Below are 144,179 nucleotides of genomic sequence, written 5' to 3'. Positions count from 1 at the left end.
TCCCTGCCCTTTGTACACACCGCCCGTCGCTATAAGCGATTGGATTAGTTAGTGAGTTTGTTAGTGAGGTCCTCGGATCGGCCCAGGCGGGGTAGGAGAAGGCCCTGGCAGAGCGCCGAGAATTTAACGATCATTGTTGAAATTTGCATTAAGCATGTATTTAGCTACTGCTTAACATCCAAAAATTTAAGGCCCAAGGCCAGAGGCACTAGGGAGGCAAGTAGTTCCTGAAAGACACAGAATGAGTCTGGATCATGCATGTGCAGTACCCAAGAGGTTTTCATAACCCCTTACATTTAAAGATTAATGTTTACATTTGCATTAAGCATGTATTTAGCTACTGCTAAACTTCAAAAAATTATAGGCCTGAGGCACCAGGGAGGCAAGTAGTTTGTGAAAGACACAGAATGAGTCTGGAGCAGTCATTTGCAGTACCTAAGAGGGTTTCATAACCCCTTACATTTAAAGATCAATGTTGACATTTGCATTAAGCATGTATTTAGCTACTGCTAAACTTCAAAAAATTATAGGCCCAAGGCCAGAAGCATCAGTTTTCCCCATATTAGGAGCATAGTTGTCCCCAGATTAGGCAGCATAGATGTCCCCCAGATTAGGAGCATACTTGTCCCCCAGATTAGGCAGCATAGATGTCCACCAGATTAGGAGTTTAGTTTTCCCCCAGATTAGGAGCATAGTTGTCCCCCAGATAAGGAACATAGTTGTCCCCCAGATTAGGCAGCATAGATGTCCCCCAGATTAGGCAGCATAGATGTCCCCCAGATTAGGAGCATAGTTGTCCCCCAGATTAGGCAGCATAGATGTCACCCAGATTAGGCAGCATAGATGTCCCCCAGATTAGGAGCATACTTGTCCTCCAGAGTAGGCAGCATAGATGTCTCCCAGATTAGGAGCATACTTGTCTCCCAGATTAGGCAGCATAGATGTCCACCAGATTAGGAGTTTAGTTGTCTCCCAGATTAGGAGCATAGTTGTCCCCCAGATAAGGAGCATAGATGTCCCCCAGATTAGGCAGCATAGATGTCCCCCAGATTAGGCAGCATAGATGTCCCCCAGATTAGGAGCATAGTTGTCCCCCAAATTAGGCAGCATAATTGTCCCCCAATCAGCGCAGGCCGGTCAGAGCCAATCAAAGGGCCGTGTGTGGCAAGCGGGCCGTACAATGCCCAGGTCTGCCCCAGAGGGTTTCATAACCAACCACAATAGAGAAAATTTTGTTGTCGGAGCATGGTCAATCTACTCAGACCCATCTGTCATTGGTGGCTGGAAATCCTGGCTGATCCATCCCTGATTCATCTTGACAAACGTCAGTCTCTCCACATTTTTAGTGGACAGACGAGTTCACCTTGGGGTGACTATGGCCCCGGCTGCACTAAACACCCGCTCTGAAGGCACACTACTGGCTTCACTATGCGGCTGAAGGAAGCTACTCATCAGCAACTGTAGACTCAGGCTGCTGCTGATTGAGCTGGTACTGCTCCTGCCACCCCTCCCCTCCCCAGCAGCCGTGGCAGTGGAAGGTGAGCGCAGAGGGCCCCCCGAGTCAGACCTGCGATTGGATGGACCATGTGGCCGATAGGCATCGGCCAACCGACTACGTAGAAGCTCCCTGAAGTAAGTAAGTAATGTCTAAGTATGCCCACACCTGCTGGTTCAGGTCCTGCTCCATGTCTACCTGCTGATGAGTTGTTTCACTATGCGAGTGAAGAAAGTTACTCATCAGCAACTGTAAACTCAGGCTTCTGTTGATGGAGCTGGTACTGCTCCTGCGACTCCACCCCTCCCCAGCAGCCATGGCAGTGGAAGGTGAGCGCAGAGGGCCCCCACGAGTCAGACCTGCGAGAGGCTAGACGATGGCGCAGATAGGCATCAGCCAACTGACTACGTAGGATGTCTCTGTAGTAGGTCAGTTTGTCCTCCCTCTCAGTGGGTGTAAAAAAGGCCCCCATTCTGGGCCGGTAGCGAGGGTCTAATAAGGTGGGACTACCTGCCTCCATCTCCACTGCATACTGCCACGGTGTGTCTGGGTCCTCTGTCTCGCCTCCCTTGTAATAACCCTCCAGCTCCTCTGGCTGCTCCTGCTCCTCCTCTCCTGTCCAATGACCAGAAACACAGGCCATCTCATCCACCGTAAACTGTGCTCCGCTCTGCTCCTCATCATCCTCCTCCAGTTCATCCCCCACAGGACTCATGTAGCCTTCTGATGTAGGCGCAACGTCTCCATTGTCGTGACCAGCCATGTTTTCTATAATTTTTTGGAGTAAATGTAGGAGTGGAATTACGTTGTTCATGACGTAATTCGAGCGACTAACAAAAAATGTGGCTTCCTCAAAGGGCCTCAGCAAACGGCAGGTGTCACGTATGAGCTGCCACTCGTTCACATTGAAGTTACACAGGGGAGTACTCCTATCTGCTTGTATCATCAAAAAATCTGTGATAGCTTTTCTTTGTTCGTATAGTCTGTCCAACATATGGAGGGTGGAATTCCAACGTGTGGCAACGTCACAAATGAGACTATGTTGTGGGATACCGTTCTGACGCTGCAGCTCAAGCAAAGTGTGCTTGGCGGTGTACGAGTGGCTGAAGTGCATGCACAGTTTCCTTGCCATTGTCAGGACGTCTTGCAAATGGGGTGAAGACTTGATGAACTTCTTGACAACCAGATTCAACATGTGTGCCATGCAGAGCAAATGGTTCACACTTCCTTGTCGCAGGGCGGCCACAATGTTCTTCCCATTGTCGGTCACCATGGTTCCCATTTCCAGATTTCGTGGAGTAAGCCATACTCGGATTTCTTCCCTAATGTATAACGTGTGGTATAACACTGAATTTAGCACAGAGACAGAAAAAAGGTAGTATATGGTACGCTATTTGCTTGTATGTAGGCCCTTTGCAATGATAAGGCCACTGTTAAGCGTATTTGTACTCAGGAAAAACTTTTTTTTTCTTTCATACACTGGCAAGTGTATAACGTGTGGTATAACACTGAATTTAGCACAGAGACAGAGTAACAGGTGAAAAATGGTAAAAAGACACTAAAGTCCACACTAATATGACTTATTTCTGAACAGCAGCAGGACCCAACAGTGCAGCACCACAAGAAAAATCCAGGGATTAAACCCTAAATTGCACTCTGTCACACAATTCTGAGCAGCAGAAGATTTGTGGAGCAAATAAAAATAAACTCAATTGGGTTGAAAAATGAGGAGATAAGATGGTTGATAAAGTTCAGGCAGCTTGGAGATCTGTATGAGGCAGCTGACAGCTATCTGCCCCTCTCTGCTGCAATGCTCAATAACGTGAATAGGAGGTTTAGCAATCAATGATCCTTCTCAGTGTAACAGCACAGCACTCTGCACTCCTGCCGTTCCCTAATGCTGATGTGACTAGCAGTTGCAGTGTAACGCTGTGGTATGAGCTATTCACACACACGCAGTCCCGTCCTCTCCATGTGCATAGAGTGCATAGATGAAATAAAGAGAGGCAAGATGGCCGCCGATTATATAGGGGCTGGGACATTACAGGGGTCAGTGAACACTGATAGACTGCATCTCACATGTGATTCAGGGTCAGCCCGCCTAACTTCATTCCCGCCGCTGTTTCCTGCCCTCCCATAATCCCCTGCCCCATGTACTCACATGTGGATCCGCCATCTTAGGTCTCCAATAGCCTGGAACGCTGTAAAATGGAGTTTAATGAAGCGATTTGCGTGATAGAATCGCGGCGATATTCGTATTTGTTGCAAATCAAATTTTTCATGAAATTCGTAATGAATTCGGGTTCGTCAACTTCGATTCGCTCATCTCTAATAGCCTCTCCTCATTTTATTCCGCATTTTTTGGACAATGCTGTATTGTTTCCTTATTTAGGAATGTTAGCACTTTTTTGTACCATTTTTTTGTACTGAAAATATTTACCTTTTATCTCCTGCAGCATTGGATCAACCTCCCATATAGGTCAATTATAAAATATCTTCAGTCACTCCAAGGGCAGCACTAACAAAAAATGTATTAAAATGAGAGAAATCCCAAGAACATGACTGCTCTGAATTACTTTTTGTTTGTCAGACTTATTTCTGAGTAATAGAGTTTCTGAGAAAGGCAATAAACAATGAGTATCTGTGCAGAGTATGGCGGCACATGATGAGTGACCTGCTGAGATATCCCTGCCTGGGGGTGTTTTGATATGTCGTGCTTCTTCAGTTAGCAAAACTCTTTCTATGATAAGGCAGTGGCAGCAGTTATAGCACATTTTACGATTTACAAGACATGTTCATGAGGTAATATGCACGAACAACCAATCCACCAAGGTTAGGTTCACATCACATTTTTGCATCCCATTGAAATGTCCTGTTTTTTTTCCATGTTAAACAACTTGCCGAACGCCCTTTGACTCCTGGCAGAATTGTACATTGGCACAGAGATTGTGTAACTACAAGAATGGAGAGCTGGCTCAACAGAGAGATGGCAGGGATTGTGTTATACCATTCCTACCTTTCCGATTGCAGCTATTAATTTCCGCACAGAAATTCCGCCATGTGACCATACACTTAGGTATGCTATATTCTTCCTGTGACTGGGACTAATATATCATCACCAGTTACTGGGGAAAGCAGCAATAATAAAAATGTATTTGAAAGTACTTTGTTGGGGGCTTTATAAACATTGCATTGATAGCATTGATCAGTGTTATCGGTGCTCTGCTGCTCCAACCTGCCATGGCCAGAGTAATGATTGAAGGGTGAGAAGGCAGATAAGGGCCCTCCCATCGTCCTCTCAGTTGATCGGGACACTGCAGTTTTACCACACTTTCTTTCATCTCAGGATGCCTGGCTGGCAGTGGCATAACTATAGAGGTCGCAGCGGCAACTGGGCCTCATAGTCGTACCCCCCTGCCACTTCACTACATGCTGCTGCAGCAGGCCGGGCGCTTGGGCATTGCCCGTGGGTCCGGGCCCGCCGCTGCCAGCAAATTGTTTTTAAAGTACCTTTTTCTGGGGCACGGGCCCTTAAAAGTCACAACAGGGCCGGACAGGCCAGGGGCTGATGGGAGTAGAAGTGGCCAGCACAGGCACGCACGTCTACTCCCATCACCTGACCTGTCGCTGCAGGATCACGGCAGAGGCAATTACCCTGTGCAGTGGCAGGAGTAGCACCGATCCCCGGCTGGCTAAGTGAACTCTGGGGGGGGGGGGGGGGGGGGGGGGAAGGGTAGTGGCATACAAGAGAATTATAAGTGCCTGGTGGGGGGGGGGGGGTCTGACTCCTAATGATGGGTGTCCCATGTTTCCTTGTATCTTTATCAGTCTCTATGAGTCTGATAAAAATAGTGAAGTACAGTTCTCACTATCACTAGCACACGTCTGCCCATGCCTCATTCAATCAGGGGACACAGGATCAGTGCATAGCCCAGAGGTTGTATAATGATCCAGACAATGTAGACCAGTTCTTCCCAACCAGGGTGCCTCCAGCTGTTGTAAAGCTACAACTCTCAGCATGACTGGACATCCTTTGGCTGTGTGGACATGCTGGAAGTTGTAGTTTTGCAACACCTGGTGCTCCACAAATCAGTGTTTCCCAACCAGGGTGCCTCCAGCCAAACGCTGTCCAGGCATGCTGGGAGTTGTAGTTTTGAAACAGCTGGAGGCACATGCGTTGGGAAACACTGTCCTAGCCTATTCAGCATATCACAAACAAAGAGCAGCGTTTCCCAACCAAGGTGTCTCCAGCTGTATCAAAACTACAACTCCCAGAATGCCCCGACAGCTTTTGGTTGTTCTGGCATGCTGGGAGTTGTAGTTTTGCAACAGCTGGAGGCACCCTGGTTGAGAAACATTGTATTACCAATGCTACTTTTTAAGAGTTTTATTCTGCCTTCTGCTGCCTACCTTCCTGACTGTATTCCCACCTATGTATCTACCTGTCTTCCTGCCTACCAACCTTACTGTCTTTCTGCCTTGCTACCTACCTGACTGAATTCCCACCTATGAATTTACATAACAGTCTTCCTGCCTACCTACCTTACTGTCTTTCTACCTAGCTACCTACCTACTTGGCAACCTAGCTACCAACTGACTGTCTACCCACATGGCAACCTAGCTACCTACCTACATGTCTTCATAACAACATGGAAGAAATAGATGACCATGATTCTAGAACTGTGGTAAATATTTCTTCCTATTCTTTAACCGAACATCAACTTTGTTTGTTATCTAAGGGGTTATGCTTTTGCCCAATTGGTTTCAGCTTGAACTTGATTTTACATGTTTTGTATGCAAATTAAAGTTTAAGGTATGGTTCCATAATCAAAAAATTGAGTCTTTTGGTGAGCAAATATGTCCTGACCAGAACACTCACCAGATTAATGCCTTTATGTTTAAAATACTTGATTTACCAGCATATAGCGAGTTCCAACCACAAGTAGAATCACCTGCTATTTCAGATTTTTCTGATTGTCTTAGGAGGGAATTTTAACATATGAAACAACAAAAGACACCCTAATTTAACCCATGGCTATGCAACAACTGATCCATGACCACAACCTCATCATTAAGCCAGCCGATAAGGGTGGTGGGGTTGTGGTCATGGATCGGAGCACCTATCTGAAGGAGGCACATAGGCAATTGAATGACAGTGCTGTATATAGATTACTAAGTAGAGATCAAAAGGTTGAGATGTTACGCCGAATTGAAAGGATTCTGGATAGAGCCCTAAATGATCAAGTTATTGACAAAAAAATTGAGTGACTTTCTATTTGTTGAATTTCCTATCACACCAGTCTTATATCTCCTGCCCAAGATCTACAAGAGCCAAGATAATCCACCGTGTAGGCCTATTGTCTCGGGCAGGGGATCTCTTTCTAATCACATAACCATCTTTCTAGATAAAGTCCTGAGACCATTAGCCACTGACACTAAATCTCTCCTATAAGACACTACGCATTTTCTTTCAGTCATTACACCGATTGTTCTGCCAGAAAATTGTATCATTGCTACCTTTGACATTGTCTCACTCTTTACTTCCATACAGCATGATAGGGGATTGAGAGCAGTTAGAAAGGACTTAGAAAGGACAAACTTTGCCCCGAGACTAATTGAATTACTAATGGAGTTACTATCTTTTGTTCTGGAGAATAATTATTTTTCATTTAATGATGATTATTACATACAATTACATGGGACCGCCTTGGGTAGTAACATGGCACCCACATACGCCAACATTGTCATGGTGGACTTCGAGGAGGAGCACGTCTATGTGTCCCACCACACCTCCTGGGCTGGTGGAGATACATAGACGATATCTTCATGATATGGAATATTAGTGTCAGTGAGCTCCTTGATTTTCAATGTTTTTCTAAACAATATTGACTCTAATTTACTATTTAATCTTACCTTTTCAGATGAAAAAGTCAATTTCTTGGACACAGAAGTCACTATCATGGGTAACAAACTTTCTACAGATATTTACTACAAAGCAACAGATTATAACACTCCTCTTAAGTTGCAATCTTCCCATCCCAGACACATGGTCACCTCCCTCCCGTATAGCCAGCTACTCAGAGCCAGTCGTATTACGGACTCTGATGCCAAATTTGACAAAGCTGTGGACCAGATGGTCAATATGTTTATCTATTAAATTAGATCTGAGAGAAAATCTGGTAAACCTCAGGGTACAAAAAAAGATCAATCAAATCGACTGCTGTTTATCTCAACATACAATGAAATGTCTAGCAATATTGCTATAGCCATGAGTAAACACTGGCATTTAGTCAAGAAAAGCTATCCTGACATCATGGAATTCCAAACACCCCCCTAATGTCATACCGTAGAGCATTACTTATGCAGTTTGAGCACTGTACTGTATATACTATGCACGGCGATTGTATGCCTATATGAACACTGATCCTTGTTTTGATTATGTGTATATTATAATTTACTTTTGTTGTCATATGCTAATTTTGTATTTGTGATGTCATCTAATTGAATGGGGCGGTCTATAAATGCCCAACACATATCACTTTTATTCACTTGAAAAAGCCAGTGTGAGACTGGTGAAACGTAGTCCGTTACACATTATGGAATAAACCTACCACTTTAATTTCAAGTTCATGGTGTGCTGAATCTATTTGCCTATCTACCTACCTGCCTATACCTTCTTACCTAGCTGTTTTCATACCTGACTACCTACCTGGCTATCTATCTACCAAACTACCTGGCTATCTATCTAACTACCTACCTGGCTATCTTTCTACTAAACTACTTACCAACCTAGCTACCTACCTATCTGGCTACCTGGCAATCTCTCTACCTAACTAGCTGGCAAGCTAACTGCGTACCAACCTGGGTAGGGGGGCCCAGAGTAATTTTTTGCATTGGGGCCCTGTGGTTTAAAGCTACGCCCCTGCTGGCTGGCAATGAGAGCCGGATACATGATCTGTGGCTGTACAATCCTCTCTGTAGCCATGACAACAGTGGTTGTTAGGGCCTAAAACCTATGCAGTAAGGTTGGTTTCACATGACAGTATTTGGCTTGCTATTTTGTTTCATTATTTGTAAGCCAAAAGCAGGAGTGGAAAAAATGTAACCCCCTTAAAGAGGTACTCCGCTGCTCAGCATTTGGAACAAACTATTCCGAACGCTGAGCAGCAGAGTACACTTTAAAGAACATAGCCTATTTTGGCCTTGTGCATTTTCATTTTTTTCTCTTTACGTTTTATTTTTATTTTTTTATCTCCTTGCCTTTTAAGAAACATAACCTACTTTTTATTTATTCCCATGTTATGGCTTCCTAATATGGTCAACTGTACTTTTACAATGATACCTTTCATTTTACCATAACAAGTATAGGGCAACCAAAAAAATTATTATTTTTGGGGAAAAACTGAAAAGAAAATCCCAATTTGGCAACTTTTTTTTTTTTTTTTTGGGGGGGGGGGGGTTACGCAGTGCACTTAACGGTAAAAATGACATGCTCTCTTTATGCTGTAGAATGCTAAGTACGATTAAAATAATATTCAATTGATATAGATTTTCTGTTATTGTCACAAATAGGGCTGGGCTTTGTCTGACTCCTATTTTTTTTATTTTTCTGTACCATGATTAGTACCACATTTTTTATAGATTTTTTTGATCACTATTTAATAAAAAAAAATTGTGTGATACATGTGGCCAAAAATCGGCATTTCTTGCATTTGAAATGTTTTTTTTTTTATTTGCGCTGTTTACCATGATCATAAACATTATATTTTCATAGTTTGGACAAATATGTTTATATATATATATATATATATATATATATATATATATATATATGTAATTTCTTATTTTTTCTTATTTTTCTTTTTTTTAGGGGAGGGGCTCTTATATAATTTTCAAATAATTTTATTTTTTATTTTACATGTTTCATGATTCTATATTATAGTCCCTTATGGGGACTATAATATAGAATCATTAGATTACATTCTCTTTATTATGCTATGACTATTGCTTAACATAATACAGTGTGGTTGGTGCTCCATTGATAGAGCCTGGCCCAACCAGGCTGCATCACTGAAATATCGATCTGGCGGACTGAAGAAAGTAAGGGGACCTTCTACTGCCATTTTAGCTCATCGAGCCACCGCAATCCCATTATGGGGGTTCAGAAACGCCCCACTGAGCTATCGGCACTTGTTAATGCTTTTAGACGCTGTGATCAGCATTGATCACAGTATTTAAAGGGTTAATGACATTATTAGTGGTCAAGGTCCTGGCTAATGATAGTAGCCACCCTTCACCGCTTATATAACAAGCACAGCTTTTTTCTTTTCTTTATTTTAGACCCATTTCTGGTTTTGGCTTATAAATACTGATGCAAAACAGTCAGCCAAATACTGTCATGTGAAACCAGCCTAATAAGGGGTACTTATACAAAGTACATACATTTAATGCTGTTTAATGTAGGATGACTGTCATCTATGCTGCCTTGTCAGTCTTGGTGTTGGTTTAAAAGGATTTGAATGAATTGTATATGAAAATACATTTTCCAGAATTTCACAAAGAACAGTGAATTAATAACTAACTGCTTTAAGACAATAAACAATATAATCACTTTGAAGACCTTATTTTCCAGGAGAAATCTAAAAATATAGCATTTCAACCATCACTACTAATATAATAAGAATATGTAGGGTTTGAGTTTACAGTAATAAATATGAATCCAGTATAGCAAACTCATTCTATTGTATTGTGTGGCGGTACAAAGGCTTGTGATTAGGAAAGGCTGGGGGCTGGAATCTGTGCCGCAGAGTTAACAGGATTACAATATCTAATTTACTTAGCACATCTGCATGCAATTATCTTAATTTTAGTAACAAGCATTATAAAGCTAAGGAGTTTTCTAACACTCTTCGGCCCCTTTCACACTATAAATTCACCCATTTTAAAAGACCTGTTATAATGTTCCGTTATGTAAAAACCCTTAAAATCGGCCATTAAACGGATGTTACAAAATCCCATTATAGTCTATGGGATTTTTACATTACCCATTTTAACCCGTCATAGCCCGTTATTAATAACGGACGTTATTTTGTGACGGAAAAAAGAACGGAAGAAATAGTGCATGCGTTTTTTCAATATGCAAGTGAAACCATATAAAACCATGTAGCAATGAATAGCTCTTCATTATGGAAAAAAGATGAGATACTTAGATTAGAAATGATAATAAATAAATAAATAAATAAATAAATAACAAAAAGAAAATATCTATCCATCTAATTTCAAATAAAAATCAATTTATAGATGGATATAAGAAGAAATATAGAGTACAGAAATGTGCAACCTTAAAAATCACCAGAACCTCTGTCCTTACCTAATTGGAGTTCCCACCCTAAGTGGTGGTGGCCCCAACTGGGTTATGGCCCCTTCATTACTTAGGGACCCAGCACAACAGGGGGAGGGTAGGAAACTAACTGGGTTGGCAACAGATGGACACATCAGGGCCAGAACCAAAAGCATAGTCAAAATTTAGAGCCAGGGTCGATGCCAGTAGGCAGCATTGGCGAAAAAGTTAGATACCAGGGAAGTGGCAGAAGACAAGCCAGGCAGGGTACAGATATCAGGAGTGAAAGTCTGAAGCAGAACTAGGAGACAAGGCAGAAACCATATAAATGGGCAAGGAGTTAGTAAATAGCAGGTATGTAGACTAGAAAACATGTATAGGATTTTGGTTTAAAGCAAAAATTATCTTATCCTTGAGCTCAATATGGCATCCATGGGAGCAAAGTATCTATGCCTCTTCCACTTAGCCACTCACTGCTGTTAGCCCTAGATGTGGCTCATTATCCAACTTTTATAGTGCATGGTTTATTTTTCTGCTATTACATTTTTACCTTTAGCTCTATCTGCCTGGGAATTCAGATCTAGTTGTTGTACATGATTTCTTAGCCACTGAGGAAGGGGTAAGAACAAATTTGTCCATACCCCAAAACACGTTTGTCCTGTTTGTCCTGTCTGAACAAGGTGCAGAGGATGGACTTTTACCTGGAAGGATTTTTACCTGGAGTGATAAGCTCTACATAGTCTGACCGCCATTGGATTGAATACCTTGCCGCTCCAGTCATTTCTATCTGTGTACCCTGCCAGGTACTATTATGCACGCCACTGTGTATCTCTAGATCTCCAGCGCTTCAGATAACCAATTGTCACGATGCCGGCTGGCAGGAGGTGGATCCTCTGTGCCAGAGAGGGATTGGCGTGGACCGTGCTAGTGGACCGGTTCTAAGTCACTACTGGTTTTCACCAGAGCCCGCCGCAAAGCGGGATGGTCTTGCTGCGGCGGTAGTGACCAGGTCGTATCCACTAGCAACGGCTCACCTCTCTGACTGCTGATGATAGGCGAGGTACAAGGGAGTAGACAGAAGCAAGGTCGGACGTAGCAGAAGGTCGGGGGCAGGCGGCAAGGTTCGTAGTCAGGGTGGATAGCAGAAGTTCTGGTACACAGGCTTTAGACACACAAAACGCTTTCACTAGGCACAAGGGCAACAAGATCCGGCAAGGGAGTGCATGGGAGGAGGTCAGATATAGTCAGAGACCAGGTGGAAGCCAATTAAGCTAATTGGGCCAGGCACCAATCATTGGTGCACTGGCCCTTTAAGTCTCAGGGAGCTGGCGCGCGCGCGCCCTAGAGAGCGGAGCCGCGCGCGCCAGCACATGACAGCAGGGGACGGGAACGGGTAAGTGACCTGGGATGCGATTCGCGAGCGGGCGCGTCCCGCTGTGCGAATCGCATCCCCAACGGCCATGACAGTGCAGCGCTCCCGGTCAGCGGGACTGACCGGGGAGCTGCAGGGAGAAAGACGCCGTGAGCGCTCCGGGGAGGAGCGGGGACCCGGAGCGCTAGGCGTAACACCAATGCTTTGCGGCTGCCGGCTGTAGCTGAACAGCTGACCGGGTAACGTCAGACGCCGCTCCTGCAGAAAGTTACTACACACTACTTGTGTTGTCAATTACTTACATGCGCCCGGATTTAAACATCATGGCCAGACACTGTCTCTGCAGAGACACATTAACATCTACTGTATACAATGCCGGCAGCCCTCTTCATCTACCAGCGGGGCTTTTGGACGGAGATCACACTGGGAGTGGTGAACGGTACTTGATACCACTAGTGATTTATTTTCAGCTGGCGGACTATTGAATGTGAACTGCTATTTAACTATATCTTACTGCGGTCATCCATGCCCATTCAGGAATATCATCCATACCCATTCAGGAATATCCTTCCATACATATTGGACAGTAGAATTTTCTTTTATCTTGCAGGTTTCCTTTTTTTATATAGATTTTATAATGTCTATTTTTGATTATTTTCAGGCCATTTAGGTCCTGATACTATTATGTATATTTTATAGTATATCACATGGGCCTTGTGAAATTTTATATTTATGCATATGCTTTATAAAAAAAAATTATGTATTTTCCAACTATCCATTGTACACCTTTTTTGACTGAGATACTTGAGGAGGGGTACTCTGGTGGAAAACTTTTTTTTTTTTTTTTTTAAATCAACTGATGCCAGAAAGTTAAACAGATTTGTAAATGACTTCTATTATAAATCTTAATCTTTCCAGCACTTATTAGCGGCTGTATACTACAGAGGAAATTATTTTCTTTTTGGATTTCTTTTCTGTCACGACCACGGTGCACTCTGCTGACACCTCTGTCCATGTCAGGAACTGTCCAGAGCAGGAGAAAATCCCCATAGCAAGCATATGCTGCTCTGGTCAGTTCCTAAAATGGACAGAGGTGTCAGCAAAGAGCACTGTGGTCGTGACAGAAAAGGAATCCCAAAAGAAAAGAATTTCCGCAGTAGTATACAGCCGCTAATAAGTACTGGAAGGATTAAGAATTTTTTATAGAAATAATATACAAATCTGTTTAACTTTCTGTCACCAGTTAATAAAAAAAAAAAAAAAAAGTTTTCCACCGGAGTACCCCTTTAAGTTATTGTCAAAGTTATGGAGATATTCAGTAACCCATGGAAACTAACAGCTTATTTAAAAACACACTGCGCTTATGAATTATATATGCTTTGTAACGTTAAAATAAAGATGCATAAAGTATCCTTGATTTTTGGCAGATGCCTGCCAGTGTTAAAATGCACACATGGGTTTGGAGGATGCAATGGCTTGTTCCAAGTGTTCAAAAAAAAGTGTATATATATATATATATATATATATATATAGTAGAATAAAGTGTTCCACACTTTATAGGTAATAAACCTATTTTGATCACTACTGGAGTGCTGCGGGACACTTTATTCTACTATACATCACTGCTGCTGCCAGTGACCCGGGCTGCGATTGGGCCCGCTTGCACCCGCTACACCTCTGCATCCCTGGTGTGCTGCTCCTCCTTGCTATCTATCTATATATATATATATATATATATATATATATATATATATACACACACCAAAATAGAAATGCTGCGGCACTCCAAAAAGTATAGTGAAAAAAGAGTTTATTGACCTGACATCAGAAGCGACGTTTCAGCTGCCCGATTGCAGCCTTTCTCAAGCTCAACCACCAGTGATAACAACCCAGTATTTATACAGGAAGTGTACAACATGTGATTTCCATCATTAGCATATGTAAACAGTATGAAAAAAGATCATATTTAAGATCAGGTACAAAATGGGTGAAAGAAAATATAATACATAAAGTGCCCGTGCAGGGTGCTGCTTACACAGGTGCGTGATCAACATCAATACATTAAAAGATCACTTCTAGCAATATTAACAGTTCATAAGTGCAGGTATACTTTAAGAGAGGGGCGGAAACATATATATATATATATATATATATATATATTTTTTTTTTTTAAATAGTGAAGAAGTAATTGCTTTTCTAAACATTTGATAAGGGGTTGTCAAATACAGGTCTGGCTGGTGGTAGCAGTACATCTCGTTGGGGACAATTCATGTCACGGTGAAATACCAAATGTAAAAAACTTCATCATCATGTACTCCAACGTGAAGATGCTGCTGCTGTTCCTGTGTCTTGCAGGGGTAGCACTGGCAAAGGGAGCCAACAGCTGTCACACCCCCTCCCATAGGCTTGCACCCTCCGGCCTCCGTGATCGCCAGTAATCATACCCGGAGCGAACATGCTCCGGAGACTGATTATAACGGGGTGCTGCGTGGAAGATCACCGGGGTCCCCAGCGGCGGGACCCCGTGATCAGGCATCTTATCCATATCCTTTGGCCTGGCAAAGTTCTTCTGGGGGACATTATTCCATCTAGTATACAACCTGATTTAACATCTAAAAGTGTTTTAAAGCCTGTTTTACAGCAACCTCTGGCTTAATCCGCATGTTGTGGCACCATGGGCAATAAGATTGACGAGAGCAATAAGATTGACGAGAGACTTGCGGTCAGAGGGAAGTAGTGAGGTTCTGAAAGATGACTGTGAGGACACCAATGAGTGGTGTAATTTGGATGATGAGTATACAGATGAGAACATTGATGGTCCATCTGTATCCAAGTCAAGATCTTTGTACTCTCAGGTGGTTAAGGGTCCAGTGGCCCCCTTTAAAAGAGGGGGTACCGTAAGAACCCGAAAGATTAATCTGCACTGAGGTATTTTGTTATTCTGGTTACTATGGAAATGCCCTATTCTCTGGATGATCAGCTGACCTCGTTGGCTTTTCACCTGCTTAGCTCCCTATTTAAACCTTTAATATTTATCCAGGCGTCGCCTGCGAAACAGCTCATACTCCAAGCTAGCGTTTGTATCGTATCTTGTATTTCTGACATATTTAAAGTATTGTCTCCGCTCTCGGACTCCTCTCCTATTTCTGCAAATTGGCATTTCTGTAATGTGTTGGTATTGATTCGGCTTGTAGACTGTGACCTATTGTGTGTGTATGTTTAGCTTATTTCTGTTTGTGTGTGTATTCCATACAGTGTCCCAATCTCCATCTGTATTATAGTTTATTTTGTTGACATTTGACTCCCTACACATATTCAGGCAGGGACTGTCACCGTGGTTGTGGACCAGTTGCCTAGGGTGGGTACGCAAGAAGGCAGGGCAAGTGGGAGCAGGCGAGTTTAGCTTCCCTGCCCAACTAACTAGAGATGAGCGAAATTTAGAAAAATGTAATTCAGCTGATTTGCCAAATTTTTTGAAAAAATGTGATATAATGTATAGATGCGTGCGGTCGGCTGCTCCTCTGCGCGATCCTGCACTATGTTCTGCGATGTGAAGTTCTTCACATCACAGATTCATATTTCCCACAGAGAGCTGTGATTGTCCAGATGGTTCCAGCCAGTGCAGGGGACCAGAGAAGAGCGGCAGTGCCCCGCATCTATACATTATACAGGACGATCGCAGTGGGTGTCAGGAGTGACACCCGCTGCAATCTGTCCTTATCTGCAGGTACTACTGCTCCCAACATGGTGGGTTCCATGCTGGGAGCTGTAGTCACAGAAAAAGGAAGGAAGTTCCGGCTCCCAAGGCTGGGTAAAATTCCAAGTTTATTTCTTCATATAAAAAAATTAAGACTTAGCGTTAAGTTGAAATGCGTTGGTGCGTTTTGTGTTGCTATTTTTCTATGTTTTTATTGTTGCTCATGTACTGGATTTTTATATGAAGAAATAAACTTGGAATTTTACCCAGCCTTGGGAGCCAGAATTTCCTTCCTTTCTCTGTGATTACCCCACCTGAGGACTTGGCCTCAGAGATTCATCCGAAGCTCCCGATGGTTCAGGTGTATTGTGCTACGATTCCTTGCATCTTGGATACAACTGGGTAAGCTGATATACCTCCCTTTTTCTATTGCCTGGGAGCTGAAGTACCTGCATTATTAGACAGAGCGCATTGAGTGTCACTTCTGACACCTGTTGCGATCTGTTTATTAATATAGTTACTACAGCTCCCAGCATTGAGCTGATTGTGCTTCATGCTGGGAGCAGTAGTACCTGCAGTTAAAACACAACTGTCACAGATTTTAACCCCCATAAACTAGCCCCAGGATGATAAAGTTGTTTGAAATTACAGTTCAAGCATACCTTTTGCTGCTTTCTAGCAGCTTTAATCAGGGTAAAAAATGCTTCTTATGAAGGTCAGCAACAGCCGCTGTGTGATTGACACACAGGTCCCAGCGCATAGGCCCCTTATTCTTATATGTGGCTGGTGAGTTTTCTAGTATAAAAGAATAAACAGTGTCCGTTCTCCTGTGCACAGCGATGATGTGATGCGGGCGGCCAGCTCTCACAGCAAGCGCTTGCTCCCCATGGGCGGCATAATGCAGTAGCGGAATGAGCGGGTCACGCACATCGCATCATTGCTGTGCACTCTAGGAAGACAGGAGAATGGGCGGCTGGCTCATTCCGCTACTGAATTACGCCGTGCATAGGGCCTTAGGGACCGAGCGTTTGCTGTGGCCGCCCGCATCGTATCACTGCTGGGTACAATGCGCCACCCACATTTTTTTTCTATCAACTGGTGGCAGAAAGTTAAACAGATTTGTAAATTACTTCTATTAAAAGAAAATCTTAATCCTTCCAGTATTTAGCTGCTGTATGATCCACAGGAAGTTCTTTTCTTTTTTAATTTCCTTTCTGTCTTACCACAGTGCTCTCTGCGGACACCTTTGTCCATTTTAGGAACTGTCCAGAGTAGGAGAAAATCACCATAGAAAACCTATCCTGCTCTGGACAGTTCCTGACATGGACAGAGGTGTCAGCAGAGAGCACTGTGGTCAGGCAGAAAGGAAGTTCAAAATGAAAAGAACTTCCTGTGGACCATAACAGTAGCTGATAAGTACTGTAAGGATTAAGATTTTTTAATCGAAGTATTTTACAAATCTGTTTAACTTACTGCCACCAATTGATTACATTTTTTTTTCTAGTGGAGTACCCCTTTAACCCCCATAAACTAGCCCTAGGATGACACCTTCTTATATGCAGGTGGCACATAAACAGTGCCCATTCTCCTGTGCCCAGCAGTGATGCGATGCGGGCGGCCAAAACAAGCGCTCGGTCCTTAAGGCCCTATGCAAGGCGTGATGCAGTAGCGGAATGAGACGGCCGCCCATTCTCCTGTCTTCCTAGAGTGCACAGCGTTGATGCGATGCACGCGGCCAGCTCATTCCACTACTGCATTATGCTGTCCATGGGGAGCGAGCTGTGAAAGCTGGCTGCCCACATCGCATCACCACTGTGCACAGGAGAACGGACACTGTTTATTCTTTTATAGTAGAAAACTCACCACCCACATATAAGAATAAGGGGCTATGCGCTAGGACCTGTGCGTCAATCACACAGCGGTCCCAGCACTGACATCGGATATCCGACTGTTGCTGACTTTCATAAAAAGCATTTATTTTGCCCAATTAAAGGTATGCTTGAACTGTAATTTCTAACAACTTTGTCATCCTGGGGTTTGTTTATGGGGGTTAAAATTGTGAAAGTTGCGCTTTAACTTCAGTTACTACTGCTCCCAACATGGAGCACACTCAGCTCCATGCTGGGAGCTGTAGTATCTACATTATTAGACAGATTGACACAGGTGTCAGAAGTGACACTCGCTGCAATCTGTTTATTAATGCAGGTACTACAGCTCCCAGCATGGAGCTGAGTGTGCTCCATGTTGGGAGCAGTAGTACCTGCAATTAAGAACAGATCACAGCGGATGTCACTCCTGACACCAACTGCGATCATCCTGTTTAATGTATAGATGCGGTGCACTGCCACTCTTCTCTGGTCCCCTGCACTGCCGTATGTATATATATATATACATATATATATAAATATACCTATAATTCATATTTCCCGCAGAGAGTTGTGATTGGCTGGAACCATTTGGCCAATCACAGCTCTCTGCGGGAGATATGAATCTGTGATGTGAAGAACTTTACATTGCAGAACATAGTGCAGGATGGCACAAAAGGCCGGCCGCTTCATCTATACATTATATAGAAGGATCGCAACGGGTGTCAGACCCTGGGGCGATCTGTCTATTAGTACAGGTACTACTACTCCCATCATTGAACAGTCAGTTCCATGCTGGGCTAGAAGTAGTAGTACTACCTAAAAAATTTTAAAAAATAAGAAAAAAAAGGGAAAAAAGTTAAAACGCACACACACACACTTTATTAACCCCTTCCCGCTATTGGACGTATGCATACGTCCAGACGAATTACACGTTCGCGCAAATGGATGTATGCATACGTCCAAGCGATCTCCTGCTCTGCCGCGGGCAGCGCAGGAGATCGCGGGTGGGACTCAGCTGTCAATCACAGCCGGAGTCCCACCGCAGCTGCCGGGGCCGCGATCGCGCCGGTCCCGGCAGCATTAACCCCATAGATGCCGTGATCAGTTCTGATCACGGCATCTATGGTGTTTGCAGGGGGAGCGCTCTCCCCCTGCCCATCAACGGCGGCTCCGCGATAAAATAAGGGGGATCGGGGGTGTCCAAGACACCCTCGATCCCCCTTGAAGAGATAGGAGTGAGGTGGCAGGGTTGCCACCCCTCCTATCCCTACTATTGATTGGTCGAGCGACCGACCAATAGCAGACTGGGGGCGGGGGGGTTAAAGTTCGGTTCCCCTCCGCTATGCCCACCCATCGGTGTCCGGGCACAGCAGGGGGAACCGTGTAGTAGCGGCGGCGGCGGCGGTCACTTACGCGGCGGAGGCTGTGATCACGGCGGCGGTGGAGGTGAGTATGACGCCGCGTGTCCAGGAGTCTGTTGCCTAGCAACATCTGCAGGGCGACAGTTTAGAGAGTGGTCTCTAAACTGTCGCCCTCCAGATGTTGCAAAACTACAACTCCCACCATGCCTTGACAGCTGTTTGCTATGTTGGCATGCTGGGAGTTGTAGTTTTGCAAGATTTAGAGGGGTTCAGGCTGGAGATCACTGACAGTGGTCTCTAAACTGTAGCCCTCCAGATATTACAAAACTACAACTCCCAGCATGCCCAGACAGCAGTTTGCTGTCTTAGCATGCTGAGATTTGTAGTTTTGCAACATCTGGAGGGCCACAGTTTAGAGACCACTGTCAGTGATCTCCAGCCTGAACCCCTCTAAATCTTGCAAAACTACAACTCCCAGCATTCAGGAACAGCAAATGGCTGTCTCGGCATGCTGGGAGTTGTACTTGCGTGCCTCCAGCTGTTGCATAACTACATCTCCCAGCATTACCTTTGGCAATCAGTACATGCTGAGAGTTGTAGTTCTGCAACAGCTGGAGGCACACTGGTTGGGAAATACCGAGTTAGGTAATAGGTTCTATTACCTAACTCAGTATTTTCCAACCAGTGTGCCTCCAGCTGTTGCAAAACTACAACTCCCAGCATGCACGTTCTGTCAGTGCATGCTGGGAGTTGTAGTTTTGCCCCCCCCCCCCCCTCCCATGTGAATGTACAGGTTACATTCACACTGGCGGCGGATTACAGTGAGTTCCCTGCTTCAAGTTTGAGCTGCAGCAGCCGCAGCTCAAACTCCTAGCGGGAGACTCCGTGTAATCCGCCGTCAGTGTGAATGTAACCTAAAAACACTACACTACAATAAAATAAAGAGTAAATCACTACATATACACACGTACACTGCCCCCCCACCCATCACCACCCCTTCCCCCCCAATAAAAATGAAAAACGTATCCTACAGCAGTGTTTCCAAAACGGAGCCTCCTGCTGTTGCAAAACAAAAACTCCCAGCATTTCCGGACAGCCATTGACTGTCCAAGCATGCTGGGAGTTTAGCAACAGCTGGAGGCACCCTGTTTGAGAATCACTGGTGTAGAATACCCCTATGTCCACCCCTATGCAAATCCCTAAATTAGGCCTCAAAAGCGCATGGCGCTCTAACTTTGGAGCCCTGTCGTATTTCAAGGCAACAGTTTAGGGCCACATATGGGGTATCGCCGTACTCGGGAGAAATTGCCTAACAAATTTTGGGGGGCTTTTTCTCCTTTTACCCCTTATGAAAAGGTAAAGTTGGGGTCTACACCAGCATGTTAGTGTAAAAAAAAAAACATTTTTGTACACTAACATACTGGTGTTGCCCCATACTTTAAAATTTCACAAGCGGTAAAAGAAAAAAAGCCTCCAAAATTTGTAACGCAATTTCTCCTGAGAACGGAGATACCCCATATGTGGGCGTAAAGTGTTCTGGGGACGCACAACAAGGCTCAGAAGGGAGAGTGCACCATGTAAATTTGAGGTCTAAATTGGTGATTTGCACAGGGGTGGCAGATTTTACAGCGGTTCTGACATAAGTGCAAAACAATAAATACCCACATGTGACCCCATTTTGGAAACTACACCCCTCACGGAATGTAAACAGGGGTACAGTGAGCATTTACACGCCACAGGTGTCTGACAGATCTTTGAAACAGGGGTCTGTGAAAATGAAAAATAACATTTTAATTTGCACAGCCCACTGTTCCAAAGATCCGTCAAATGCCAGTGGGGTGTAAATTCTCCCTGCACCCTTTATTACCTTCCGTGAGGGGTGTAGTTTTAAAAATGGGGTCACATGTGGGGGGGGTCCACTGTTCTGGCACCACAGGGGGCTTTGGAAATGCACATGGCCAAATTCTCTCTCCAAAAGCTCAATGATGCTCCTTCTCTTCTGAGCATTGTAGTTCGCCCCCAGTGCACTTCACGTCCACTTATTGGGTATTTCCATACTCAGAAGAGATGGGGTTACAAATTTTGGGGGGTATTTTCTGCTATTATCCCTTGTAAAAATGTAAAATTTGGGGGAAAACAAACATTTTAGTGTAAAAAAAATAAATTTTTTTTTACATATGCAAAAGTCGTGAAACACCTGTGGGGTATTAAGGTTCACTTTACCCCTTGTTACGTTCCCCAAGGGGTCTAGTTTCCAAAATGGTATGCCATGTGGGTTTTTTTTTCTGTCCTGGCACCATAGGTGCTTCCTAAATGCGGCATGCCCCCAGAGCAAAATTTGCTTCCAAAAAGCCAAATGTGACTCCTTCTCTTCTGAGACCTGTAGTGCGCCAGCAGAGCACTTTTCATCCCCATATTGGGTGTTTTCTGAATCGGGAGAAATTGGGCTTCAAATTTTTGGGGGTATTTTCTGCTATTACCTTTTTTAAAAATGTAAAATTTTTGCTAAACCAAGCATTTTTGGTAAAATTTTTTTTTTTTTTTTTTTTACATATGCAAAAGTCGTGAAACACCTGTGGGGTATTAAGGTTCACTTTATCCCTTGTTACATTCCTCAAGGAGTCTAGTTTCCAAAATGGTATGCCATGTCGTTTTTTTTGCTGTCCTGGCACCATAGGGGCTTCCTAAATGCGACATGCCCCCCGAGCAAAATTTTTCATTAAATTCGGAACGAATTGGGATTCGCCAATTCGATTTGCTCATCTCTAACACTAATGTCTAAACCTTGGCAACAAAAGTGAGTACATCCCTAAGTGGAAATGTTTAAAGGGGTATTCCGGTGAAAACTTTTTTTTTTAATCAACTGGTGCCAGAAAGTTAAACAGATTTGTAATTTACTTCTATTAAAAAAATCTTAAGCCTTCTAGTACTTATTAGCTGCTGAATACTACAGAGGAAATTATTTTCTTTTTGGAACACAGAACCCTCTGCTGAATCACAAGCTCAGCGCTCTCTGCTGACATCTCTGTCTATTTTAAGAACTGTCCAAGGTAGGAGAAAATCTCCATAGCAAACATATGCTGCTCTGGACAGTTCCTAAAATGGACAGAGATGTCAGCAGAGAGAACTGTGCTCATGATGTCAGCAGAGAGCTCTGTGTTCCAAAAAGAAAGTAATTTCCTCTGTAGTATTCAGCAGCTAAGAAGTACTGGAAGGATTAAGATTTTTGAATAGAAGTAATTTACAAATCTGTTTAACTTTCTTGCACCAGTTGATTTAAAAAAAAAAAAGTTTTCCACCGGAGTACCCCTTTAACCCCTTAAGGACTCAGGGTTTTTCCGTTTTTGCACTTTCGTTTTTTCCTCCTTACCTTTTAAAAATCATAACCCTTTCAATTTTCCACCTAACAATCCATATTATGGCTTATTTTTTGCGTCGCCAATTCTACTTTGCAGTGACATTAGTAATTTTACCCAAAAATGCACGGCGAAATGGAAAAAAAAATCATTGTGCGACAAAATCGAAGAAAAAATGCCATTTTGTAACTTTTCGGGGCTACCGTTTCTACGCAGTGCATATTTCGGTAAAAATTACACCTTATTATTATTCTGTAGGTCCATACGGTTAAAATGATACCCTACTCATATAGGTTTGATTTTGTCGCACTTCTGGAAAAAATCATAACTACATGCAGGAAAATGTATACGTTTAAAAATGTCATCTTCTGACCCCTATAACTTTTTTATTTTTCCACGTACAGGGCGGTATGAGGACTCATTTTTTGCGCCGTGATCTGAAGTTTTTATTGGTATAATTTTTGTTTTGATTGGACTTTTTGATCACTTTTTATTCATTTTTTAATGGTATAAAAAGTGACCAAAAATGCGCTTTTTTGACTTTGGAATTTTTCTGCGTGTACGCCATTGACCGTATGGTTTAATTAATGATATATTTTTATAGTTCGGACATTTATGCATGCGGCGATACCACATATGTTTATTTATTTATTTTTTACACTGTTTTATTTTTTTTATGGGAAAAGGGGGGTGATTCAAACTTTTATTAGGGAAGGGGTTAAATGACCTTTATCAACACTTTGTTTTTTACATTTTTTTGCAGTGTTATAGGTCCCATAGGGACCTATAACACTGCACACACTGATCTTTTACACAGATCACAGGCGTGTATTAACACGCCTGTGATCAGTGTTATCGGCGCTTGACTGCTCCTGCCTGGATCTCAGGCACGGAGCAGTCATTCGCCGATCGGACACCGAGGAGGATGGTAAGGGCCCTCCCGGTGTCCTGCCAGCTGTTCGGGACGCCGCGATTTCACCGTGGCGGTCCCGAACAGCCCGACTGAGCAGCCGGGTCACTTTCACTTTCGCTTTAGAAGCGGCGGTCAGCTTTGACAGCAGCTTCTAAAGGGTTAATACCACACATCGCCGCGATCGGCGATGTGTGGTATTAGCCGCGGGTCCCGGCCGTTGATGAGCGCCGGGACCTACGCGATATGATGCGGGATCGCGGCGTGATCCCGCTTCATATCGTGGGAGCTGGCGCCGGAAGTAAATATACGTCCTGCGTCGTTAAGGGGTTAAATTGGGCACTATTAACCATTTTCCCTCCCCAATGTCAAATTAAAAAGTTAAGTGCACATGGAGCTACAGTTCATTGAGGCAACCATGAATGTCAACATGTACTGAGACGTACTAAAGCAGAGCATGACCCCCCCCCCCCTTTGGAGACTGGGCCACAGGGTAGCAGTTCAACTCAAACACACCTCCAAGATGACAACTGCCTTGTTTAAGAAGCTTAGGGTAAAGGTGATGGACTGGCCAAACATGTCTCCAGACCTAAACCTTATTGAGCGTCTGTAGAGCATGCCCAGGCTAGGCTTCCACACAGGTTTTTTCTGCCATTGCAGTTTTTGAGTCAGAAGTGGATCCATCAGTCCTTCCTTTGTATATCCCATTCCTTATAAATACACCTCTGACTTTGGCTCAAAAACTCCAGTGGCAGTTTAAAAAAGCCAGAAAAAAACCTGTGTGGAAACCTAGCCTAAAATGGAAGGTGGGAAAAAGTAAGTTTCACCATAATCAGTGATGATGTCATGGAGAAGTGGAAGAGGACTCCAGTGCCAACCTGTGAATCTCTGGTGAGCTCCATGCCCATGAAGGTACTGGAAAATAATGGTGGGTACACAAAATTTTGACACTTGGGGTCCAAGTAAACTCACTTTTGTTACCAAGTGTATTTGTTACTATATGTGTATTATAAATTATAACTGTGTGTGATGGATCATCCAAGACATGGGTGAGAGGTCATTCAGACTGTGGGTCTGTGTATTGCATTTTATTGGGGGTCTGGCTGTTTGTTTACATCTCCTTTGAAGTCAAAGGCTTTTTTGAAGTCATGCACTCTGGTCCCATCCTATAATCAAACAGATAAGGGGCCAGGAAGAGAGAAGACCCCCTGGTGGGATCAGAGGGGAGGGGGGAATGGAGTCTCCCTTTCAAAAAGGCAGATATATAATATTACACAATGCTAGACTCAGTGTGTTCAAGGCTGTGCAACAAGCTGACAAGGCCATCCTAAGAACAGCACTCTCAGTGAAGGACTGCTATACAATCATGCTGTAAGAACTTCATATTTTGTTTTCTGAACTTGCCTTGCTAAACTCTTTCATATTTTTGTAACTGTATGTCATTTGTTTTTGTATTTTTATATAGTCAGCACCTTTTATCAGATTAAATGTTTAATTAATCAGCTCTGGTCTTTGATCTCTAAATATATGAGCTCACCTTTCTGAAGGAGGCTCTGGTAAAACACGTTCATCTAAGGGTTAATTTGGTGACTTGCTGGGACTAGTAGTGGATAGCCAAAGGTCTGGTGGCTTTAGCCCTTGCACCATCACACTCTCTCTAATGTCTTGGCTGGACCGATAGGGTGTGATCGTGACAACTGTTGACATGAGACAAAGTCCTACAGCTGGAACTGCCATCCAAGGACTGATATCTCCTGGGGAATACAACATTACTCCCCATCAGGACTGTACTCCACATGAGGTCTTGGACTCTTATGCCTACTACTGCCTTACAACACCTTGGGAATGTGGATGCCAATATGAAACTCCAACTGCTTCTCCAGTACCAAACTGCAGAGAGAGAGGCACGAGCGGCAGAGAGAGAGGCACAGATACAAGCTGCAGAGAGAGAGAGGTCCAGTGGAGCCATGAACTGGAGGTTTTGAGGCTGAGAGGGGATGCTTCATCCGCATGGAGTGATGTGCAGGATCAAGGAGACCACAAACCCCACTTGGAACATTTCCCCATGTTGGAGAAAGATGGTGATCTGGATGTGTTCCTGAGGGGATTTGAAAAGGTTTGCCGGCAGTTCCATCTACCTAAGGAACAGTGGGGATGATATCTAACCCCACGGCTGCGAGGGAAAGCTCTGGATGTGTTTGCTTCGCTTCCCTCTGAAAGTGACCACGACTATGAGGCAATAAAATCTGCCCTGCTAAAAAGTTTTAATCTGACTCCAGAGGCTTATCGGAAAAGATTTAGGACTTTGCAACAAAGCGCCACAGAAAGCTGCACTGAACATGCAGGTCAGCTAAGGACTGCATTCAGGCAATGGACTGGGGCCTACAGGTCACTACCTATGAGGCCCTGGATCAGTTTCTCCAAACACGGAGCTTTGAAGCCAGAGAGTGGATTTTGGACCGCAAGGCCAAGACAGCAACGGAAGCAGCAGAACTTGGAGATTACTTTGCCAATAACCGGGCGCCAGCAGCAAAGCGTGGATCTGCACAAAGCTGGAGCAAGTACCTGGAGGGGAGCCACACAACCACAAAGCACCACCAGGTCAGCCAGGAAATTCGGTCAGGGGGACACCCGCCGATGTTACAGATGCAACAATATTGGGCACCTGAGTGCCACTTGCCCCAACAAAAAGAATTCTCCACCAGTAGCTGGAGGACACACAGCCGTTCTTCTGGTGTCCGGAGCAGTGGAGAAAAGAGCGGATAACCTGCAGAGTGTAACTGTGGGTGACCGGGTGACAGGGGGTTTGCGAGATTCTGGAGCCTCCTTTACCTTGGTGCGGCCTGAAGTGGTGGATACAGAGGACATCATCCCTGGAGGAACCATGGCTTTAAAAGGAATTGGAGGTGTGCGGCCTGCTGTGCCCATGGACCGTGTTTACCTGGATTGGGGTACAGGCAAATGTTTGCGGGAGGTGGGGGTCTCTGAGGACATCCCTGTTAATGTTCTGCTGGGGAATGATTTGGGTCAGATGCTCTGTCATTATGCTCCAGAGGACACTACCTGCACACCGGATGGGCTAGGAGAGAGCCCTGTTCATTCTCAGGTACTGTGCGAGACTTTGGGAGACACGGTGAACTGTGGTAGCTGGGAGGGAGTACAGGGGATTGATAAATGTTTACCTGTGACTGAACCAGTAATGTTTTCCAAAAGTGAAATGGGGTGTATTGTAAAATGTGGTGACAATGAATTGCTAATGCCAAAACCTAGTGGAGATGGGCTGGGGGGGGGGGGGGGGTGTATGTGTGCCCCTGGTGACATGTAAGGATGAGGGACCAGCAGTGAGTGATATGTCCCAATCCTGTGAGCCTAAGGAGGAGGAGGGAAGGAGTGATAGCCCTGTGTATGATGCCTGTATTGTTATGTCTGGAACTGAGGGGGAGGAAGGTAAACCCCAGGGAGGCATACCAATGGTGGCAGTGGTAACGCATCAGCAGCATGCCAGGGCTGCAGCTTTAAAAGGAAAGGAGGATGGTGATGCAAGGAGCAAGCTGTGCGACTTGCAAGCCCCAGCAGAGGAAGGTGGAGATGCTAGTTCACCAGGGGGAAATGTGCTCCCTGATACCACGAGATGGGGGGAGGGAAATTAGCATTTCCGGGAAGCTCTGCACAGTGACCCTTCCCTTGAAGGGCTGAGACAACGTGCTGAACATACAGGTGTTGACACAGATGGGCATCGGGTATATTGAGAAAATGATATCTTGTACTGGGAGTCCCTTTCCAAAGGCATGCTAGGCGCCCAGGAGAGAGAAAGGCAGTTAGTGGTTCCTAGGCAGTACAGGAAAGAGCTGCTGAGGTTGGCCCGTGAAACCCCCCTGGCAGGACATTTGGGAGTGGCCTATGCGGTCATAGAGAAGGAATGTCTAGCTGTGGTCTGGGCTTTGCAAGAATTACAGCCATACCTGTATGGCAGGGATTTTACTGTCATAACTGATCACAACCCTCTACATTGGTTGGACAGAGTTTCCGGTAACAATGGCACCTTAAAACAAATGCTAAAAACATTTGTAGAATCATAGGGCAGAGACTGGAAAAAGTATTTACCCCATCTGTTATTCGCTTACAGGGAGGTACCCCAAGAATCTACAGGTTTCTCGCCCTTTGAATTATTATATGGTCACAAAGTGCGGGGACCCCGAGATTTAGTTAGGGAAGAATGGGAAGGGGGGCTACCTGCCCCTGAGACTTCTGTGGTGGAGTATGTTCTGAGATTCAGGGACAGGATGCAGACATTGACTGGGCTGGTACATGACAACCTCACAGCAGCACAGTCCAGGCAGAAGTACTGGTATGATCACAATGCAAGGGACCGGGTCTATGAATTGGGACAGAAGGTAATGGTTCTGAACCCCATCAGGCAGAATAAGTTGCAGGCTGCCTGGGAGGGTCCATTCCCCATTCTGCAGCGCCTAGAACCTACCACATATGTAGTTGCCCTTGATGAGAAAGGTCAGAGGCAGAGACAGTACCACATTAATATGGCATACTATGACCCTGAGAAGGTGGTACTCAGTGTATGTAGTGCACCAGAGGAAGGGCTGGGTAGTGATCCCCTACTAGACCTAGTGGAGGAAGCTAAGAGCCAGGGATCCCTTCAGAATGTGGAGATCAATCCACAGCTCTTAGATGAAAGGAGGAGGCAGCTAAATGAGGAAATAGGCCCCATCAGTGCCATCTTTACCTGGGAATGCAGGGCCTGTGTTGTCAAGAAAATAAATAGATGGTTAAGGGAGACAGATCTATCAGCCTGGACAGGCAAGATCTCTCTGTCCCCATCTTAGGGGGGAGGTGTCAGGCCCAAGGCCTGATTATTAAAATCCTATATGTGTATTATAAATTATAACTGTGTTTGATGGATCATCCAAGACATGGGTGAGTGGTCATTCAGACTGTGGGTTTGTGTATTGCATTTTATTGGGGGTCTGGGTTTACATCTCCTTTGAAGTCAAAGGCTTTTTTGAAGTCATGCACTCTGGTCCCATCCTATAATCAAACAGATAAGGGGCCAGGAAGAGAGAAGACCCCCTGGTGGGATCAGAGGGGAGGGGGGGATGGAGTCTCCCTTCCAAAAAGGCAGATATATAATATTTAACAATGCTAGACTCAGTGTGTTCAAGGCTGTGCAACAAGCTGACAAGGCCATCCTAAGAACAGCACTCTAACTGAAGGACTGCTATACCAGCATGCTGTAAGAACTTCATCTTTTGTTTTCTGAACTTGCCTTGCCTTGCTAAACTCTTTCATATTTTTGTAACTGTATGTCATTTGTTTCTGTATTTTTATATAGTCAGCACTGTGATACCTTTTATCAGATTAAATGTTTAATTAATCAGCTCTGGTGTTTGATCTCTAAATATATGAGCTCACCTTTCTGAAGGAGGCTCTGGTAAAACACGTTTATGACTTGCTGGGACTAGTAGTGGATACCCAGAGGTCTGGCGGCTTTAACCCTTGCACCATCACACTCTCTCTAATGTCTTGGCTGGACCGATAGGGTGTGATCATGACACCAAGGTTTAGACATTAACCCCTTAATGACATAAAACATAAATGTACAATCTGATGCCCTAGTACTTAACGCACCAGGACGTATATTTACGTCCTATACATGACGCAAGCATCATGAGCGGCAGGTCTCGGATGCTATCAGCAGCCAGATCATGGCGCAAAAAATGCCTCATATACGGAAAAATGTGAGCGTTATAGGTCGTCAAAATAGAGGGTTTTTAACCTGTTAATGACCCAGGACGTACAGGTACGTCCTGAGTCTGCTCCCGTTCTATAATGCGGGGCCACGGCCGGGACCCGTGGCTAATAGCGCGCAGCACTGATTGCGGTGCTGAGCGCTATTAACCCTTTACACGCGACATTCAAAATTGAACGCCACGCCTAAAGTGAAAGTAAAACCATACCGGTTAGCTCAGGGATCTGTTCGGGATCGCCGCAGCATCCCAAACAGCTTACATGACAGCCGGAGGATCCCTACCTGCCTCCATGCTGTCCGATCGCCGAATGACTGCTCGGTGCCTGAGATCCTGGCATGAGCAGTCAAGCGGCAGAATCATCGATCAGTGGTTTCCTATGAGAAACCACTGATCAATGTAAAAGATCAGTGTGTGCAGTGTTATAGCGCCCTATGGGAGCTATAACATTTAAAAAAAAAAGTGGAAAAAAAAAAATAAAGTGAATAAAGATCATTTAACACCTTCCCTAATAAAAGTTTGAATCACACCCCTTTTCCCATTAAAAAAAATAAAACATTGTAAATAAAAATAAACATATGTGGTATCAGAAATGTCCGTATTATAAAATGATATTGTTAATTAAACCGCACGGTCAATGGCGTACGCGCAAAAAAATTCCAAAGTCCAAAACAGTGCATTTTTGGTCACTTTTTATATCATGAAACATGAATAAAAAGCGAACAATAAGTCCTATCAATGCAAAAATGGTACCGCTAAAAACTTCAGATCACGGCGCAAAAAAATTAGCCCTCATACCGCCCCATACACGGAAAAATAAAAAAGTTAAAGGGTTCAAAAGATGACAATATTAAACGTATAAATTTTCCTGCATGTAGTTATGATTTTTTCCAGAAGTACGACAAAATCAAACCTACATAAGTAGGGTATCATTTTAATTGTATGGAACTACAGAATAAAGAGAAGGTGTCATTTGTACTGAAAAATGTACTGCGTAGAAACGGAAGCCCCCAAAAGTGACAAAACAGCGTTTTTTTTTCCAATTTTGTCTCACAATGATTTTTTTTCTGTTTCGCCGTAGATTTTTGGGTAAAATGACTGACGTCATTGCAAAGTAGAAATAGTGGCACAAAAAGTAAGCCATCATATGGAATTTTAGGTGCAAAATTGAAAGAGATATGATTTTTTAAAGGTAAGGAGCAAAAAAGGAAAATCCCGGGTCCTTAAGGGGTTAAAAGGGGTACTCCACCCCTGCTTCCGGCAACACTGGAGGTTCTGGCTCCCGACCACAGGAACAGAAGATCATGACATCATGACTCCGCCCCTGTGTGACAACACGCCCCGCCCCCTCAATGCAAGTATAAGGGAGGGGGCGTGACGTCACACGGGGGCGAAGTCGTGACGTCACGATCTTCCGTTCCCGTGGTCGGGAGCCAGAACCTCCAGCATTGCCGGAAGCAGATACAGGTGGGTTCTGCATGCTATATTGAGGGGGTCCCCAGCAGCGGGACCCCCGCGATCAGACATCTTATATGTCTAGGGGTGGAGTACCCCTTTAAACATACTAATTTGGTTAAAAAGTTTGAGATTTTTTTTTTAAGCGGTACAATAATAGAGAAGTATGTAGTCATGGGTATCATTTTAATCGAATTGACCCACAGAATAAAGAAAACTAAATTTTTACAGTAAAGTGTACAGTGAAAACGAATCCTTCCAAAACTTGCAAAATTGCATTTTTTTTATTTCCCCACACAAATAATACATTTTTTTTGTTTGTGTCTTATATTTTAGGGTAAAAAGTGTGATGGCATTACAAAGGACAACAAGCCCTCATATGGGTCTGTGGATTAAAATATAAGAGAGTAATGATTTTTAGAAGGCGAGGAGGAAAAAACAAAAATGCAAAAATAAAATTGGCTGTGTCCTTAAGGCCAAAATGGGCTGAGTCCTTAAGGCTAAGTTTCCACTTTGTTTTTTTTTCTGGAAGTTAACCTTAGGGGTTAATGGCTGTGTATTGCATTATTTTGAGGGGACACAAACTTAAACAATGTTATACAGGCAGTGCACTCACTTACTTAAATTGTCATTGTCATTTCTTCAGTGTGGTAACATGAAAAGATAAAATAAAATATTTACAAAAATGTTAGGGGTGGACTTACTTATAAGAGATGCTTTATGTTCAAATAGGAAATTTGGATTAGAACATGTAAGAAACATTTCACCCAGCATATATTGAATTTCCCTATGTTCTGGCCAGTAATCTTTGCATGGGTACACCCTAGATCAAGATGAGTTTAAAGGGGTATTCCGGGCAAAAACATTTTATCACCTATCCAAAGGATAGGGGATAAGATGTCTGATCGTGGGGGGCCCGCTGGGCCATCACGCCCCCTTCCATAGACAAGAATGGAGGGGGCGTGGCGTGACCCGGAGGTTTCCGAAACGGGAGACGCAGCTCCCGCATAGAATGCGGGTGCTGCAGGGAGATCGTGGGAGGTCCCAGCGGCGGGCCCCCACAATCAGACATCTTATCCCCTATCCTTTGGATAGGGGATAAAATGTTTTTGCCCGGCATACCCCTTTAAATTTCCATATGTAAACAATAAAGAATTACCAGATGTTCTAAAATAATGTCTTTGTTTCTTTTCTGCCAGACCATGTTTATTGACATTTGTTCCAAATAAAAAAAAAAGCATAAAAACTGTGCAAATAATAGAACGGATTTTAAAGACTATAAAATATCCATAAGTGTGGCAAATTAACATAGGAACAAAATATCAACACTTTGTGAGGTGGAAGAAGACATGGAGATACCTAAGCAGTCAGTAAGATAGAGGAGGCAACAGGATGTAGTCTGTGAGAGAGGACAGAAGAGGATCATGAGGAGCAGTCTGTGAGAGAAGAGGGCGGTATGATAAGTCGTGCATGAGGAACAGTATGTGGGAGAGGAGAGGATCATGAAGAGCAGTCTGTGAGAGAAGAGGGCGGTATGAGAAGTCGGGCATGAGGAACAGTATGTGGGAGAGAAAAGAATCATGAGGAGCAGTCTGTGAGAGAAGAGGGTGGTATGAGAAGTCGGGCATGAGGAACAGTATGTGGGAGAGGAGAGGATCATGAGGAGCAGTCTGTGAGAGAAGAGGGCGGTATGAGAAGTCGGGCATGAGGAACAGTATGTGGGAGAGAAAAGGATCATGAGGAGCAGTCTGTGAGAGAAGAGGGTGGTATGAGAAGTCGGGCATGAGGAACAGTATGTGGCAGAGGAGAGGATCATGAGGAGCAGTCTGTGAGAGAAGAGGGCGGTATGAGAAGTCGGGCATGAGGAACAGTATGTGGGAGAGAAAAGGATCATGAAGAGCAGTCTGTGAGAGAAGAGGGCGGTATGAGAAGTCAGGCATGAGGAATAGTATGTGGGAGAGGAGAGGATCATGAGGAGCAGTCTGTGAGAGAAGAGGGTGGTATGAGAAGTCGGGCATGAGGAACAGTATGTGGGAGAGGAGAGGATCATGAGGAGCAGTCTGTGAGAGAAGAGGGCGGTATGAGAAGTCGGGCATGAGGAACAGTATGTGGGAGAGGAGAGGATCATGAGGAGCAGTCTGTGAGAGAAGAGGGCGGTATGAGAAGTCGGGCATGAGGAACAGTATGTGGGAGAGGAGAGGATCATGAGGAGCAGTCTGTGAGAGAAGATGGCGGTATGAGAAGTCGGGCATGAGGAACAGTATGTGGCAGAGGAGAGGATCATGAGGAGCAGTGTGTGAGAGAAGAGGGCGGTATGAGAAGTTGGGCATGAGGAACAGTATGTGGGAGAGGAGAGGGAGAGTAAGGAATTACTATACAAGTCAGCGCTGTATTGGAATTAAAAAGTATAATGTAGATAAGCTATAAAAATTGGGATATTCTAAAAAGATTAGTATTTACCTGATAACGATATATATCTTATGAAGCTGGAAGTGCTGGAGTGCCCTTAATTTAATACAGTGCAATATCAATCCTTTGTGGTAGCAGCTCCTGGAAAATCAGTCTTTTAATCCTGAAGTTTTGCTCCTATAGTTCAAACGATGTCTGTTTGTGGGATAGCAGGAGTCACCCATGGCCGGTGGCATCTCTACTACCGTGCACCCTGCTGCAAGGTTAGCTAGATGAAATTAGCATGGGTAGTGATTAGAGATGAGCGAATCAAAGCTGACAAACCTGAATTTGTTATGAATTTCAGGAAGTATTCGATTTGCAACGAATGCGAGTATCGTCGCAATTCTATTGCGCAAATCGCTTAATTAAACTCTATTTACTGCAGTGCAGACTCCAGGGCATCTAAAATGGTGGATCCACATGTCAGTACATGGGGCAAGGAACACTAGGAAGGCGGGAAGGCAAGGCAGGAAGGGAAGTAAGCGAAATGATCCTGAATCACATGCAGGATGCAGCCTTTCGCCAGTCACCCCTGTGATGTCACAGCCCTATATAATCGGCAGCCATAACTACGGCTCCTCACTTCATTACAATGCACTGCAGAGGGATCATAGGACAGACAGCCTGTGTGTGTGTGTTACAGCAGAGAAAAGCTCAGTCCAGCAGCATTTAACATCCTCCTAGTCAGATAGGCAGAGAGCATTGTTTTTTTTCACTGAAAAGGATTTTTCCTGCAGCTGTAGGCATTAACCTCCCAGTCACTTTCTTCAGCATAGTATTACAGAGAGGGACAGATAGCTGTTTGTTGCCTCATACATTTCAACAAGCTGCATCAACTTCATAAACCTTAGCAGAGGAGGCAGGAATAATTTTTCAGCGCAATTCAGTGTCTTTGTTCAACAAAAAATCATCTACTGGTTATACCAGTCTGTAGACGGTATAATAACCAGCAGTCCATTCCTAATAGTCTTTGACAGAGTGCAAATTTGTGTTTACACAACTTTTTTTGGCTGCAGCATTGTGGTGTACTGCTGGTGTTTTAGAAAAATAAAATAAAAATTTAGGCATACTGTAGCGCATTTTTCTGCCCTCATAAGTGCATACCGCACACGTATATCTAAGTAGTGTACTATTTTGTACCTGTTAATCTGTCAAGGGCCTACATACTGTGAAAGGACCGACAAAAGTAATCACCGGCTGGTGTTTTACAAAAATACTGAGTTTTTAGGCATACTGTAGCGCATTTTTCTGCCCTCATCAGTGCATACAGCATACATACATCTAAGTAGTATACTATTTTGTACCTGTTAATCTGTCAAGGGCTAACATACTGTGAAAGGACAGACAAAAGTAATCACCAGCTGGTGTTTTTCAAAAATACAGAGTTTTTAGGCTGTAGCACATTTTTTTTGCCCTCATAAGTGCATACCACATACCTACATCTAAGTGGTATACTATTTTAAATCTGTTAATCCTTCATAGGCCTAGATCCTGTGAAAGTTCAAGCAAAAGTACTCACCGGCTGGTGGTGTACTCAGACACTTTTTTAACCCCTTAAGGACCAAGCCCATTTTGGCCTTAAGGACCAGAGCGTTTTTTGCACATCTGACCACTGTCAGTTTGAACATTAATAACTCTGGAATGCTTTTAGTTATCATTCTGATTCTGAGAATGTTTTTTCATGACATATTCTACTTTAACATAGTAGTAAATTTTTGTGGTAACTTGCATCCTTTCTTGGTGAAAAATCCGTAAATTTGAAAATTTTGCATTTTTCTAACTTTGAAGCTTTCTGCTTGTTAGGAAAATGGATATTACGAATATTTTTTTTTTTTGGATCACATATACAATATGTCTACTTTATGTTTGCATCATAAAATTGATGAGTTTTTACTTTTGGAAGACACCAGAGGGCTTCAAAGTTCAGCAGCTATTTTCCAATTTTTCACAAAATTTTCAAACTCAATATTTTTCAGGGACCAGTTCAGTTTTGAAGTGGATTTGAAGGGTCTTCATATTAGAACTACCCCATAAATGACCCCATTATAAAAACTACACCCCCAAAGTATTCAAAATGACATTCAGTAAGTGTTTTAACCCTTTAGGTGTTTCACAGGAATAGCAGCAAAGTGAAGCAGAAAATTCAAAATCTTCATTTTTTACACTGACATGTTCTTGTAGACCCAATTTTTGAATTTTTGCAAGTGGTAAAAGGAGAAAATTTTTGCTTGTATTTGTAGCCCAATTTCTCTCGAGTAAGCACATACGTCATATGTCTATGTAAAGTGTTCGGCGAGCGCAGTAGAGGGCTCAGAAGTGAAGGAGCGACAAGGGGATTTTGGAGAGTACGCATTTAGGAAGCCCCTATGATGCCAAAACAGCAAAAAAAAAAAAACACATGGCATACCATTTTGGAAACTAGACCCCTCGGGGAATGTAACATGGGATAAAGTGAGCCTTAATACCCCACAGATGTTTCATGACTTTTGCAAATGTAAAAAAATAATAATAATTTTTACCTAAAATGCTTGTTTTCCCAAAAAATTTTCATTTTTAAAAAGGGTAATAGAAGAAAATACCCCTCAAAATTTGAAGTCCACTTTCTCCCGATTCAGAAAACACCCCATATAGGGGTGAAAAGTGCTCTGCTGGAGCACTACAGGTCTCAGAAGAGGAGTAGTCACATTTGGCTTTTTGGAAGCAAATTTTGCTCTGGGGGGAATGCCACATTTAGGAAGCCCCTATGGTGCCAGGACAGCAAAAAAAAAACACATGGCATACCATTTTGGAAACTAGACCCCACGGGGAACGTAACAAGGGGTTAAGTGAACCTTTAGGCTAGGTTTCCACTTGTTTTTTTTTGACAAAAATGCCAATAAAAACGCCCATTCTGCCACATGGCGTTTTTTTTTTGTGAAAAAACGCTGCGGCCAGATGTTAGCTGCAAGTCAATAGTAAACTGCAAAATGCCAAATCCACTTGGCGTTTTTCAGTTTGGCGTTTTTTTTAATCCTTTTGGCGTTTTTGGGCTCCTTGGCAGTTTTTAAAAAACGACCTCTTGTCGAGACTTTGGCGTTTTTTTGGGAAAATCTTGGCGTTTTTCTCCCATAGAAGTCTATGGGAGTGAAAAAACGCCAAGAAAAACGCCATGTGGGTTTTAAATTTGGCGTTTTTTCAGGTGGTTTTTATTCTCTTTTGGACTTTAGCGATCCAAAAAAGTGTTGGAGATATCTTTTTTATTAAAATTTAGTAGGGTACCTTTAAAAAATAATAATAAAATAGATACAGTAGTGATGGAAAAAATTGTATTTAACGAAATATATCTTTTTTTATAACAACAATTTTATTAATTTTTAAACAGGGATCAATTTATGTGCGCGGGTAGGGCACTAAAAATGTAGCCGACAATAATAAAAATGTAGTGTGTGTGTGTGTGTTTCACTTTTATTTTTTATTTTTTAGGTAGTACTACTACTCCCAGCATGGAACACACTGTTCCCTGATGGGAATAGTAGTTACCTGTACTAATTGAAAGATCGCTGGGGTCCCTTGCGATCCTCCTGTATAATGTATAGATGCGGCGGCCGCTCTTCTATGGTCCCCTGCACTGCCGTATATATACACATATTCATATTTCCCACAGAGCTGTGATTGGTCAGATGGTTCCAGCCAATCACAACTCTGTGGGAAATAGGAATATGTGTATATATACGTCAGTGCAGGGACCATAGCAGCCGCCGCATCTATACATTATACAGGAGGATCGCAACGGGTGTCAGGAGAAGTGACACTCACTGCGATCTGTCTATTAATGCAGGTACTACAGCTCCCCATTAGTACCTGCAGTAAGGGACAGATCCCAGGGATGTCACTCCTCCTGACACCTGCTGTGATCAAAGTGACTGTCGGGATCAGCTGTTCTCAAGGCTACAGAGTGGGAGATCAGCTGATCCTGAGCAGTAGATAGATATACATCGTATATCTACGGCCCAGCAAGAACTTACAGTGAGCCTGCAATTTGTATACAGTATACACATTGCTGGCTCACTTAACCCCTTGCTGAGCTGTGCGCTATGCACCAGCCCAGCAAGGAAAGAGTTAACTTATACTGCTAGACAGTGTAGGTTAACCCTTTGGGCGGTATACACTATATGCAGCTATCTATAGATAGCTGTATATAGTGTATACAGAAGATGGAGAAGTCCCCTTACCTCCGTCCAGTCCCCGCGGGTCCGCGTAGCTCCGCCCCTAGTGATGACGTCATTAGGGGCGAAGCTACAGACGCGATCCAGAATGGCAAGGGTAGAAGGCTCTGTTAACATTGTCCGTATTGGATAATGTGAACAGACCCTTCTGCCAGTGTCTACCCAGACAGGGAGACTCCAGCTGTTGCTAAACTACAACTCCCAGCATGCCCAGACAGCCAAAGGCTGTCTGGGCATGCTGGGAGTTGTAGTTTTACACCAATTGGAGGCTCACTGTTTAGGTAGACATTGCATTGTGGGTACTCTCACCTGCAGAGAGCACAAAAAATTTCCTAACCTATTTTTTTTTGTGTTTTTTCTTCTTCTCGTTTCAGATCTGTGTATGCAGAGGATTACGACGGATTCGATGGATTACGACGGATGAACAGGATTTTTTTTATATTTTAATAAAATGGTTAACGAGGGCTGTAGGGGAGTGTTTTTTAAAATAATTTTTTTTTTCCAATGTGTTGTGTTTTCTTTTTTTATTGAATTTTCAGGCTTAGTTATGGAGGCTGTCTAATAGACAGAATCCATGACTAAGCCGGGGCTTAGCGTTAGCCCCAAAAACAGCTAGCGCTAACTCCCAATTATTACCCCGGTACCCACCGCCACAGGGGTGCCGGGAAGAGCCGGTAACAACAGGCCCGGAGCGTCAAAAATGGCGCTCCTGGGCCTGGGCGGTAACAGGCTGGCGTTATTTAGGCTGGGGAGGGCCAGTAACAATGGTCCTCGCTCACCCTGGTAACGTCAGGCTGTTGCTGCTTGGTTGGTATCTGGCTGATACTGAAAATAGGGAGACCCGATTGACCCGGAATCCGCCGCAGATCGCTGGGCTGAATTGTCCAGCGATCTGTGTCCTTAAGGACTCGGAAATTGAGACGTATGAGAACGTCATGTGTCCTTAAGGGGTTAAATGTATTGTAGCGCATACCACATACCTACATCTATGTAGTGTACTATTTTGTACTTGTTATTCTGGCAAGCGCCTAGATAATGTGAAAAGACAGCCAATAGTACACACCTGCTGCTGTTCTAGACAAATACTGTTTTAAGCGTAATTAAGCATATTGTATTCCCCTCATATACGCAATAAGTATTTCAGGCAGAGTAGTGCCAGGACGTGCACAGAGGAGTGGCAGAGGCCTCAATTCATCAAGCGCAGGCAGAGGTCACAGCAGAGTAGGGGTGTGTGGCAGCCGGAGTCGCAGCGAGAGGTCTGAGCTCCCGTTGTCAGCTAGCAGTCGTGTCGCGACCAGCAACCCAGTAGCAGTGACTGATTTGTTCACTCGGTCATCCACTTAATTCCAAGTGAGTTTCACTCGGTCATCCACTTCATCACAAATTACATCCAAGACCCCCAGTCAACATTCGGTTGGTTCCTCAGACTCAACCCTCAGTTGGCATGGTCCTCATGCTGCTGCTGCCACCTACAGGCTCTGTCATTGTGCTGCTCTATGGTCTCCTCATGCTGATGCTGCCACCTCCAGGCTCTCTCATTGTGCTGCTCTATCGTCTCCTCATGCTAATGCTACCACCTCCACGCTCTGTCATTGTGCCACCATATGGTCTCCTCATGCTGATTCTACCACCTCCAGGCACTTTCATTGTGCCGCCATATGGTCTCCTCATGCTGATGCTGCCACCTCCAGGCTCTCTAATTGTTCTGCTCTATGGTCTACTCATGCTGATGCTGCCACCTCAAGACTCTCTAATTTTGCTGCTCTATGGTCTCCTCATGCTGATGCTACCACCTCCAGGCTCTCTCATTGTGCTGCCATGGATACTGCAAAACATCATTAAGGTGCTGGTCCCCAGTGTCAGAAATTCCTTACATTAGGGTCACTTTCAGGACTCCCGATGCCACCTCCAGGCTGTGCCATGCAGCCACTATATGGTCTCCATATATTGACTGTGTATTGTAGGAAACGTGGGTATCCTTGAGTTACTCTCCCAGCATTATTGCCATGTTGATACCAGACCAGTAATAAAAGTAATATTGTCAAGGTCTATCAGAAACAGGGAACTGTGGATACTGACCACCGGCTGTTGGAATTGACTGACTATCCCAGGAGGTAGATTTACCATTTTGAAGTTCCTCAGTTAGAGTAGGCTGTTCATTCTTTGTTATGGTTCTTCAGTTGCAGAATTAAGTTGTATCATGTTTTCCTGTTCATCTGATGAGCTAATGTCACTGAAACACACAATACTCATATTGTCATCTAATGAAAGATCCTTTTCTTCAGAGAATGTATTTATCATTTTATTATTTTGAATGTCAGGTGGTATTCTTTTTTTTCCCGATTATAAAGGAATTTTGGAATCTGGGACACAGTTAAAAATAAGTATATTTAAGTGTACTGTAGCACATTTTTCTGCCCTCATAAGTGCATACCACATATCTACATCTAAGGACATCTAAGGACAGACAAAAGTAATCCCCGGCTGGTGTTTTACAAAAATACTGAGTTTTTAGGCATACTGCAGTGCATTGTTCTGCCTTCATAAGTGCACACTGCATACGTACAACTAAGTAGTGTACTATTTTGTACCTGTTAATCTTTCAAGGGTCTATATACTGTGAAAGTCCAGGCAAAAGTACTCACTGGCTAGTGTTGTATTCAAGTACTTTTTTAAGTGCACTGTAGAGCATTTTTCTGCCCTCATCAGTGCATACCAAATGCCTACATCTAAGTAGTGTACTATTTTGTACCTGTTAAACTGTCAAGGGTCTATATACTGTGAAAGGACAGCCAATAGTACACACCTGCTGCTGTACTAGACAAATACTGTTTTAAGCGTAGCGTATTGTACTCCCCCCATATACGCAATAAGTATGTCAGGCAGAGTAGTAAAATTTAAATTTTAAACTCCTTAATTTCAAATTCAAAATCTTAAATTTAAATTTAAAATAAAATTTGAATTTCAATGGTCTCGTCATGCTGATGCCAACACCAGGCTGTGCCATTCAGACACTATATGGTCTCCTCATGCTTCAGCCAACTCCAGGCTGTGTCATTCAGGCAATATATCGTTTACTGATGCTGCTGGGCCTGGGTCTGGGAATAAACATTTTGATATGGTAGCACTAGCTACCCAAAATCTTCAATTTAGATTTCAGAATTCATCTTTTAATCTTAGGGATTGTGAAGCCTTAGTGTCTACTCATGCTGCTGCCAACTCCAGGCTATGCCATTCAGACACTATATGTTCTCCTCTTGCTTCAGCCCACTCCAGGCTGTGTCATTCAGCAAAAATATAGTTTACTGATGTTGCTGGGTCTGGGCCTAAAATATTTTTATGGCAGCAATCGCTACCGTAAAACTTAAATTTCAAAATATGTCTTTTATTCTTAGGAATTGTGAAGCCCTGGTGTCTACTCATGCTGATGCCAACACCAGACTGTGCCATTCAGACACTATATGGTCTCCTCATGCTTCAGCCACCTCCAGGCTGTGTCAATAAGCCAATATATGGTTAACTGATGCTGCTCGGTCTGGACATACATTTTTTTTATGGTATCAATAGCTACCTTAAATCTTCAATTTAAACAATTTAAATTTCAAAATTTGTCTTTCAATCTTAGAGATTGTGAAGCCCTAGTGTCTTCTCATGCTTCAGCCACCTCCAGGCTGTGTCATTCAGCCAATATATGGTTAACTGATGCTGCTCAGTCTGGACATACATTTTTTTATGGCATCAATAGCGACCTTAAATCTTCAATTTAAATTTCAAAATGTATCTTTCAATCTTAGAGATTGTGAAGCCCTAGTGTCTTCTCCTGCTGCTGCCAACTCCAGGCTGTGCCATTCAGCCAATATATGGTTTACTGATGCTGCTAGGCCTGGGTCTGGGCCTGAAAAATGTTCAATTTTTTTTTTTTTTTTTTATGGTAGCACTAGCTCCCTAAATCTTCAATTTAAATTTCAAAATGTATATTTTATTCCTAGGGATTGTGAAGCCCTGATGTCCACTCATGCTGATGCCAACTCCAGGCTGTGCCATTCAGACACTATATGGTCCCCCATGCTTCAGCCACTTCCAAGCTGTGTCATTCAGCCAATATATGGTTTACTGATTCTGCTGGGCCTGGACCTAAAAATGTTTTATGGTTGCACTAGCTACCATAAATCTTCAATTTACATTTCAAAATTAATGTTTTAATCTTAGAGATTGTGAAGCTCTAGTGTCTACTCATGCTGCTGCCAGCTCCAGGCTGTGTAATTCAGCCACCATATGGTCTCCTCATGCTGCAAACACCTACGCACTGTGTCATTCAGCCACTATATGGTCTCCTCATGCTGCCAACACCTCCACGCTGTGTCATTCAGCCACTAAATGGTCGCTTCATGCTTCAGCCTCATCCAAGCTGTGTCATTCAGCCACTATATGGTCTTCTAATGCTGCCAACACCTCCATGCTGTGTAATTCAGCCACTGGTCTCCTCATACTGATGCCACCTCCAGGCTCTGTCATTGTGCCACTCTGCGGCAGTGATTCTAAAAGCGATGCCTTTAATCTGCTTGTCATACTGAATAACAGTATTATTTCACTACCCCAGCACACTCCATATGCGTGTTAGAACACAGCATAGTGCATAGTGTTTTACACCCCTAGTGAGGCTCTCTGTAGGCCAGAAATAACCATTTCTAATATAGATTTTCCGCAAATAAATGTTGATCAAATAGCTCGCTCATCTCTAATTGTGCCCAGCCAGAGGATCCTAACGGATTCCTTGGTTGGCACAGGCAGGTTTACATTTCCCCCTGGCGGGACAGTCCATCAACGTTCTGGTGTTGGCCTCCACGCCTATATTGGATGAAGAAGTTGTATGGCTGCAGGGACAGGCTCCACTGCAGCAATCGTCCATTGTCTCCTGACACTCGGTGTAGCCATGTGAGGGGGTTGTGATCTGTTATGATTGTAAAGTCTCATGTATGGCTGCAGTTTCTTTAAAGCCCATACAATAGCAAGGCATTCTTTTTCGATGGTGGCATATGCCACTTCGCGATCCAACAATTTGCGGCTGATGAAGGCGACTGGATGCTCTTCTCCCGCAGCAATAACTTGGTTGAGGATGGCTTCAATCCCATAGGAGGACACGTCAGTCTGGACAAGGAACCTGCACTTGTAGTCTGGGCCGGCCAGGACAGGGCAGGTGGTGAGAGCAGTAAAGGCTTCCTCGCAGGCCAGCATTCACGTCACCATCTTGGGAATGTTCTTGCAGGTCAGGTCTGTCAGGGGTTTGGCCAGGGCACTGAAATCAGGAACAAATTTTTGGTAATAACCAGCAGTTCCTAGAAAGACTAGCACTTGTTTCTTAGTCTGATGTGTAGGCCAGTTGCTGATGGCTTCCACCTTGACAAGTTTAGGTCCTTTGTACCCCCAAAATTGTAAAGTGCTGCGGAATCTGTTGGCGCTATATAAAATTATTATTATTATAACCAATGACCTCCCTGTATGACCTCCTTGCAAGAACCTTGTGCTGATCTATGCGATCGGCACTCATTTACAGCCAGCATAGGGCCGTATAATAGGGCTCTGATAAATTAAATTGCATATATGATATCCAGGACCACTAGATTCCCTAAATTATAGGAATAAACTCAGGAATAAAACTTTTCATGAAAATCCTGCCCAGGCTGCAGGTACAGGTACACCCTGGTGCCTTAAGTCTCAACTGACAAGGGTGTACCTGTACGCCATGCATCTGGAAGGGGTTAAAGCTAAGGTACCTTTGTTTATCTGGGTTGTTTTGGCATTATTTTCAAAAAACGATTTATCAAAACCAGTGCAAAGGAAGAGTGGGGCAGTTGCCTACAGCAATCATTCAGATTTCTTTTTTAATTTTTCAGAGGTCTTTTAAAAAATGAAAGAAGCCATCTGATTGATCACTATAGGCAACTGCTTCATTTTTCCAGGTTTTGAAAAATCTCCACAATTGTGTATTAGCATGGGTGTTTTTTAGTTGTTTTTTTTTCTTATAACAAGTCATATGACTCAAGAATCTCTATTGAAGGATTGTGTGTGGTGGGGGGAATTGCTAAATGTACACATAGCATTTGTTGGCTTTTTTCCATCTATAGAAGTCTATGGGATAAAAAATGTCACAATATAAAAAATGAAACACCATACCCATAACCAGAGCATGCTGCAATAAAAAAAAAAAAAAAATCCCACTGAGCCTAAAAAAAACAAAACCTTAAAGGGTAAAGAAACAGCAAAAACAGCAAAAACAACCCCTGTGAGGGGTCATATTTTCCTATTGACTCTCATCTAATATCTAGTTGCAGCATTTATAACATGCAGCGATTTGGGCTTTTTTTTTTTTTTTTTACAAAAACACTGTCTGTTTTCAGCCTTAAAGCGGTTACCCAGAATTAGAAAAACATAGATACTTTAGCTACTTTCTGAAAACAGCGCCACACCTGTATGTATGCTTTTATAACTTACTATGCTGCAGTGTTGCACACAAAATGTAAAGAAAAGCGGCTATGTTTTTCTAATCCAGGATAAGCCCTTTAAGAATGTCACAGTTTTTCTTCGATTGACTTTTGCATAAATAGTGTTTAGCGATGAACAGAACTGTTTACCATTGTGAATGTGTAATAAAAGAATGTACATTAGCTGCAGGCTTGCTCTTCTGCGTTATGTGTAATTTGTGTGTACACCTTGTATGTATGCTTGGAAAACATGATTGACAATAGCCACTGGTTTAACTCTCTAAAAATAGATCTGAATAGAAGAAAAAAAAAATAAAGAGGACTGTGCCTCGTGTATTACCTAATGCACTAGCTCCTTAACAACAAAGGACATTTATTTACGTCCTGGGCCGGCTCCCGCGATATGCAGCGGGGTCACGCGGTGGAGGTGTTGGCAGCATGAGGACACCATATAGTGGCTGAATGACACAGCGTGGACATGTTGGCAGCAAGAGGAGACCATTTAGTGATTGAATGGCACAGCGTGGAGTTGGCTGATGCACTAGTACACTACACACCAGGGCTTCACAATCCCCCCTCAAAAAAAAACAACACAATATATGCCATTTTTGACAAAGATTTCTCATAGGTAGTACCCGCTATGCAAAAATTTGAAATTTCCAGACCCAGGCCCCACCTCTGCGGCATCAGGAACCAATATATTGCCTGAAGGACACATCGGCTGATGCACCAGTACACACCCGGGCTTCGCAATCCACCCCAAAAAAACGCAAAATGTTATTGAAATTGTCTGACAAAATACCAGTTTTTTAAAAACAAGCGCATATACAGCAGTTCAGAAGACTCTATAATGCAGGACGGTGGACCACCAAAAGACATTCTTCTCAAAAATAATAAACCACACAATGTTTGAAATTTGGTTAAAAAAATTATTACATGTGTGTAAGCGCATCTGTCTCCAAAAGATCAGATCACAAAAGGATTCTAATCGCCAAAAATGATTAAGCAGAGTTAATCCCTCTCCATATATATATATATATTTTTTTTTTTTCATAAAAAAATCACACGCAACAAGCGTTTCGTTGTGTAACGGTTAGCATTCTGCAAAATTCAATTTTATTACTGATAAAATTATCAGTAAATATAACAATTACACTACCCAAGAGTGTTAAATTACCCCATACATTGCACCAGGAGCAGTCAGGAGTAGGCCTCAGCAGTACCCAAGAGGCTTTAATAACCCCTTACCTTGCCCGATCAATTGCGAGATCAAGCAATAACAGGTGTGTTATGGCCTCAGATGTCCTGGGCCGCACTAGCGCTCCACTGAACGGATTAGCGTGTCTCTATCTTTCAAGGACAGGTGCGTGTGGCACACTGAAACCAGTTTGTGATAGGGATCTAGGACTGCAATTATTTAACCTTAAAACGAGGAATTACCAGTAAGTGAAGGTCATAAGCTGGCGTTGATTAAGTCCCTGCCCTTTGTACACACCACCCGTCGCTATAAGCGATTGGATTAGTTAGTGAGTTGGTTAGTGAGGTCCTCGGATCGGCCCAGGCGGGGTAGGAGAAGGCCCTGGCAGAGCGCCGAGAATTTAACGAGCATTGCTAAAATTTGCATTAAGCATGTATTTAGCTACTGCTAAACATCCAAAAATTTAAGGCCCAAGGCCAGAGGCACCAGGGAGGCAAGTAGGTCCTGAAAGATACAGAATGAGTCTGGATCATGCATTTGCAGTACCCAAGAGGTTTTCATAACCCCTTACATTTAAAGATCAATGTTTACATTTGCATTAAGAATGTATTTAGCTACTGCTAAACTTCAAAAAATTATAGGCCAAATATAGGCCCAAGGCCTGAGGCACCAGGGAGGCAAGTAGTTTGTGAAAGACACAGAATGAGTCTGAAGCAGTCATTCACAGTACCCAAGAGGGTTTCCTAACCCCTTACATTTAAAGATCAATGTTGACATTTGCATTAAGCATGTATTTAGCTACTGCTAAACTTCAAAAAATTATAGGCCCAAGGCCTGAGGCACCAGGGAGGCAAATAGTTTGTGAAAAACACAGAATGAGTCTGGAGCAGTCATTCGCAGTACCCAAGAGGGTTTCTTAACCCCTTACATTTAAAGATCAATGTTGACATTTGCATTAAGCATGTATTTAGCTACTGCTAAACTTCAAAAAATTATAGGCCCAAGGCCTGAGGCACCAGGGATGCAAGTAGTTTGTGAAAGACACAGAATGAGTCTGGAGCAGTCATTCGTAGTACCCAAGAGGGTTTCCTAACCCCTTACATTTAAAGATCAATGTTGACATTTGCATTAAGCATGTATTTAGCTACTGATAAACTTCAAAAAATTATAGGCCCAAGGCCTGAGGCACCAGGGAGGCAAGTAATTTGTGAAAGACACAGAATGATTCTGGAGCAGTCATTTGCAGTACCTAAGAGGGTTTCATAACTCCTTACATTTAAAGATCAATATTTACATTTGCATTAAGCATGTATTTAGCTCCTGCTAAACTTCAAAAAATTATAGGCCCAAGGCCTGAGGCACCAGGGAGGCAAGTAGTTTGTGAAAGACACAGAATGAGTCTGGAGCAGTCATTCGCAGTACCCAAGAGGGTTTCATAACCCCTTACATTTAAAGATCAATGTTGACATTTGCATTAAGCATGTATTTAGCTACTGCTAAACTTCAAAAAATTATAGGCCCAAGGCCAGAAGCATCAGTTTTCCCCATATTAGGAGCATAGTTGTCCCCCAGATTAGGCAGCGTAGATGTCACCCAGATTAGGCAGCATAGATGTCCCCCACATTAGGAGCATACTTGTCCCCCAAAGTAGGCAGCATAGATGTCCCCCAGATTAGGAGCATACTTGTCCCCCAGATTAGGAAGCATAGATGTCCACCAGATTAGGAGTTTAGTTGTCCCCCAGATTAGGAGCATAGTTGTCCCCCAGATAAGGGGCATAGTTGTACCCCAGATTAGGCAGCATAGATGTCACCCAGATTAGACAGCATAGATGTCCCCCACATTAGGAGCATACTTGTCCCCCAGAGTAGGCAGAATAGATGTGCCCCATATTAGGAGCATACTTGTCCCCCAGAGTAGGAGCATACTTGTCCCCCAGATTAGGCAGCATAGATGTCCACCAGATTAGGAGCTTAGTTGTCCCCCAGATTAGGCAGCATAGATGTCCCCCAGATTAGACAGCATAGATGTCACCCAGATTAGGAGCATAGTTGTCCCCCAGATTAGGCAGCATAGTTGTCCCCCAATCAGCGTGGGCCGGTCAGAGCCAATCAATGGGCCGTGTGTGGCAAGCGGGCCGTACAATGCCCAGGTCTGCCCCAGAGGGTTTCATAACCAACCACAAATTTTGTTGTAGGAGCATGGTCAATCTACTCAGACCCATCTGTCATTGGTGGCTGGAAATCCTGGCTGATCCATCCCTGATTCATTTTGACAAACGTCAGTCTCTCCAAATTTTTAGTGGACAGACGAGTTCGCCTTGGGGTGACTATGGCCCCGGCCGCACTAAACACCCGCTCTGATGGCACACTACTGGCCGGGCAGGACAGCTTTTCCAGGGCAAACTACGCTAGTTGCGGCCATAAATCGAGTTTGGCTGCCCAGAAGTCCAGCGGATCTTCAACGGTTGTTGGCAGGGTCATGTCGAGGTAAGCCACCACCTGCTGGTTCAGGTTCTGCTCCATGTCCACCTGCTGCTGATGAATAGCTTCACTATGCGGCTGAAGGAAGCTACTCATCAGCGACTGTAGACTCAGGCTGCTGCTTATTGAGCCGGTACTGCTCCTGCCACCCCTCCCCTCCCCAGCAGCCGTGGCAGTGGAAGGTGAGCGCAGACGGCCCCCGGAGTCAGACCTGCGAGTGGATGGACCATGTGGCATCAGCCAACCGCTTACGTAGAAGCTCCCTGAAGTAGGTCAGCTTGTCCTCCCTCTCAGTGGGTGTAAAAAAGGTCCCCATTCTGGGCCGGTAGCGAAGGTCTAATAAGGTGGAGATCCAGAAGTCATCGCGCTGACAAATTTTGACAATTCGGGGGTCACTACGCAAGCAACTCAGCATGCATCGTGCCATTTGTGACAGTGACTCGCTGGGACTACCTACCTCCATCTCCACTGCATACTGCCACGGTGTGTCTGGGTCCTCTGTCTTGCCTCCCTCATAATAACCCTCCAGCTCCTCTGGCTGCTCACCCTCTCCTGTCCAATGACCAGAAACACTGGCCATCTCATCCACCGTAAACTGTGCTCAGCTCTGCCCCTCATCATCCTCCTCCAGCTCATCCCCCACAGGACTCATGTAGCCTTCTGATGTAGGTGCAACGTCTCCTTTGCCATGACCAGCCATGTTTTCAATCATTTTTTGGAGTAAATGTAGGAGTGGAATTACGTCGTTCATGGCGTAATTCGAGCGACTAACGAAAAATGAGGCTTCCTCAAAGGGCCTCAGCAAACGTCAGGTGTCACGTATGAGCTGCCACCCATTCACATTGAAGTTACACAGGGGAGTACTCCTATCTGCTTGTGTCATCAAAAAATCTGTGATGGCTTTTCTTTGTTCGTATAGTCTGCCCAACATATGGAGGGTGGAATTCCAACGTGTGGCAACGTCACAAATTAGACTATGTTGTGGGATACCGTTCTGACGCTGCAGCTCAAGCAAAGCGTGCTTGGCGGTGTACGAGTGGCTGAAGTGCATGCACAGTTTCCTTGCCATTGTCAGGATGTCTTGCAAATGGGGTGAAGACTTGATGAACTTCTTGACAACCAAATTCAACACGTGTGCCATGCAGGGCGAATGGTTCACACTTCCTTGTCGCAGCGCGGCCACAATGTTCTTCCCATTGTCGGTCACCATGGTTCCCATTTCCAGATTTCGTGGAGTAAGCCATACTCGGATTTCTTCCCTAATGAACTTTAGCAGTTCCTCCCCTGTGTGACTCCGTTCGCCAAGGCAAACCATGTGAAGGACGGCTTGACACCACTGTGCCCTACACACGTGGTACGATGAAGGGCCACCGAGATTTGGACGTGCAGTGGAGGCCGAGGACACGGGGGAGGAGGAGGCGCACACTGTAAAAGGACCAACTGCCTGGAAGCGAGAGCGTGGAGGAGGAAGCGGTGTGACCTGTCCAAGTTGCTGTTGTGGCTGTGCAGGAACAACATTTACCCAGTGGGCCGTAAAAGACATGTATTGTCCCTGCCCGTAGTTACAGCTCCACACGTCGGCGCTGCCGTGCACTTTTGAACACACCGACAGGCTCAAGGATTGTCCCACCTTCTCTTGTACAAACTTATGCAGGGCTGGTACTGCCTTCTTTGCAAAGAAATGACGGCTTGGGACTCTCTCCCTCGGCTTGGCACAAGCCATCAATTCCCTGAAAGCTGCAGAGTCCACCAGTTGGAAAGGGAGGGACTGCAACACCAGCAACTTGGACAGGAGCACATTCAACTTCTGCGCCGTTGGATGAGTGGGCGCATACTGTTGTCTCTTGGACATGGCTTCGCCGATCGATTGTTGGCGGAATGGCTGACTACGAGCGGAAGAAGCAGGAGCGCAAGAAGGAGGGTTTGACATAATGCTCCCTTTGGCTGAGATGGTGGAGCCTTGGCTGGATGACGGAGGGAGCGGATGGCCACTGGGTGATGCGGCAGGCTGGACCACTACATCGGAGCCACGGTTATCCCAGGCCGATTTATGGTGGCGAATCATATGTTGACGCAGGGCCGTGGTGCCGAGATTGGGACCCTGGCCACGCTTCACTTTCTGCCGACAGATTTTGCATGTAACTACGCTAAGGTCCTCCGGATTCTTTATGAAGAACAACCACACCACAGAGTAGCTGATTTTCCCACCCGCAGTCCGCACTATTTCACTGCTATTGGCGCCATCTCCAGGAACCCCTGTTCCACTACCTCCCTGAATGGTAGCTTGCCGCGAAACAGGTGGTCTCCCCGTGGTACGTTTGGCTCCTTAATTTCCACTACTGCCACCACCATGCTGATTGCCAACCGTGCTACCGCCTTGCTGCCTCATAGACAAAGAGCTAATCTCTTCTCCTGATGATGATGAAGCCCTGGCTTCTGCACCCGGCTCCCAATTGCAATCGGCTTCATCATCATCAAAAGATGTGTGCACGTCACTGATGTCCTCCTCGTGTTCTACAACAGTGTCTGCCTCAGGACCCTGAACAATTGAAACACCGCCTCCCACGTCTCTCTCCGCATCACTACTTGGCCGCCTTGCGGAGCAAGCGACGCATGTCTCCTCACATTCTTGGCTGCCCATTAGCTGCTGACTGTCCTCTATTGGATCGTCCTCAGTAAATAGTGGAGCTGAACCCAAAGCATGAGATACTTCTTTGGGAGAGGGAACAGCATAGGACAAAGGCAATGGGATTACGGGGACTGCTCCCGGGCCATGCCAACTGAGGGTTGTGTCTGAGGAAGGTGTATAACGTGTGGTATAACACTTAATTTAGCACAGAGACAGAAAAAAAGGTAGTATATGGTACGCTACTTGCTTGTATTTAGGTCCTTTGCAATGATAAGGCCACTGTTAAGCGTATTTGTACGCAGGAAAAACTTTTCTTTCTTTAATACACCGGCAGGTGTATAACGTGTGGTATAACACTGAATTTAGCACAGAGACAGAAAAAAGGGTAGTATATGGCACACTATTTGCTTGTATGTGGGCCCTTTGCAATGATAAGGACACTGTTAAGCGTATTTTGTACGCAGGGAAAACTTTTTTTTTTTCTTTCATACACCGGCAGGTGTATAACGTGTGGTATAACACTGAATTTAGCACAGAGACAGAGTAACAGGGGAAAAATAGGACTTATTTCTGAACAGCAGCAGGACCCAACTGGGCAGCACCACAGAAAAAAAATTGCAGGGATTAAACCCTAAATTGCACTCTGTAACACAATTGTGAGAATCAGATTTGTGGAGCAACAGGAAAAACTCAATTGGGCTGAAAAAAGAAGAGATTAGATGCTCCATACAGGTAAAACAGCTGTGAGATCTATGACGCAGGTGACTGCTATGCGGCACCTCTATGCCTGCTATATGGAGTAAGGAGAATACGAGGTTTTGCTAGAATCGTAATCGGTCAGAACTGCAGCAACACTGTGCCCATTGTCTTTCCCTAATGCTGATGTCACCGCTGCATATATGCTGTATAACGCCGTTTTATGCGATCAGCACACAGACGTGCAGTCACTTCCTTTCCCCATCTCGTACATAGGAGAAATGAAGAGAGGCAAGATGGCCGCCGATTATATAGGGGCTGTTACATCACAGGGGTCAGTGAACACTGATAGGCTGCATCTCACATGTGATTCAGGGTCAGCCCGCCTACCTTCATTCCCACCGCTGTTTCCCACCCTCCCATAATCCCCTGCCCCATGTACTCACATGTGGATCCGCCATCTTAGGTCTCCAATAGACTGGAACGCTGTCAAATGGAGTTTAATGAAGCGATTCGCGCTATAGAATCGCGGCGATATTCGTATTCATTGCAAATCAAATTTTTCCTGAAATTCGTAACGAATTTGGGTTCGTCAACTTCGATTCGCTCATCTCTAGTCGCTGCACTTCAATAAATGAGGTCTCAGACAAGTACTACAAGTATAGTAGAGTAAGAAGTTTATTCCAAAATAGAAGGTTACAAAGCCATCACCTTTTAACTATTTAGTTTGGAATAAACATCTTAGCATACTATATAAAAGAAGTTATCTGGGACCTTATCCATTGGAGTGCAAAAATAGATCTGGAAACAGCAGCACCAAATTTTTCCTTTCATGCATTTTATATAGTATTGGTTTCTGATGTTACATGTGTAGCTGAGGCAATAAGCTCCAGATGATTCCTAAGTGATGTGCATACTGTGGCCTTCAATGATGTGCCTGCCATGTGGCATTATTAGGCTCAAAGGGATCAGCAGAAGAAAACTGAGGACTCTATGAACAAAAAATGCAAATTAAATCAAACAAATATGACTTCAAAGAATTATACTACTTCAAAGTCTTAATGTTCCAAGTATTGTTTAAATTAAAGAAAAGTCTGAGCATAAATATAGCCACAGTGTCATGCACAATTGTCTAGCAGCGTGCACCATTTTGACTTTTCTCCACACCCAGTGAATGGCACAATCCATGTTGCAAGCAAATTATGATGCTATGCTGCCTAAGCCTAAAGGGAATGTATCATCTATTTTTTTTTTTTTTTTACTTATTAGAGCCAAATATGTTCTTTTTTTCTAATATTTTCAAATTTTCATATTTTTTTTGTTTAATTGTTGTACAGTGGTCCCTCAACATACGATGGTAATCCGTTCCAAATGGACCATCGATTGTTGAAAAAATCGTATGTTGAGGGATCCGTGCCATGTAAAGTATAGGACAGTGGTCTACAACCTGCGGTTCTCCAAATGTTGCAAAACTACAACACCCAGCATGCCCAGACAGCCAACGGCTGTACGGGCATGCTGGGAGTTGTAGTTTTACCACATCTGGAGGCCCGCAGATTGAAGACCACTGGTATAGGAAGTTGTACTCACCTGTCCCCACCCCTCCGGACCGTCACTGCTCGTCACCGCTGCCCTGAATGTCGCCTTCCATCTTTGTCGCCCGCGGTGTCCCCGTCTCTCCAGCAAGGCCTCTGCTTCCCCGGCATCTTCGCTCTCCGTCGCTGCCATCACGTCGTTACGCACGCCGCTCATATTGGATGAGGGGACGGCGTGTGCAGCGACATGATGACGACGATGGAGACCATGCAGGGGATCCCGAAGAGGACGTGCCGGAGCCCCGAGGACAGGTAAGTGATCGTCAGCGGACCACACGTGGCACCGTAAACGGCTATACGGTGGCAGCTGAAGCAGTCTGCGCTGCCGGATAGCCGTTTATGCAACGGCCCCGACATACAAAAGCATCGTATGTTGATGCTGCCTTCAACATGCAATGGCCTCTGAGAGGCCATCGTATGTTGAAATGATCGTATATGTCGGGGCCATCGTAGGTCGGGAGTCACTGTACTTCATTTTCAGAGCAGCTATCTTGCCTGATGTGTTTTTAACAGCATTTAGAGATATGCTTTACTGCAAGTTCTATGAACACGGGCATCAATAGACAGAAGATACCCCATTGATATGAATAGGAAAGGCTTGTGGACATGCTCTGTGACATTTACAGTGGCCATTCTACGGGGAGGGGGAGGCTGAGCTCCGAGCTTTAGCTATTGTGACAATCCTGTCTCATATTTTTTACTGTTGTTACCTTTCACAGAAATACTGCACAGGTCCATAAAACAAGAAGTATTACTTTCAGGGTCAGGCCATGACATTGCGCTGCCTTTTCTATATTCACTCAGTATATTTAAAAAGACATAGTAAAGGTTGAATTCTGCTGTCCATAAAACAGATGACAAGTGTCCAGCACTGATATTCTTATAGAACAATATGAAGTATTTAGGCAATGATAAATAACAATCGGGTAGTACGCTAAATAGCATTATAGAAGATTAAAGCTGATTTAGAAAGAGAAGATTATCCTTGGAAGTAAAAGCAGACGTGTTCTTTAATCAATTACACTTCCCCATGTAGAATTAAAGCTGATTTTATTATTAAGCAATTTAATAAAGGATTTCAATAAAGTTACTGAGTTCGGGCCATTCTTCAGCATGTAGATTACACAGACAGAATCTCAGCTTTGTTCTCCGCTGACATACGGTAGAAGCCTTCTCTACAATAATAGAGGGCGGTTTGGAGCTAATTGCTGCGGGAGCAATCATTTTCCATACACTCCCTTGTTCTCTAAGGACGGTGATGTTCTAGAATTTGCACATACTCAGTGTCAGGGAATTTTTTATCGTTTAATTTAAGAAAAAAAAACAAACTGTTTGGTTTATGCATTTCAAAATCAGGGTAGAAGACATCACAACACATTTCTCAGAAATATATTCCTGAAAGAAAATAGCTAAGCAAGATAACTGCAAGAATTCTCCACTGTGTATGACCGATTATCATTGGGAAATAGAACAAGCTGTATTGTTAACACTTTTTACTCATATACCCACAGGAAGAATTATGAAAACATTACAAATGGCCCTGACGCTAGTTTAGATAAAGATTAGAGGCCGGTCATAGTATAAACGTTAGATTTGAAAATTCACAAAAATGTACCGTATTTTTGCCGTATAAGACGCACTTTTTCTTCCCCAAAACTGGGGGGGAAAAGTTGGTGCATCTTATACGGCGAATACCTGCGGCCATCACCGGCCGGGACCCGCAGCTAATACAGGACATCACCGATCGCGGTCATGCCCTGTATTAACCCTTCAGACGCGGCGATCAAAGCTGACCGCCACGGCTGAAGCGAAAATAACACTAACCCGGCTGTTCAGTCGGGCTGTTCGGGACCGTCGCAGTGAAATCGCGGCGTCCCGAACAGCTTACAGGACACCGGGAGGGACCTTACCTGCCTCCTCGGTGTCTGCTCCGTGCCGGGATCCCCTGCATGGCCGGCGCTCTCCTTCGACGTCATTACGTCATCGCGCACGCCGTCCCGTCATCCAATAGGAGCAGCGTGCGTAGCGACGTGATGACAGCGACGGAGAGCGTGGATCCCGGGGAAGAAGACGTCCGGAGCGTTGGGGACGCAGTGACAGCGATGGGGCGACATCCAGGGCAGCGGTGACAAGCGGTGACGAGTCTGGAGCGGCGGAGACAAGTGAGTATTACCTCCTATCCAGTGGTCTTCAACCTGCGGACCTCCAGATGTTGCAAAACTACAACTCCCAGCATGCCCGGACAGCCGTTGGCTGTCCGGGCATGCTGGGAGTTGTAGTTTTGCAACATCTGGAGGTCCGCAGGTTGAAAATCACTGTTGGGTGCAGAATCTTTTTTTCTAGATTTTGCACCTTTAAAATAGGGTGCGTCTTATATACCGGTGCTTCCTATAGGGCGAAAAATACGGTATCCTACAAAAAACATATTTGTAGTACACATAATAGGAAGCAAATAAATATACAACTGCAGAAAACAGATGTCTACATTCCAGAAATGTTTATGATCCGTTTTCTTTCTCTTACTCTGACATGTTTAATTTGCAATGGATTTGGAAATGAGAAACTCATTTTATGCATCTATTCTTCATTAATCTTTTCAAGATAATTCATCAGGATCTGATTGCCAATGAATGAGGAATTTACAAGATGTGAGTGTTTTTTATTTCTGTTTATGACATGTGTCTATGTAAATACAAACTAACATGTCATATAATGTTTGCAAATATTGATATGGCTGCATTACATTATACCATGCTGCTAAATTCATACTGAGGGAGAAGAGGGACAGAACAAATGTGAAACTTTTAGAATGTTTTGCTTTTTCTTTTCCTCTGATACATACCTGTCATCAGACCATATTTTGTAAACTAACTCAGATTATATTCCCTAACACCCTTTCTGCCCTTTAAAGGGGTACTGCGCCCCTAGATATCTTATTCCCTCTCCAAAGGATAAGGGATAAGATGTCAGATCGCCGGGGTCCCGCTGCTGGGGACCCCGGGGATTGCCGCTGCAGCACCCCGCTATCATTACTGTACAGAGCGAGATCGCTCTTCACGTAATGACGGGCAATACAGGGGCCGGAGCATCGTTACGTCATGTCTCCGCCCCTCGTGACATTACGGCCTGCCCCCGTCAATACAAGTCTATGGGAGGGGGCGTGGCAGTCGTCACGCCCCCTGCCATAGACTTGCATTAAGGGGACGGGCCGTGATGTCATGAGGGGCGGAGCCATGACATCCCGCTTCTCTGGCCCCTGTATCGCCCGTCATTATGCACAGAGCGAACTCGCTCTGTGCAGTAATGATGGTGGGGTACCGCAGCGGCGATCCCCGGGGTCCCCAGCAGCGGAACCGCGGCGATCTGATATCTTATCCCCTATCCTTTGGATAGGGGATAAGATGCCAGGGGCGGAGTACCCCTTTAAGAAAGTTTTCCGTGCTTTAAAAAGCTCTGTATATCATACCTTTACCCTTGCTCACATTGGCCCTGATTTACTATTGTAAAGACATGTCGGGTTGGGTGCCAGATTCTGGCTGCACCAGAATGTGTGTCAGAATGTGCACCAGAATTGAAAAAAACCCAACTAACTGTCCATTTTACTGGGGGGGGGGGAAACGGAAAAAGGGGCGTGGTCGCCATTTTCACAAAAACTCACCATATTAAAGGGGTACTGCGGTGGAAAACTTTTTTTTTTTTAAATCAACTGGTGCCAGAAAGCTAAACAGATTTGTAAATTACTTCTGTTAAAAAATTGTAATTCTTCCAGTACTTATTAGCTGCTGAATACTACACAGGAAATTATTTTCTTTTTGGAACACAGTGCTCTCTGCTGACATCATGAGCACAGTGCTCTCTGCTGACATCTCTGTCCATTTTAGGAATTGTCCAGAATAGGAGAACTGTGCTCATGATTCAGCAGTTCCAAAAATAAAAAAAATATCCTCTGTAGTGTTCAGCAGCTAATAAGTTCTGGATTTACAAATCTGTTTAACTTTCTGGCACCAGTTGATTAAAAAAAAAGTTTTCCACCAGAGTACCCCTTTAGCTAAGGTTTCCACAGAAAATTTTGTGGATTTGAGCTGAGGAAAACCCGCCAGTTCAGAGCATGTGTATAAAAAGCAAAATGTAGGGAAAAGAGCAAAATGTAGGGAAACCTTAGTAAATACCGTGGGGAAAAATTGCAGGGAAGTAAAACCCACAAAGAAAACTACACAACACTCTTAGTAAATCAGGGACATCATGTGAGCTCCGGCAGGGGCAAGTGGGTGTTCCCCAGCAGATGCTACGTCACTGAAGCCTGCAAGAGCTGTGCCTCACGATGCCCCGCACACACTTTCTGAGTTTGGACTTCTGCAAGTCCGGGAGAAGACCAAACTAACTGTTTGACTTGCGCAGGGAAAAGAACAGAGCCACCTAGTGGCCGTTTTTCAATCACATTGAAAACATATGAAGGTTGAGAATTGTAACAACAAGCATATTGCAAAGTGTCTTATAATTACATAATTACATAAAGAAAAATATATTCAGATGCTCTTTAAAAAAAAAAAATGTGTGTATATATATATATATATATATATATATATATATATATATATAGCCAAACAGTACTAAAATACAAGGTTTTTGAAAAAGTGCAATTTTTTGAACCAAATATAGAAGTAGGAAAAAGTGTAAGGCTGGGTTTATATTTGTGCAGCAATCTGGCATTATCCCTGATAGAAATTGGTGAGAACGCCAGATGCTACAAGCTAGAATTTTTACAATCAACATCCAATCCGTTGCCCCATAGCCTGAAATGGTGTACTTGCAGACCTATGGACCATCAAGCAGATTTGCCATACAGTGTGAATTTGCCAGATCATGCGTGATCAAAACTAATCATGCAGTGCTCTATTATATGCCCCACATGGGATGAAAAACTCAGCAAAAATGTATTGTAGGTGGAGCATTTTATATTTCCCTACTGACTTTCTGTTAACATTTGGCTACCACAATTTTTAGTAGTTTAAAAAAACTGGTAAAAAAATCCCAGAGAAAACACCCAAAGAAACAGCATTTTTCTAGAAATCGCTATGTATGACACCAGCATTAAAGTGTCCACACAAGGACAGAGATGGCTCTAGTGACTGGTGCGGATCTGAAAACTCAGACCCTGATCCATCAAAACTGATGACTTATCTCCAAAACATGCCAAAACATTTTTTTAATGGCAGTGCCCATTTAACATTTGCTATAAAACCTCAAATCTTCAGGCCCTTAAAAGGGTACTGCGGTGGAAAAATCTGCTCTGGACAGTACATGACATGGACAGTGGTGTCAGCAGAGAGAAAGGTGGTCAGACAGAAAAGAACTTCCTCTACAGCATACAGCAGCTAATAAGTACTGGAAGGATTAAGATTTTTAAATAGAAGTAATTTACAAATCTGTATAACTTTTTGGCACCAGTTGATTAGAAAAAAAAATAGTTTTCCACCGGAGTACCCCTTTAACCCCTTAACCCCTTAAGGACGCAGGACGTACTCAAACGGCCCCTTTTCCGAGTCCTTAAGGACTCAGGATGTTTGAGTACGTCCTGTCAAATCCCGGCCCCCCGCCGCTAGCTGGAGGGGAGCCAGAGCCCGATGCCTGCTGAAATCGTTCAGCAGGCATCGGGGCATATCGCCCAGGGGGGTCATTATGCCCCCTCATGTCGGCGATGGCCGCAGATCGCTGGACAATTCAGTCCAGCGATCTGCAGCAGATTTCGGGTCAATAGGGTCTCCAGTGACCCGGTGACCCGGAATTACAGGCTGTTCGGGGCCGTCTCCAACGGCCCCGAACAGCCAGAGCCTGCAGGGGTGAGGTGGCACTGGTGCCACCTCACGATCGCCCTGATTCGTCGGCCGGATTACCGGCCGACCAATCAGGGCGCCTGCTGCGGGTGTCACTCCCGCAACCCGCTCTGCCCCTCTTCCGGAGGACGTGAGCGGGTGCGGGACGTGCACCCCGGGTGCTGGGGACCCCGATCCCCGGCGTCAATGTTGGGATCGGGGCCCCAGGAGCGACGGCCGCGGCGGCGACGATGAGGGACTGACCTGTGCGGCGAGGATCGGTGGAGGTGAGTGACAGCCTCCTGCTGTTGCTTAGCAACAGCTCCCAGCATGCAAAAAGGGCATGCTGGGAGCTGTAGTTATGCAACAGCAGGAGGCAGACCACCACAACTTCCAGCATGCCCTTATGGGCATGCTGGGACTTGTAGTTTTGCAACAGCTGGAGGCACATTTTTTCTATGGAAAAGTGTACCTTCAGCTGTTGTGTAACTACAACTCCCAGCTTGCACAAAAAGCATGCTGGGAGTTGTAGTAGTGCATCTGCTGGTTGCATAGCTACAACTCCCAGCATGCCCGTTGGCTGTTGGTGACTGCTGGGAGTTGTAGTTTTGCAACAGCTGAAGGCACACTGAGTTATGTAGCAAACCAGTGTGTCTCCAGCTGTTGCATAACTACAGTCCCCAGCATCCCCAGCCAATGTAGTATGCCTCCAGCTGTTGCATAACTACAAGAACAAGCATGCCCTTCCGCTGTCCGTACATGCTGGGGGTTGTAGCTTTTGCAACAGCTGAAGGCACACTGGTTGCAAAACACTGAGTTTGTTACCAAACTCGGTGTTTCACAACCAGTGTGCCTCCAGCTGTTGCAAAACTACAACTCCCAGCATGCACTGATAGACCGTACATGCTGGGAGTTGTAGTTTTGCAACAGCTGGATGTTTCTCCCCCCCCCCCAATGTGAACGTACAGGGTACACTCACATGGGCGGAGGATTACAGCAAGTATCCGGCTGCAAGTTTGAGCTGCGGCAAATTTTCTGCCGCAGCTCAAACTGCCAGCGAGAAACTACTGTGAACCCCCCGCCCGTGCGACTGTACCCTAAAAACACTACACTAACACACAATAAAAAGTAAAAAACACTACGTATACACATACCCCTATACAATCCCCCTCCCCAATAAAAATGAAAAACGTCTGGCACGCCACTGTTTCCAAAACGGAGCCTCCAGCGGTTGCAAAACTACAACTCCCAGCATGCACTGATAGACCGTACATGCTGGGAGTTGTAGTTTTGCAACAGCTGGATGTCCCCCCCCCCCCCCCCAATGTGAATGTACAGGGTACACTTACATGGGCGGAGGATTACAGTAAGTATCCGGCTGCAAGTTTGAGCTGCGGCAAATTTTCTGCCGCAGCTCAAACTGCCAGCGTGAAACTACTGTAAACCCCTACCCGTGTGACTGTACCCTAAAAACACTACACTACACTAACACACAATAAAATAAAAAGTAAAAAACACTACATATACACATACCCCTACACAGCCCCCCTCCCCAATAAAAATGAAAAACGTCTGGTACGCCACTGTTTCCAAAACGGAGCCTCCAGCTGTTGCAAAACAACTACTCCCAGTATTGTCAGATAGCCACTGACTGTCTAGGCATGCTGGGAGTTTTACAACAGCTGGAGGCACCCTGTTTGGGAATCACTGGCGTAGAATACCCCTATGTTCACCCCTATGCAAGTCCCTAATTTAGGCCTCAAATGCGCATGGCGCTCTCACTTTGGAGCCCTGTCATATTTCAAGGCAACAGTTTAGGGCCACATATGGGGTATCGCCGTACTCGGGAGAAATTGCGTTACAAATTTTGTGGGGTATTTTCTGCTTTTACCCTTTTTAAAAATGTTAATTTTTTTGGAAAAGAGGCATTTTAGGTAAAAAAATATATTTTTTTTTACATATGCAAAAGTCGTGAAACACCTGTAGGGTATTAAGGTTCACTTAACCCCTTGTTACGTTCCCCGAGGGGTCTAGTTTCCAAAATGGTATGCCATGTGTTTTTTTTTTTTTTTGCTGTTCTGGCACCATAGGGGCTTCCTAAATGCGGCATGCCCCCAGAGCAAAATTTGCTTTCAAAAAGCCAAATGTGACTCCTTCTCTTCTGAGACCTGTAGTGCGCCAGCAGAGCACTTTTCACCCCCATATGGGGCGTTTTCTGAATCGGGAGAAATTGGGCTTCAAATTTTGGGGGGTATTTTCTGCTTTAACCCTTTGTAAAAATGTAAATTTTTTGGGAAACCAAGCATTTTAGGTAATTTTTTTTTTTTTTACATATGCAAAAGTTGTGAAACCCCTGTGGGGTATTAAGGTTCACTTTACCCCTTGTTACGTTCCCCAAGGGGTCTAGTTTTCAAAATGGTATGCCATGTGTTTTTTTTTGCTGTCCTGGCACCATAGGGGCTTCCTAAATGCGGCATGCCCCCAGAGCAAAATTTCCTTCAAAAAAGCCAAATGTGACTCCTTCTCTTCTGAGACCTGTAGTGCGCCAGCAGAGCACTTTTCACCCCCATATGGGGTGTTTTCTGAATGGGGAGAAATTGGGCTTCAAATTTTGGGGGGTATTTTCTGCTATTACCCTTTTTAAAAATGTAAAACTTTTGGGAAACCAAGCATTTTAGGGAATTTTTTTTTTTTTTTTTACATATGCAAAAGTCGTGAATCACCTGTGGGGTATTAAGGTTTACTTTACCCCTTGTTATGTTCTTCAAGGGGTCTAGTTTCCAAAATGGTATGCCATGTGTTTTTTTTTTGCTGTTCTGGCACCATAGGGGCTTCCTAAATGTGACATGCCCCCCAAAAACCATTTGTCGCTCCTTCCCTTCTGAGCCCTCTACTGCGCCCGCCGAACAATTAACATAGACATATGAGGTATGTGCTTACTCGAGAAAAATTGGGTTTCAAATACAAGTAAAAATTTTCTCCTTTTTACCCCTTGCAAAAATTGAAAAATTGGGTCTACAAAAACATGCGAGTGTAAAAAATGAAGATTGTGAATTTTTTCCTTCACTTTGCTGCTATTCCTGTGAAACACCTAAAAGGTTAAAACGCTGACTGAATGTCATTTTGAATACTTTGGGGGGTGCAGTTTATATAATGGGGTCTTTTATGGGGTATTTCTAATATGAAGACCCTTCAAATCCACTTCAAACCTGAACTGGTCCCTGAAAAAAAGCGAGTTTCAAAATTTTGTGAAAAATTGGAAAATTGCTGCTGAACTTTGAAGCCCTCTGGTGTCTTCCAAAAGTAAAAACACGTCAATTTTATGATGCAAACATAAAGTAGACATATTGCATATGTGAATAAAAAAAAATATTTTGAATATCCATTTTCCTTACAAGCAGAGAGCTTCAAAGTTAGAAAAATGCTAAATTTTACAATTTTTCATCAAATTTTGGGATTTTTCACCAAGAAAGGATGCAAGTTACCACAAAATTTTACCACTACGTTAAAGTAGAATATGTCACGAAAAAACAATCTCGGAATCAGATTGATAACTAAAAGCATTCCAGAGTTATTCATGTTAAAAAGTGACAGTTGTCAGAATTACAAAAAATGGCTTAAGGTGAAGTCAGTCCGTAAGGTGAAAAAGGGCTCAGTCCTTAAGGGGTTAAGGACTCAGCGTTTTTCTGTTTTTGAATTTTCGTTTTTTCCTCCTTACCTTTAAAAAATCATAACTCTTTCAATTTTGCACCTAAAAATCCATATGATGGCTTATTTTTTGTGCCGCCAATTCTAATTTGTAATTACATCAGTCATTTTACCCAAAAATCTATGGAGAAACAGAAAAAAAAATCATTGTGAGACAAAATTGAAAAAGAAAGCACCATTTTGTAACTTTTGGGGGCTTCCGTTTCTACTCAGTACATTTTTTGGCAAAAATGACACATTATATTTATTCTGTAGGTCCATACAATTAAAATGATACCCTACTTATATAGGTTTGATTTTGTCGTACTTCTGGAAAAAATCATAACTACATGCAGGAAAATTTATACATTTAAAATTGTCCTCTTCTGACCCCTATAACTTTTTTTTTTTTCTGCGTATGGGGCGGTATGAGGGCTCATTTTTTGCGCCGTGATCTTAAGTTTTTAGTGGTACCATTTTTGCATTGATATGAATTATTGATCGCTTTTTATTCATTTCTTCTTGATATAAAAAGTGACCAAAAATGCACTATTTTGGACTTTGGAATTTTTTTGCGCGCACGCCATTGACCATGCGGTTTAATGAACAATATATTTTTATAACTCTGACATTTCCGCATGCGGTGATACCACATATGTTTATTTTTATTTACACTGTTTTTTTATGGGAAAAGGGGGGCTTAATAGGGAAGGGGTTAAATGATCTTTATTCACTTCTTTTTTCACTTTTTTTTTGCAGTGTTATAGCTCCCATAGGGACCTATAACACTGTACACACTGATCTATTACATTGATCAGTGGTTTCTCATAGGAAACCAGTGATCGATGATTCTGCCGCTTGACTGCTCATGCCTGGATCTCAGGCACTGAGCAGTCATTCAGCGATCGGACAGCGAGGAGGCAGGTAGGGACCCTCCGGCTGTCCTGTAAGCTGTTCGGGATGCCGCGATTTCACCGCGGCTATCCCGAACAACTCCCTGAGCTAACCGGCATCCTTTCACTTTCCCTTTTGACGTGGCATTCAACTCTGAACGCCGCGTCTAAAGGGTTAATAGCGCGCGGCAGCGCGATCAATGCCGCGCGCTATTAGCCACAGGTCCCGGCCTCACGTTATAGATCGGGAGCGGACTCATGACGTACCGCTGTACCTCATGAGTCCTTAAGGGGTTAACCTCTTGGGGAAGCAGGGTGTATGCACACGCTCTGCATCCCCAATCCTTAAGGACTCACAGCGTACCTGTACGCCCTGGTCAAGTTTAACGGGTTTAAACCATTCTCACTTGGGGAGAAAGGGTTAAACCTGTGGGTCCTGGTTGCTACGGGCAGCCATGACCCACATCTAATGCCGGGCACAGCTAATCAGGCCAATTTTTACCGAAAAGTGTACTGCGTAGAAAGGGGAGCCCCCAAAATTTACAAAATGGCGTTTCTTTTTTCGTTTCACCCCACAAATATTTTTTTTTGTTTTGCTGCAGGTTATAATATGAAATAAGTAATGTCATTACAAAGTACAATTGGTGATGCAAAAAACAAGCCCTTATATGGGTCTGTAGGTGCAAAATTGAAAGTGCTATGAGTTTTTGAAGGGAAGGAGGAAAAAACGAAAATGCAAAAACAAAAATGTTCTATGTCCTTAAGGGGAAAATAGGTCCCTAAGGGGTTAAAGGGGTATACCAGGCAAAAACATCTTATCTCCTATCCAAAGGATAGGGGATAAGATGTTTGATCGCAGGGGGCCCACATGAATGGACCCCCCCCCCCCCATGATCAGACATCTTATCTCCTATTCTTTGGATAGGGGATATGTTTTTGCCTGGAATACCCCTTTAAGCACATGACTCTGTACTAGGGAGCTGCAAAGTGTCCATGTGCCACTGTGCAATTCTCTCTATATGAATGGAGATATCTTTATAAGGCATCTAATTCAACATGCCCCTGTATTAAATTTGAGGCATACAAAGGTAAAGCAGAGGGTTCATGCACCATGATATAAGCCGTATACTGGCTATTTACAAAAAAAAAAAAATATGCTTGGTTGAAGCATAATAGCAAATATACTCTTAGGCTGGAACTCCAATGAGGTTTTTTTTGCAAAAAAGCAGTAAAAAACGTCAATTTTCCCGCATGGCGTTTTTTTCTGTGAAAAAATGCTGCGTCCAGATGTTAGTTGCAAGTCAATGGTAAACTGCAAAATGCCAGATTCAGTTGGCGTTTTTTCATTTTAGCGTTTTCTAATCCTTTTCAGCAATTTCTGGCTCAGAGGCAGGATTTTCAAAATGCCTGCAAAAACCTAGTTTGGCGTTTTTTGCCCTGAAATTGCGGTGTTTTCCTCCCATAGAAGTCTATGGGAGAGCAAAAACGCCAAGAAAAACGCCATGTTGGTTTTAAATTTTGTGTTTTTGCAGGCGTTTTTTATTCTTTTTTGGACTTTAGCGATCCAAAAAAATTATAGATATATACCTTTTTTATAAAAATTCCGTAGGGTACCATAAAAAAAAATAATAATAAAAAAGATACAGTAGTGATGGAAAAATTGTACCTAACGAAATGTATCTTTTTTATTACGAAATGTTTATACATTTTTAAACAGGGATCAATGTACGTGAGCGAGTAAAGCACTAAAAATGTAGCTGACAATAATAAAAATGTAGTGTGTGTGTGTGTTTTCACTTTTTTTTGTTTAAACATGTTTTAGGTAGTACTACTACTCCCAGCATGGAACACACTGTTCCATGATGGGAGTAGTAGTTACCTGTACTTATTGACAAATCGCCCGTTGCGATCCTCCTGTATAATGTATAGATGCGGCGGCCGCTCTTCTCTGGTCCCCTGCACTGCCGTATATAAACACCTATTCATATTTCCCGCAGAGAGCTGTGATTGGTCAGATGGTTCCAGCCAATCACAGCTCTCTGTGAGAAATCAGAATGTGTATATATACGGCCGTGCAGAGGACCATAGGAGAGCGCCGGCCGCTGCATCCATACATTATACAGGAGCATCACAGCGGATGTCAGGAGTGATACCCGCAGCGATCTTTCCTTAACTACAAGTACTACCACTCCCAACATGGATCACACTCTGCTCCATGCTGGGAGCTGTAGTACCTGCATTAATAGACAGATCGCAGCGGGTGTCAGAAGTTGCACTCACTGCGATCTGTCTATTAATGCAGGTACTACAGCTCCCAGCATGGAGCAGAGTGTGCTCCATGTTGGGAGTAGTAGTGCCTGCTAAAGGACACATCACAGCGAGTGTCACTACTGACACCCACTGTGACCGTCCTGTCTATAGCCGAGGTGCAGAGCGGCTGTATACATCACCCGCATCCCTGCTCTGTAATGTACTCCGGGCCGGCCGCTCATTCATTCATCTTTTCCTCAGAGCTGTGAATGGCTGAAACCATCCAGCCAATCACAGCTCTGGGCGGAAAATATGAATGGCCAGTGATGTGAATAGAGCAGAGATGTGAGCGCTGTATAGAGCCACATTACTGCTATATAATGGACGGTCGCATCGGGTGTCAGACTGACACCCGGGGCGATATGTCTATAGTACAGGTACTTTACTCCCAGCATGGAACAGTCTTGTTCCATGCTGGGAGTAGTAGTAATACATAAAAAATGTGAAAAAAAGAGAAAAAAAAAGTTAAACATGCACAAACTTTATAAAAAAAATTTATAAAAATGTTGTTATAAAAAAATTAACATTTAGTTAAATACATTTTTACATCCCTACTGCATCCTTTTTTCTCTTTTTTTTTTTTTCTTTGTGGTACCCAACTATTTTGTAAAAAAAAAAGCAAAAGGGGCCAAAAACGGCAAATTCCACACAAAGGTAAAAACGCCAGAAAAAACACTAGAAAAAAACGCCAAGACCAGGGAAAAACTGTGGCAGTTTTTCTGGCGTTTTTTCTAGCGTTTTTATGCCACAAAAATCGCAGGGCAAAAACCTCAGTGAAGTTCCAGCCTTAAACTATGAAAAGAAAGATGAGCAACCATGCTATTAAGTGATAAATGAGTTGTGTCTAAAAGCAGACTGCAGGGGCCCACATTATGAGGTGAGGTTTGGTGACATAACTCTTTATAGCACCCACATAATGATCATGTGTAGTAAGAATCACAAATGTTATACCAGTCCTTTACCTGACTTGAAAGTGTTTTTCTAAATTTGCCTCCTCAGAAAACCTTGATGTGTATGGGCGGGGGACAAGACTAATTGTTGGTGTTAGCTTGTACACATTACTTTTTATGACCCTAGTTGAACCCTCGGAATATGATCTGCTTAGTAAATATAGGTTGCTTTTCTAAGTAACCTCAGATGGTGCCTCTGTGCAGCCTACATTTCTCCTTCACAATCTCGCGCAGTCATCTGAAATGCTAAATGAATTGACAGTGTCATTCCTATGTTTAATCTTACTCTAGGGACTGGGACATTTGGAATGATTTAACACAGCACTGCTTCATAATGTAGATCAGAATAGATAGGGAATTTGAAATATCTTCTTAGACCAGTTACAAAATAAAGGTAAAAGCTACAATGTAAAGTTACATAAATAAAATACTAAGATAAAGATAAAATTAAGCAGGAGATAAATATGCCCACTGTCAGTCTGAGGCTGTCAGAAGTTTCTACTTGTTTTTTTGTCCTGCATTTTGCGGGTTGAAGAAAATTAGTTCAGCTTTCAGGTGCTTCCGTGGGCTGGAAAAGGTGGATAGAGTCCTGGGAGACACTTTCCTAGGACTGTATCCACCTTTTCCAGCCCACCAGAGCACCTGAAAGCTGAACTCATTTATGCAGGATAAGTCATCAACTGCCGAGCCGAGAAGTTTGTGACAAATCAAATTTACTGTAAGTTCGCTCATCTCTATTTTTTTTGTTGGCTACCAAAAAAAAAAAAAAAAAAGGATGCAGTAGTGATTGAAAAATGTTTATTTAACGAAATGTATATATTTTATAACAAAATATTTATAACACCCAATGCGATCGTCCATAATATAGCAGAGATGTGGAACGGCTCTATACAGCGCTCGTATCTCTGCACTATACTCTGACCAGTGATGTGAATAGAACATCACTCATTCATATTTTCCGCCCAGAGTGGTGATTGGCCGGGTGGTTGCAGCCAATCACCGCTCTCAGAGGGAAATATGAATGAGTGAGTGGCCGGCCGGAGTGTATTGCAGACATGCAGAGTGCAGGAGAAAGCCGTTGCATCTCTGCTATAGACAGGACGATCGCAGCTGGTGTCAGTAGTGATACCCGCTGGGAACTGTTCTTACCTGCAGGTACTACTACTCCCAACATGGAGCACACTCTTCTCCATGCTGGGAGCTGTAGTACCTGCATTATTAGACAGATCACAGCGAGTGTAACTTCTGACACCCGCTGCGATCTATTAATTCAGGTACTACAGCTCCCAGCATGGAGCAGAGTGTGCTCCATGTTGGGAGTAGTAGTACCTGCAGTTAAGGACAGATCCCAGCGGATGTCACTCATGACACACGCTGTGATCCTCCTGTATAATGTTTAGATGTGGCCAGCCACTCTTCTATGGTCCCCTGCACTGATGTATATATACACCTATTCATATTTCCCACAGAGAGCGGTGATTGGCTGGAACCATCTGACAGTGCAGAGGACCATAGAAGAGCAGTCGGCCGTATCTATAAATTATACAGAAGGATCTCAATGGGCGATCTGTCTATTAGTACAGGTACTACTACTCCCATCATGGAACAGTGTGTTCCATGCTGGGAGTAGTAGTACTTCCTAAAAAAAAAGAAAAAAAGAAAGAAAAAAAAGTGAAAAACACGCACACTACATTTTTATTCTTGTCGGCTATATTTTTAGGTCCCCACCCGCCCACATAAATTGATCCCTGTTTTAAAAATTTATAAAAATTTGTTATAAAAAAGATACATTTCGTTAGATACAATTTTTTTCCTTCACTACTGTATCTTTTTTATTTTCATTTTTTTAATGGTACCCTACGAAATTTTAATAAAAAAGGTATCTCCATCACTTTTTTGGATCGTATCATATTTCTTTTAATTTCTTAGTCTGTCCTATTTATTCTCTTTTTGTAGGACATATACAGGTATCATTTTCCTAATATTAAAATCTTGAGCTGATAACTCTTTAGTCTGATGGTCATGTAGAGATATATAGGTTGAAAACAGTAAAAAAAAAAAAAAAACAATATACATGACATGTTTCCTTTTTAGGAATTTGTTTTAACAAATTTAAAGGATGTGATAAATTACTTTTAAAGAGTTTATCCAGGAATAGAAAAACAGGTAATTTTTCTCCAAAACCACTCTGTCTGTCTCCAGGTTGGGTGTGGTATTCTTACTTGGCTCCATTCACTTCAATGGAACTGAGCTGCAGAACCACACCCAGCCTGGAGACAGACAGGGATCGGTTTTGGAAAGAAATTTCCTGTGTACAGGTACACTTTGTGGCTTTTCAGCTGGTGATGCAATATGGGGAATATACAGGGATCCCTCAACATACGATGGTAATTTGTTCCAAATGACCCATCGTTTGTCGAATCCATCGTATGTTGAGGGATTTGTGAAATGTAAAAAGTGCATTTAATACTCACCTGTCCCCGCCGCTCCGGACCGCGTCCTCACCGCTCCCGATGCTATCCCAGGGGCTCACGATGCTGTCCCGCTGCTGCGGTGTCTTCTTCGGGATCCTCCGGCTTCTTCCGCATCTTCTCCGGTGTCCGGGCTTCGCTTTCTGGTGATGTAATTACGTTGCTGCGCCGGGACGGCGTGCGCAGCGATGTAATAACGATGCTGGAAAGCGAGGCCCGGACCCCGGAGAAGATGCAGAAGACGCCGTAGGATCGCGAAGTGGACCCGGAGCAGCGGGGATAGGTAAGTGAACCTGTCCGGGATGCTTAAACTGCTATCCGACAGCAGCTTAAGCATTTTGCGCTGTCGGATAGCAGTTAATGCGATGGCCCCGACATATAAAAGCATTGTATGTCGATGCTGACATCGACATGCGATGGCCTCTGAGAGGCCATCGTATGCCGATTTGATCATATGTCGGGGCCATCGCATGTTGGGGGGTTACTGTACTAAGACCAACATTTTACATACCATTCAATAAAGTTCTGGTACCTTCCATTCAGCACAATTATTGAGAGGCATGCACCTGCCGGTATGTGAAGGACTGCTCCTTTTACATAAAGTCCCACCCACTTTTTGTAAGTTGGTGAGGCAAGCCAAAAAAAATAAAAAAATTTGCACAAATGATAAATTCCACGTGTGTTTTGACAGCAACAGTTTCTTAAGGACATCATAGTTTAACCCATTAAGGACCCAGCCAATTTTGACTGCCATTTTTTGCACATCTGACCACTGTCACTTTAAACATTAATAACTCTGGGATGCTTTTACCTTTCATTCTGATTCCGAGATTGTTTTTTCATGACATATTCTACTTTATGTTGGTGGTAAAATGTTGTCGATACTTGCATTATTTCTTGGTGAAAAATGTAAAAATTTGATGAAAAAATTGAAAATTTAGCACTTTTTTACTTTGAAGCTCTCTGCTTATAAGGAAAATGAATATTCCAAATAAATTATATATTGATTCATATATACAATATGTCTACTTTATGTTTACATCATAAAGTTGACATATTTTTACTTTTGGAAGACATCAAAGTATGTCTTCAAAGTATAGCAGCAATTTTCCACAAAATTTTCAAAATCTGAATTTTTCAGGGACCAGTTCTGTTTTGAAGTGGATTTGAAGGGTCTTCATATTCGAAATACCCCACAAATGACCCCAATATGAAAACTGCACCCCTCAAAGTATTCAAAATGACATTCAAAAGGTTTGTTAACCCTTTAGGTGTTTCACAGGAATAGCAGCAAATTGAAGGCGAAAATTCAAAATCTTCATTTTTTACACTGGCATGTTCTTGTAGACCCAATTATTGAATTTTTACAAGGGGTAAAAGGAGAGAAATCTTCCAAAAATGTGTAACCCAATTTCTCTCGAGTAAGAAAATACCTCATATGTGTATGTCAAGTGTTTGGTGGGCGCAGTAGAGGGCTTTTGGGGCATGTCACATTTAGGAAGCCCCTATGGTGCCAGAACAGCAAAAAAAAAAAAAAAAGAAACACATGGCATACTATTTTGGAAAATAAACCCCTCAAGGCACGTAACAAGCGGTCCAGTGAGCCTTAACACCCCACAGGTGTTTGACGACTTTTCGTTAAAGTTGGATGTGTAAATTATTTTTTTCTTCACTAAAATGCTAGTTTTCCCTCAAATTCTAATTTTTTACAAGGGATAATAGGACAAACTGGCCCCCAAAATTTGTAACCCCATCTCTTCTGAGTATAGCAATACCCCATGTTAGGACGTAAAATGCTTTGCAGGCGAACTACAATGCTCAGAAGAGAAGGAGTCACATTTGGCTTTTGAAAAGCAAATTTTGCTGAAATGGTTTTTCGGGGGCATGTCACATTTAGGAAGCCCCTATGGTGCCAGAACAGCAAAAAGAAAAAACATGGCATACTATTTTGGAAAATAAACCCCTCAAGACACGTAACAAGGGGTCCAGTGAGCCTTAACACCCCACAGGTGTTTGACGGCTTTTCGTTAAATTTGGATGTGTAAATGATTATTTTTTTCACAAAAATGCTAGTTTTCCCTCAAGTTAAAATTTTTACAAGGGGTAATAGGACAAAATGCCCCTCAAAATTTTAAACCCCATCTCTTCTGAGTGTGGAAATACCTCATGTGTGGATGTCAAGTGCTCTGCTGGCGCACTACAATGCTCAGAAGAGGAGGAGCACCATTGAGCTTTTGGGGAAAAAAAAATGTTTGGAATGGAAGTCAGGGGCCATGTGCGTTTACAAAGCACCCCTCCCCCCCCCTGTGGTGCCAGAACAGTGGACCCCCCCCCCCCACATGTGACCCTATTTTGGAAACTACACCCCTAACAGAATTTAATAAGGGGTGCAGTGAGTATTTACACCCCACTGGCGTAAATTACATTTTTCATTATCGCGGACCACTGTTCCAAAAATCTGTCAGACACCTGTGGGGTGTAAATGCTCACTGCACCCCTTATTACATTACGTGAGGCGTGTAGTTTCCAAAATGGGGTTACATGTGGGGGGATCCATTGTTCTGGCACTACAGGGGCTTTGTAAACACACGTGGCCTTCAATTCCGGACAAATTTTCTCTTTAAAAGCCCAATGGCTCCTTCCCTTCTGAGCATTGTAGTTCACCCGCAGAGCACTTTACATCCACATATCGGGTATGTACTTACTCAGAAGAAATGGGGTTACAAATTTTTTTTTTCCCTATTTTCCCTTGTGAAAATGAAAAATGTAGGATAACACCAGCATTTTAGTGAAACATTTTTTTTTTTTTCCATCCAACTTTGAAGAATTTTAATTAAACACCTGTGGGGTGTTAAGGCTCACTATACCCCTTGTTACGTTCCGTGAGGGGTGTAGTTTCCAAAATGGGCTCACATGTGGGTATTTCTTTTTTTGCGTTTATGTCAGAACCGCTGTAAAATCAGCCACCCCTGTGCAAATCACCAATTTAGGCCTCAAATGTACATGGTGCGCTCTCACTCCTGAGCCTTGTTGTGCACCCGCAGAGCATTTTCCGCCCACATATGGGGTGTTTTCGTACTCAGGAGAAATTGTGTTACTAATTTTGGGGGTCTTTTTTTCTTTTAACGCTTGTGAAAATAAAAAGTATGGGGCAACACCAGCATGTTAGTGTTAATTTTATTTCTTTTTTTACACTAACAAGCTGGTGTAGCCCCCAACTTTTCCTTTTCATAAGGGGTAAAAGGAGAAAAAGCCCCCCAAAATTTGTAGTGCAATTTCTCCCGAGTATGGAAATACCCCATATGTGGCCTTAAACTGTTTTCTCGAAATACGACAGGGCTCCAAAGTGAGAGAGCTCCATGTGCATTTGAGGACTAAATTAGGGATCGCATAGGGGTGGACATAGGGGTATTCTATGCCAGTGATTCCAAAACAGGAGGCCTCCATCTGTTGCTAAATTCCCATGGTGGCCATGGTTTACTTAGAGTGTTGTGTAGTTTTCTTTGTGTTTTAATTCCCTACAATTTTTTTCCACAGTATTTACTAAAGTTTCCCTACATTTTGCTTTTTTTTTTTACACGCTCTGATCTGTAGGGTTTTCCTCAGATGAAATCAACCACCTTTTCTGTGGAAACTGAAAGGATTTCTCCCTGGAGATAGCTCTAGGATCGTCTTTGACACTGCCACAGGACACGTTTCCACTTCAATAAACTGGCAAACAACAGTACTTTATGCAAGTCCGTCCCCTCGCAAGCTTTATTAGACATGTTGCAGGATAAATAAAAACATAGAAACACAGGAACAAAATAAAAGCCTAGACCGTCCACTCACTAACTAAACAATCCAGCATGCCCTGACTATCCACTGGTGGGCTTTTCCCGGCCAGTTAAACTTATGCCTCCTGCAACCTTCTACTCACTGTTCACACACAGCATTTCCAACCTCTTGCTGTGTGTCTCGTCCACATCACTCTTTGCGGCCACTCACAGCTCTGGCTGTGTGTTCCTCTAAAGGACCCCTGCCTCTCCCTACAGCCACCTAGCTGTCTTCTAGGGAGAGCCCCAACTATTGTGTCTATCTTCTTTTCAAACACACTTCTCCGTTTTGCAACCTCATTAATTAGGCCACAGATGGAGGTTTCTCCAGGGTGAGCTAGGGAAATACACCCTTGTCTTGCCACAGTGTCAAATGCTCCCCCCTTCCCCCCTCTGCTCAGACCACCGGGAAGGAGCACTTGTATTCAAAAGGCAGAGTCCAACTGCCTTTTTTTTCTTGAACAACTTCATCCAACAAGTTTTGAGGCACTTGGCTTACTTATTCAGCAGATTTTATATGCACCACTTCAATGGCGCACCCTTCTTTCATTCGCACTTTCAAGACTTTTGGTCACCTTTGACAAATTCCTTGTAAAAGGCTTTATTCCTGTCACACCTTTCCAATGCCAGGTTCTTCACTTTGGTCTGTGCAGTGCTCTGGACACTAGGTGCGGACAAGGCAGATGCTCCAGGCCTTTGTCTTCTTCTGTCACCGGTACGGCCATCGACCAACCTTTGCTGGTGGCCAACCAAGCCTGTATCACCCATTTGCAGGACTTCTGTATTATCTACAGACATCTCTGTAGCTTCTTTTCCAGTCACCCCTTCCAGATGACCTCGCAATTCTAGCCCCACCTTGGGCTCATCTTCAGATGGAGGATGGAACACATGTTCCTGTACCTGATCCGTTTCTGATTTTACTGAAGATTCTGTTTCAGTCAGAGGCACACTTGCCACTTGAGTCTCTGGATCCTCTTGGACTTGACTCACGATCTGTTCTTCAGCTCTCCCAGCAGTCTGGCAGACCCCTATCTGACATATATCTAGTGACTGCTGACACTCCCTATCTTCCTAGTGTGTGGTGCAAGTTAAGTGTTCTATAAGGTGTACCCGCTCTAGTTACCTGACAGTCTTCCCATAATTGCTGAAAATATGTCCCCAGTACTACATCATACTCCAAGGAGGGCTCTATTGCAACCTTGTGACTCACAGTACCATAGGGGGTAGAAAAACAGACATTAACAGTTTTATAACCCCAAATCTGAGAGGCCATCATATGTCGATTTTATCATATGTCGGGGCCATCGCATGTCGGGGTGGTTACTGTACACGGGTGCACGCTGCTGTGGCAAGTACAAGACATGTAAAAAAAAAAAAAGGAAAATGGCAGCAGCACACTTGGTCAGCAAAATGGAGGCTCTTAGCGCACTTTTTGATCAAAACGTGTCCCCCCATCCACCACGCGCAGGTGGCCTCATATAGGATGGGACCCTAACATTCACTCACCTCAGGCTGGGCGACATGCTGGATCCACTAACAACCTAAAACCACCTCCTGTGAAAATAGGGGAGGGGATGCACGGCTACAGAGGGAGCCACTCCCCCCACATTGCACAGCAAAAAACAAAATGAAACAAAAATGTAGTCAGCACCTAGCCCAATACACGGTGCAAGCTGCTGTGGCAAGTACAAGACATGTAAAAAAAAAAAAAAAGAAAGAAAATGGCAGCAGCACACTTGGTCAACAAAATGGAGGCTCTTAGTGCACTTTTTGATCAAAACGTGTCCCCCCATCCACCAAGCGGAGGTGGCCTCATTTAGGATGGGACACTAACATTCACTCACCTAAGGCTGGGCGACATGCTGGATCCACTAACAACCTAAAACCACCTCCTGTGAAAATAGGGGAGGGGATGCACGGCTACAGAGGGAGCCACTCCCCCCACATTGCACAGCAAAAACAAAATGAATCAAGAATGTAGCCAGCACCTAGCCCAGTACACGGGTGTACGCTGCTGTGGCAAGTACAAGACATGTACTTGCTGGCAGCAGCACACTTGGTCAACAAAATGGAGGCTCTCAGCGCACTTTTTTATCAAAACTTGTCCCCCCATCCACTACACGGAGGTGGCCTCATATAGGATGGGACCATAAAATGAACTCACCTTTTTTTTCTTATTTTTTACATGTCTTGTACATGCCACAGCAGCGTGCACCCGTGTATTGGGCTAGGTGCTGGCTACATTTTTGTTTCATTTTGTTTTTACTGTGCAATGTGGGGGGAGTGACTCCCTCTGTAGCCGTGCATCCCCTCCCCTATTTTCACAGGAGGTGGTTTTAGGTTGTTAGTGGATCCAGCATGTCGCCCAGCATGAGGTGAGTGAATGTGAGGGTCCCATCCTATATGAGGCCACCTCCGCGTGGTGGATGGGGGGGACACGTTTTGATCAAAAAGTGCGCTAAGAGCCTCCATTTTGTTGACCAAGTGTGCTGCTGCCATTTTCTTTTTTTTTTTTTTTTTACATGACAAATGAAAATTCACCTCAGAATTTGCAGGAAAACTGGGGAAGATTTAAAACCTGTACAGAGGAAGAGTGGCGTAGTTGCCCATAGCAACCAATCAGATTGCTTCTTCTTTGATTTTTAAAGAGGTCTGTGAAAAATGCAAAGAGCGATCTGATTGGTTACTATGGGCAACTGCACCACTCTTCTTTTACACAGGTTTTGATAAATCTCCCCCACTATTCCCATTAACAGGAGTCCTGCAAGACCAGTCCTTGAGGGGAAATCTTTGGTAAGTTCCCACATTTTTTTCCCCCAGGACTTGACCCCTGTTTACAAGCATTTCTCCTCCTTAGTGACTGGTTTGGGTCTGAACACTCAGACCCTGATGGATCAAAAACTGATGACATATCTCTAAGAAAAGTATTTTTGTAATGACAGTACCCATTTAGACTTTGCTATAAAACCTCAAAACTTCAAGTCCTCAAGAACATAATCCTGTACTAGGGAGCTGTAAAACTTGTTAACCTAATTTTGTGGATTGATGCACCAAAAAAGTATATACACAGAGAGATAGATAGAGAGATAGATAGAGAGATGGATACAGAGACAAATGCAGGAATGAGTCTGCACCACACCAAAGTATGGTAAAAAAAAGAAGTGTGCACGGTTCAAGATGCAACATTTCAATGGCCTCTCGCCATCTTTCTTAAAGGGGTACTCCGGCGCTTAGATATCTTATCCCCTACCCAAAGGATAGATGATAAGATGCCTGATCGCGGGGGTCCAGCCGCTGGGGACCCCCGTGATCTTGCACGCCGCACCCTGTTAAAATCAGTCCCCGGAGCGTGTTCGCTTCAGGTCTGATTACTGTCGATCACGGGGCCGGAGCGTTGTGATGTCAAGGCTCTGCCCCGTTTGACGTCACGCTCCGCCCCCTCAATGCAAGCCTATGGGAGGGGGCGTGACAGCTGTCATGCCCCCTCCCATAGGCTTGCATTGAAGGGAGCGGAGCGTGACATCAAACGGGGCGGAGCCTTGAAGTCCCAACACTCCGGCCCCGTGATCGACAGTAATCAGACCCGGAGCGAACACACTCCGGGGACTGATTTTAACGGGGTGCAGCGTGCAAGATCACGGGGGTCCCCAGCGGCGGGACCCTCGCGATCAGGCATCTTATCCCCTATCCTTTGGAATTACAAGTGTCACATATTTATGTGGTATCAAATGATTACAATTAGAGATGAGCGAACTTTTGAAAAATTTGATTCGTCCGATTTGCTGAATTTTTCGAAAAAAATTTGGTTCAATCAGAATTTATTTGCGGCAAATCTGTATTAAAAAAGGCTATTTCTGGCCTACAGAAAGCCTCAATAGGGGTGTAGAACACTTTGCTGTGGAGTGTGCTTGGGGAGTTAAATAATATTGTTATTCAGAATAACATGCAGATTACCGGCATCACTTTTAGAATCACTGCCAAAGAGCAGCACAATGACAGAGCCTGGAGGTGGCATTAGTATGAAGAGACCATATAGTGGCTGAATGACACAGCGTGGAGGTTTTGGCAGAATGAGGAGATCATATAGTGGCTGAATGACCCAGCGTGGAGGTGATGGCAGCATGAGGAGACCATATAGTGGCTGAATGACACAGCGTGGAGGTGGCGGCAGCATGTGGAGACCATATAGTGGCTGGATGACATAGCTTGGATGAGGCTGAAGCATGTGGAGACCATATAGTGGCTGAATGACAGCGTGGAGGTGTTGGCAGCATGAAGAGACCATATAGTGGTTGAATGACACAGCGTGGAGGTGTTGGCAGCATGAGGAGACCATGTAGTGGCTGAATGACACAGCATGGAGGTGTTGGCAGCAAGAGAAGACCACATAGTGTCTGAATGGCAAATACAGGAGTTGGCAGCAGCATGAGTAGACACTAGGCCTTCACAAATTTTTATTCCCAGACCCAGTCCCGGCAGAATCAGTAAACCATACATTGCCTGAATGGCACAGCCTGGAGTTGGCTGAAGCATGAGGAGACCATATAGTTTCTGAATGGCACAGCCTGGAGTTGGTGGCAGATGAGGAGACAATAGGGCCTCACAATCTCTAATAATAAAAGATGAATTTGAAGATGTATGGTACCAAGTGCTACCATAAACATATATAGGTAATGTCCTAGGCTCAGCAGCATCACTAAACCATGTAGTTGCTATATGACACATACAGGAGCAGGCGGCAGCATGAGTACACAAGAGGGGTTCACAACCCCTAACATTAAAAGGTGAATGTTGAAATCTCTATTGAAGATGCGTGTTAGCTAGTGCTACCATCCAAAAATTTAAGTCTCAATCCCAGCAGCATCAATAAGCCATGCAGTTGCTATATGACACAGACAGGAGCAGTCAGCAGCAGGAGTACACAAGAGGGTTTCATAACCCCTAAGATTGAATGATAAACGTTGAAATCTCAATGAAGCATGCATGTAAGCTAGTGCTAACATCCAAAAATTTAAGGACCAAGCCCAGCAGCATCAGTAAGCCAAGTAGTTCCTGAAACACACAGTCAAGAGCAGGCATAAGCAGTACACAAGAGGGTTTCATAACCCCATACATTGAAAGATCAATGTGGAAATTTCTATTAAAGGGGTACTCCGGTGCCTGATCATGGGAGTCCCGCAGCTGGGGACGCCCGCGATCATGCACGCGGCACCCCGTTTGTAATCAGTCCCTGGAGCGTGTTCGCTCTTGGTCTGATTACGCTCGACCCCAGGGCCGGCAGCGTGTGACATCACGCCTCCACCCCTGTGTGACGTCACGCTCCGCCCCTCAATGCAAGCCTACGGGAGGGGGCGTGATACCTGAGTGTTCGCTCCGGGGACTGATTACAAACGGGGTGCCGCGTGCATGATCGCGGGCGTCCCCAGCTGCGGGACTCCCGCGATCAGGCATCTTATCCCCTATCCTTTGGATAGGGGATAAGATGTGTAAGCACCGGAGTACCCCTTTAAGCATGTATTTAGCTAGTGTTAAACATCCAAAAATGTAAGGCCCAAGCCTATTAGCATCAATAAGTCAAGTAGTTCCTGAAACACACAGTCAGGAGCAGGCATCAGCAGTAAACCAGAGGGTTTCATAACCCCTAATATTTAAAGATCAATGAGGAAATTTCTATTAAACATGTATTTAGCTAGTGCTAAACATCTGAAAATGTAAGGCCCAAGCCCAGATGCATCAGTAAGCCAAGTAGTTCCTAAAAGACACAGGAGCAGGCATCAGCAGTACACCCGAGGGTTTCATAACCCCTTATATTGAAAGATCAATGTTGAAATTTCTATTTAGTATGTATTTAGCTAGTGCTAAACATCCAAAAATTTAAGGCCCAAGCCCAGAAGCATCAGCAAGCCAAGTAGTTCCTGAAACACACAGTCAGGAGCAGGCATCAGCAGTACACCAGAGGGTTTCATAACCCCTAAGATTGAAAGATCAATGTTGAAATTTCTATTAAGCATGTATTTAGCTAGTGCTAAACATCCAAAAATGTAAGGCCCAAGCCCAGAAGCATCAGTAAGCCAAGTAATTCCTGAAAGACACAGGGGCAGTCAGGAGCAGGCATCAGCAGTACACAAGAGGGTTTCATAACCCCTTACATTGAAAGATCAAGCTTGAAATCTCAATTATGCATTTATGTTAGCTAGTACTACCATAACATATATAGAATTAATATCCCAGTCCCAGTAGCATCAGAAAACAATATATTGGCTGAATGACACAGCCTGGAGGTGGGGAAAGCATAAGGAGCACATAAAGTGTCTGAATGGCACAGCCTGGAGGTGGCTTAAGCATGAGAATATCATATAATGGCTGAATGGCACAGCCTGGAGGTGGCATCAGGAGTCCTGAAAGTGACCCTAATGCAAGGAATTTCTGGAACTGGGGACCAGCACCTTAATTATGTTTTGCAGTATCCATGGAAGCACAATAAGAGATTCTGGAGGTGGCAGCATCAGCATGAGGAGACCATATTGCGGAACAATGACAGAGTCTGGATGTGGTAGCAATAGCATGAGGAGACCATAGAGCAGCACAATGACAGAGCCTGGAGGTGGCGGCAGCAGCAGCATGAGGGCCATGCCAACTGTGGGTTGAGTGTAAGGAACCCACCGACTGTTTATTGGGGGTGACGGATGTCACTTGAGATGAATTGGATGACCGAGTGAACCGATCAATCAAGGCTGCTGGGTTGCTGGTCGCAATATGACTGCTAGGTGACACCGGGAGCTCAGACCTCTCACTGCGACTATGGCTGCCACACACCCCTACTCTGCTGTGACCTCTGCCTGCGCCTGATGAATTTAGGCTTCTGCCACTCCTCTGTGCACGTCCTGGCAATACTTTTTTTGACATACTTTTTGCGTATATGAGGGGAGTACAATACACTTCACTACACTTAAAACAGTGTTTGTCAAGAACAGCAGCAGGTGTGTACTATTGGCTGTCCTTTGACAGTATCTAGGCCCTTGACAGATTAACAAGTACAAAATAGAACACTACTTAGATGTAGGTATGCGGAATGCACTGATTAGGGCAGAAAAATGTGCTACAATATGCCTAAAAACTATGTATTTTTGTAAAACACCAGCCAGTGAGTACTTTAGTTTGAACTTTCACAGTATGTAGGCTCTTGACAGATTAACAGGTACAAAATGGTACACTACTTAGAAGTACGTATGCGGTATGCACTTATGAGGGCAGAAAAATGGGATGCAATGTGCTTACAACTCTGTAAAACACCAGCCCATGATTACTTTTGTCTGTCCTTTCACAGTACATAGGCCCTTGACAGATTAACAGGTAGACAATGGTACACTACTGTGATGTAGGTATGTGGTATGTATGTATGAGGGCAAAAAAATGCGCTGCAGTACACTTGAAAAACATATTTTCATAAAACAACACCCAGTGATTACTTTTCCCTGGCCTTTCACTGTATGTAGGCTTGTTACAGATTAACAGGTACAAAAAAGTGCACTAATTAGATGTAGGTATGTGGTATGTATGTATGAGGGCAAAAAAAAATGCGCTACAGTACACTTGGAAAACATATTTTCATAAAAAAACAGCCAGTGATTACTTTTCCCTGGCCTTTCACTGTATGTAGCCTTGTTACAGATTAACAAGTACAAAAAAGTGCACTACTTACATGTAGGTATGTGGTAGGCACGTATGAGGGAAAAAAAATGCGCTACAGTACACTTTCAATACGTATTTTCATAAAACAACAGCCAGTGATTAGTTTTCCCTGGCCTTTCACTGTATGTAACTAAAACAAGAAAGAAGAGTGCTCCATAGCGTAAAACCGCCACTCCAGGGTCCAATTTAAAGTGGTAAAAAAAACCTTACCGAAGGCGGTTGTGGAAACTCACACACAACAATGGTCTGCGTGGATGAGAGAGTACATCTGGTCTGCAGCCTCCCCGACCTGGGCAATATTCAACAGGTGAGGACTTCCAAGGGGCGGTGAGGGGTATCGGCGCTGGCCAAGATCGGACACGTCCGGTGAGTAAAAGATTTTTTTTTCAAATGGCATTTGAATAAAAAATATTTTACTCACCGGACATTTCCGATCTTGGCCAGTGCCTATACCCCCCACCGCCCCTTGGAAGTCCTCGCCTGTTTAATTTCACTGTATGTAGGTTTGTTATAGATTAACAGGAACAAAAAGGTGCACTACTTAGATGTAGGTATGTGGTATGCACGTATGAGGGCAAAAAAATGCGCTACAGTACACTTGGAAAACATATTTTCGTAAAACACCAGCCGGTGATTACTTTTGCCTGGACTTTCCCCAGTATCTAGACTTGTTACAGATTTACAGCTACAAAATAGTACACTGCTTTGATGTAGGTATGTGGTATGCACGTATGAGGGCAGAAAAATGCACTACAGTCCACTGAAAAAACTTATTTTTGCACAACAGCAGCAGTACACAACAGTGCAGCACCACAAAAAAATAAAAAAAATAAATGTGTATTAAACCCAAAATTGCACTCTGTCAAAGAGTATTAAGAATGGAATGAACTGCTGGTTATTATACCGTCTACAGACTAGTATAAGCAGTAGATGATTTCTTATGGAAAACATACACAGAATTCCGCTGATAAATTATTCATGTGATACATTCATGCAGCTTGTTGAAGTGTATGAGGCAACGAAAAGCTATCTGCCCCTCTCTGATAAAATGCTAAATAAAGTGACTGGGAGGTTAATGGCTGGCGTAAAAATCCTTTTCAGTGAGAAAAAGCAAAGCACTGCACTGCTCTCTGTCCACAACGCTGATGTGACCAACAACTGGAAGTGGAATGCTGCGGTATGATCAATTCAGCGTGTCTATGTAACACACACAGACACGCAGTCCGTCCTATTCCTCTGCAGTGTATGGCATGAAATGAGCAGCCGCAAAATGGCTGCCGATTATATAGGGCTGTGACATCACAGGGGTGAATGGCTGCTGATAGGCTGCATCTCGCATGTGATTCACGGTCATTCCGCCTACCTCCCTTCCCGCCTTGCCTTCCCGCCTTCCCAGCATCCCCTGCCCCATGTACTGACATGTGGATCCACCATTTAAGGTGTCCTGGAGCCTGGAACGCTGTAAAATGGAGTTTAATGAAGCAATTTACGCAATAGAATCACAGCGATATTCGCATTCCAACAATCCAATAGAAAGAATGTGATTTATTCACCCATCCAAATACAATGGTGCACAAAAATCTGGAGAAGAAGAAACCCTTGGTCGAGTTTCTGGCAGGCTAAGCACCCACATTTATCCTCAGGATAAAAGCTCTACACCGTGCGGCTCTATCTTTATTTTTGGTCTATATGTATTAATAGATATATAATGTTTTTTTGAAGTTATTTCTTTTCTGGCATAAACAATGTGATTTCAATAACATGTTAACCCCTTAATGACAATGGACGTAAATGTATGTCATGGTGACGTGGTACTTAGCGCACCATGACGTACATTTACGCGCCGCCATGATCGTGAGCACCAGAGCGGTGCTCGCGTCATGCACGGCAGGTCCCGGCTGCTATCAGCAGCCAGGGACCCACCATTAACCCCTCAGATGCCGTGATCAATACAGATCACGGCATCTGCAGCAGTGCGGTACTTTGGATGAACGGATCGCTCGCAGCGCTGCTGTGGGGATCCGATCATCCAGCATGGCGGCCGGAGGTCCCCTCACCTGGCTCCGGCCTTCTTCTGGAGTCTTCTGCTCTGGTCTGAGATTGAGCAGACCAGAGCAGAAGATCACCGATAATACTGAGCAGTGCTATATCCTATACATAGCACTGAACAGTATTAGCAATCAACTGATTGCTATGAATATTCCCCTATGGGGACAAAAAAAAGTTTTAAAAAAATAAGGTAAATAAATGTAAAATAAAAAAGTTAAAAAATTAGAAAAATCCCCTCCCCCAATAAAAAAGTAAAATGTCAGTATTTCCCATTTACCCCCCAAAAAGCGTAAAAAAATTAATACACATATTTGGTATCGCCATGTGTGTAAAAGTCTGAACTATTAAAGTATATTGTTAATTATCCCATATGGTGTACAACGTAAACGTAAAAATTTAAAAAAAAAAAAAGGCCAAAATTGCTGGTTTTTTTGTCACATTTTCTTCCCAAAAAAATTTATAAAAAATGTATAAAAAGTAAAACCTAAGCAAAAATGGTACTGATAAAAACTACAGATCATGGTGCAAAAAATTAACCCTCATATCGCCCCATATACGGAAAAATTTGAAAGTTATAGGTGGTCAAACATACTAATTTAGTTAAAATGGTTTGAGATTTTTTTTATAGAAAAGCATATGTATCATTTTAATCATATTGACCCACAGAATAATGAAAACTAATGTCCTTTTTACCGGAAAGTCTACAGCGTGAAAACAAAATCTTCCAAAATTTGCTAAAGTGCGGTTTTCTTTTCAATTTTCCCACATAAATAATATTTGTTTGGTTGCGCCGTACATTTGATGGTAAAATAAGTGATGCAATTACAAAGGACAATTGGTGACACAAAAAAAAAGCCGTAATATGGGTCTGTGGATGGAAATATAAGAGTTATGATTTTTAGAAGGCGAAGAGGAAAAAACGAAAATGCAAAAATAAAATTGGTCTGGTCCTCAACCCTTTAACAACCAAGGACGCATATTTACGTCCTTGGTCGGCTCCCGCGATATAACGCGGGTGACGCGGTGACCCCGCATCATATCGGGTTGGTCCCGGCATGTATCTGAAGCCGTGACCCGGGGCTATCGCGGTGCCGCGTGCTATTAACCCTTTAGACGCCGCGTTGAAAGTTGAACGCCGCTTCTAAAATGAAAGTGAAAGCTGCCTAGCTGCCTTACCTTCCTCTGACGTGTCCCTTCGGCGATTGATTGCTCCAAGCCTGAGATGCAGTCTTGAGCAACCGAACGCCGATAACACTGATCAATGCAAAGCTATGGCTTTGCAGTAAACAGGGTATAAGATCAGTGTGTGCAGTGTTATAGGTCCCTATGGGAGCTATAACACTGCAAAAAAAAAGTGTAAAAAAAAGTTTCTAAATTTCATTTAACCCTTTCCCTAATAAAAGTTTGAATCACCCCCCTTTTCCCATAAAAAAAAACATGTAAATAATAATAAATATAAACATATGTGGTATCGCCGCGTGCGTAAATGTCCGAACTATAAAAATATATAATTAATTAAACCGCATGGTCAATGGCGTACACGCAAAAAAATTCCAAAGTCCAAAATAACGTATTTTTGGTCCCTTTTTATATCATGAAAAAATGAATAAAAAGCGATCAAAAAGTCCGATCAATACAAAAAAGGTACCGATAAAATCATCAGATCACGATGCAAAAAATGAGTCCTCATACCACTCCATATGCGGTAAAATAAAAAAGTTAAAGGGGTCAGAAGATGACAATTTTAAATGTATAAATTTTCCTGCATGTAGTTATGATTTTTTCCAGAAGTACAACAAAATCAAACCTATATAAGTAGGGTATCATTTTAATCATATAGATCTACAGAATAAAGAGAAGGTGTCATTTTTACCAAAAAATTTACTGCGTAGAAACGGAAGCCCCCAAAAGTTACAAAATGGCGTATGTTCTTCAATTTCGTTGCACAATGATTTTTTTTCCCGTTTTGCCGTAGATTTTTTGGTACAATGACTGCAAATCACTGCAAAGTAGAATTGGTGGTGCAAAAAATAAGCCATCATATGGATTTTTTGGTGCAAAATTGAAAGGGTTATGATTTTTAAAAGGTGAGGAGGAAAAAACGAAAGTGCAAAAACGGAAAAACCCGTGGTCCTAAGGCCAAAATGGACCTGGTCCTTAAGGGGTTAACTTGATTGGGTTGTTAAGATTGCAGTGCAAGACTCTATGTGTGTTTTTTTATTTTTTTTATTAACCTTTACAAAATTAAAATACTTTTAGGAAAACAAAGTAATTATTTAGCCCTTTTAACACTTTTTTTTTACCCCACCCCCCACCACTTAATCCCGTAAGGCCCATTTTAGCCTTAAGGACCAGACCAATTTTATTTTTGCATTTTCATTTTTTCCTCCTCACCTTCTAAAAATCATAACTCTCTTATATTTCCACAGACCAATATGAGGGCTTGTTTTTTGCGTCACCAATGGTACTTTCTAATGGTGGCGAGTCTGTGGGGAGGTGCGGCCCATAGACTGGTTTGAGTGGCATTGGGGCCGCTCGGCCAGTGGGTCGTTCCCCCCCCCCCCCCCCCGTGGGCACTGGTGCCGTGGCGGTGGTGGTCCCCTGCCCGGTGCTACGCCATTTTATGCTAGGAATGTTAGGGACCCACTCTAAACAGGTGGCCTTGACGTGGCAAGTGGGCTTGTACTTTTTGATCAAAAATGTATACTAACAACCTGTTAGTTTTTGATATTATGCTGAAGCAATTAGATCATTATACAAGATTGTAGATGTGCGACCATGCCTGTTTTTTCTACCTGAATTCACATTGTGTTTTCTATCCCTTCTTTTTTTTTTTTTTTTGAACATGTGTCTGCACTCTTCCCCACCCCCTCAGCCCAACCCTATATCAGTAGTAGTTAGCTACAAAAGGGCCATTTCTTTCCTAGCAGCCTCCCAGTCTGCCTGGGAGAGCAAGGTAAGTGTGCTGTAACACCTTGTTCACACTGGTGTGGTGCTGTGTGGCGTCCGTTGCCGCCGTGGCGCTGTGTCTGTGAGGGGGTGCAGCCCATAGACTGGTTTGAGTGGCATTGGGGCCGCTCTGCCAGTGGGTCCTCCCCCCCCCCATGGGCACTGGTGCCGCGGCGGTGGTGGTCGCCGCCCGGTGCTACGCCATTTTATGCTAGGGACGTTAGGGACCCACTCTAAATAGGTGGCCTTGACGTGGCGAGTGGGCTTGTACTTTTTGATCAAAAATGTATACTAACTACCTGTTAGTTTTTTGATAATATGCTGAGAAGCAATTAGATCATTATACAAGATTGTAGATGTGCGACCATGCCTGTTTTTTCTACGTGAATGTACTTTCTAATTACATCACAAATTCAGAAAATCGCTATTTAGAAAATGTTGGAAGGTTTTGTTTTCACGCTGTACACTTTCCGGTAAAAATGACATGTTTTCTTTATTCTGTGGGTCAATACAATTAAAATGATACCCATGTTATATGCTTTTCTATAATTTTATTGCTTAAAAAAAATCTCAAACCATTTTAACAAAATTTGTATGTTTGAAATTGCCCTATTTAGATTACCTATAACTTTCTAACTTTTCCGTATATGGGGCAATATGAGGGCTAATTTTTTGCGCCATGATCCGTATCAGTGCTTAGGTTTTACTTTTTATAAAAAAAATTTGGAATACGCACTTTTACGCACACGGTGATACCAAATGTGTGTATTAATTTTTTTTTACGCTTTTTGGGGGGTAAAATGGGAAAAAAGGACGTTTTACTTTTTTATTGGGGGAGGGGATTTTTCAAAATTTTTTTGCTTTTTTATTTTACTTTTTTACACTTTTTTATGTCCCCATAGGGGACTATTCATAGCAATCATTTGATTGCTAATACTGTTCAGTGCTATGTATAGGACATAGCACTGCTCAGTATTATCGGTAATCTTCTGCTCTGGTCTGCTCGATCTCAGACCAGAGCCCTTCACCGTACGGGATAATTAACAGTATATTTAAATAGGAGAAAAAATATAATCAAAGATAATTATATAACCAGTCCTCAAAAGGTAGTGAAAAAAGAAAGAAAAAAGAAAAAGAAAAGAACAAGTGATAGTGATTTAGGGTTAAAAATATACAATAATATGTGAGTGAATGAAAAATTATAAAAATGAGCTGATAAGGGTGAGTATAAAGGTTCACAATATCAAAAAAGAGTGGATAAGTGCAGAGTAAAAATCTGAAAAATTTGGGGTAATAAGAATATTAATTGTTATTAGACATCAAAAATAATATATGTAGATAACAAGAATGCCTGCAAAAGATGATAATCTTAAACAATCATATGCATTTATTAAATGATATCAAAATAATAATCAATGCCTGAGCAGGGCCCTTGCTCAGGCATGCAATCTGAATATTAAAATATAATGATTAAGAAGTGCCAACTATCTCAAAACGTGAAAATTAAAAATAGTCCTTTATAGCCGAAAAAATCTTATAAAATAAATTTGTATAAATAGCAGCAGTATTGAATATATTGTCCAGCGATCAAAGAGTCTGTATAATCCAGTAGTACTCCAATGTAAAACACAGTCACTTTAAACTGTAGCAAATGTTTCAATGTTTCATTCAGAAGATATAATGTAACTAATCCCTGTTATCCACTTGAGTCCCACAACAAGTGTTTGTAGGATACCAGTATTAGTAGCAAAGTATAGTTACAGTTGCTTAAATGAAATCAGGCACAGTACCTTATGGTTGTATTCACCATGATGGTCGGCAGCTGAATGGCTCCAGAGTTGCAGGCTCCGGGGACTGTGGAAGCCCAGTGCCTGCACGGACCAAATCAATCACCACCCTGGTATGGGTAGGAAGGTACCTTTAGTGCCGTAATTGGAAGGATGCGATAATCCCGATTGCTTTGATGTAGAGCGCTGGATTATAGATCGTGGGATAAATATGCAAACAAGCAGGAGTATCGTGCTTAGCACAGCTCAGTGGCCGGTCTGTAGGGAAATTGGTAGCGGCTGTCCGGTGTCCTCGTGGCGTGTGAATGGCGCGCTAATTCACAGTGGTCCACTAGTCCGGGTCCTGCAGCGCTGTCTAGGCGGTATCGGCTGATGAAAATATTAACCCCTTAAGGACTAAGGGTTTTTCCGTTTTTGCACTTTCGTTTTTTCCTCCTTACCTTTTAAAAATCATAACCCTTTCAATTTTCCACCTAAAAATCCATATTATGGCTTATTTTTTGCGTCGCCAATTCTACTTTGCAGTGACATTAGTCATTTTACCCAAAAATGCACGGCGAAACAGAAAAAAAAATCATTGTGCGACAAAATCGAAAAAAAACGCCATTTTGTAACTTTTGGGGGCTTTCGTTTCTACGCAGTGCATATTTCGGTAAAAATGACACCTTATCATTATTTTGTAGGTCCATACGGTTAAAATGATACCCTACTTATATAGGTTTGATTTTGTCGCACTTCTGGAAAAAATCATAACTACATGCAGGAAAATGTATACGTTTAAAAATGTCATCTTCTGACCCCTATAACTTTTTTATTTTTCCACGTACAGCGCAGTATAAGGACTCATTTTTTGCACCGTGATCTGAAGTTTTTATCGGTATGATTTTTGTTTTGATCGGACTTTTTGATCACTTTTAATCCATTTTTTTAATGGTATAAAAAGTGACCAAAATACGCTTTTTTGGACTTTGGAATTTTTTTGCGCGTACGCCATTGACCGTGCGGTTTAATTAATTATATATTTTTATAGTTCGGACATTTACGCAGGCGGCGATACCACATATGTTTATTTATTTTTTTTTTACACTGTTTTATTTTTTTATGGGAAAAGGGGGGTGATTCAAACTTTTATTAGGGAAGGGGTTAAATGACCTTTATTAACACTTTTTTTTTACTTTTTTTTTGCAGTGTTATAGGTCCCATAGGGACCTATAACACAGCACACACTGATCTCCTATGCTGATCACTGGCGTGTATTAACACGCCTGTGATCAGCATTATCGGCGCTTGACTGCTCCTGCCTGGATCTCAGGCACGGAGCAGTCATTCGTCGATCGGACACCAAGGAGGCAGGTAAGGGCCCTCCCGGTGTCCGATCAGCTGTTCGGCGGTCCCGAACAGCCCGACTGAGCAGCCGGGTCACTTTCAGTTTCACTTTAGAAGCGGCGGTCAGCTTTGACCGCCGCTTCTAAAGGGTTAATACCGCACATCGCCGCGATCGGCGATGTGTGGTATTAGCTGCGGGTCCCGGCCGTTGATGAGCGCCGGGACCGACGCGATATGATGCAGGATCGCGGCGCGATCCCGCTTCATATCGCGGGAGCCGGCGCAGGACGTAAATATACGTCCTGCGTCGTTAAGGGGTTAAACGAGGTTGAGATAGAAATGGCTGATAAGTATAAAACAAGGCTAGACACGTTTCACGACGTAATGTCGCATTCTTTAGTAGCCTGATTAGATTAAAAAACCCTTTTTTAATCTAATCAGACTACTGAAGCGCTGCTGGTGATCCGATCATCCATTCAAAGTACCACACTGCCGCAGATGCCGTGATCTGTATTGATCACTGCATCTGAGGGGTTAATGGCGGACATCCGAGCGATCGCAGATGTTCGCCGTTACCGTCGGGTCCCTGGCTGCTGATAGCAGCTGGGACCTGCCGTGCATGACGCGAACACCGCTCCAGTGCTCGCAATCATGGCGGCGCGTCACCAAGACGTATATTTACGTCCATTGTCCTTAAGGGGTTAAAGGGGTTATCTTGCTGGAGGGGGAGTTTTAGAACTATGCTCATTGTGTGTTATATAAAAAAAGATAGACCTGTACTCAGCTTCAGCGTTTCTATTGTGCCTCGGTTGTTCTGCTCCAGTCCCTGGGTGTGATCTTCTTTGTGAGCTGCAGCACTGAACAGTAATATGGTCAATCTTCTTGTATGGTGTGCCATTGTCTGTCTGGAAATCATGAGTATTGTAGATTAGCAACAGTGGAGGCTTCCTGTTTAGGTACAACTGCCAGAAAGGGTCTGTTCACATTACACATTTTTAACATGCCTTTTTATACAATAAGGCACGCTACAAATAGATAATGTGGACAGACCCACACTTACCACCCTTGTTCCTGCTTGTTTAGCTCCACCTCTAGTAACTTCATCACTAGAGGTGGGGCTGCACAGAAAGAAGCCTAGACCAGGCAGGATTGAAGGAGCAAGTCATCTTCTTCAACCCCCCTCCTCCCAGGAGTTCATCAGCGCTAGTAACCTCTGCGCAGCAAATTGAAAACTTTCGCTCACTTGAAGTTCCCTCATTTCTAATCATCATTCCTCCTAGCAGTTCACAGACTTCTGCTATCCCTATGAGATCAAGCCATCTATCAGTTTTCAATGATCACTATTCTTAAATAAAAAATGTTTGTATGATCAGTCATATTTTCTAAATCAATTAGTGGTGTACCCCAAGGTTCAGTACTGGGCCTGCTCTTATTTAATGTATTTCAATCAACCATTCAACCATACTAACTATGTAACTATGTAATGCCAAAATTTCACATTTTGTGTCAGGGTATGCAAACTTTTGAAAACAGCTGTATTTGTGCAAATTCTCAGTGAGAGATCATCTATTATATTGTGAATCTGGAGGCCTTTTTCAAGCTTTTATGGCAACCAATACCGCCTGTGATCGTGTTAACAGCGCAAAAGTAGGAGCTCTGTCAAATCATTAAGATGTCACCATTGCTATTAATCTTGGCATCTAAGGGGTTATATTGCTGGGACCAGACAAAAAAAATGTAGTGTCAGCTCTGGTCCTCACACAGTGTTTTTTGTTTCAAGGCATTCATCAATAATGAGGAGCAAGGCTTAAAGGGGTATTCCGCCCCTAGACTTCTTATCCCCTATCCAAAGGATAGGGGATAAGATGTCTGATCACGGGGGTCCTGCCGCTGGGCACCCCTGGGATCTCGGCTGCAGTACCCCGCTGTCATTACTGCACAGAGCTAACTTGTTCTGTGTGTAATGACGGACGATACAGGGGCCGGAGCATTGTTACGTCATGGCCCGCCCCCTCAATACAAGTCTATGGGAGGGGGCGTAGCGGCCGTCACGCCCCCTCCCATAGACTTCCATTAAGGGGTGAACTGTGACACCACGAGGGGGCGGAGCGTGACATCACGATGCTCCAGCCCCTGTATCGCCCGTCATTACGCATGGAGAGAGTTAGCTCTGTGCAGTGATGACAGCGAGGTGCTGCAGCCGAGATCCCGGATATTCTTGGATTGTCAAATATGCCTGACATAAAATACTGTTCTCTTCCAGAAGAGGGGAGGGGAGTACACTTTCATTTATAGGAAGGTATTTTAAATATTCATGAAAAAAGAATGTAAGTCATCTATTACCTAGAAATCATGTTACAAGCTCTCGTACTTCATGTATGAGTAAATCTGGTATAGAGACAGAAAAGGTCAAACAGTAAAAGTTATATTTTAGTTTTAATCTTTATTGATTTATGGCCAGAGTTTTTTTTTACTTTTTCATATTGCCAATAAATTCCATAACTCACATTACATTAAATGTTCTCTAAAGGCTAAGTGCACTTTTACAATCATTTTTTGTAGGAATACTTTTCTTTTATAAATCCTTTTTTCCTTCTTTTTTTCAACACATTTGTTCAATTCAGTGTAAGTTACAAATGTGCACCTGGCATTTCTAGTTGACCGGATTTCACAAATTATTTGTCTTGTTGTCTTCCATTTCAATATATTTACAAACATTTGAAGTATAACAGATAACAGTACATTTAATATAAAACCAATTTGGTAACTTCCTTTATTAATTAGTAACTTATGCCCAACTTGCCATGAGTTACCACATTTCACTATATTGTCCATGACAAATTTTGGACAATTGATCTCCAGGTCTCCAATCTGCTGCCCTTTCATCTGGTATTTAGTTGAGATACGTAAATTGATCTCTTCTAGTATGGGTTATGCTCACTTGAAGTTTACAACCCTGTAAAAATAAAGTATATAATTACTAAACTTGGATGTTTATTTTAAATTTTTTTAACTTCCTTCACATAATACACATAACAAAACAACGTTTAATAGCTGAACATTCTGGCTTCATAAAACCTACCTCAAACACTAAGAAGGACATTATTTTAATTAATAGCATATCATTTTCAGCTCAAGTAAAAAGGAAAAAATTCTGATTTAATCAATGTTGAGGAATAATTATAATTAACCATAAAAATATGTTTTACTTTGTTGCTCCTTCGCAGGCTTTTCTAATGGTCTGAATGCTTTAAGGCACGGACTTCACTAAACAATAGTCTACATTAAGCTGCTACCAACTCTTTCAAAGATCAGTGATAGATCAGCTTTAGATTATGCACACAACTCAAGTCTCAGCATGCATCCTGCAGCTCGGCAATGTCTTTTTTTCTCCCTCCCATACCCTTCCCTGTCTTGTCTGTTTGTAGTCCACAGCTCAGTGCTAGAATACAAACACTGTACGTCAACGAGTCAAGGCAGGGAGTGTTTGGGGAAGGAAGAAGGGTACATGCTCTGGCAAAGCACCTCCTCCTTGACACTTAAAGGGAACCAATCATCAGATTTTACCCTATATAATGCTTGGCAAAGCCCCCTCGGCTTGATTGACGGGCCAACTGCTGGGACCCCCCCCCCCATGATCTTCAAGATGGGACCAATGAAGAGAGAGTGTCATCTACTAGTAGATGGCACACTCTCCATTCATTTCTATGAAAGCGCTATTGATGCTCAAGTGCTGTACTCAGGTCTTTTTGGAGCTCCCAAGGAAATGATTGAAGCGTGTGCTACTTGCGACTGGGTCCAATCCCAGTGATCTTGGGGGGTCCCAGCGCTCGGACCCCCCGCAATCAGCTACTTATCCCCTATCCTGTGGGAATAAGTATATTTTTGCCACATTTCTCCTTTAACTGACTCGCAGATCAATATCATAAATACAAAGGGAAAAACGATTGTTTACTTCATGCAGTCATCATTGTATATTTCATTAAAACAGCATTAAGTTCCAACATCATAGACTTTGCTAGAGATTAACAAACTTTTCAAAAGTTTGATTTGAAGAATATTAGTTCTGTCAGAACCAGATTTTACTTTAGCCTGGACCTGAGAATCATTCCCTCACATTACAGCCAATTCAATGGTGCTGTAGACAATATTGGCTTGCTGCAACTGTCGACTGCCATGGGGCTCAGATGCACAGATGACTCTGAAGAAAAAAGGTAAGCATGGCTTTCATTTATTTATTTTTATATCATTTTAATTAACTTTTTTTTTTTTGACAGAAGGAAAACCATGAATACTTTGGACCAAGAACCTAAGATTTTTTTTTACTTAGTAAAAGAGTCAATGAGGGGCCTAAGGTCTTTTTGGTTAAGTAGTGGAAGCCACCTAATAGATGTCATCTATTACTTAGTTGGGGCTTCGCATTAGCCTGTAAAACAGATAATGCTATCCCTTTCCCATTATTACCCCAGTACCAGCCCACACAAGGGTTACTGGGAAGAGTGAAGTACCAACAGGTCCGGCCCCTGCCTGGGATGGTAGTGTTGAAATTGATTATAATGATTCTGACTGTTTATCAATATATTAATACTATGTCACTGCTATTTGCTTGTAATATGTCACTGCTATTTGCTTGTAACTAAAATGAAGACCTTGGGATGAGGCCAGAAGAAGCAAGATAAAAAAGAGGTTGGAAGTTGGAGACAAAACATTTGAAGAAGGATAAACTGTGCAGAAAGACTGATACATCTGGAATTTTCCAGTAGAATAGGGAGATAGCAATATAAATGACCTATGGCTAATAAAGAAATGAATGCTTTATATGCTAATATATACAGACGCAATACTCAAATAACCAATCAAAATATAACATGATGATTTTGACATAACTAACCTCCCCTTTTTGTCAACTGTAAAAACCAACTTTGATTAGTATCAGGAGACAAAATATATTAAAATACTAATAAGTTTTGTTTTCACAGTTGCGCAGGATGGATGCCCAAAAATGAAGTGTATCAGGAAATGTGAATAATTGTCTGATTATATTACAGGAGTAACAAGAGAAGAAGTTTGGCCAAGAAAAATAAAATAAGATATAAAAAAAAGTTATCACTATTTAATTGATAAATATTACCTGAGTAGTTAAAATCTGCTAATGGTTTATTGGATTATAAACAATGCAATGCAATTTTTTTTTTGTATGTCGGTATTGTTACATTTTACATGTGTCTTGTATGTCTCTTGATGTAAAGTAACACAGAAATAAAGTCAGATACTAGACGTTCAAGAGTTGTTGAAGACTGACCAAAATTGAGGGAAAGCAAAAAGCCAGACTCAAATGGGCAGTGACCAGTGAGTAGAGGAGTGGGAGGAGAAAAGTGGGGCTTATAGGGAGAATGACAGCCTTCTCTTCTCTCCTTCAACACAAAAATCCCATGAGACTTGGAGGAAATATGTATATATTTACTGTTTAAAGTTGAGTATGTTTATAGTACCTACATACACAATGTGATATACCTATACATTCTACATTGCATTTATTTGAATAATATATTATTTTGAGTGGATAACTTTATAATGATAATTTAGTGTAAACTAAAGATCCCCTCTCTTTGATATCTTTGCTACTCTCAGATTATGATTAAATTGTTTTGAACTTATGAGGTTAAGATTTAAAGAGCCATGATAAAATATCAGAGAATCCATGGTTAATGCTGAGTTATAAATGTAAGCTTACTCCAAGTAATACATAAGACAGGATATATGGTGACCACACGCAGAATGGAGTTCTACTGCAATAAACCACTCGATCTGAGCTGGTGGTTCAGAAAGTAGAGTTGAAGGTCTTCATTGAGATGTGTAAGATATCTGAAGGTATGACACAATGAGTACAGATACACTTTTATTACCGCCTTTGGAGTAAAGGTTTTCTTGAATACTTGGGCAAACCAATCTGTAGTTTTTCATTCAAGTTTTCAAAGTCCTAGAGCTGCCAGAGAAGGCGGCCATCATGAAGATCAAACCAACATGAAGGAAACAACCTCAGAAGCCAAGGGGACTGAATGGTGAAGGAGGCTGCCAAGGCTGCAGTGCTCATGTCCTCCCACAGTTATAGTACAGTGTGCAGGTGGATGGGGAGTGTTCTGTCTGTTTAGGTATCTTGCAGGAACTGGCAATGCATGCTGAGAGAGACCAATGGAAGAAGAAAGCGATGGTACAGGGCAAAGGCGACATCTGGAGAGTTGGTAAGAAACTTTGTGTGCCAGCAGTCTTGTGCCCCATGGTAACATACATGGCTTCATACACTAAACAGAAGGGAGCTATGTGTGTAGTAATGTCCATATGTTGGGTGGCCTCAGGATTCAACAATGCAAAAAGAGGGTTTGTGCAGACTTCATTATCTGCATCTGTTATGACCTAGGTAAAACAATAAAAGTACCTGACCAACACACTCCATAATCATCTTACCTGTTTCAGAGACTATGAGTAGACTTCATCTAACTGCCTAAGGTGGGCTTATATAAGTATGTCCTTGTCTGACTGTACTGATTTGGTGACCATATATACAGTGAATATGAGAGTGTGAAGCAGGATAATAAAGAAACATAAACAAATATATATATATATATATATATATATATATATATGTATATATTATATATATATATATATATATATATATATATATATATATATATATATATATATATACTTTCTAAATAATTCCTGATAAAGCAAAAAAAATCTCCAATAGGAAGATTATATTCAAGTTGGTTACTAATTCGCTATCCAATGCTAGTGTAATCACATGTTCTTCTTTCTAATTTTTGTGCATAGAAAACCTATAGAAATGCACCAAACTGACACAATATAATGAATAGATATAAATCTTTATTATAATCAAATAGGATAAAATATGATAAAAAATCAGCAGCAGTTAGAAAGAAAAATACTCCAAACACAAATATCAAGTAATGTCCAATAAGTGCATGGAATGGCACATAAATATAAACATATGATACTCAATAAGAGGTGGGCTTGAAAACAAGCCACAGTACATATGTATAGGAATACACCTAAAGATGCCTCAGTAAACCCAGTACACTAATGTAAACAGAAAGGACATATATAAAAGCATAGCTTATGAAGTGTAATTTGCCCAGTGCTATCGGCAGTATAAATGCAGGGAGACAAGGATGTTAACCATACATATCTGAGGGGAAGGAAACCACCTCAATAAAAGTTCGAGCATCGATTGTCCCTGTGATGGAAATAATCATATAAGACTGTCCATGCACCTAGCCATCTGACACCCAGCTATACTTACATGAGTCAGGAGCCTACCCCTACGTCGTTTCGCTCACTCGCTTCCTCAGGGATTTATTTATGGTTTATATAATTTTTGTGCATGATTCAAAGTTGCTTGTAGAAGACATGCTTACTCCCAGAAGGTGGGAAGTGTTTCTAATTTTGTCTATGTTTAAGAACCAAGTCCAAAGTTGGTTCCCTCCTTTAAATGTGTACTCCGGCCCTGATAAGATGGGCAGAAGATGGGGTTAAAATTGATTATAATAATTCTGACTGTTGATTAATATATTAATACTTATATGCCATTGCTAATGTTGCAGAAAGATATTTGTTACCTTTAACCTATATATCAGCTTGCTATTTGCTTGTAACTAAGATAAGACATAGGGAGGAGGCCAGAAGAAGCAAGATAAAAAAGAGGTTGGAAGTTGGAGACAAAACATTTGAAGAAGGATAAACTGTGCAGAAGGACTGATACATCTGGAACTTTCCGGTAGAATAGGGAGATAGCAATATAAATGACCTATGGCTAATAAAGAAATGAATGCTTAATATGCTAATATATACAGATGCAATACTCAAATAACCAATCAAAATATAAAATGATGATTTTGACATGATAACTAACCTCCCCTTTTTGTCAACTGTGAAAACCAATGTACTTCCGTATAATAAACAGAACTCCTTGGGCCAGCTCCTTAGCTAGTATGCTGAGAAGGAGTTTTATACCAACACTTTGGTGATTATTTCTTGTGTCGACACTGAGCACTATACAGCGGCAGTCACTCACATTTTGAAGGCCTAACCAGCAGCCAACCTTAACAGTAACAGGCTGATGTCATTAGGCTGGCTGGCAATCTCTAAAATAAATGGGCTTTTGCCACTGTCATGCTAGACATGGATAAAGGGATAAGTGCTACTTAAAAAAAATAAAAAATAAAAAAATAAACTTAAATAGTTTGTGGACATTAGAGTAACGCTCAGGTAAATTCTGTTTTAGTTCCACAGTTACAATTACATGAAGAAACCTCAACCTCTGATGTTTCCTGGGCCTGAACCCAGTCAGCTATTTAACAAATCAGCTGGGTTGGGGCTTGAGATAAGTGTGGTCCTGAATTGATTTACACCCTCTGGTCCTGCCTTTTGGGGTACCCATCTGCTTAATAGGGTGGCCCCAACCACAGTGCTGGTCCCTACACTACTAAGATATAGCAAAGAGAAAGTAACAAACAACACAGTAAGAAAGTCATGGAAAAGATCACAAAAAAGGTCACAAAAAGGTCACAAAATGTTTAATAACCTGTTGGTAACAAAGAGAGCTGTCCAAAATCAGAAAGCAATTGTGTTGTCAAAAAACAGGTCAAGAATATACACAAGATAAACAGGAATAGCAAACCAAAACCAGGTACAAGGCAAACAATTATTTATCACAAGCACGAACTTGGAGTATGAGAGCAGTTCAAATTGAGCAGCTGAGGCTGCAATCAATTGCCTAGTTGTCCAAGCCTTCTGATTAGCACAGGCATCACATTGAGGACACATGATGCCACAGCTGCATGGGAGGGACTGAACTGTGTGAGTTAGCAAGAGACACACCCATTAGAGCCAACTGGCTGCTGGAGTTGGTTTTATAACTAATGTAACTAACTGGTTATGGAAAATATGGGGAACCCTATGCCCAGCCTTAGGAATCTATTGTAGGAAGCTGAGGATACTTAAAGCATCCCTATATTACTGTATATAAGCAAGTTAAGCCAAACATTTTTGGTGTCAGATGGATTGACTCCCAATTCTCTAATTTTTTTTGCATTTTTTTTTGTAGCATTTTCTTCAGTAATTCATATTACTTTGAATTTGATGTTTATCTTTAACAAATTCTTCAATTTTGTTTATACTTGCCCCAAATGTTATACTCAATAGTCTGGGAACAACCAGTACCTTTAATCAAACTCCAAGTTGCATTTCCTTGAAGGATTGGAGGATTATATGATCCTTTACATTGTTTCAGTTGACTACTCTATTGTTGGGACTAAATTTCTTTTAATTAGTAAATTAGTCAAATCCAGCAGCTCACTAAGTTTAACTGCTAACGAATTAGCATTTGATAATTATTAGTAAATTTCACAAATCTAAGGTGAGTCCACAGCAAAATGTGCATATTTAACCCCTTAAGGACTGAGCCCATTTTGGCCTTAAGAATGTTATTTTTATGTTTTCTTTTTTATCTCCTCGCCTTCTAAAAATCATGACTCTTTTATATTTTCATCCATGAGGGCTTGCTTTTATGTGCGACCAGTTGTCTTTTGTAATGACATCACTCATTTTACCATGTATGATGCAACCAAAAAATACTATTTGTGTGAGGAAACTGAAAAGAAAGCAATTTTGCTAATTTAGGAAGGTTTTTTTCACACTGTACACTTCACAGTAAAAATTACATGTTTTCTTTATTCTGTGGGTCAATGCGATTAAAATGATACCCATGATTACATACTTTTCTATCATTGTACTTCTTAAAAAAAATCGCAAACTTTTTAACCAAATTAGTATGTTTAAAATCCCTCTATTTTGCTGACCTACAACTTTTTCATTTTCCGTATAAGTGGCAGTATGATGGCTATTTTTTTGCGCCGTGATCTGTAATTTTTATTAATACCACATTTGCATATTTAAAACTTTTCAGACATTTTTTTATAATTTTTTTTAGGAATAAAATGTTACAAAAAAGCAGCAATTTTGGATTTTTTTTTACCTTCACGCCATTCACAGTATGGGATCATTAAACTGTTGGGGACAGAGGGCGTATTAATATGCCCTCGCGTCCCGGTACTTAAGGACGGAGGACTTACCTGTACGTCCTCCGCATTTTCGATCACTGCCGCTCGCCGGGCGGTGATTGGACCGAGATGACTGCTGAAATCATTCAGCAGGCATCCCATGCCAATGCCCAGGGGGGGTCCTGAGACCGCAGATCGCCGCAAATCGCATACGGGTCTACAATGACCCGGTGACCCGTAAAAATAAGGGGGATTGAGGTTGTTCAAGACACCCACGATCCCCCTGAAGACATAGGAGTAAGGTGGCAGGGGTGCCACCCCTCCTATCCCTGCTATTGGTCGTCTAGAAGTGACGACCAATAGCAGATCGGGGCGGGGGGGTTAACTTTCGGTTTCCCCGTTCTGCCCACCCACAAAAGGCTGGGCAGAACGGGGAAACCGAAGGGGACCGGCGCCGAAGATCCACTTACCCATCGGCGGTGGCAGCGGGTAACGATCGGCGGCAGAAGAGGACGGCGATGCGGCTCCCTGGATCCTATGGAAGACGGTGAGTTGCCTAGCAACATCTGGAGGGCTACAGTTTGAGACCACTATATAGTGGTCTCTAAACTGCAGCTCTCCAGATGTTGGAAAACTACAACTCCCAGCATGCCCAGACAGCTGTTTTCCAACCAGTGTGCCTCCAGCTGTTGCAAAAGTACAACTCCCAGCAAGCACGGTCTGTCAGTGCATGCTGGGAGTTGTAGATTTGAAGCAGCTGGAGGTTTGCCCCCCCCCCCCATGTGAATGTACAGGGTACATTCACACGGGCAGGTTTACAGAGGGTTTCCTGCTTCAAGTTTGAGCTGCGGCAAATTTTCCTCTGCAGCGCACTCCTAGCGGGAAACTCACTGTAAACCGCGGCCAGTGCGAATATACCCTAAAAACACTACACTAACACATAATAAAGGGTAAAACACTACATATACACCCCCTTACACTGTCCCCCCCCCCCCCAATAAAAATGAAAATGTATCGTACGGCAGTGTTTCCAAAATGGAGCCTCCAGCTGTTGCAAAACAACTAGCATTTCCGGACAGCCACTGACTGTCCAGGCATGCTAGGAGTTTAGCAACAGCTGGAGGCACCCTGTTTGGGAGTCACTGGAGTAGAATACCCCTATGTCCACCCCTATGCAATCCCTGATTTAGTCTTCAAATACTCACTTTGGAGCCCTGTCGTATTTAAAGGAAACAGTTTAGGGCCACATATGGGGCTTTTTCTCCTTTTACCCTTTACGAAAAGGAAAAGATGTGGTCTACACCAGCCTGTTAGTGTAAAAAAAATAATTTTACATTAACATGCTGGTGTTGCCCCATACTTTTTATTTTCACAAGAGATAAAAGGAAAAAAAGACCCCCAAAATTTGTAACGCAATTTCTCCTGAGTACGGAAATACCCCTTATGTGGGCGTAAAATGCTCTACGGGCGCAAAACAAGGCTTAGGAGTGAGAGCGCACTATGTACAGTTGAGGCCAAAATTGGTGATTTGCACAGGGGTGGCTGGTTTTACAGCGGTTCTGACATAAACGCAAAAAAATGTATACCCACGTGTGACCCCATTTGGGAAACTACACCCCTCAAGGAATGTAATAAGGGGTATAGTGCGGCTTTTTACAAATTTTGCTTAAAGTTGAGTGGGAAAATGAAGAAAATTTTTTTTATCACTAAAATGCTGGTGTTACCCAAAATTTTTCATTTTCACAAGGGAAAATAGAAGAAATGAGGTTACATATTTTGGGGTGACTTTTTTCCTGAGTAAGACCATACCCCATATGTGGATGTAAAGTGCTCTACGGGTGAACTACAATGCTCAGAAGAGAAGGAGCGCCATTGGGATTTTGGAGAGAGAATTTGTCCAGAATTGAAGGCCACGTGTGTTTACAAAGCCCCCATAGTGCCAGAACAATGGACCCCCCCCACGTTACCCCATTTTGGAAACTACACCCCTCATGGAATGTCATAAGAGGTGCAGTGAGCATTTACGCCCCACAGGTGTATGACAGATTTTTGGAACAGTGGTCCATGAAAATGAAAAATTTAATTTTTCATTTGCACAGCCCACTGTTCCAAAGATCTATGAAACGCCAGTGGGGTGTGCTCACTGCACCCCTTATTAAATTCTGTGAGGTGTGTAGTTTTCAAAATGGGGTCACATGTGGGGGGTCCACTGTTCTGGTACCACAGGGGCTTTGTAAATGCACATGGCCCCTGACTTCCATTCCAAACAAATTCTGTCTCCAAAAGCTCAATGGCGCTCCTCCTCTTCTGAGCATTGTAGTGTGCCAGCAGAGCACTTGACGTCCACACATGGGGTATTTCCATACTCAGAAGAAATGGGGTTACAAATTTTGGGGGGCATTTTCTCCTATTACCCTTTGTAAAAATGTAAAATTTGGGGGGGGAAACGGCATTTTTGTGAATTTTTTTTATTTTTATTTACACATCCGACTTTAACCAAAAGTCGTCAAACACCTGTGGAGTGTTGAGGCTCACTGTACCCCTTGTTACGTTCCTTGAGGGGTGTAGTTTCCAAAATAGTAGGCCATGAGTTTTTTTTTTTGTTCTGTCCCCATAGGGGCTTTCTAAATGCGACATGCCCCCCAAAAACAATTTCAGCAAAATTTGCTTTCCAAAAGCCAAATGTGACTCCTTCCCTTCTGAGCATTGTAGTGTGCCCGCAGAGCATTTTACGTCCTAACATACTCAGAAGAGATGGGGTTACAAATTTTGGGGGGCATTTTCTCCCATTACCCTTTGTAAAAATTGTAAATTTGGGGAAAAAACTGCACTGTAGTGAAATTTATTTTTTATTTTTATTTACACATCTGACTAACGAAAAGTCATCAAACACCTGTGTGGTGTTAAGGCTTACTGGACCCCTTGCTACGTGCCTTGAGGGGTGTAGTTTCCAAAATAGTATGCCATGTGGGTTTTTTTTTTTTGCTGTTCTGGCACCATAGGGGCCTCCTAAATGTGACACGTCCCTCAAAAACCATTTCAGAAAAACTCACTCTCCAAAATCCCATTGTTGCTCCTTTCCTTCTGAGCCCTCTACTGCACTCGCCGAGCACTTCACATACACATATGAGGTATTTCCTTTCTCAAGAGAAATTGGGTTACAAATTTTGGGGGGCTTTTTCTCCTTTTACACCTTGTAAAAATTCAAAAACTGGGTCTACAAGAGCATGCGAGTGTAAAATATTAAGATTTTGAATCTTCTCCTTCACTTTGCTGCTATTCCTGTGAAACACCTAAAGGGTTAACAAACTTTCTGAATGTCATTTTGAATACTTTGAGGGGTGAAATTTTTATAATGGGGTCATTTATGGGGTATTTCTAGTATGAAGACCCTTCAAATCCACTTCAAATCTGAACTAAAATTCCGATTTTGAAAATTTTGTGAAAAATTAGAAAATTGCTGCTGAACTTTGAAGCCCTCTGATGTCTTCCAAAAGTAAAAACATGTCAACTTTATGATGCAAACATAAAGTAGACATATTGTATATGTGAATCAATATATAATTTATTTGGAATATCCATTTTCCTTACAAGCAGAGAGCTTAAAAGTTTGGAATTTTTCACCAAGAAATGATGCAAGTATCAACAAAAATTTACCACTAACATAAAGTAAAATATGTCATGAAAAAACTATTTCGGAATCAGAATGAAAAGTAAAAGCCTCCCAGAGTTATTAATGCTTAAAGTGACAGTGGTCAGAATTGCAGAAAAATGCTCCCTTCCTTCGGGTTATAATGGTCTCCGTCCCCAAGGGGTTAACATTATATTTTAATAGTTTCGGATATTTATGCATACAGCAATACCAAATATGTTTCTCAATTTTTTTTATTTTTACACTTTTTGGGGGGTAAAATGGGAAAAAGGGACAATTTACATTTTTATTGGGGGAGGGGATTTTTCTAAATTTTTTACTTTTATTTTCATACTTTTTTTTTACACTTTAATAGTCCCCATAGGGGACTATATAACAATCACTTGACTGTTAACCTCTTAAGGACCCATGACGTATGCATACGTCATGAGTCCCGGTCCTGCGATATAACGCGGGGTCACACGGTGACCCCGCATCATATCGCGGCGGGCCCGGCGTCATAGTGAAGCCGGGACCCGCCTCTAATAGCGCGCGGCACTGATCGCTGTGCCGCGCGCTATTAACCCTTTAGCCGCGCGCTCAAAGCTGAGCCGCGCGGCTAAAAACGAAAGTAAAAGTGCCCGGCTAGCTCAGGGAGCTGTTCGGGATCGCCGCGGTATAATCGCGGCATCCCGAACAGCTGTAGCACAGGAGGAGGTCTTCTTACCTTCTCCTGTGCTGTCCGATCGCCGAATGAATGCTTCAAGCCTGAGATCCAGGCTTGAGCATTCAATCGCCGAAAGCCCTGATTGATCCATTCCTATAGAGATGGATCAATCAGTGTAAAAGATCAGTACATGCAATGTTATAGCCCCCTATAGGAGCTATAATATTGCATTAAAAAAGTGTAAAAAAATCATTAACCCTTTCAATTATCCCTTCCCCTAATAAAAGTTTGAATCACCCGGCATTTCCAAAAATAAAAAAAACATTATGTAAATAATAATAAAAATAAACATATGTGGTATCGCCGCGTGCGGAAATGTCCGAATTATAAAAATATACCACTTTTTAAACCGCTCGTTCAATGGCGTACGCGCAAAAAAATTCCAAAGTCCAAAATAGCGCATTTTTGATCACTTTTTATACCACAAAAAAGTGAATAAAAAGTGATCAAAAATTCTGATCAGAACAAAAATTGTACCGCTAAAAACTTCAGATGACGGCGCAAAAAATGAGTCCTCAAAGTGCCCTGAACACAGAAAAATAAAAAAGTTATAGGGGTCAAAAGATGACCATTTTAAACGTATAAATTTTCCTGCATGTATTCATGATTTTTTTCGGAAGTGATACAAATTCAAACCTATACAAGTAGGGTATCATTTTAACCGTATGGACCTACAGAATAAAGATGAGGTGTAATTTTTGACAAAAAATGTACTGCGTAAAAACAGAAGCCCCCAAAACATACAAAATAGCGTTTTTTCATCAATTTTGTCGCACATTGATTTTTTTTCCCGTTTCACCGTAGATTTTTGGGTAAAATGACTAATGTCATTACAAAGTAGAATTAGTGACGCAAAAATTAAGCCATTATATATAATTTTAGGTGAAAATTTGTAAGAGTTATGATTTTTTAAAGTTAAGGAGGAAAAATTGAAAATGAAAAAACGGAAAAAGCCCGGGTCCTTAAGGGGTTAATACTGTTCAGTGCAATGCATAGGGCATAGCACTGATCAGTGTTATCGGTCATCTACTGCTCTGGTCTGCTCAATCTCAGACCAGAGCAGAAGACCCCGGAGACAGCCAGAGGCAGGTGAGGGGACCTCTGGCCGCCATGCTGGATGATTGGATCTTCACGGCAGCATAGCAGGCAGTCTGATCATCCATTTTAGTGACCGTACTGCCGCAGATGCCATGATCTGTATTGATCACGGCATTAGTGTTGAGCGGCATAGGCCATAAAATTTGCATTGCGAATATTCGCGAGCAACACTACACGGCATCTGAGAGATTAATGGCAAACATCAGCGTGATCGCTGCTGATAGATTATGTAAAATATGTGTAGCTCACTTAGGATAAAAGAAATAATGTGCTTGAGGTTAAAGGTGTTGCCTTCACCCAAAAGGCCTTATGTAATATGTAGAAATTATAAATATAAAATATTTATGTGAACCAGTCCTCAAAAGCACAGGGGAGAGAAAAAGGAAAAGACTAGTGGAGATGGGATCCAAGAAATGGTCTTTATTATATAAAAAGGATATATATGACCAATCGCCTAGCAGGGCCCTTGCTAAAGGCGAATGGCATATACTGGGTAAAAAATAGATATAATAAAAAATACAGAATATAGTAGGATTAAAATGAAATAAATATGATGGGTAAGTAGCACCAAAGAAAATTCATTAATTAAATATCTGCTGCATATATCAGGAGAAAACGTTCTCAGTCCATATAATTCATAGGGATATTTCAATGAAAAATCCACAAGAAATGTCCAGAATGAAAAGTCACAATTAGTTTGGGTGTGTCCGGAGTAACAGTATATGGTAGTGAGTGTAGCGACAATAGCTACAATAGGAAATTCATGGACAGGTAATGCAGACAATGTGGCAAACACTGTCAGCGATGAAGATGTCAAGTCTCGGTGCACAGCACCACTCACCCTCCTTTGGAGTCCTCAGGTCCGGGCTGGCACGGCTGAGTCCGGCACTCTGGATATCAATGCCCGCCTGGGTGGTATGCTGGGTGAATGGCTGAATCTCCGGGGGTCCGAGTGTCCTGGGCTGGCACGGGAGGCGTCCGGCCTTGGGGAGGATGATGTCCAGGAGTAACTCTGCCGACCGGGGCTGTGAGTGGATGCAGGTAACAGGTGGTGCGGATTGCACGTATGAATAAGGTGCTAACAGCGCGCGTGCAGCAGTGGTCCCGGAATCGCGGGCATCCAGCTGTTGCAATTGGAATATGGCAGATACAGTCTATTTGAAGTGATATACACTTATGGATAAGGTGCAGATAATGGGCTAGACGCGTTTCAAGGCCGCGGGCCTTTTCTTCAGTAGCTATAGGTGTCTCCGGAGATTCAGCCACTCACCCAGCATACCACCCAGGCGGGCATTGATATCCAGAGTGCCGGACTCAGCCGTGCCAGCCCGGACTCCAAAGGAGGGTGAGTGGTGCTGTGCACCGAGACTTGACATCTTCATCGCTGATAGATTACCCTTTAGATTCTGTGTTCTATACTGATCACGGCATCTGAAGCATTAGGTCTTTGTATGGCATATCAGTGATAAGCAAAGATGGTGGCCAGATGTCTCCTCATATGCCTCCTGTTGCTCTCGGGATCTTCTGACAGACTAGAAAAGTAGATTGGTGATTATACTGATCATGCTATGCCTATGACTTGCACTGAACAGTATTAGCAATCAAAAGATTGTTAAAAATTGTCCTCTACAGGGACACAAAATAAATAGTAATAAAGATTAAATAGGCCCCTTCCCCAATAAAAATTAAAGCCTCCTTTTTCCCATTTTATAAACATTTTTATAAAAAATTATAAATATATTCGGTATCAAAGAGTTGTAGGAGTTAATTTGTTTAAAAAGTTTGAGTTTTACTAAAAGCAGTACATAATAGAAAAGCATATAAACATGGGTATCATTTTAATCATATTGACCCACAGAATAAAGAAAACGTCAATTTTACTGTAAAGTGTACAGTGTGAAAATGAAACCCTTCAAATTTTGCTAAATTGTGGTTTTCTTTTGAATTACCCACACAAATAAAATAAAAAGTATAATTTTTGCCATACATTTTATGGTTAAATGAGTGATGGAATTACAAAGTACAATTGGTTGCGCAATTCCAAGCCCTCATATGGGTTTGAAAATGAAAATGCCAAAAATAATGATGGCTGTGTCCTCAAGGACCAAATGGGCTGTGCCCTTAAAGGGTTAAAGACAGGATCGTGTGGGAACTGAGTTCCTGTACTTTTTCCACAGCAGAAACACCAAAAAATGTATAACTTTCACTATACAAAGAATAAACTTTATTTAGTTTAAACATACAATCCCTTATATGTTCACCGTGAGTATAGTAAATACTATATGCTGGTTCTGTAACAAATGTCAAGTTTGTTATGAATGTTAAATGTTTTTCCGCACTCCTCAGTACACAGTTAGTAATACACACTGCATCATGGGACAAAACATAGGTTCTTGGATTAGCTTGGACACAGGCCCTTGAAAGTTACAGCTGTTTTGCGCAGTATTTTGTAAATCAGGAAACCCTTTTAATTATTGAAGTATAGTATATTTTATAAACAGTCCCATTAATAAGGTAATGCCATTACAATTTATTATGACAGCAAAGGTAAGACTTGTACTTGCTGCTTATTCACAGAAGTATTACCTTGTAGCCCCTGGCTTTCTTGGCTGTATTACAGGTAATTTTCATTTAGAGGTGCCATCTGCTACGATCTAAATTGCTGGTTAAGTGTAAACAAATTAGTCTTCAGATATGCACACTGAGCTATTTTCCTGTGCTATTCTTTGTACTGTAGCCATTATTATGGGTGATTTTAAGGCCAGTTTCATGAGTGTATTACTGGTGCATTTTTTTCACCCAAATTATTACCAAGTGTCCCCACCTGACTGCAGGTTAATTGACCTAAGCTCAATATATTATGCTTTGGATTTGGGTCAGGGGTTGTTTTTAAGTTTTATTTATTATGTTTCTAAAAAAACATTTTTTTACACTTTTAAGTTCCTATAGAAGTCTTTTATAAGCAATCATTCATTGCATAAACTGATCAATGCTATACTATTTCATAGTATTAAGCAGTTACATCAGCACTCCGCTACTACAGCCTGGATGAGGCAGGCTTTATTGGCAGATCTTACCATGACAGACAGGGAAACCATCAGAAGGCCTTGGGTTGCCATGGTAACTGACCAGCACCCGGTGTATATTTTGCGGACGTGACAGGAGCTGCTTCTGTCAATCCAAATCTTAAATTCTGCAATAGCTATTATTCATAGAATTTAAGGAATTAAATGAACAACATCAACATTACCACTGATGTCAGTAAGTTTTTGCGCAGTAATCTCTAGTTTTTATCAGTACCACTTTTGCACATGTTTATGCTGTTTACTGTATGGGATCATCAACATTATATTTTTATAACTCAGATATTTATGCATGTGGCAATACTAAATATTCTTATTAATTTTTCATTTTTTTTACTTTTTTTGAAAAATGCGAAAAAGGGGCAATTTAAATTGTTATTGAGGGAGGGGCTTATTCCCATTTTTACTATTTATACTCTATAGGGGACTATTTTTGGCAATCTTTGGATTGCTAATGCTAATCAGTGCTATACATTGACATAGCACTGATCAGTGATTTTGGCAATCAACTTATATAGTCTGCCTCTATGGGCAGATTATACAAGAAGACAACTAAGGAGAGCAACAAGCTGCCCGGCACCAGGACCACTATCAAACAGGGAAGAAAAATATCACATGTACTGAAACTCACCACTTGGTGATACTCGTGCTTCACCGGTCAGCCCAGGTGCTTCACCAGTCACAATGCAGAAAAAGAGAACTTGAAAAAATGTAGCACTCATCCTTTGGCTGGTAAATGTGAGGAGACTTTCTTTAGACATGAATGGTGCAACAAAGCATCAAGGACAGGAGATAAAACCACATAGAGGCTTCCTAGAGCTCAGGGCAGCAGCAACAGCTCTGTTTTGTGGGAACACCTGCTTGGTCACACCACGCAGACTAAACAAGAAGATCCCCGGAGAAGCAGAAGGCAGATGAGAAGACCCACTTGCTGCATTTTTACTTATTGGACAACCGCAATCGTGTTGCTGGTGGTTCTGATTCGTGTATACATGGACCGTAACTGCCTTACATGCTGTGATCAGATCGCTGATGTCCCCCATTAGTGGTAAGGATCCAGATTCTGATAGCTGGAGCTTAGTGACGTCACCTCTGCTGGGTCCTGCTGCTAGAGAACAGCAGCGGCGACATCATTAAGCTCCGCCCGTGCCCCAAGCCAGGCTGGAGCTAAAGTTAATGGAGGAGATTACCAGAGATCCCCTGCACGGAACGGGACAAGGTAAGCGCCGTTGTCATCAGTGTCAATTGCACTACCTGTTGGTTCTGAAAGGTTAGTGCAGGTGACACTGGTAACATATTTCTTTTTAAATATATGTTAGTTAAACTGCACCAAAGTCCAAAATTGCATATTTTTGGTCACTTTATATAACAAAAATTTATAAAAAGCAATCAAAAAGTCCCATCAAAACAAAAAGGATAAAAAAAAAAACAGATCATGGTACAAAAAAATAGCCCTTATACATCCCTGTATACTGAAAAATAAATAAGTTATAGAGGTCAGAATAAGACAACTTTAAGAATATAAATTTTTGGACAAAAAGTTATAATTTTAGTAAGTAGTAGCATAAAATAAAACCTTCATAAATTGGCTATCCTTTAATCATATAGACCTAGATATAGACCACAGAATTTGCGAAAAGTAAAATGAAAAAAAAAATAAAATAAAAAAAACCCTCACCAACTCTCCATTTTACTCAGAGAACCCAAAAAGGAATGTAGCTTTTGGTAAAATGGTGTGACATCTAGGCAATGAGGCATGTCCCTAACATTTTTGAAAAATACCAACATATTTACTAAGGTTTCACAGAAAATGAGGTGGATTTGAGCTCTGGAAAACCCTGAGCAAAAATTTGTAAATACTGTCGGAAAAGAAAACACAAAGAAACAACACTCAACTCTAAATAAATCAGAAACAATGACCCTGATTTACTAAGAGTGGAGTGGAGTTTTCTTTGTGGGTTTTTTCCCAACAGCTATTTTTCTGCAATATTTACTAATGTTTCCCTATATTTTGCACATTTCCCTACGTTTGCTTTATTTTTTACACATGCTCTGAGCTGTCGGGTTTTCCTCATCTCAAATCCCCCCATTTTCTGTGGAAACATGAGTAAATATGTTGAGATTTTTAAAAAATGTCAGCAACATGCTCCCTTTTCGGAGACCACGTCCCCTTTTCTGATGTCCATGCCCCTTTTCAGGTTTTCTTAATAAAATGGAGAGTTGGTCAGGCTTTTTCCAATTCTGGCACAAATTCTGGTGCAGACAGAATTTGTGGAATCCAGAATCTGGCACACAACCCAACAAAACAGGTCGGGTTTATTACAACAGTAAATCAGGGCCAGTGTGTCGTTTTTACCAAAAAGTTCACTATGTAGTTTTGCTGTAAATTTGTGGTGAAATGATTAATTACAAAGTACAATTGCTGTCACAAAAACAAGCCCTTATATGGGTCTGTAGGTGAAAAAAGTAAAGCATTATGGCTATTGGAATGTGAGGAGGAAAAAACAAAAGAGCAAACATGAAAAATTCCTGCGTCCTCAAGGGGTTAAAGAAGTGTAACTGTTGTTTGCAAAAAATTGTTATATAATGTAGATACCATTATATGTATGTTTGTAATATATATATATATATATATATATATATATATATATATTTTTTTTTTTTTTTTTTTATATATATTTTTGGGTGAAAAAATGCTGTCCCTGCAGCTATTGCCTGTGTGTCTCTGTGAGAAAACCAAATACAGGAAGTATGGGTGAGACAATTAGGGCTCTGTGCAGGCTCCTGGCTTGTCAATCATCCTGCTGTGTGAGCAAAAAAAAAAAAAAAGAGCCTCACTGCACAGAGCTCTGCTTGTCTTCACTGCAAAGAGCCCTGCTTGTCCTCAGTGCACAGATCCCTGCTTGTCCTCAGTGTACAGATCCCTGCTTGTCCTCAGTGCACCGAGCCCTGCTTGTCCTAGGTGTACAGAGCCCTGCTTATCCTCAGTGCACAGAACCCTGCTTGTCCTCAGTGCGCAGAGCCCTGCTTGTCCTCAGTGCACAGAGCCCTGCTTGTCCTCAGTGCACAGAGCCCTGCTTGTCCTCAGTGCACAGAGCCCTGCTTGTCCTCAGTGTACAGAGCCCTGCTTGTCCTCAGTGCACAGAACCCTGCTTGTCCTCAGTGCACAGAGCCCTGCTTGTCCTCAGTGTACAGAGCCCTGCTTGTCTGCCTATACTTCCTCTATTAAGAATGTAGCCCTGTGTTCTACTAGTGTTGAGCGGCATAGGCCATATTCGAATTTGCAATATTTCACGAATATATGGACGAATATTTGTCATATATTCACTAAATTCGCATATTCGAAAATTTGCATATGCAAAAATTAGCCTATACAAAAATTTGCATATGCTCGCATTCGCACGCCTGTCTTACACAGTAGTATTAGAGCCTTCTTTACACCACACAAGCTGAAGCAGAGAGGGATGATCACTGTGATGTGTACTGTGAAAAAAAAAAAAACTGAATATTCGTAATTGCGAATATATAGTGCTATATTCGCGAATATTTGCGAATTGACAAATATGCTCCACCAGTGAAAATAGTGCCTCTGCTTTTACTGTTTGAGTTCATTGAAAGATGTTTCAGAACTTAGGCCTGTAGTGATCAGCTGATCATCAAGCAGCATCTGCATAAGTAAGGTTGTCTTTTTGAGACTTTGTTAAATTGTTATAGTCAACAGGCTACATGAGAATCCATGAAGAACAATTATGCAGTTTGACATTATCATTTTGTTTCCACTTAGACTTGCTTTATTTTAGCTTTATGTGTGATACTATGAAAAGTATCTTTGGGTTAAGCAGACCATTGCCAGTTCTGACAGAATACAGCTATTCCATGAACTTTGCTGACTCATGAATCAGACTTGTCAGAGACACACATGATGTGGACCACGCATAACTCAACTTCCTGTTAAATGACAAATCACTAAAATTTTACAAAGCAGAAGTCACTTACTGAAAATACATAGGAAATACATTTATTTTGCTATATTTGTGAAAGATTGGAAAACTACAGTTGTCCCTTGTTATGTGACCTCAAGTTTCCATATTTTCAACATAAAAGTGGACTTTGCTAGGATATTGCAATTTATGTTTGCATTCAATATGCAATGTTATCGATAATGGTAAACTACAGTACATGTCAGTGGCTGGAAGAGCAAGATTCCACTGAAAAAAAAACACATATATAAACTATGACTATATACATATTTATGAAAAATACAGCCAGGGTCAGATTATATAGCGGGCATCTGGGAAACTTGCCAAATGACCTTAACCAACTAAGGTGACTTTAATGCCACCATCAAGGTAACTGTATTGTATTTACTTGGCTACGTTAACTGTTGGCCTATCAGACAGCAGGCAAGCCAGACCAATCATGGTCAGCCTTTGTGTCCCATGTTTTCTCAGCCTGGGCTATCTGAATGGAACATCTGCTGGCCACAGGAGCCTGTGAATGTTCCATCTAGACTATACTAGTGTCTCTTTGTTTGCAAGATGATCTACTGTTAACCTGACTTTCAGCTAGTTTACTGGACTTTGCCCTCTGTCTGCTGATTTGAACCCAGAAATATGCATCTGGCATTTGGATCTGACAACCCCTGTTTGCTGATTTTGCTACTCTGACCTCCTGGTTCTTGAATTGATACTTTTATCATTCTCTGTCTGCGGACTTTACCACTGTACTCCCTTCAGGTACTGACCCAGCTTGTTTCTCTACTGATTAATTTAGGTTCCCTAGGCAGTTAGTTAGAAAGAGACCATCACCAATTGAGGCAGTCATTCATAATGCAGGTACTCCAAGTAGGTACAGAGAGGGTCTCTTTTAAAGTAAATGTGTCATCTAACAATGACCTATTGTTAAAATAAAATTTTATGTTAACCCCTTAACGACCACAGACGTAAATGTACGTCCTGGCTTGGCGGTATTTCGCGCACCAGGACGTACATTTACGTCCTTTGTATGACCGCGAGCATTGGAGCGGTGCTCGTGTCATACATGGCAGGTTCTGGCTGCTATCAGCAGCCGGGGACCTGCCGGTAATGGCCGACAACCGCGATCGCACGGATGTCCGCCATTAACCCCTCAGATGCCGTGATCAGTACAGATCACAGCATCTGCGGCAATGCACATGTTAAAATAGATGATCGGATCGCCAACGGCACTGCCGTGGCGATCCGATCATCTGTAATGGCGGACATAGGTCCCCTCACCTGCCTACGTCCGTCTCCCAGCATCTCCTGCTCTGGTCTGTGATCGAGCAGACCAGAGCAGGAGATAGCCGATAATACTGATCAGTGCTATGTCCTCTGCATAGCACTGCACAGTATTAGCAATCAAATGATTGCTATAGATAGTCCCCTATGGGGACAAAAAAAGTGTTAAAAAAAAGTGGAAAAATGTAAAAGTAAAATAAAAGAGAAAAATCCCCTCCCCCAATAAAAAGGAAATTGTCAGTTTTTCCCATTTTATCCCCAAAAAGCATAACTTTTTTTTTATAAACATATTTGATATCTCTGTGTGCGTAAATATCCGATCGATCAAAATATAATGTTAATGATCCCGTATGGTGAACGGAGTAAACGTAAAAAATTTAAATAAAAAGTCCAAAAATGCTGCTTTTTTGTCACATTTTACTCCCCAAAAAATTTATAAAAAATTATCTAAAAGTTTTATATATGCAAATGTGGTATGCATAAAAAGTACAGATGATGGCGCAAAAAATAGCCCTCATACCACCCTATATACGGAAGAATGAAAAAGTTATAGGTGGTCAAAATAGGGCCATTTTAAATTACTTGTCACGATGCCGGCTGGCAGGAGGTGGATCCTCTGTGCCAGAGAGGGATTGGCGTGGACCGTGCTAGTGGACCGGTTCTAAGTCACTACTGGTTTTCACCAGAGCCCGCCGCAAAGCGGGATGGTATTGCTGCGGCGGTAGTGACCAGGTCGTATCCACTAGCAACGGCTCAACCTCTCTGGCTGCTGAAGATAGGCGCGGTACAAGGGAGTAGACAGAAGCAAGGTCGGACGTAGCAGAAGGTCGGGGCAGGCAGCAAGGATCGTAGTCAGGGGCAACGGCAGAAGGTCTGGAACACAGGCTAGGAACACACAAGGGAACGCTGAGAAGACGTCAGAAGAACCGGAGACAGGAGTGGGAGAAACTAACTTGGGAGAGAAACGGTTGATGATGAGTGGTTTAAGAAGAGAGACATGAAAGGCATTAGGAATACGAAGAGAAGGAGGAAGAAGAAGTTTGTAAGAGACAGGATTAATTTGGCACAAGACTTTGAAAGGACCAAGATAGCGTGGTCCCAGTTTGTAACTGGGGACACGAAAGCGGACATATTTAGCGGAGAGCCATACCTTGTCTCCGGGAGCAAAAATGGGGGGAGCTCTTCTTTTCTTATCGGCAAACTTTTTCATGCGAGATGAAGCCTGTAAAAGAGAATTTTGGGTCTCTTTCCATATGGTGGAAAGATCACGAGTCACTTCATCTACAGCGGGCAAACCAGAGGGCAAGGGAGTAGGGAGGGGGGGAAGAGGGTGACGGCCGTACACCACGAAAAATGGGGATTTGGAGGAAGATTCAGAGACTCTGAAGTTATACGAGAATTCGGCCCATGGTAGAAGATCTGCCCAGTCATCCTGGCGGGAGGAAACAAAATGGCGTAAATAATCACCCAGGACCTGGTTAATTCTTTCCACTTGCCCATTGGATTGAGGGTGATATGCAGAGGAAAAGTTTAATTTAATCTTGAGTTGTTTACAGAGAGCCCTCCAGAATTTTGACACGAATTGGACGCCTCTATCCGAGACGATCTGCGTGGGCAAGCCGTGAAGACGAAAAATGTGTACAAAAAATTGTTTTGCCAACTGAGGCGCTGAAGGGAGACCAGGAAGAGGAATGAAATGTGCCATCTTGGAGAATCGATCAACGACCACCCAAACAACAGTGTTGCCACTGGATGGAGGTAAGTCTGTAATAAAGTCCATACCAATCAGAGACCAAGGCTTTTCGGGGACAGGCAGAGGATGAAGAAGGCCAGCGGGCTTCTGGCGAGGAGTCTTATCCCGGGCACAGACAGTGCAGGCTCGCACAAAATCCACAACATCCGTCTCCAGAGTCGGCCACCAATAGAAACGAGAGATGAGTTGCACGGATTTCTTGATACCCGCATGACCTGCGAGATGGGAGGAGTGACCCCATTTGAGGATTCCAAGGCGTTGGCGTGGAGAAACGAAGGTCTTCCCTGGAGGAGTTTGCCTGATGGAGGCTGGAGAAGTGGAGATCAGGCAGTCAGGGGGAATGATGTGTTGCGGAGAGAGCTCTACTTCCGAGGCATCCGAGGAACGAGAGAGAGCATCGGCCCTAATGTTCTTATCGGCAGGCCGAAAGTGAATTTCAAAATTAAATCGGGCAAAGAACAGAGACCACCTGGCCTGGCGAGGATTCAGCCGTTGGGCAGACTGGAGATAGGAGAGGTTCTTGTGATCGGTGTAAATAATAACGGGAAATCTTGATCCCTCCAACAGATGCCTCCATTCCTCAAGTGCTAATTTAATGGCTAGAAGCTCTCGGTCCCCGATGGAGTAGTTCCTCTCAGCCGGAGAGAAGGTCCTAGAAAAAAAACCACAAGTAACAGCATGCCCGGAAGAATTTTTTTGTAGAAGGACCGCTCCAGCTCCTACAGAGGAGGCATCAACCTCCAATAGGAAGGGTTTAGATGGGTCAGGTCTGGAGAGCACGGGAGTCGAAGAAAAGGCAGACTTGAGCTGTTTAAAGGCGTCTTCCGCTTGAGGAGGCCATGACTTAGGATTGGCATTCTTTTTGGTTAAAGCCACAATAGGAGCCACAATGGTGGAAAAACGTGGAATAAATTGTCTGTAATAATTGTCGAACCCCAAAAAACGTTGGATAGCACGGAGTCCGGAGGGGCGTGGCCAATCTAAGACGGCAGAGAGTTTATCTGGATCCATTTGTAGTCCCTGGCCAGAGACCAAGTATCCTAGGAAAGGAAGAGATTGACATTCAAACAGACATTTCTCCATTTTGGCATAAAGTTGATTGTCACGAAGTCTCTGAAGAACCATGCGGACATGCTGGCGGTGTTCTTCTAAGTTGGCAGAAAAAATCAGGATATCGTCCAGATATACAACAACACAGGAATATAAGAGATCACGAAAAATTTCATTAACAAAGTCTTGGAAGACGGCAGGGGCGTTGCACAGGCCAAAGGGCATGACCAGATACTCAAAGTGTCCATCTCTAGTGTTAAATGCCGTTTTCCATTCATCCCCCTCTCTGATGCGGATGAGATTATAGGCACCTCTTAAGTCCAGTTTGGTAAAGATGTGGGCACCTTGGAGGCGATCAAAGAGTTCAGAGATGAGAGGTAGGGGGTAGCGGTTTTTTACAGTGATTTTATTAAGACCGCGGTAGTAAATGCAAGGACGTAGGGAGCCATCTTTTTTGGACACGAAGAAAAATCCGGCTCCGGCAGGAGAGGAGGATTTGCGGATAAAGCCCTTCTTTAAATTTTCCTGGATATACTCAGACATAGCAAGAGTCTCTGGGACAGAGAGAGGATAAATTCTGCCCCGGGGTGGAGTAGTGCCCGGGAGGAGGTCAATAGGACAGTCATAAGGCCTGTGAGGAGGTAAAGTCTCAGCTTGTTTTTTGCAAAAAACATCCGCAAAGTCCATATAGGCCTTAGGGAGACCGGTTACAGGGGGAACCACAGGGTCACGGCAAGGAGTACTGGGAACCGGTTTAAGGCAGTCCTTGGAACAAGAGGGGCCCCAACTCTTGATCTCCCCAGTGGACCAATCCAGGGTTGGGGAATGGTGTTGAAGCCAGGGTAGTCCAAGGAGAATTTCGGAAGTGCAATTGGAGAGGACCAAAAACTCAATTTTTTCGTGGTGAGGTCCAATGCACATTAGGAGGGGTTCCGTGCGGTAACGCACGGCACAGTCCAATCTTTCATTGTTAACGCAATTGATGTAGAGAGGTCTGGCGAGACTGGTCACTGGGATGTTGAACCTGTTGATGAGAGAGGCCAAAATAAAGTTTCCTGCAGATCCGGAGTCCAAGAAGGCCTTAGTGGAGAAGGAGAAGGTAGAAGCAGATATCCGCACAGGCACAGTAAGACGTGGAGAAGCGGAGTTGACTTCAAGGACTGTTTCACCTTTGTGCGGAGTCAGCGTACGTCTTTCCAGGCGGGGAGGACGGATAGGACAATCCTTCAGGAAGTGTTCGGTACTGGTACAGTACAGGCAGAGATTCTCCATGCGGCGTCGTGTCCTCTCTTGAGGTGTCAGGCGAGACCGGTCAACTTGCATAGCCTCCACGGCGGGAGGCCCAGGAACGGATTGCAGAGGACCAGAGGAGAGAGGAGCCGGGGAGAAAAAACGCCTCGTGCGAACAAAGTCCATATCCTGGCGGAGCTCCTGACGCCTTTCGGAAAAACGCATGTCAATGCGAGTGGCAAGATGAATGAGTTCATGTAGATTAGCAGGGATTTCTCGTGCGGCCAGAACATCTTTAATGTTGCTGGATAGGCCTTTTTTAAAGGTCGCGCAGAGGGCCTCATTATTCCAGGATAGTTCTGAAGCAAGAGTACGGAACTGTACGGCGTACTCGCCAACGGAAGAATTACCCTGGACCAGGTTCAACAGGGCAGTCTCAGCAGAAGAGGCTCGGGCAGGTTCCTCAAAGACACTACGAAATTCCGAGAAGAAGGAGTGTACAGAGGCAGTGACAGGGTCATTGCGGTCCCAGAGCGGTGTGGCCCATGACAGAGCTTTTCCAGACAGAAGGCTGACTACGAAAGCCACCTTAGACCTTTCAGTAGGAAACTGGTCCGACATCATCTCCAAGTGCAGGGAACATTGTGAAAGAAAGCCACGGCAAAACTTAGAGTCCCCATCAAATTTATCCGGCAAGGATAGTCGTAGGCCTGAGGCGGCCACTCGCTGCGGAGGAGGTGCAGGAGCTGGCGGAGGAGATGATTGCTGAAGCTGTGGTAGTAGCTGCTGTAGCATCACGGTCAGTTGAGACAGCTCGTGGCCTTGTTGAGCTATCTGTTGTGAGTGCTGGGCGACCACCGTAGTGAGGTCAGCGACATCTGGCAGAGGTACTTCAGCGGGATCCATGGCCGGATCTACTGTCACGATGCCGGCTGGCAGGAGGTGGATCCTCTGTGCCAGAGAGGGATTGGCGTGGACCGTGCTAGTGGACCGGTTCTAAGTCACTACTGGTTTTCACCAGAGCCCGCCGCAAAGCGGGATGGTCTTGCTGCGGCGGTAGTGACCAGGTCGTATCCACTAGCAACGGCTAAACCTCTCTGGCTGCTGAAGATAGGCGCGGTACAAGGGAGTAGACAGAAGCAAGGTCGGACGTAGCAGAAGGTCGAGGCAGGCAGCAAGGATCGTAGTCAGGGGCAACGGCAGAAGGTCTGGAACACAGGCTAGGAACACACAAGGGAACGCTTTCACTGGCACAATGGCAACAAGATCCGGCGAGGGAGTGCAGGGGAAGTGAGGTATAAATAGGGAGTGCACAGGTGAACACACTGATTAGAACCACTGCGCCAATCAGCGGCGCAGTGGCCCTTTAAATCGCAGAGACCCGGCGCGCGCGCGCCCTAGGGAGCGGGGCCGCGCGCGCCGGGACAGGACCGACGGAGAGCGAGTCAGGTACGGGAGCCGGGTGCGCATCGCGAGCGGGCGCCACCCGCATCGCGAATCGCATCCCGGCTGGAGGCGGTATCGCAGCGCACCCGGTCAGTGGATCTGACCGGGGCGCTGCAGAAACGAGAGTGTAGCGAGCGCTCCGGGGAGGAGCGGGGACCCAGAGCGCTCGGCGTAACATTACTGATTTTGTACAAAAGGTTTTAGATTTTTTTTAAGCCGTACAAAAATATAAAAATATCTAGCCATGGGTATCATTTTAATTGTATTGACCCACAGAATAAAGAACACATGTCATTTCTACCGTAAAGTGTACAGTGTGAAAACGAAACCCCCCAAAATGTGCAAAATTGTGGTTTTCATTTAAATTTCCTCCCTAAAAAAAAATTTTTGGGGGTTCGCCGTACATTTTATGGTAAAATCAGAAGTTTCATTAAAAAGTACAATTGGTCACTCAAAAAACAAGCCCTTATATGGGTCTGTAGATGGAAATAGAAAAGAGTTATGGATTTTAGAAGGCGAGGAGAAAAAAATAAAAACGGAAAAATAAAATTGGCCTGGTCCTTAAAGGGGTACTCCGCCCCTGGCATCTTATCCCCTATCCAAAGGATAGGGGATAAGATGTTAGATCGCCGCGGTCCCGCTGCTGGGGACCCCGGGGATCGCCGCTGCGGCACCCCGCCATCATTACTGCACAGAGTGAGTTCGCTCTGTGCGTAATAATGGGCGATACAGGGGCCGGAGCAGCGTGACGTCATGGCTCCGCCCCTCATGACATCACGGCCAGTCCCCTTAATGCAAGTCTATGGCAGGGGGCGTAACGACCGCCATGCCCCCTTCCCATAGACTTGTATTGATGGGGGCGGGCCGTGACATCACGAGGGGCGGAGCCGTGATGTAATGATGCTCCGGCCCCTGTATTGCCCGTCATTACGTGCAGAGCGCAGTAATGATAGCGGGGTGCTGCAGGAGCGATCCCCGGGGTCCCCAGCAGCGGGACCCTGGCGATCTGACATCTTATCCCCTATCCTTTGGATAGGGGATAAGATGTCTAGTGACAGAATACCCCTTTAAGGGGTTAAACACATTTTTTAATTCTATGTTAAGAATATTTTGAAATAGTTTTGGTGCATTTTGTTGCTAATTGCTCGTTTTACTATCTATTTTTTTAAATGATCCTGAAATCTTGCAATTTTCATTCTGAACACTAAGCATAAAACTTGTAGGGAAAGTTGAGATTTCCTGTTCTATAAAGATCGTTTTCCAGCAATGTCTTCCTCATCATCATCAGTGAAATTGACACCAGACTGCTGTAAAGCATATGCTAAATGATGCTGAAAACAACACACAACATGGCAGCCCCCCCCACCATACAAATGAAATATAAAAGAAATTCCCCAAAAATTTTGAAAATAGAAATTGATTAGGAAAAAAAAGAGTGCATTGCTGTGCTCCACCAGTGAAAATTGTGCTCCTGTTTTTTTCTGTTTGTCCAAGGTAATTGTAAGGGGTTTTGAAATTAGACCTGTAAGGATCAGCTGATCATCAGACGGCATCTGCTTACATTGATCAGACATCGATCAGACATTTCAATGTTTATTTCACAGGCTACATTAGGATCCATGAAGAACAATTATGCAGTTTGACATTATAATTTTGTTTCCACTTAGACTTGCTTTATTTTAGCTTTAGGCTATGTATGATACTAAGAAATGTACCTTTAGGCTTAGCAAATCTTCGTTCCATTGCAAGTTCTGACAGAATACAGCTATTCCATGAACTTTGCTGACTCATGAATCAGTCTTGTCAGGGACCTACAAAATATGGACCACACATAAGTTAACTTCCTGTTTAGTGACAGATCAGTAAAAAAAAAAAAAAATGAAAGCAGAAGTTATTTACTGAAAGTAAATAGGAAATAAATGTATTTGTGAAAGATGGGAAAACTACAGTGGCCCCTTATTATATGACCTCCAGCTTCCATATAGTCAACATAAATGAGGCTAGGATATATGCAAATTAAATCTGCATACAATTTTATAGCCAATGGTGATCTGCAGTACATGTCATTGGCTGGAGGAGCAACTATCAGCATGGAGACGCACTGGAAAAACGCCTGTATAAATGAGGTGCATGGGCTGTCTTCTAGCCCTTCTCTACAGTACAGTATCACATATAAAGTACCGTATATACTCGAGTATAAGCCGAGTTTTTCAGCACAACGCCCCCCTCGGCTTATACTCGAGTGAACTCTCAGCTTGTCAATCCGTTCATCAGTGGTCTTCAACCTGCGGACCTCCAGATGATGCAAAACTACAACTCCCAGCAATCCCAGACAGCCATCGGCTGTCCGGGCATGCTCGGTGTTGTAGTTTTGAAACCTCCGGAGGTCCGCAGGTTGAAGACCACTGCGGCCTTTGTCATCATCCAGCCCCCCTCCCCCTTTTGTTTTGTACTCACCTCCCCTCGGCGGGAAGTTAGAGTGAGCTGGTCCGGGCCATCTATGCTGCAGTGACCGTCCGGTGGGGATGGTTAGTTGCTGCGGGCTGTCCATTTTCACAGGGGGGGGGGGGCTCTTCTCCGCGCTTCGGGCCCAGCCCCGGAGTAGTGACGTTGCCTTGACGATGATGCACAGGGACGTTCATGCGCAACGTCCCTGTGCGTCATCGTCAAGGCAACGTCACTAGTCCGGGCCCGAAGCGCGGAGAAGAGGCCCCCCTGGTGAAAATGGACAGCCCACAATGACGGTCCCAGCAGCATAGATGGCCTGGACCAGCTCACCCTAACATCCCGCCGAGGGGAGGTGAGTACAAAAAAAAAGGGGGATGGGGGGGACTGGATGATGATGAAGCCCGCAGTGGTCTTCCACCTGTGGACCTCCAGAGGTTTCAAAACTACAACTCCCAGCGTGCCTGGACAGCCGATGGCTGCCCGGGCATGCTGGGAGTTGTAGTTTTGCAACATCTGGAGGTCCGCAGGTTGAAGACCACTGATGAAGGGATTGACAGGCGGTGATGATGAAGGGGGGGGGATGATGACGGGGGTCTGGATGATTACCCTAGGCTTATAGTCGAGTCAATAACTTTTCTTGGGTTTTTGGGGTAAAATTAGGGTCCTCGGCTTATATTCGGGTCGGCTTATACTCGAGTATATACGGTATGTACTTAGAAGCCTGACCTTGTGTCTTCAACATAGAACGTCTTTTACTCATTCCTTTTTCCAAGTTCTGTAAGTTTTTGTAACATGGTATAACAATGGATTTAGGGATATACAGTAAGTTCATACTGGTACGAGCATACTCTTTTCAATTTAAATTTAAAATGTGATTTGTACATATAAGGACTTGGTTTATCTGTTTTAGTTATCAGCTTTTTTTCTGTAATTTTTATTAAAGAGTTTGAGTTTAGTATTCATTTCTCATTTGTTTGATCTGAGTTGCTCTTTAACCTTTCTTCTGTCTGCTGCCTGACGTGAACTGTGACCCGATCCTGAATGAACTCTGCTGCTCTGACCTGTTGTCCATCTCTCCTGGATATGCACAAACTCTGTCATCTCAGACCAAAGCCAAAAATGTCTTCGCCTCTGCTACATCCTTGTCTGTGTAGTGAATACTCTATTGGATACACTTATATGTAACTTCTTTCCCCACCATTAGTGTTACGCCGAGCACTCCGGGTCCCCGCTCCTCCCCGGAGCGCTCACAGCGTTCTCCTGTTCGCAGCGCCCCGGTCAGACCCGCTGACCGGGTGCGCTGCGATAATGTCCCCAGCCGGGATGCGATTCGCGATGCGGGACGCGCCCGCTCGCGGTGCACATCCCGACCCGCTTACCAGACTCGGTCCCTGTCTGTGCTGTGTCGGCGAGCGTGGCCCCGCTCCCTAGGGCGCGCGTGTGCGCCGTTTCTTTGCGATTTAAAGCGCCAGTGCGCCACTGATTGGCGCATGGTTTTAATTAGTGTGTTCACCTGTGCACTTCCCTATATTACCTCACTTCCCCTTCACTTCCTTGCCGGATCTTGTTGCCATTGTGCCAGTGAAAGCGTTCCTTGTGTATCCCAAGCCAGTGTTCCAGACCTCTTGTCGTTGCCCCTGACTACGATCCTTGCTGCCTGCCCTGATCTTCTGCTACGTCCGACCTTGCTCTTGTCTAATCCCTTGTACCGCGCCTATCTCAGCAGTCAGAGAGGTTGAGCCGTTGCCGGTGGATACGACCTGGTTGCTACCGCCGCTGCAAGACCATCCCGCTTTGCGGCGGGCTCTGGTGAAAACCAGTAGCAACTTAGAACCGGTCCACCGACACGGTCCACGCCAATCCCTCTCTGACATAGAGGATCCACCTCCAGCCTGCCGAATCCTGACAATCAGACCCAGATCAGCTCTTGCAATGACCATATATACACTCAGGGGGAAATGATCAACTGGCATGCACCTGCAAAATTCTGTGCACATTGGGGGAGATTTATCAAAGCATTTACACTGTTTATCCTGTCTAAATTTGTAGCACAGAAAGTCGCAGTCTAAATATGTGTGACTTTTCTGCGACTTTTGCATTAGAGAATTTTTAGAACATGATGCATTGGTGCTGAATTTATCAAAGCGACTTTTCAGCGACAAGTCACATCGGATGAAAGTCTGTGCACAGAATTTATCAAGAGCCGTGCGACTTTTGATAAATTAGGCGCACAATAGACCAGCCTAACCCTCTATAGTTTGGTCAATATTGATGCGGGACATAGACAGCTTTGATAAATCTCCCCCATTGTGTTTTATTTTGCTCATTAACTTGAACCAAAATTATTATCAAATTTTACGCTATTTTTATGTTGTCTGTGCGCTTCTAGGGGGCACAGTTAGCTTATGCACTGGTTCGTGTAGTGAATTTTTCCCTTGTGCACAAAGGATTCTTGTGACAATTTATGCGCAAATATACTCCAATCACCAGCTAGCTTAGAAATGTGTGTGAGATTTTTACGCTTTTTTGTGTAAACTAGGGTCTTATTTGCGCAAATATGTGAAATGACATGTGCAACATAATTAATTTTGTGCAGCAACTGGGAAAAATCACACGTAGCAGGTTTTGCATTACATAAAAATGTTTGCAAATTTTGCCTACTGAGGAAGGGGTCTAGTTGCAGTTCCCTGAAACGCGTCTAGGCTTAAGACTTTGTCTAAACAGAGCACTACAAAGACGCACTGCCCATTCAGAAGCCGACTTAACCTAAACCAGCCGCTTACAGACCCGCTGCTCCAGCCGGGATTTCTATCCATCTGACGCATTCACCTGCTTCTGATTCTACCTTACATGCCTGACATGCTGCCACCACCGCGAGCATTTCCATCGGAGTAAGCCAGGGAGGGTCCGATATTACAACAGCCGCACGCCGCAGCTACGGACCCCCGGCATGGGAGCCATCTGCTATATCACCGCTCCCAAACCAAGTCAAAATCAACGCTCTGCTTGTGAAGTAGAACTGCTACTCCCATCATTTTTGGCCCGTCGCAGTACGGGACCAGCGGACACGGTGAGCATTATTTATCTCCATAGAGACTACAGGCATTTTTAGTCCAATCCACACAAAGGACTTTACAACCAGATATACAAATTACCGGTTTAACAGTACAATCCAGACAGTCGGCCATTATTTACAACCGCAGTGCCTCATATATTACTATGAATATATACCATTAGGGCCCTATAGTAATCCAATATATTCAATATTGCTCTGTTCAAATGTTCTTTAATTGAATCATTTTAATTGTATTTTAATAAATATTTTTGCATTGTTCAAACAAACTGTCTTCAAACCATTTTTTCACTGTGACCCAGTAGGGTGGCATCCTTGAGGGGTGGTTGAAATTTTGTTTCTAAATTTGTTTTGCTCAGTCGGTGGGGACCGATTTGTCAACCACAATTTAACCTCGGATACAAGGTTGTGAGCTCCACACATATTTCCATTTATTTTTAAACATACCACATACCTGCACATTGTTGCAGACCACAATGTTCATGTCCGTAGTATTCCCTAATAGTAGTGGCCTCTTTTAGCAGGATAATGTTCCTGACCACCTGGCAAAAATTGTTTAGGAATGATTTAAGGAACATGACAAAGGAAGAGATTTATAAAAGAAAAACACTGCAGAGGAAAATTTGTCCAAAGCAACCAATCAGATTGCAATTATTCTTTAGAGGCCTTTTTAAAAATAAAAGAAGCAATCTGATTGGGTGCTATGGGCAAATTTTTTCTGCAAAGGTTTTGATAAATATCCCCCAAAGAGTTTGCAGTGATAACTTGGCCTCTTAATTCTACAGCTCTCAAATCCATGGAGGCCACCTCTCACAACTTAAAGAATCTGCTGCTGACATATTTGTGCCAGATACCACAAGACACCTTTTAAGGTCTTGTGGGCGTCATTCCCCAATAGGTCTGAGCTGTTTTGACAGAATTAGGGAGACTTACACAGTATTATCCAGGTAGTGTTCTTATTAAAGAGGTACTCCACTGGCTAGCGCACAGCGTTCAGAACTAAATGATCTGAATGCTGGCCAGTGGAGTACCCCTTTAAGGCTGCTTGGTGTATAGCATGGCACAAGTTGTATTAACATTTATGGAAAGGTTATTTATAGCAGTGATGACATTTGACACTGTTAACCCATAAAGTTTTTATACAGCATTAACATTACATGAGTACATAAAAAACACTCCTGGGGTATCCAAGCCAGACACTGTTGGCAGCATACACACCTGCTGTTTCTGAGCTTATGAATGAAAAGCCAAAGTGTCAATGACTTTCTGGCAGCCAGACAGATTACACTAGAAAGCATATGAGGAAGCGGAGCACTTCTCCACCATTCTTTTCTTTGTTATATCAGAAAATTAGATTAACTGTATCATGGTTGTCTGCAACACCTATATCTATGTTACAGGCTATACATCTATGATCTACAGAGAATTTTCATCAAGCTGCCTGTTCCTAATGTTTTTCACTATTCCAAGTGCTAAATGCTTTAAAAATGAAATGCCAAGCCATCTGGTGCTGCGCACACTGTCTTTTCTGCTAGACAGTCCCTAGGGACTACAGTTCTGTGAACACAGGCGTATACAGGATTTTCATTATAGTGCCCCAAACAGTAAACAGTAATGTGGTGTTCAGCGCAGTAAAGTGGGTATGTAAGTATGTTGGGAGAAAGAATAGGAAGGTCTCCCCAATAGTTAGGTTGCTAGAGTAAGTAAACAGGTCCCCTTCATTACATAGATGTCACAAATATATAGATTTCCTAGTATATACAGAGCATTTGGAAAGTTTTCAAACTCTCACTATTTTCACATTTTGTTATGTCGTCGCCTTACAAAAAAAGTTTCCTAAGTGGAAATGTCCAAATTGGGCCCAAAGTGTCAACATTTTGTGTGGCCATCATTATTTTCCAGTACCTCCATGGACATGGAGTTCACCAGAGCTTTACAGGTTGCCACTGGAGTCTCTTCCACTCCTCAATGACAACATCACAGAGCTGGTGAATGTAATAGACCTTGTGCTCCCCCATGTTCTATTCCACAGATGCTCAATGGAGTTTAGGTCTGGAAACATGCTTGGCCAGTCAATCACCTTTACCCTCAGCTTCTTTAGCAATGCAGTGATGGTGTTGGAGGTATTTGGGGGTCATTATCATGTGTGAATACTGCCCTGCGGCCCAGCCTCCGAAGGAAGGGGATCATCCTCTGTTTCAGTATGTCCCAGTACATGTTGGTATTCATAGTACCCTCAATGAACTGTAACTCCCCAGTCCCAGCAGTACACTAATGTAGGCCCAGACCAGGACACTCCCACCTAAATAATTGACTGTAGGACAGACACACTTTGATCAGTATTAGAGTATGAGAGTAATAACACCTAATAAAACACTAATGAGTCATATGACACCGGGGAGGAAAAATGGCAAGTTCCACTTAGGGATGTACTTACTTTTATTGCCAATGTTTAGAAATTCATAGCATTTACTGAGTTATTTTGAGGGGTAAACAACATTATACACTGTTATCCAGAGCAGAAGTAAATTCCAATAGCGAACCTCTCCTGCTGTGGACACACTCCTGACATGGAGAGGTGGCAGCAGAGAGGACTGTGGTCAGACTGGAAAGAACTACTCAACTTCCTCTGTAGTATACAGCAACTGATAAGTACTGAAAGGATTAAGATTTTTAAATAGAGAAGGGGGCCTCCCGGTGAAGATGAACAGCCCGAACCACCCCCCACCGGTATGGATGAATTGATTTCAGTACAAATTTTTTTTTACTCGAGTATAAGCTGAGGGGGGACATTTTCAGCATGGAAAATGTGCCGAAAAACTCGGCTTATACTCGAGTATATACTTTAATTTACAAATCTGTAAACTTTCTGGCACCAGTTGATTTGAAAATATTTTTTTCTAATTTTTTCCTCTGGAGTACCCCTTTAACTTAGCCTTAACAACTGTTCAAAACTACTTGAATACACTCCCAGGTAACCTCACAGTATTATATGAGGCTTTGAGAGCTCTTAAAAAGAGTTATACACAACTTATAGGGTTACTGATGAGGTTTGAAAACTTCACTCATGTCTAGAAATAACCCACACACATAGTGACCTATTGCAATTTTTCAGTAGATTAAAAGATCTAGTTTTTGATAACAAATATTTGAGCATTAATAACTATATAGTGAGAAAAAGCAGCTACAGTAAAGTCTTACTGAAGTTCTGCTGCTCTAAATACATTCATTACTGTAATTTCTGTCTTCCTTCTCTTTCATTAATACCAAACAAAACCCTTTCAGTTCTTGACTATGATACTTCTATAGTATGGAAGGAAATGGATTGTTATAGCTAGATGATCTGCATGAGCTGTTAGAGCCTATGCACAATAGTATCGAAGGACAAAAAATGTCAAAGAGAATCAAGGTTATTATACATATTGTTAATGTACACTAAAGCTACAAATTAGATATAGTTGAGATACAGGTTTCTATATTGTGCACACTATCAACTGAGCTATCATTACCCTGGATGTTCCCCCCTTCGGATATTTGTAATCTTAAAGGGGTATTCCAGGAATTTTTTTTATTTGACTATGCTACAGGGGCTGTAAAGTTAATGTAGTTCATTATATATGTGTCTGTACCTGTATGTGACAGTTTTCTCACGATTCTTCTGTGATTTTCACTCCAATATTTATTTTTACCAGCATACAAAATGACTGTTGTCTCAGATTTTTCCCAAGTTGCAATGCGGCCGAGACCTGACTCACTAGACAGCTGATGACAGGGAGCCTGTCTGCTTCAATGGGATCGCTTGGTGGGAGAGAGATCAATCTGCAACTAATGCAACAGCTGTAGGCACCCTGATTGAAAACCACAGGTCTTTTGAATGGATGCAGCTAATTTATGTTTCAATGGGTGGGGTGGCTGATGTGTGGGAGGGAGGAAAATGGAATTGTGGGATTTGTAGTAAAAAAAGAAAAGTCAAACAGGAAATACCAGGTCACAAAAAGCTAGCCACAGTGTTATGGTAATCTCACAACATAGCCATTTAGCCCCAAGACAAGCGCAGATACTTCCTAAGCATGTCCATTACAGTCTGCCAGGTACGTACTAAAATCACCTTATGGTGGATAACCCCTTTAAGGGGGAATTAATCAATACCAGCATCTCCGATGCCAGTCTAATTTATAAAGCATAAACTGTGACCCTCACCCCTTTGTACAAAACCATGTCCTTTCTACTGTAAGCCCTGCCCATTTGACTAGTGTGGAAGATCAAAAAATTCTCCTTGCTAAAAAGTATGCAACATTTTTATTTTTATTGCAGTTTTTAAATGCTAAAAACCCCCTTTAGTCTTCCGTGCAAATTTTTATGGGGTATTCTTTGTGTATATTATGCTAAAGGTTGATTAGTTATTGTATTACAGTGTGATTATTACATTATCGGGTTAAGATAGGTGTGCAGTGGGCACCAGGTAAACCAAAGTACTTGGACATGTGAGTTTCACTTTCAATCATGTCCATGTCCTTAGGATCAGGGCTGGCCCTACAATGGGTCCTACTGGGTCCATTGGACCCAGACGGCACCTTCACAGGGGCAGCAAATTGCACCCCTTTCCGGCCCATGATGTACCAGTACGTCATGGGTACGGTGAGGGGAATATGGCGTGGGCGATCAATAGCGATCATGGCCTTTATACATTAAATGCTGGTCATTCCTGGGGTCTAGGGGACCCATCTGTAATCGGGAACTTACCTGTCCTTCCTGATGCTCCGTGGATCGGTGATTGATGCTTTTGTTTTTATTTTCAAAATAAAAAAACGCAGAATATAAAGAATATGGAATAAAAAATTCAACTAGAAGTGGCAAATGCTCTTCTTTAGCACTATATAAGGGATATTGTAATCTGACCGCATGCACGGTACACAGGAGGTAGAAGAAAGGAAACTGTTTTGGGGAAAAGGAAGCTCAGTGATTCTGGAGGGAACTACCATGGCAAAATAAGTGAACCATATAACCTATCAGTCTAAACACAGGCACTAATGACAGCCGTGTGCGAATACTGTGCCAGCGGATCAAGGCAGGAATTACCCGTGTATAGAACCACAGTGATTACTCAACCATTTGGCTGTTCTCCAAAGAAGTCATTGGGAAGCCTCAATGAAACCAAATGTAGCATGAAAGCTTGGATGGTAGTGTGAGCTTCTTGGCCGTGCTGGATTACATAACTGGAAGGGTTTCAAATCCAACAAAGATTAGGATGTGAAATACAGGACTATACACCGGTGACTGAGTTGTGGCTAAGCTTTTGGTCTATTCTTTTATCAGTGAGATCAGAAGATTAAAAGGGGAACTCTGGTGATAAGATGTTTATCGCCGGAGCACCCCTTTAACTAGAATGTTATTTATTTAGTCTCACATAGTAATCTGGTGATAGGTAGTAATAGGTGGGGATTGCTATCTATTATCAATCGGAGTAAAAAATATAGGTGTTAGTGTTGTTATTAATGTGCCGTACTTTTATTGTTGCTACCATTACTGTTGTCATGGGCTTGGAAATCATGTTTGCTCTATCTTTGTCAGCACAATAAGCAACCACTTAATTAAAATGAAATGCTTTAAGTTTCTATTCAATGGTTAAAAAAAAAAAAAAAAAAAAAGAAAGAAAGAAAGCTTTAGGTTAACCGTAGGCTGCTTCATTATTGCAGTTACATTCCTGACGTTCTTATATCAGAAGCTGAAATGCATACACCAGTATTATCTGTGTGTGAGTCACATTAAGACAGGAAATCTCAAGTGGACCCACCCTTCCTTCCTGAAAGTCAATTGCAAAATTCTAGGCAAGTGTGACCAGATGACTAAATGAATAGCCGAAGACTTGTGGCAGACAATGCAGACTGATCAGTCCATTGAGTCCATCTTCATTAAGAAGTACTTAGGACAATTCAATCTAAACTATGATAAGAAAATGGCTATGTTATAATTTTACCTAGTTATATTGTAATCATGTTTATTCTTCTTTTTAGCGCAGAACCCAGGGGTCGGGCTGCTTGTTTACACATTGGCAGATTCCACCAAATATGATTTGATACATTTTAGGGTGGGGTCTCATGGGCTAGATACTGCAAGTAGACAAAAACATGCCTTCAAGTGGTGGCCAATTGGGATGAGCCAATGTTTTAAAAAATGTATTCATCCGATTTGCCAAATTTTCCGAAAAAATTAGGTTCGGTCCGAATTTATTCACGGAGAATCACTATTATAAACGGCTATTTCTGGGCTACAGAGAGCCTCAATAAGGGTGTAGAATACTTTGCCTTGCAATAACATGCATAAGGTGTGTGCTGGGTTAGTGAAATAATACTGTTATTCAGTATGACATGCAGATCAGAGGTGTCCCTATTAGAATCACTGTTGCAGAGTGGCACAATGACAGAGCCTGGAGGTGGCATCAGTATTAGGAGACCATATAGTGGCTGAATGACACAGCATGGAGGTGGTGGCAGCATGAGGAGAACATATAGTGGCTGAATTTGATTTTAGATACATGAACATTTTAAAAGGTTTATCTAAGGTGCCAACAGCATAAGGAGACCATATTGTGGCACAATGACACAGCGTGGAGGTGGCAGCAGCATGAGGAGACCATGGGGCCTCACAATTGCAAAAATTAAAATATACATTTTCTAATTTTAATTGAAGATTTATGGTAGCTAGTGCTACCATAAAAAAAAATTTAGGTAATGTCCCAGCAGCATGATGAGACCATAGGGCCTCACAATTCCTAAGATTAAAGGATACATTTTCATATTTTAATTGAAGATTTATGGTAGCTAATGCTACTTAAAAAATTTTAGGTAATGTCCCAACAGCATGAGGAGACAGAATGGTGGCAAAATGACACAGCCTGGAGGTGGCACCAGCAGGAGGAGACCAAAATGTGGCAGAATGACCAAGCCTGGAGGTGGCAGCAGCAAGAGTAGACCATATGGTGACAGAATGACACAGCCTGGAGGTGGTGTCAGCCTGATCAGACTAAAGGGCCTCAAAATTTAACCCCTTAACGACGCAGGACGTATATTTACATCCTGCGCCGGCTCCCGCGATATGAAGCGGGATCGCGCCGCGATCCCGCATCATATCGCGTGGGTCCCGGCGCTAATCAACGGCCGGGACCCGGCGATGTGCGGTATTAACCCTTTAGAAGCGGCGGTCAAAGCTGACCGCCGCTTCTAAAGTGAAACTGAAAGTATCCCGGCTGCTCAGTCGGGCTGTTCGGGACCGCCGCGGTGAAATCGCGGCGTCCCGAACAGCTGATCGGACACCGGGAGGGCTCTTACCTGCCTTACCTGCCTCCTCGGTGTCCGAGAGTTCAGTGTGTGCAGTGTTATAAGTCCCTATGGGACCTATAACACTGCAAAAAAAAAGTTAAAAAAAAGTGTTAATAAAGGTCATTTAACCCCTTCCCTAATAAAAGTTTGAATCACCCCCCTTTTCCCATAAGAAAAATAAAACAGTGTAAAAAAAAAAAAAAATAAACATATGTGGTATCACCGCGTGCGTAAATGTCCGAACTATAAAAATATATCATTAATTAAGCCGTACGGTCAATGGCGTACGCGCAAAAAAATTTCAAAGTCCAAAAAAGCGTATTTTGGTAACTTTTTATAACATTAAAAAATTAATAAAAAGTGATCAAAAAGTCAGATCAAAACAAAAATCATACCAATAAAAACTTCAGATCACGGCGCAAAAAATGAGTCCTCATACCGCCCCGTACGTGGAAAAATAAAAAAGTTATAGGGGTCAGAAGATGACATTTTTAAACGTATAAATTTTCTTGCATGTAGTTATGATTTTTTCCAGAAGTGCGACAAAATCAAACCTATATAAGTAGGGTATCATTTTAACCATATGGACCTACAGAATAATGTGATAAGGTGTAATTTTTACCGAAATATGCACTGCGTAGAAACGGAAGCCCCCAAAAGTTACAAAATGGCGTTTTTTTTTCGATTTTGTCGCACAATGATTTTTTTTTCAGTTTCGACGTGTATTTTTGGGTAAAATGACTAATGTCACTGCAAAGTAGAATTGGCGACGCAAAAAATAAGCCATAATATGGATTTTTAGGTGGAAAATTGAAAGGGTTATGATTTTTTAAAGGTAAGGAGGAAAAAACGAAAGTGCAAAAACGGAAAACGGAGTCCTTAAGGGGTTAAAAGATTACAAATTTTTTATTTTTTTTATTGCATGTGGTCATGTTAACATCCTCCGGATACTTGATGAAAAACTGCCACACCACAGAGTAGCTGATTTTCCCCCCAACAGTCTGCACTTACTGACTGCTACTGCTGCCGACTGCAGGGATCCCTGTTCCACTACCTCCAGGGAAGGTAGGCTGCCGCAAAGCAGGTGGTCTACCCTGGCCACGTCTGGCTCCAGACTTCCAACTGCTGCCACCATGCTGGCTCAACTGCTGCCTCACGGGCAACCTGACACCCTCTTTTCCTGATGATGAAGCCCCTTCTGCACCTGGCTCCCAAGTGCGATCGGCTTTATCATCATTGAGTTGTGTCAGCACGTCACTGAATGCTCCCAACACCACCTACCACGCCACTCTCCTCATCACTACTTGCCCGCCAAGCAAAGGAAGCGGGCGATGTCTCCTCCACTTCTTGGCTGGGTTTCTGATTGTCTTCTAGTAGATCATCCTGACTAAAAAGTGGAGCTGAACCCACAGCATAGAATACTTCTATGGGGGTGGGAACAGCATAGAACAGATTGTAAGACAGGGACTGCTCCCTGGCCATGTCAACTGATGGTTGTGCCTGAGGAACCCACTGACTGTTGACTAGGGGTGTCAGATGTCACTTTTGATGAAGTGGATGACCAAGTTAACCAGTCAATAAAAGCAGATGGGTTGCTTGTCGAGACACGACCGCTAGCTGATACCAGGAGCTCAGACCTCTCGCTTTGACTTCTGCTGCCACTCCCCACTAGTCTGCTGTGACCTCTACCTGTGACTAATGAATTTAGGCATCTGCCGCTCCTCTGTACACGTTCTGGCACTTCTCTGCCCGACATACACTACGCTTAAAACAGTATTAGTCAAGAACAGCAGCAGGTGTGTCCTTTTGGCTGGCCTTTCACAGTAACTAGGCCCTGAAGACTTTAACAGGAACAAAATGGTACAACACTTAGATGTACGTATGTGGTATGCACTTATCAGGGGAGGACAATGCGCTACAGTACGCATAAAAAAGTATTTGCATACAACACCAGCCGGTGATTACTTTTGGCTGTCCATTCACAGTATCTAGGCCCTCGAGACTTTAACAGGAACAAAATAGTACACCACTTAGATGTACGTATGTAGTATGCACTTATGAGGGGAGGACAATGCGCTTCAGTACACTTAAAAAAAGTATTTGTGTACAACTAATAGTGACAGGCCGCAAAATGGCTGCCGATTATATAGGGCTGTGACATCCCAGGGGTGACTGGCTGCTGATAGGCTGAATGCTGCATGTGATTCAGGGTCATCCCACCTACCATTGTTCCCGCCTTCCCAAGATTCCTTGCCCCATGTCCTCACATGTGGATCCGCCATTTTAGATGCCATGGAGCCTGGACCGCACTAAATGGAGTTTAATGAAGCGATTTGTGTAATCGAATCATGCAGATATTTGCATTCATTGCAAATCAAATTTTTCCTGAAAAGGTTAACAAATTCGTATTCGTCTGATTCGATTCGCTCATCACTAGTGGCCAATGTTGGACAATGTTAACACATACATACATGTAAGGCTCCTTTCACACTGCTATCGGGACACGTCACTAACAGGTCTGTTAGTCTCTATAGATTTTTTTCGGCCTAAAATGGGCCCGCTACCTGCCGACGGGTCCCAATGGGCCCCATTCATTATGAGAGCACAAATTTTTCTCCTGTTATTCGCGATCCAAAATAATGGGCTTCACTCTTCACACTGGCAGTGTAAAAGTAGCCTAAATATTTGCCTACAAATACTCAGAAGGCAATGTTCAGACATCTTTTTTTCACATGGATTCCACTGTGTGGAATTTGCAGCACAATTTTGTGTTTCCCTCCTTATTCTCAGAGGGTGTGTTCACTCAGATAGGTTTACAGAGAATTTCCCGGGGTGGGTTTTTGGTGGCATATTTTCCACAAAGGAAAATCCGTAGCAGACGCCATTAGGCTATGTTCACATGGCTTAAAATGTGTGGCATTCCACAAATTTGTTTGTTTCAGCGGCACTAGGACTGCTCAGCAATGCCCTGCCTCCATAGATGGCAATGCATATCCCAAAGGAAGCCTCAAAAACATTAAACAGGTTTAATGTTTCTGCAAATGCCGGAATCAGAATTTCCTGAAGCTAAAAACATCTGCAGCGAAAATTCCACTACGTGCACAGTACAGCAGAATCCCATTGAAATCAAAGGGACTGCTGCAGCAGAATATTCCTGCAGAATTTCGCTAGGAAATTTCTATGTGAAAACATATGCATATTTTCTGCTGCAGATTTGCTTCAGCAGATTTTGCTGCCCATTGAAATCAAAATCTACAGCAGCAAATCTGCAGCAAAAATAGGAACAAGGGACAGCACCCTTAGGGTATGTTCACATTTTTGGGTGTGTTCACACAAGTGTATTTTTGCTGCAGATCTGCTGCAGACTTCCTGCTGCAATGGGCAGCAAAATCTGCTGAAGCAATTCTGCAGCAGACAATACACTCATGTGAACGCACCCTTATAGGGTTTATTCACACGTACAGTATCCTGTGCATATTTGATGCGCAGGATTTTATGCTGCAGATTTCAATGTAAACTAAATGATTGAACACAGAATAAAATCATGTGCATCAAATCCTGCACATCAAATATGCACAGGATCCTGTACGTGTGAATACACTCTCAAAGTATATATAATCAACTGCAGATTCCTCTGTGGAAAATCTGCCACGGAAAACCCACCATGGCTCAAACTTGCTGTAGACCTGTCCTTGTGAACATACCCTTATGCTGAAGATTGTCTGCAGCTTAGGACAAGGTTTAAAATCCATTGTGTAAACATATGAATGGGTACAAGACTTTTCATTTTAGTTTTTCTAATGTTTATGTTTATCTACTCAATATTGACTTATACCATTAAATATCATTATGTGAAAATTACCTATGGGGACAATTCACGGCACCGATTATTAAGCCCCTCTAACCAATTCTAACAATGAATTAAAATATGTAGAATTGTTCTCTATTTATTTATTTCAAATTCATATAAGCTCATAAAGTAAAATCCGTTTTCTAAGGAATGAGCCAAAATGAGCACATAAAATGCATTCTGACAGTGAGCTTCCTGTAAAAAGTGATAAAGTAAATGAAATGCTGATGCATAAAGCAAATTTATGATGTCAATCACCATTTGTATTTCCTAAATGACTTTTGGTGAATGTTCAGCTCACAGAGACTAAACTGCTCTAGTGGTGAGACATAAAACAGCAGAGTACTTCCTGAAAAAATAAAGATCTGTCTGCTGCAATTCACGTTCCGATCTGCTAACACTGTTAGATAGCTGTTGGAGCAATGAGAAACATGGTACCCAACATATATTTTGCTTATATGCTTCCATAATGTAGAAACATGCTTTCATTTTCTGGTGAAAAGAGGTGTTTCCAAGGCTCTGATGTGTTGAGGGCTGGAACAAATCCTCACTTCCCTCCATCTCTATCCCTGCTTGAGTGTCAGTAAGCTGGAAGCCGAGCCCTGTTTCCAAAAATTGTTCCTGCACTGCACATACATATCATGTGCAAGTGCGATATTTGGACACAGTGCTCGGTTTTCAGTTGACTGTCAATCAAGCAGGGACAGAGATAGGGAAAGAGGATAAATTCTAGTTCTCGATACTTCAGGGGCTTGGGAACTCCTCTTTGCACCAAAGAATAAAAGCAGTTTACTAAATTATGGGAGCACAGACAGATATATTAAAGGTACCATTTGTCTCTAACAGCTATCTAACAGTGCCAGCAGCTTAGAATGTGAATTGAACCTAATAGATTCCCTTTAAAGCACTAGTTCCCTGGTAGCATGGAAAATTTTCTCTGTTGATAGAACCTGAAGAATTGGTTTGGTTGCCAATGATATAGGTTTGGTGCTTATCGTTCATTTTACTTGGAAAATCATCAAATATTTATTGATATCATCTGTATGCAGCGCTTAGTGATCAAATTATTTTTTCAAGTATGGTTTCAGTGAACTCCAAGGTCTTAGGAGCTTGTCTCAAGGTGAGAATTAATAGTGATGTGTAAAATGGGATGGGGAATGGCACATGTGCTAGCGAAACTGTGATACACAAAGATCTTAATATCTGCAGTCACCCTGTTCCCCACAGTGGGTTACTCACCTATTGGGCTATTTATCTACGCTGCAGGCTGCAAAGTGAGACACAGAAGAAAAGTTGTGTTTCGCTTTCACTGTCACGCAACATAGGCTGAAAAGCTATATAGCCACCCAAAGACTTGACATAGGTGTTGACTGAATGCTTTTTTTCTGCTGACATATAGAATTGTGTAAGCAAAGTACTGTATGTACCTTTATTTAAGGTGGGAGAGGAGAATAAGGACTTGTTCACAGGGGTCAGATTTGGCACAGTTTCTTTGTCAAAATCCATGTAAATTCTGATGACAGTTTGCATCCCATGCATGTGATTGAGGTGCCCGCAAACCTATATGCATTCAATAAAATATCTTGAAAAAAAATGGGGCAAGTCACTTATTTTGGGGGAAATTATGAAAATGACCTCCCCTGAATGATGATGGGACAAATCTGCTTTGGATCTGCTGCACACTCACTGCATAAATCCGAAGAAATAAAGATAGAATTGCCTCTTTCTTTCTTAACATTTGCCATTGGACAACTGGAAGGTTTCTGCACTTTGATCCTTCTTAAAGGACAACTGTAGTGCTAGACATTTATATATTGCTGTGCCCGGGCCTCAAAAATAAACAAAATAAACTTTAACATACCTTCCTACGTGCCCCCGTTGGTCCGGCAGAGGCCTCACGGTCCAGCGGTGTGAACCTCATTCAACTTCCTAGGGACAGGGATGCTGCAGAGCTGTCGGCGTATCACCGGCAACAGCGATGTTCCGCCCCGGCCGGTGATAGGCTGAGAGCACTGTCATGTAAAGAGCTCTGGCCGGCTTCTTACATGACAGCGGGCTCAGCCTATCACCGGCCAGGGCGGGACAGCTCTGCGGCGTCCCTGTCCCAAGGAAGTTGAATGACCGTGAGGCCTGTGCCGGAACAACGGAGGCACGTAGGAAGGTATGTTAAAATTTATTTTGTTTATTTTTGAGGCCCGGGCACAGGAATATATAAAAGTCTTGCACTACAGGTGTCCTTTAAAGGAGTACTCAAGTGGAAATTTTTTTTTCTTTTTTTCAAATCAACTGGTACCAGAAAGTTCAACAGATTTGTCAATTACCTCTATTAAAAATCTTAATCCTTCCAGTACTTATCAGCTGCTTTATATTACAGAGGAAGTTGAGTTGTTCTTTCCAGTCTGACCACAGTGCTCTCTGCTGACACATCTGTCCGTATCAGGAACTGTCCAGAGCAGGATAGGTTTGCTTGGGGATTTGCTTATACTCTGGACAGTTCCTGATGGACAGAGGTGTAAGCAGAGAGCCCTGTGGTCAGACTGAAAATAACTCCAGAATGAAATACAACTTTCTGTGGAGCATACAGCAGCTGATAAGTACTGGAAGGATTAATATTTTAAGTCATTTACAAATCTGTTTAACTTTCTGGCAACAGTTGATTTGAAAAAAAAATATTGTCCACCAGAGGACCCCTTTAAATCAGGGAGCTGGGTCGACTTTTATCTCAAGTGTATCCCCAGCTTAATCCATAGAGCTGGATTGTCAGCAGTTGACATACAAATCATATGACTTACAATAATTGTAGAAAATACGTTGATCTTTTCAATAATGTGCAAATATCAACTCATCCCCTATTCACACAAGAAATTCCATATTCTTACCTACATATGTCTCTGCTACAAAAGTACAGGAAAGCTGTGTAAATAGTTGGTGACTCATGGCTAAGCATAACCTTTTGTAATACATTTTTAGCTAATCTATACAATCTGTTTTTTATTATATATATTTAAAGCACTAAAAACAATATTGAACTTTTACCAGGCAAATGCTGGGGACTTTAGCAATCTGCTTCCTGATCTTTGTCTGGAGGATTGCTTCAGCACTTTGGCACCGTGCTTGATTTTATTGAAACACTTCCCTGTTTTATTTCCAAGTAAAATCGAAAACATTTCTGACCTCAGTATTTTGTAGATATTAATAAAATTACACCATGTTATGAAAAAGCTAACTTGCCAAGCATCTGTTCTTTATCACTACATAAAACATGGATTCTTGGGTTCCTAAACCTCCATCACTATTTGTGCGTTGAGTGAATCTGATCATTTTCCATGTGTTAATAATTCATTGTTTTAAAGGGGGGCTCCACCCCTAGACATCTTATCCTCTATCCAAAGGCTGCAGAGGGGAGATTGCGGGGTCCCCAGCAGCAGGACCCCCGTGATCAGACAGCGATCGTTGTGCTGCGCGCTATTAACCCTTTAGATGTGGCATTCAAAGTTGATTGCCGCGTCTAAAATGAAAGTAAAAGCTTCCTGGCAGCTAAGTTGGGCTGATCGGAACCATCGCGGTGAAATTGCGATGTCCCGATCAGCTAGAATGCGAGCGGAGGTCCCCTCACCTGCCTCCGTCGCGTCCGATCGGCAATCGATTGCTCCAAGCCTGAAATCCAGGTTTGAGCAATCAACCGCCAATTACACTGATCTTTGCCATGTTAATGCATGGCAGTGATCTGTGTATGAGATCGTTATGTTCAGTGTAATAGCCACTAGGGGGAGCTATAACACTGCAAAAAAAACAAAAGTCATCTAAAGATCATTTAACACCTTCCCTAATAAAAGTAAGAATCACCCCCCTTTTTCCATAAAAAAAAAAAAAACTGTGTAAATAAAACTAAACATATATGGTATCGCTGCGTGCGGAAATCTCCAAATTATAAAAATATATTGTTAATTAAACCGCACGGTCAATGGTGTACGCGCAAAAAAAAGTTCAAAGTCCAAAATAGATATTTTTGGTCACTTTTTATATAATGAAAAAATGAATAACAATCAATCAAAAATAAAAAAGTTATAGGGTTCAGAAGATGACAATAAATACAAAATCAAACCAATATAAATAGGATATCATTTTAACCATATGGACCTATAGAATAAAGATTTTTACCAAAAAATGCACTGCGTAGAAACAGAAGCCCTCAAATGGCATTTTTTCTTCAATTTTGTCATACAATGAATTTTTTTTCTGCTTCGCGTGGATATTTTGGTAAAATGAGTAATGTCACTGCAAAGTAGAATTGGTGGCGCAAAAAATAAGCCATAATATGGAATTTTAGGTGCAAAATTGAAATGGTTATGATGTTTAGTAGGTGATGAGGAAAAAAGGAAAATGCAAAAACAGAAAACCCTGCGTCCTTAAGGGGTTAAAGCCCTCTTATACATCCACTTAATAGCCCAGCATATCCCTTGAAATTGTTCAGCCTCCAGATATGCAGTTCAATCTAATATTTGCTCCCCACTGAAGGACAGTGCTTTGCAGGATAGAATAATATGAGGCGATACCAATATTATAAAATGTTGATGCCTACGGGTATGTTCACATGCAGCGAATGAAACCTTTATTCCATACACTCAATAGGGGTGTCACTGCAACATGTGCATGTATTTAGGAGAACTCTTTTTAGATGAATGTATTATACTGAATACAAGTAGGCATTTCTTTGCAAGGTTAAGATATGTGTGAACAAAGACAGCTGTGAAGCATTCTACAGGGGATGTGGCTAATGTAATGTCAGGATGGCAGATGAATTAGACATTATATTGACACTTGTGACGACAACTAAACTGTCCCAATATAACTGGAGGCAGTGCTGGTATCATCTTAAATCTATAGTCAGTTTTTTGGGGGGGATGGGGACGCTGTGAATATAAATTCATGTCGCATGAATTGTAAACACACCATCACACAACCCCAGGCTCCTTGTCATTTGGATGTATAGACCTCATCCTAAGAATGAGAAAAGCCGAAAAAAACATGACAGCAAATGGATTCCTATAAAGACTCCATCCAGTGTGTTTAAGAATTCCATTAGTTGCATTACTTAGCCACAAAGAGTAGCACACAGTCAGTAAACATGGCTTGGTATACTGGTTCATGATCTTACAGAAACTAAAATGTAATAACATCTGTGGCTACACTTCGCCACCTTTTAGCATGCAGTTTTTAACACTGAGGTCTTGAAAGGTATTTTTATAGGGTTGCACCTGTTAAAACTGAAGTGTTTGCAGCCTTAAAGGGGTACTCCGCCCATAGACATCTTATCCCCTATCCAAAGGATAGGGGATAAGATGTAAGATCGCCAGGGTCCCGCTGCTGGGGACCCGGGGATCGCTGCTGCAGCACCCCGCTATCATTACTGCGCAGAGCGAGATCTCTCTGCACATAATGACGGGCAATACAGGGGCCGGAGCATCGTTATGTCATGGCTCCGCCCCTCGTGACGTCACGGCCCACCCCCGTCAATACAAGTCTATGGGAGGGGGCGTGGCGGTCATCACGCCCCCTGCCATAGACTTGCATTAAGGGGACGGGCCGTGATGTCATGAGGGGCGGAGCCATGACGTCACGCTGCTCCGGCCCCTGTATCGCCCGCCATTATGCACAGAGCGAACTCGCTCTGTGCAGTAATGATGGCGGGGTGCCGCAGCAGCGATCCCCGGGGTCCCCAGCAGCGGGGCCGTGGCGATCTAACATCTTATCCCTTATCCTTTGGATAGGAGATAAGATACCAGGGGCGGAGTACCCCTTTAAATATTATTATTATTATTATTATTAATAACAACATTGCAGCCTTGTATTTGGTGGTATCAGTGAAGATAATGGGAGTATTTTATTGAGACGGTCATTTCATATGCAATTATATACTGGGGTAACATGCTACATTTATTTATTTATTTATTTAGACTAATACACTTGGTGCATCTGTATGTACATTACCCTCAGTGACAAGCTGATGTAGCTTTCTGCTATAATGTAAAATAATTTTCTAGGACATATTCTAGAAAATCTTTTGGGCTCTAAAAGACTGTATTGTAATGTTCATGGCCAGCTTAATAGACAGATGGGGGGAGATATCCAAATACTACTGTCATTTCTATTAGGGATGAGCGAATCGAAGAATCCGAATTCCTTACGAATTTCAGGAAAAATTCAATTTGAAACAAATGCGAATATCGCCGCGTTTCGATAGCGCAAATCGCTTTAAACTCCATATAATGTGGTCCAGGCTCCAGGGCATCTAAAATGGCGGATCCACAGCAAAGAATCCTGGGAAGGCGGGAACAAAAGTAGGCAGGATGACCCTGAATCACATGCAGCATGCAGCCTATCAGCAGCCAGCCACCCCTGTGATGTCACAGCCCTATATAATCGGCAGCCATCTTGCGGCCAGTTACTTCAGCCTTTTATTGCAGAGAGATAGATAGGGAAAGACAGCGCTGTGTGTTGCACAGAAAAGCATTGTTCCAGCAACGATTCACCTCCTAGTCACATCGGCGTTCTGTTACACAGAGAGAGGGACAGAGAGCAGTGTGTTGCACAGAAAAGCATTTTTCCAGCAACGATTCACCTCCTAGTCACATCAGCGTTATGTTACACAGAGAGAGGGACAGAGAGCAGTGTGTGTTGCACAGAAAAATATTCTTACAGCAGAGATTCACCTCCCAGTCACTATAGCATTCTATTAAAGAGAGGGACAGAGAGCAGTGTGTTGCACAGTGTGTTGCACAGAACAGCAGCGATTCACCTCAAGCCCAAATCCTGCCTAGAAGCACCGATAGGGAAGAGAGTGACATTGAGAGAGAGAGTGCAATTTTGGGTGTAGTACACAGCGACTATGTGCTGCAGCACTGGTGTGTACTGCTGGTGTTGTACACAAATACATTTTTAAGCGTACTGGAGCGTATTGTCCTACCCTCATAAGTGCATACCACATACATACATTTAAGTGGGGTACTATTTTGTTCCTGTTAAAGTCTTAAGGGCCTAGATACTGTGAAAGGCCAGCCAAAAGTACACACCGGCTGGTGTTTTACACAAATACTTTTGTAAGCGTACTGGAGCGCATTGTCCTCCCCTCATAAGTGCATACCACATACATACATCGAAGTGGGGTAATTTTTTGTTCCTGTTAAAGTCTTTAGGGCCTAGGGATGATCTAGAGGACAGTCAGCAGTTATTGCCCAGCCAACAAGTGGAGGAGACATCTGCCGCTTCCTCTGCTAGGTGGGCAAGTAGTGATGAGGAGAGTGGCATGGGAGGTAGTGTTACGAGCACATTAAGGCTCCTGAAGCCGACACTGTTGAGGAACCTGAGGAGGACATCAGTGACATGCAGACATAACTCGATGATGATGAAGCTGATCGCACTTGGGAGCCGGGTGCAGAAGGGGCTTCATCATCATCAGGAGAAGAGGGCTGCAGGTTGCCCTTGAGGCAGCAGCTGAGCCAGCAAGATGGTAGCATGGTTGGCAGTCAGCATGGTGGTAAGTCTGGAGTCAAAGGTGCTCGGGGTAGACCACCTGCTTCACAGCAGCCCACCTTCCTGGAAGGTAGTGTATCAGTCAATCAGTGCAGACTGTTGGTGGGAAAATCAGCTACTCAGTGATGTGGCAGTTTTTCATCAAGCATCCAGAGGAAATTAACATGGCCACATGCAAGATGTGTCGGCAGAAGGTGAAGCGTGGACAGGGTCCCAATCTTGCCACCACTGCCCTGCGTCAACATATGCAGCTTCACCATAAAATGGCCTGGGAGAAACATGGCTCCAGCCTGTGTATTGGTCCAGCCTGCTGCATCACCCAGTGGCACACCGCTCCCTCTTTCAGCCAGCCAAGGCTCCACCATCTCAGCCGAAGGGAGCTCTGTGTCAATCCCATCTTCTGTCACTACAGATGCTCCTGCTCCTCCTACTTCGAGTCAGTCATTCCGCCAGCAATCCATCAGCGAAGCCATGTCCAAGAGACAACAGTATGCGCCCACTCATCCAACAGCGCAGAAGCTGAATGTGCTCCTATCCAAGTTGCTGGTGCTGAAGTCCCTCCCTTTTCAAGTAGTGGACTCTGCACCTTTCAGAGAACTTATGGCTTGTGCCGAGCCGAGGTGGAGAGTCCCAAGCTGTCATTTCTTTGTGAAGAAGGCACAACTAGAACAGCACAAATTTGTGAAACATAAGGTGGGCCAGTCCTTGAGCCTATCGTTGTGTACCAAAGTGCACGGCAGTGCCGACGTGTGGAGCTGTAACTATGGTCAGGGACAATACATGTCCTTTACGGCCCACTGGGTGAATGTGGTTCCTGCACAGCCACAAGAGAAACTTGGACAGGACACGCTGCATCCGCCTCCCTGCTTTCAGGTCGTTGGTCCTGTGACAGTGTGCGACTCCACCTCCTCATCCTCCACCGTGTTCTCAGCCTCCACTGCACGGACAAGTCTCAGTGCCCCTCCAGCACACCAACTTTTAGACCATAACTGATTAAATGAAACATTCAATGTTTGATATGCAGTTTCGCCGTACCATCCGTGCTTACTTACACATGCATGGCTTGATATCTATCGAGAAGCATTTGACACCGGCAGGATCTAGCCAATAGCCCTCCCAGGTCAGGCCTGCACCACTGAGAGGGAGTACAAACTGACACACTACTCTATAATTGTCCCGCTCCTTGGCCTACGTAGGCTGCCACAACCTCGTGACTGTGTTATTGTGCCGCCTAATGGTCTCGTCATGCTGCTGCCACCTCTAGGCTCTGTCATTTTGCTGTGATGTGACCTTGTTATATTGATCTTGTAGTTTGACACTATTACAGTAAACGCATCGGGCATTCGGGACACTCAGTCTTAAGCAGAGGCAGAGGGCAGAGACCGGCGGTAGCCGACCTCGCAACGGACCGCCAGCTTGATTTAAAATGGGCACTCTCAATTAAACTAATTTTTGCTATTGCACTCCTTATGGTAAATAAAAAAATATTTCTAATATACTTTTTTGAAAAAAAAATGAAGTTTTCGATGTTTTATTTGTGCTTATAAAAGCTCAAGAGCACATTTTCCACCATCTCATCCACAGACTTTTGACCGAAGCCCAACACAAGAAGTGCAGTCTGGAGTGCTGAGGGGGGTGTGTCCAACCAACAGCATATGACAGTTAAGTGTTAGAGGAGCTATGATTGGATGAGGCTGGACACACACCCTCAGCACTCCAGGCTGCACTTTCTGTGTTTGGACTTCTGTCCAAAGTCTGTGTATAAGATGTGGGAAAATCTGCTCTTGCGCTTTTTTAAGCACAAATAGAACATAGAAAACTTTTTAAACTTATTTACCATAAGGAGTGAAATAGCAAAACTTAGTTTTAATTAGAGTTACCCTTTAAGACACAAGTACAAGCTTTTCCATAGTTTACACTGCAGCAATTATACACTATTGGAGCTGGAATTACCACGGCTGCTGGCACCAAAGTTGCCTTCCAATGTGTCCTCAAAAAAAGGATTTAAAGTTTGCTCATTCCAATTACCAGGCTGTGTCATTGTGTCGCTGTGCGGCAGTGATTCTAATAGCGACGCCTGTGATCTGCATATCATACTGAATAACAGTATTATTTCACTAACACAGCACACTCCCTATGCGTGTTACGACAAGGTAAAGTGTTCTACACCCCATTGAGTCTCTCTGTAGCCCGGAAATAGCAGTTTTTATTAGTGATTGACGGCAAATAAATTCGGATCAAACCAAATTTTTTCAGAAAATTCGGCGAATCGTCCGAATCGAATTTTTCAGAAATTCGCTCATCTCTAATTTTTATTCCATGATCCAACTGCGGACCAATATATGGAGGGTTATTTAAACCAATTCACCAAAAGATCACCGAAGTGATCCACTAATTCCCTATATTTCCCATATATTTGTTGAAAGGTATAATCTTTATTAATTTCAAAACACCAACAAAAAAAGGAGTTAAAATTTGCAGTGTATCAGTGTATGCAGTGT

General features: G+C 43.0%; 1 long non-coding RNA gene across 2 annotated transcripts; it reads right to left on the bottom strand.

Annotated features, from left to right (window-relative positions):
- Positions 1–90,535: 90,535 nt before the first annotated feature.
- On the bottom strand, positions 90,536–131,418 carry LOC130361685 (uncharacterized). 2 transcript variants are annotated; one of them, XR_008891107.1, is made up of 3 exons: positions 131,307–131,418; positions 119,171–119,266; positions 90,536–91,053 (listed from the first exon to the last, which is right to left on the bottom strand). It is a non-coding gene; the product is annotated as an uncharacterized LOC130361685 (long non-coding RNA). The 2 variants fall into 2 exon arrangements; XR_008891108.1 differs by lacking the exon at positions 131,307–131,418 and adding an exon at positions 119,913–120,043.
- Between the last annotated feature and the right edge of the window lie 12,761 nt (positions 131,419–144,179).

The sequence above is a fragment of the Hyla sarda genome, chromosome 3, assembly GCF_029499605.1.
Source record: "Hyla sarda isolate aHylSar1 chromosome 3, aHylSar1.hap1, whole genome shotgun sequence".
NCBI classification, from domain to species: Eukaryota; Metazoa; Chordata; class Amphibia; order Anura; family Hylidae; genus Hyla; species Hyla sarda.
The sequence above is the reverse complement of the archived record's forward strand: the minus strand, read 5'-3'. Positions and strand labels throughout refer to the sequence as shown.